The 133,505-nt window shown below is 43.2% G+C and overlaps 22 protein-coding genes, 2 long non-coding RNA genes, 3 other non-coding genes and 1 pseudogene across 50 annotated transcripts; 10 read left to right on the plus strand and 18 right to left on the minus strand.

The window, feature by feature from the left end:
* Positions 1-1,906: 1,906 nt before the first annotated feature.
* Positions 1,907-6,546, minus strand: LOC127768498 (phospholipase D delta-like). 2 transcript variants are annotated; one of them, XM_052294085.1, is made up of 10 exons: positions 5,506-6,546; positions 5,214-5,330; positions 4,642-4,836; positions 3,957-4,217; positions 3,804-3,872; positions 3,560-3,707; positions 3,105-3,253; positions 2,861-3,031; positions 2,541-2,744; positions 1,907-2,341 (listed from the first exon to the last, which is right to left on the minus strand). In XM_052294085.1, the coding sequence occupies exons 1-10, from the start codon at positions 6,445-6,447 to the stop codon at positions 2,048-2,050; spliced, it is 2,550 nt and encodes an 849-aa protein (XP_052150045.1). In that variant the 5' UTR covers positions 6,448-6,546; the 3' UTR covers positions 1,907-2,047. The 2 variants fall into 2 exon arrangements, with proteins under 2 accessions (XP_052150045.1, XP_052150046.1); XM_052294086.1 differs by lacking the exon at positions 1,907-2,341 and having other exon boundaries at positions 2,655-2,744; positions 2,822-3,031.
* Positions 6,547-7,282: 736 nt separating this feature from the next.
* Positions 7,283-10,408, minus strand: LOC127768499 (protein SPIRAL1-like 1). Its single transcript, XM_052294087.1, has 3 exons — positions 10,104-10,408; positions 8,540-8,685; positions 7,283-7,685 (listed from the first exon to the last, which is right to left on the minus strand). The coding sequence occupies exons 1-3, from the start codon at positions 10,321-10,323 to the stop codon at positions 7,671-7,673; spliced, it is 381 nt and encodes a 126-aa protein (XP_052150047.1). The 5' UTR covers positions 10,324-10,408; the 3' UTR covers positions 7,283-7,670.
* Positions 10,409-11,141: 733 nt separating this feature from the next.
* Positions 11,142-11,223, minus strand: TRNAS-CGA (transfer RNA serine (anticodon CGA)). The gene has a single exon. It is a non-coding gene; the product is annotated as a tRNA-Ser (tRNA).
* A 213-nt stretch (positions 11,224-11,436) lies between these two features.
* On the minus strand, positions 11,437-15,815 carry LOC127768328 (wall-associated receptor kinase-like 6). Its single transcript, XM_052293882.1, has 4 exons — positions 13,898-15,815; positions 13,285-13,791; positions 12,922-13,065; positions 11,437-12,811 (listed from the first exon to the last, which is right to left on the minus strand). Exons 1-4 carry the CDS (start codon positions 14,802-14,804, stop codon positions 11,583-11,585), a joined length of 2,787 nt encoding a protein of 928 aa, XP_052149842.1. The 5' UTR covers positions 14,805-15,815; the 3' UTR covers positions 11,437-11,582.
* A 630-nt stretch (positions 15,816-16,445) lies between these two features.
* LOC127766461 (NAC transcription factor NAM-2-like) lies at positions 16,446-17,387 on the minus strand. Its single transcript, XM_052291497.1, has one exon. It carries the CDS (start codon positions 17,385-17,387, stop codon positions 16,446-16,448), a length of 942 nt encoding a protein of 313 aa, XP_052147457.1.
* Positions 17,388-19,160: 1,773 nt separating this feature from the next.
* On the minus strand, positions 19,161-21,093 carry LOC127767893 (anthocyanidin 5,3-O-glucosyltransferase-like). The gene has a single exon (XM_052293371.1). The coding sequence runs from the start codon at positions 20,947-20,949 to the stop codon at positions 19,519-19,521; it is 1,431 nt and encodes a 476-aa protein (XP_052149331.1). The 5' UTR covers positions 20,950-21,093; the 3' UTR covers positions 19,161-19,518.
* Positions 21,094-21,942: 849 nt separating this feature from the next.
* LOC127766595 (prohibitin-2, mitochondrial-like) lies at positions 21,943-24,287 on the minus strand. Its single transcript, XM_052291684.1, has 5 exons — positions 23,984-24,287; positions 23,719-23,835; positions 22,937-23,107; positions 22,572-22,784; positions 21,943-22,379 (listed from the first exon to the last, which is right to left on the minus strand). The coding sequence occupies exons 1-5, from the start codon at positions 24,158-24,160 to the stop codon at positions 22,185-22,187; spliced, it is 873 nt and encodes a 290-aa protein (XP_052147644.1). The 5' UTR covers positions 24,161-24,287; the 3' UTR covers positions 21,943-22,184.
* Positions 24,288-24,839: 552 nt separating this feature from the next.
* On the minus strand, positions 24,840-30,930 carry LOC127766594 (shaggy-related protein kinase kappa-like). Its single transcript, XM_052291683.1, has 13 exons — positions 30,583-30,930; positions 29,853-30,127; positions 29,413-29,505; positions 29,267-29,326; positions 28,914-29,186; positions 27,748-27,822; positions 26,758-26,814; positions 26,465-26,605; positions 26,346-26,396; positions 26,164-26,259; positions 25,767-25,850; positions 25,563-25,665; positions 24,840-25,230 (listed from the first exon to the last, which is right to left on the minus strand). The coding sequence occupies exons 2-13, from the start codon at positions 30,003-30,005 to the stop codon at positions 25,142-25,144; spliced, it is 1,275 nt and encodes a 424-aa protein (XP_052147643.1). The 5' UTR covers positions 30,006-30,127; positions 30,583-30,930; the 3' UTR covers positions 24,840-25,141.
* A 947-nt stretch (positions 30,931-31,877) lies between these two features.
* On the minus strand, positions 31,878-37,014 carry LOC127769008 (prolycopene isomerase 1, chloroplastic). Its single transcript, XM_052294687.1, has 11 exons — positions 36,730-37,014; positions 36,414-36,645; positions 36,195-36,305; positions 35,923-35,976; positions 35,330-35,617; positions 34,314-34,505; positions 33,623-33,781; positions 33,294-33,530; positions 32,577-32,906; positions 32,401-32,484; positions 31,878-32,083 (listed from the first exon to the last, which is right to left on the minus strand). The coding sequence occupies exons 1-9, from the start codon at positions 36,933-36,935 to the stop codon at positions 32,592-32,594; spliced, it is 1,794 nt and encodes a 597-aa protein (XP_052150647.1). The 5' UTR covers positions 36,936-37,014; the 3' UTR covers positions 31,878-32,083; positions 32,401-32,484; positions 32,577-32,591.
* A 3,336-nt stretch (positions 37,015-40,350) lies between these two features.
* On the plus strand, positions 40,351-41,662 carry LOC127766704 (uncharacterized; annotated as a pseudogene).
* Positions 41,663-44,915: 3,253 nt separating this feature from the next.
* On the minus strand, positions 44,916-46,315 carry LOC127766706 (uncharacterized). Its single transcript, XR_008016287.1, has 3 exons — positions 46,036-46,315; positions 45,813-45,914; positions 44,916-45,204 (listed from the first exon to the last, which is right to left on the minus strand). It is a non-coding gene; the product is annotated as an uncharacterized LOC127766706 (long non-coding RNA).
* Positions 46,316-46,660: 345 nt separating this feature from the next.
* LOC127766703 (uncharacterized) lies at positions 46,661-47,789 on the plus strand. Its single transcript, XM_052291827.1, has 4 exons — positions 46,661-46,748; positions 46,852-46,918; positions 47,079-47,268; positions 47,413-47,789. The coding sequence occupies exons 3-4, from the start codon at positions 47,109-47,111 to the stop codon at positions 47,607-47,609; spliced, it is 357 nt and encodes a 118-aa protein (XP_052147787.1). The 5' UTR covers positions 46,661-46,748; positions 46,852-46,918; positions 47,079-47,108; the 3' UTR covers positions 47,610-47,789.
* Positions 47,790-48,079: 290 nt separating this feature from the next.
* Positions 48,080-55,228, minus strand: LOC127766705 (uncharacterized). Of its 8 annotated transcripts, XR_008016286.1 has the most exons (8): positions 54,944-55,228; positions 54,711-54,842; positions 52,850-52,939; positions 50,832-50,943; positions 50,612-50,757; positions 50,120-50,222; positions 48,936-50,019; positions 48,080-48,853 (listed from the first exon to the last, which is right to left on the minus strand). It is a non-coding gene; the product is annotated as an uncharacterized LOC127766705 (long non-coding RNA). The 8 variants fall into 8 exon arrangements; XR_008016282.1 differs by having other exon boundaries at positions 50,836-50,943; positions 54,711-55,228; XR_008016285.1 differs by having other exon boundaries at positions 48,936-50,003; positions 54,711-55,228.
* Positions 55,229-59,343: 4,115 nt separating this feature from the next.
* Positions 59,344-62,799, plus strand: LOC127766696 (vacuolar protein sorting-associated protein 9A-like). Of its 2 annotated transcripts, XR_008016278.1 has the most exons (7): positions 59,344-59,517; positions 59,581-59,731; positions 59,819-59,989; positions 60,513-60,692; positions 61,660-61,942; positions 62,220-62,548; positions 62,648-62,799. XR_008016278.1 is itself a non-coding variant. In XM_052291818.1 (6 exons), the coding sequence occupies exons 1-6, from the start codon at positions 59,417-59,419 to the stop codon at positions 62,387-62,389; spliced, it is 1,056 nt and encodes a 351-aa protein (XP_052147778.1). In that variant the 5' UTR covers positions 59,344-59,416; the 3' UTR covers positions 62,390-62,799. The 2 variants fall into 2 exon arrangements, 1 of the variants encoding a protein (XP_052147778.1); XM_052291818.1 differs by having other exon boundaries at positions 62,220-62,799.
* Positions 62,800-63,328: 529 nt separating this feature from the next.
* Positions 63,329-63,410, minus strand: TRNAS-AGA (transfer RNA serine (anticodon AGA)). The gene has a single exon. It is a non-coding gene; the product is annotated as a tRNA-Ser (tRNA).
* A 274-nt stretch (positions 63,411-63,684) lies between these two features.
* LOC127766697 (11-beta-hydroxysteroid dehydrogenase B) lies at positions 63,685-65,169 on the minus strand. Its single transcript, XM_052291819.1, has 6 exons — positions 64,984-65,169; positions 64,697-64,889; positions 64,528-64,613; positions 64,319-64,450; positions 64,068-64,235; positions 63,685-63,987 (listed from the first exon to the last, which is right to left on the minus strand). The coding sequence occupies exons 1-6, from the start codon at positions 65,167-65,169 to the stop codon at positions 63,685-63,687; spliced, it is 1,068 nt and encodes a 355-aa protein (XP_052147779.1).
* Positions 65,170-67,684: 2,515 nt separating this feature from the next.
* Positions 67,685-69,501, minus strand: LOC127766700 (ras-related protein RABA2a-like). Its single transcript, XM_052291823.1, has 2 exons — positions 69,121-69,501; positions 67,685-68,416 (listed from the first exon to the last, which is right to left on the minus strand). The coding sequence occupies exons 1-2, from the start codon at positions 69,301-69,303 to the stop codon at positions 67,928-67,930; spliced, it is 672 nt and encodes a 223-aa protein (XP_052147783.1). The 5' UTR covers positions 69,304-69,501; the 3' UTR covers positions 67,685-67,927.
* Positions 69,502-71,688: 2,187 nt separating this feature from the next.
* On the plus strand, positions 71,689-75,772 carry LOC127766699 (uncharacterized). The gene is made up of 10 exons (XM_052291822.1): positions 71,689-71,886; positions 72,312-72,383; positions 72,615-72,739; positions 72,835-72,995; positions 73,347-73,416; positions 73,517-73,571; positions 74,059-74,142; positions 74,606-74,644; positions 75,149-75,195; positions 75,370-75,772. Exons 1-10 carry the CDS (start codon positions 71,785-71,787, stop codon positions 75,479-75,481), a joined length of 867 nt encoding a protein of 288 aa, XP_052147782.1. The 5' UTR covers positions 71,689-71,784; the 3' UTR covers positions 75,482-75,772.
* A 401-nt stretch (positions 75,773-76,173) lies between these two features.
* LOC127766698 (uncharacterized) lies at positions 76,174-78,471 on the minus strand. 2 transcript variants are annotated; one of them, XM_052291820.1, is made up of 3 exons: positions 78,327-78,471; positions 77,119-78,072; positions 76,174-76,427 (listed from the first exon to the last, which is right to left on the minus strand). In XM_052291820.1, exons 2-3 carry the CDS (start codon positions 78,061-78,063, stop codon positions 76,422-76,424), a joined length of 951 nt encoding a protein of 316 aa, XP_052147780.1. In that variant the 5' UTR covers positions 78,064-78,072; positions 78,327-78,471; the 3' UTR covers positions 76,174-76,421. The 2 variants fall into 2 exon arrangements, with proteins under 2 accessions (XP_052147780.1, XP_052147781.1); XM_052291821.1 differs by having other exon boundaries at positions 78,322-78,456.
* A 511-nt stretch (positions 78,472-78,982) lies between these two features.
* LOC127766701 (30S ribosomal protein S6 alpha, chloroplastic) lies at positions 78,983-80,882 on the plus strand. Its single transcript, XM_052291824.1, has 2 exons — positions 78,983-79,437; positions 80,326-80,882. The coding sequence occupies exons 1-2, from the start codon at positions 79,024-79,026 to the stop codon at positions 80,569-80,571; spliced, it is 660 nt and encodes a 219-aa protein (XP_052147784.1). The 5' UTR covers positions 78,983-79,023; the 3' UTR covers positions 80,572-80,882.
* A 127-nt stretch (positions 80,883-81,009) lies between these two features.
* LOC127766695 (uncharacterized) lies at positions 81,010-86,875 on the minus strand. 7 transcript variants are annotated; one of them, XR_008016277.1, is made up of 14 exons: positions 86,587-86,875; positions 86,289-86,341; positions 86,018-86,186; positions 85,873-85,936; positions 84,945-85,024; positions 84,671-84,824; positions 84,018-84,079; positions 83,755-83,817; positions 82,864-82,922; positions 82,682-82,763; positions 82,172-82,457; positions 81,970-82,075; positions 81,753-81,796; positions 81,582-81,677 (listed from the first exon to the last, which is right to left on the minus strand). XR_008016277.1 is itself a non-coding variant. In XM_052291816.1 (13 exons), exons 1-13 carry the CDS (start codon positions 86,731-86,733, stop codon positions 81,261-81,263), a joined length of 1,221 nt encoding a protein of 406 aa, XP_052147776.1. In that variant the 5' UTR covers positions 86,734-86,875; the 3' UTR covers positions 81,010-81,260. The 7 variants fall into 7 exon arrangements, 1 of the variants encoding a protein (XP_052147776.1); XR_008016276.1 differs by having other exon boundaries at positions 81,970-82,090; XM_052291816.1 differs by lacking the exons at positions 81,970-82,075; positions 82,172-82,457 and adding an exon at positions 81,010-81,279 and having other exon boundaries at positions 81,453-81,677.
* A 950-nt stretch (positions 86,876-87,825) lies between these two features.
* Positions 87,826-94,831, plus strand: LOC127766690 (probable ion channel CASTOR). Of its 2 annotated transcripts, none has more exons than XM_052291806.1 (12): positions 87,826-88,310; positions 88,394-88,465; positions 88,532-89,146; positions 89,480-89,662; positions 89,831-89,890; positions 89,960-90,163; positions 90,723-90,971; positions 91,835-91,933; positions 92,892-93,086; positions 93,205-93,297; positions 93,490-93,756; positions 94,109-94,831. In XM_052291806.1, exons 1-12 carry the CDS (start codon positions 87,885-87,887, stop codon positions 94,325-94,327), a joined length of 2,682 nt encoding a protein of 893 aa, XP_052147766.1. In that variant the 5' UTR covers positions 87,826-87,884; the 3' UTR covers positions 94,328-94,831. The 2 variants fall into 2 exon arrangements, with proteins under 2 accessions (XP_052147766.1, XP_052147765.1); XM_052291805.1 differs by lacking the exon at positions 91,835-91,933 and adding an exon at positions 91,986-92,084.
* A 1,777-nt stretch (positions 94,832-96,608) lies between these two features.
* LOC127766691 (protein FAR1-RELATED SEQUENCE 6-like) lies at positions 96,609-100,817 on the plus strand. Of its 2 annotated transcripts, XR_008016271.1 has the most exons (7): positions 96,609-98,830; positions 98,908-99,018; positions 99,112-99,216; positions 99,321-99,386; positions 99,495-99,565; positions 99,690-99,733; positions 100,459-100,817. XR_008016271.1 is itself a non-coding variant. In XM_052291808.1 (6 exons), the coding sequence occupies exons 1-5, from the start codon at positions 96,785-96,787 to the stop codon at positions 99,525-99,527; spliced, it is 2,361 nt and encodes a 786-aa protein (XP_052147768.1). In that variant the 5' UTR covers positions 96,609-96,784; the 3' UTR covers positions 99,528-99,565; positions 100,459-100,817. The 2 variants fall into 2 exon arrangements, 1 of the variants encoding a protein (XP_052147768.1); XM_052291808.1 differs by lacking the exon at positions 99,690-99,733.
* A 1,261-nt stretch (positions 100,818-102,078) lies between these two features.
* Positions 102,079-104,335, plus strand: LOC127766702 (thiocyanate methyltransferase 1-like). Its single transcript, XM_052291826.1, has 7 exons — positions 102,079-102,353; positions 102,542-102,631; positions 102,721-102,839; positions 102,974-103,073; positions 103,198-103,244; positions 103,422-103,500; positions 103,965-104,335. Exons 1-4 carry the CDS (start codon positions 102,099-102,101, stop codon positions 103,071-103,073), a joined length of 564 nt encoding a protein of 187 aa, XP_052147786.1. The 5' UTR covers positions 102,079-102,098; the 3' UTR covers positions 103,198-103,244; positions 103,422-103,500; positions 103,965-104,335.
* Positions 104,336-104,583: 248 nt separating this feature from the next.
* On the minus strand, positions 104,584-108,205 carry LOC127766693 (poly(ADP-ribose) glycohydrolase 1-like). 2 transcript variants are annotated; one of them, XM_052291815.1, is made up of 9 exons: positions 107,638-108,205; positions 107,409-107,523; positions 106,976-107,080; positions 106,541-106,659; positions 106,236-106,379; positions 106,005-106,074; positions 105,504-105,641; positions 105,350-105,412; positions 104,584-104,875 (listed from the first exon to the last, which is right to left on the minus strand). In XM_052291815.1, the coding sequence occupies exons 1-9, from the start codon at positions 108,156-108,158 to the stop codon at positions 104,711-104,713; spliced, it is 1,440 nt and encodes a 479-aa protein (XP_052147775.1). In that variant the 5' UTR covers positions 108,159-108,205; the 3' UTR covers positions 104,584-104,710. The 2 variants fall into 2 exon arrangements, with proteins under 2 accessions (XP_052147775.1, XP_052147774.1); XM_052291814.1 differs by having other exon boundaries at positions 107,319-107,523.
* A 75-nt stretch (positions 108,206-108,280) lies between these two features.
* Positions 108,281-114,191, plus strand: LOC127766692 (putative pentatricopeptide repeat-containing protein At3g01580). 5 transcript variants are annotated; one of them, XM_052291811.1, is made up of 13 exons: positions 110,431-110,822; positions 110,922-111,023; positions 111,117-111,247; positions 111,331-111,600; positions 111,781-111,959; positions 112,244-112,290; positions 112,467-112,556; positions 112,658-112,789; positions 112,901-113,025; positions 113,110-113,385; positions 113,476-113,609; positions 113,689-113,775; positions 113,881-114,191. In XM_052291811.1, exons 1-13 carry the CDS (start codon positions 110,696-110,698, stop codon positions 113,996-113,998), a joined length of 1,818 nt encoding a protein of 605 aa, XP_052147771.1. In that variant the 5' UTR covers positions 110,431-110,695; the 3' UTR covers positions 113,999-114,191. The 5 variants fall into 5 exon arrangements, with proteins under 5 accessions (XP_052147773.1, XP_052147769.1, XP_052147770.1 ...); XM_052291812.1 differs by having other exon boundaries at positions 113,692-113,775; XM_052291809.1 differs by lacking the exons at positions 111,117-111,247; positions 111,331-111,600; positions 111,781-111,959; ... (6 more) ...; positions 113,689-113,775; positions 113,881-114,191 and having other exon boundaries at positions 108,296-110,517; positions 110,589-110,822; positions 110,922-111,013.
* A 214-nt stretch (positions 114,192-114,405) lies between these two features.
* LOC127769165 (U1 spliceosomal RNA) lies at positions 114,406-114,566 on the plus strand. Its single transcript, XR_008016731.1, has one exon. It is a non-coding gene; the product is annotated as a U1 spliceosomal RNA (small nuclear RNA).
* Positions 114,567-114,895: 329 nt separating this feature from the next.
* Positions 114,896-120,515, minus strand: LOC127767463 (PTI1-like tyrosine-protein kinase 1). The gene is made up of 8 exons (XM_052292815.1): positions 120,292-120,515; positions 119,700-119,814; positions 118,960-119,207; positions 118,705-118,831; positions 118,349-118,622; positions 116,337-116,469; positions 115,478-115,564; positions 114,896-115,340 (listed from the first exon to the last, which is right to left on the minus strand). The coding sequence occupies exons 2-8, from the start codon at positions 119,788-119,790 to the stop codon at positions 115,194-115,196; spliced, it is 1,107 nt and encodes a 368-aa protein (XP_052148775.1). The 5' UTR covers positions 119,791-119,814; positions 120,292-120,515; the 3' UTR covers positions 114,896-115,193.
* Positions 120,516-133,505: the final 12,990 nt, after the last annotated feature.

Raw genomic sequence — 133,505 nt, forward strand, 5'->3', positions numbered from 1 at the left:
GCACCCATCTAGTGGTGAAGCGGGCAACGGAGGAGGCTGAAGTGGGGTTTGGTGAGCTGGTGGAGCGGCGAGGAGTTGGATTTGAAGCCATGGAGGTCTTGCAAGAATCCTGGCGGTGGCCAGAACGCCGGCAAGAAGCACAGATCAAAGGGTCCCGGCAATCTTTGACATGGTGGTCGAGGCCAAGGCAGCGAAAGCAACGGTTTAGCATATTGAGTTTTTTGTTTTGCCGGAAGGACTGGTAGGAGGGGTTGGAGCTCTGGTTTATCCTAGGGTTTTTCTGGGAAAGAAGAGCATCTTTGAAGGAGGTAGCTGCAGTGGAGTCAACTGGCTTCAAAGCAAGGCTGGAAGCTGCAATGGAGGAGTTCCTGCTGGTTGGTGGGGGGGGGGGGGGGGGGGGGGGGGAAGCAAATCTGACGTGACGTTGCATTAAAGCCCGGCTTAGCTGTCTGAGAGGCGGGAACAGCCGAACTTTCAATGGGCAGACACTGAGGAGCACTGGCATCCAGATGAACCAAGAACATATCAACATAATTCTGGACCTGAACAGCAGTTGAATCCTTGGAAAGATGGATGGACAAACCGGCGGAATCAAGCAAAGCAGAACCCGCAAGAACTAAAGAAGAAGCCACATTATGGTTTGCAACAAAAGAACGAAATAAGCCAAAACCCAAAGAAGAGACCGAGAACGAAAAACCATAAGAACTGAACCAGAAATTCAGAATGTTTTTAACAGAGAGGGAGTTGTGAGGACGGGACGGGGAGGCACACAGCCAAATCGGAGTTGGGTGGATGTTAGAGGGGCCTAGGACTGAAACAGATGGGATCACTGGGCAGTGGAAAAGGGAGAGGATGTGTTCTTGGAAAATTTCACCTGGTTTCACCTGCTGCCGGAGGGGTGAGAAGAACTGGGTTGTGGGTGGAGGAAGGAAAGCGCCCGTCGGGGTGGGCAGCAACGGCGGCAGATTGATCAGCGGTGGCCTGCAGCCAGCTCCGCCAGAGGCGGCAACCGGAGCAGCCCCGTCGCCAGCCCTTTCGCCAGCCCCGTCGCCAGAGCCCATTCCCCCCTCAGTATCGGTAAATCATTTCACCAAAAAATTAAGATTTTAACTTATAAGTATAAGCATAAGCCAAACGATGAGGCTGTAAAGCATCGAGAATAGAAAATACTAAAATATAGTGGGTCTATTTGTTAATTCCTGTAAGTTTATCCTAATTATCAAAGGGATAAGTATTTTTTTTCAATTATAATATGGATGGCACGAGCTCACACATCACACTTATATATACCTGCAAATGTATCCTTTAACCCACGCTCAAAGGAATGGAAACTACTAACATATCCTCGATTCGTATTTGAAAACATATTACAAGAAGCATGCTTGTGCCGACATGTGCATGCTCAAGTGGAATTTGGAACATTCCAAAAAGAAGAATTTAGAAAAATATGGACTTCGATTCCTGTCCCGTTAGCATCTCCGATCCGAGAGTTGGGATGACTCCGTTAGTTTCGGTCGGGAGCCGGACGGTAATGGACCTACAACCCTTGCTTGTGGACTAGCTGCAACATCACACTCATACACTCACAAAGATTAATACTAGTAAATCTCTACTTGGAAAAATAGAATCATAATATTCGAAGAATTTGGATTTAAACCCTGCTATTCATAAGTATGATCATGTACCCATGGCTTCATCATCCTATCACACTCCAAGGACTATATAACCAATTTTGTCTTTAAAGTAAATTATAGTTTGTTGTGAATTCGGCTCTAGTACGTTTTAGATGTGCAGCATGCGTGTCTCTATATTTTGAAGCAATGTTCTAAAAATGCTCTACCCTTTGTTCTTTCTTTCTTTGACCCTGGCAATGGCTTTCTGACCATTTGTGTTGTGTATCTTAAACTCTGCTCTCTTCTTCTGATATATTGATGTGTAATTCTTTTGCGCGTTTACGAAAAAAAAATTGCTTGGTTGCAGTGCACATGAAAATACAAAACAGTGGCATTCATTCATATTCATATTCACGCAGGATATGGTACAGGTACTAGGTGGTGAGGGCATTGGGGAGCGAGGTTTGAGTGCCGAGGACCTTGCCGCCGACGTCGGGGAAGCAGTCGTGGCCCGGGAGAGCGCGGACGCGGCCGTCCTTGTCCACCTTCAACGGGTAACACATCAGGTGCCCCTTCGTCTCCTCCATCTCCGGCGACACGTACGCCCTCCAGTTCTCCTCCGCCATCTCCCTCACCCGCCTCACGCACTCCCCCGTCTCCGGCCGCCCGAAGCACTCCTCCACCGCCCCCAGGTGCTCCGCCCACAGCGACATCCTGTACCCGTACACCTGCAATGCAGAAAAAAACGTGAATATTATGGAATGACCTAATATCAAATAATTAGAATGGATGAGGCTTTCGAATTCAGGCCAGCTAACACACCATCTTATATGGAGCTAGCCGAAAAATCCATAGACGTTTCCCTAACATTTTCATCCATCGATCGATCGATCGATGGCGTAATTAAGCTTTTTGGATGAACTGTACCTGTCCACGAGGAGGGCCTTGATCGTGATCAGCAGACCACTTGTAGTGTGGCTGGTAGGCGCCCATGGCGATCTCGGTGTCCCTGCAGCCTTCCATGGACCTCTGGTTGATGTTGGCCGATCCGATGATGACGTACTCGTCGTCAACCACCATCCCTTTCGAGTGCACATAGATCATGAATCTCCGGAGCTTCTGTGCCGAGCGCTGGATGCATGATTGTTAATTTGCAACAATGATCAGCCACGAGTATTTCAGATCACATGGAGTAGTAATACATTTACCTATACTACGGACTATGGAGTAGTATTCTGCTGCTGTACCAGAGTGGAGTTGTCATTGCATAAGCTCGTCTGGGACATGCTGTCACCGGCGGCGACCTCGCGCTTCCCGAGGCAGTAGAAATTCAGATAATCTTGAGGGTGAGCTTCGACCAGTCCCTGCATCCGCAGAGCGTCCGCTATGATCTTGTACATCATAGACATGGTTTGGCCCTTCAAAAGGATAGCAGATCAAAACATCAGCATCTTGATTTGTAGTAATTTGCATGAATAAGTGCCTGCAGACCTGCCAAAAGAGGATTTGCTGCATCGGTGCCGCGGTTGGGATGCCTTCAGGCCACATTGGTAGGACAATGTACACCGCGAACTGCTCATTTGCCTTGATCTTGCTTGCAATCTTCAAGGCCAGCTCCACAGGTATTAAGTTATCAGCACCTGATCTCACCAGAGCATTCCAATCGTAATATGAATGCAGAATGTGAGTAACAAACAGCCTAAGAGGTACTGAAACACTAATCCTACTATCTCTCATGCCATTTCAGGTTCAAATGTGTCGTTTGCCATCATGCATCTGAACAATCCAATTGCTGTTCGCCAGTCATAGCATAAACATGCATGTGATTGTTAGGCTGATCAAGTCTACAACTAGAAGACGTTAACTGTTGGTTGCCAAGCAAAGAAATTGGTAGTGAAATGGCATTTCATAAGCTTCACCTAAAGCAGAACTGAAGGCAGATTTACCTGCGCTTTTATGTGAGGACCATAAGAACGATGACCCAATGAAATACTGGTTCTCAATGTATATGAAGTGCTGCGCAGACCTGATTGCTTTGACATATGCACTGTGTATGCTTTTGTCGATCTTTAGATTCTTTGCACAGACAAGATTCTGCAGAAGAAAAGGGAAAATAACTAGTCAGTCAGAAACAATTATTGAAAGATGCATTTTTAGCTGGTGCTGTGGTGCATGGCAAAGGACACTAACCTGAGACTCTGCCTCCTGAACAATTTTTGGGAACCCCTTTACAGAACCTGAATCAATTGACCTGAACACCTAGCCGAGCACCAAAATAAGTATGAGGAAGTAGCATCTAAGATGTTACTGTAGTTCATGTAAGACTAAAACAAAGTCTTATACCTGCACATGCCAATTTTCTGGGTCCTTTTCTTCACAAACATGTGCATTAGCCTTATCTGCAGCTGGGGTAACAATCCAGGACATCCGGTTTATTTTTATCAGCGTGTCATGATGCCAACTTGCAACTTTCTTAAGATTGACCTTCCATTTGGTTGCTTTTCTCCACCGCTGTTCAAAGTTTGTCAGTATATCAAAGGCAGCAGGGCCCTCAATCTTGCAGTGTAAATCATGCCATGGTTGTCTTGGTCCATATGAATTAACCTGTAGATCAGGAGAAAGGATCCTCAGCGTTCAGATTCTTATCAAATAGAGAACTTATACTACCTCCTTCCCTAAATGTTTGACGCCATTGACTTTTTTAAACATGTTTGACCGTTCGTCTTATTCAAAAACTTTTGTGAAATATGTAAAACTATATGTATACATAAAAGTATATTTAACAATAAATTAAATGATAGGAAAAGAATTAATAATTACTTAAATTTTTTGAATAAAATGAACGGTCAAACATATTTAAAAAAGTCAACGGTGTCAAATATTTTGGGATGGAGGGAGTATTTTATAGAAAAGTCAGATTGTACAACGTGCTGCCGATACATTTTATGGAGATATTTAGCAATTCACATGAATTTGTATATGAAGGAACTCTATGATCTGATAACAGTTTATGAACTGGAGAACTTACAGGAAATGTAGGATTGTGGAAGTCTTTGTTGAAAGCGGTATCAAGATCTTTGAAAAGCCTATGTTCAGGTGTATCGTATCTGCCGTCGCACAGGTCTAGACCACCAATGAAAGCAGTGATTTTGCGGTTGTTCCCAGTAGCTTGTGTATCAACAAGCACACATTTCTGATGATGTGTAAATAAAGTTCCCACTACCTGGAGAAGAGAAATACTACTATTACATTAGCAAGCATCATCGAAAGGTTTTTATGAACTATTAACAAGCAAATGAACAAATGGTAAGGCCTGAGTTTGCTGCATGAATATATAGTTTAGCTTTCTCAAACTCAGAAAGAACATCAGGACTATTCATCCTGACAAATGCAGATAAGCAACAGAACACGAACTAGTGAGAACCTAGCTTGTAGCATGGTACAATCCACAGTAAAAGCAGGCATAATTGGAGAGAATGTGTACTAGGTAAGTAGGTATTATATTCAATAACAAGTATAGTTACTAGTTATGTTCATGTACTAGTAATAACTAATGCGGCAGTTAAATTTAACGCTATATAGCAGACAAAATTTTCTGACCTGCTGCTTGAAAATGCTAAGCTTAGTGCTGGCATAGCGAGGAACCAGCACACAGTGAACACCTGAATGCCTGAAAAACTTTTTGGTCTCCTCGTCGTGTGTATGCATGACACCATCCTGCATTCAACCTGAATTATTTCTAGCTATCAGACCATTAATTATTCATCACAATATCATTTCCGAATTCTTGTGAGTTAATTTGACGATATCAAATTCATCATCAGAGAGTACAACTGAAGAAGAAGAAGGAGAAGAAAGGAAATATAAAAAAGATGATAGATAGATATACTACCGTTTTGAGAAGGAACTTGTCATGCGAGGTCTTGTCATCCCAGAGCAAGATGACGATGCGGACGCCCTCGCGAGCCTTTTTCTTGAGAAGCTCGCCGAGCGTCGATGGCGTCTCGCCGGGGAGCGCCCGGGTGGGCTCCCTGACGAGCTTGACGGGGTGGTAGATGGACCATCCGACCATGTACACGAGGTGGTGCGCCTCCACGATGGAGTGGCAGATGTCCTCCCAGCATCGGCCGTGCTCGTACGCCCTGCCGCCGGCGATCTGGATGGCCGGGAGGCCGCCGTCGGCGACGTGGGCGTCCTGGTAGAGGGTGACGCCGCCACCTCGGCGGAGAGGGAAGTAGGCGTTGGGGACGGCGCCGGCGCCGCCCCTGTAGAGGGGGTTGTCGTCGATGGGCCTGTACTGGACGGAGAGGCGGAGCTCCGGCGGCGGCCGCATCGGGTTGCTGCTGCAGTGGCCGTCGATGGGGAACCAGCCCTCGGCGGGGGCGCCGGAGAGGATCCTGTCGACGGGGAGGGAGGCGACGCCGATGAGCTGCGCGCCGAAGACGTCGTTGTCCTTGACGTGGAACTCGAGCCTGGAGACGGCGTGGGCGACCTCGACGCGGAAGCGCTCCTCCCACCTGGGGTTCTCGGAGTTGGGGATGACCCGCGTCTGCGCGACGGTGGCGCCGGCGAGGCAGACGGAGACGTAGGGGTCGCTGGTGATGATCTTCTTGGGCCTGACGCCGCCGCCGGCGCCGACGCCGCCCCGGCGCGCGTTGTCGCCGGCGCAGGAGGAGCCGCAGGCGCCGTAGCCGGTGAAGAAGCGACGCATCCGCTCCGACATGATGTCCATGTTGGGGAGGCACTTGGCCTCGGTTATCCAGATGTCGAGGTCGCCGTGCAGGAGCACGGCCGACTCCGAGGAGGCGGACAAGTCGGCGGAGCTTTTCCCCATGCCGCGCAGGGGGGCATGCTCTTCCTCTTCCTCTTCCTCTTCTCCTGCTTGGCTCGGATGGCTTGCGTAACAATACAGGAAGGAGAGAGACGGCGGCGCGGGCGGGGGCACGCGCGCGCGGGACGGAAGCCGAAGCCGAAACAAGAAGAAGAATAAACGGACGAGGTGGGGTTGGCGACGGTTAATCCATTTTTGGATTTGCCATGGCCGAACAACGGTCAGGTGTTTCGCTTGCCATGGACGAGCGGTCAGGTCTAGACGCGTCGGTTCGCAGAGACAGTTTGCTTCACTGTCAGTATCCCGTTTTTGGCGTCTTTAAATTTGCCTAATTTCGAAAGTTCACACCCGTTTATATAAACTCGTCTAAATAGTTTAATGAAAATTTCATAAGAGACGTTTTTATTTGCCTAAATAGCTTAATGAAACTTTCGTAAAAGAAAAAGGGTTGTAGTCCCGATATTTATCTTGTACTCCCTCCGTCTCTCCCTCTATCCCTTAATATAAGGGATTTTAACATTTTATTTGCACTGTTTGATCATTCGTCTTATTAAAAAAAATTAGAATTATTATTTATTTTATTTGTGATTTACTTTATTATCTGAAGTTCTTTAAGCACAATTTTTCATTTTTTATATTTGCACAAAGTTTTTGAATAAGATGAATTGTCAAACAGTACAAACAAAATATCAAAATCCCTTAATATCAAAATCCCTTATATTAAGGGAGGATTTATATTAAGGGACAGAGGGAGTATAATCTTAACGCCCGTTCTCGATGAGACCACCGGCCAAATTTCAGATCCACACGAAATGTACTCACGGGGAAACGTGCCAAGTGAACGTTAAAATCATTTTTGCATGGAAAAGTTTACACTCTATTTTGTTCAGATATTGGACTTGCTCAGGATTGGAAACAAACCAATCATCAAAAGGGGGACAGTAACAAAGTATATACTAATGTGCACGCTGCAACAAGTTCGCATGATGAACATATTATTTGCCAGTCACAAAACCATCATTTGAGGTACGCAGCCATGGGTCATCCGACCACAATTGGAATAGTTTTGCATAGTGTAAAGGAAAATCAGCAGGCTCTTGCTAACTTTGAGGCGATACTTAAAGAGTAGACCAGAATTGGCGATATCAGACAAGATGATGAGATAGCTAGTTCAACAACACTCCAAAAAACCTCCATCAAGATGGACCGATCCAACCAAACAGCGTTTACTTGTCTTCCCCCTGATTAAATATAGAAGATAAGGAAATTAATGAGCATTCAAAATGATAATTTTGAATTAGATATGTTAAAAGAATGTCATTTCACAATGAACAAAACTTGCTACACGCATCCTGTAAGTACTAGATTCATGACAGCCATTATAACTTCTGCAGAGGGTTTTCAATACTTTCACTTCACCCAAAAGGACACCAACACAACATTTTTCCCATGGACTGTTGAAAATCAGTGGCTTCAACAAACGATAACTCTATCTTTCCACACACCTGAGAGTGTTTTAAAACAAGCTAATCCCAAACTGACCAAAACATGACTGCCATGAGATCATCTATACAAATTTTGACAAATGCTGAATTAAGAAAAAATCCCAGCTATAGAAAAGGGGGGCTTGCTATGGAAACACAAGGAGTGGCCTAAACGTGTTTGGAAGTTGGTAAATTACTCCCAACCACACGAAACGTGTGCTCTATTTTTTGTTTGATCACTGTCAGCATGTACCTAATTCCTAGCCTTTGGACAATCGCTGATAGTAAGAAGCTCAACCCATGCATTCATAAAGCTCTTCATAAATATGCAACAAGCAGTAGCAAACATGTAGTGCCTGCTATGTGTTATAAAGTTAAAGTGGCAAATAAATTTCACCAATAACCTATTCTGGTCTAATATTAAGTACATTTCTTTTCCAGAAACACCAAGAGTTGATAACTGTACCACATACAACCAGGATAAAAATATGGTGAGGTCAAGTAAAAGCTAAAAAGAACAGTAAAAGGATGCAGTTGATTTACTGATGGTAAAGTTTGATTAGTCAACAAACAGATATATATAAGTTCAGGGAAAATGAGAAAACACTTACTTCAGAATGAGCAGAAGGAACGGTCGAAACTTTGGGTGACCACTTTGGAGGAGCACCATTGAATAAGTATGAACATTCAGTGTACGCAGCTCCTATCCCCACACCAGCTCCGAGCGCAACTGATGCCCAGCGAGTAGTTGGGCTACCTGTATAAAATAATACTGGTCAAATATGTATGCAAACTAAATTTATTAATATTTTAATGAATGTCTATGCCCTGGTATTTTAAGGCAGAGCTACTCCCTTTGCTTTTTTTTTTGGACATATGCCATATCTAACAAATTCAGGAGAAAATATGATGAATAGTAATCCAAGAAGGTTCAAAGAGAATGTATTGATAGTTGTATTGTCAAGATGGTAAATTGTCATAGCTAAAGTACTTAAGATGTAAAAGGAGATCCCAGCAAATGTGTTCCATTGTTTGAAGAATATCTGGATGTCAAATCCGTTGTTGAATGCAAGAAAAAGGTCCATGTTATTCAAATTAACAAAAAGATACAGGAAATCTTAATAACTAATAATGACTTCAGTATAGATATCATGTGAAGCCCTTCATATTTGAGATTGAGCATTTGAGGTTCACCTAGGAAAATATCCTAAACATGCATGCTATAATATGTATGCATCACCATTAGAAAAAATAACTGGAGAGACATCAAGCAAAAATACTAAGTGTTGATCACACAAATGATAAAGCACAGTCAACACTCCAAGATTAAGGATTAGTACCTGACCACAAATCATACAAAACCTCAGCACTTGGCACACAAAAGTTACCATGATTGATCCCCCTAAGGAGGACCACCAGTTAACCATTGATCACATTTCAAACATATTCTAGGCAGTACAATACTATCAATGGCTAAACATGAATTGGAAGGGATCAAGACCGTGACGTGCATATTATGGGAACTGCCCAAGATTTATGTTGCCTATATACCACAATCCTAGCAGTCACACCCTTACATTCTTCATGAAATTTCAGCCAACTGGCAAAAGCTTAATTGATCGCTGAAAACCATTTAACAAAAACTTCTCGTGAACAAGCTACCACACATGGAAGCTGCCCATACGAAAGAAACACAATGTTGTAATAAATGTTCACCGAAGCCTAACAAGCAATCCAGGCACAGCCCCCACAATGAAACAAGGATATCGATACGTGATTCAGGCATCCTCAAATTATGCTTGTTTTTACTCATTTCGCTCTCAATGTCATACAGTAAACTAAGACCAAGGAATTTTCATCTGCACATGTCAAATCCCAGAATCTGGCACACAAAAACTCATCCACGCTAAATGCAACACCTAATCACATGATATTGCATGAAAAAAAAACTACTCGGAATATAAAGCAACCAGTTCCTACATAACGTGCATTACTTGGATGTAACCCTAATTAGCCAATCCCTCATCAGAGCAGGCCGATCGGAATGGTGAAACGAGAGCAACGGCGCCAACCCTAGGCCAATGCCGGAACAACGAGCGCGCCGCAACCAGATCTCACGAAATCGCACGCAATGGGAAGGCAAGGGCGAGTTTGGGAGGGGGGGAAACTCCTTACGGAAGAGGAGGAGGCCCGCGAAGGTGCCACCCAGGGTGGAGTAGGCGACGCGGCGGATGGAGAGGTCGAGGCAGGCGTCCCACTTGGCGTCCAGGTCGTACCGCGGCGGGATCCCCGACTTGGTGGGCGGAGATGACGGCGGCGGCGGCGGGGCCGGGGTGGGCGCGGGCGCTGGGGCCGGAGCCGCGGCCGGGGCGGCGTTCTCGGGTGACTCCGCCATGGGAGGGGGGGAGGGGAGGGTTTCGCGAGAGGAAGGAGAGGAGACGCGAACGGCGGAGGAGAGGAAGGTGGGGGAAGAAGCGGAGAAGGGAGGAGGAAGGGTTGGTCGCCTCGCCGCAGCGCTTTGGTTGGAATGAGATGGGCCGAGCGAGAGAGTGGGCCGGGACGGGCCGGGGCCGGCCTATGCTTGCAAAGCAAGAATTTTACTTCTCTCCCCCTTGACAAGAGTGAATTTCACAGGTAAATATAAATATAGCCATATACAGTACTCCGTATTTATTTTAGTCCTACCAGTGAATTATTTTCCTGTTACAAATGCACATTTATTGTACAGTATAACCTCTGTTTTTTTTAATAGATGATGCCGTTAACTTTTTGTCACACGTTTTCCTATTCGTCTTATTAAAAAAATCACGTATTATCTCTATAATTTATTTGCTTGTTAGTTGTTTTATCATTTAAAGTATTTTAATCGTGAAATTAAAATGAGATGAATGGTCAAATATGTGTTTAGAAGTTAACATGATATCTATTAAAAAAACTAAGGAAGTATATGTTTAATGTACGGTTCAGATGACGTCTACCTGCATGGATTGAGTAATATAAACGGTGCTCATAATCACTTTAGCAATGACTAACAAATGGCAGCATTTGTTGTAGGCTGAGAGGCACTGTACCACTAACTAACTAACTATGTGCACGATCAAGAAGGAGACGCAGCTGAAAAGAAAAAAAAAGTGAATGAACAAATAAGGGGAAAAATAGACACGGCTGGAAGGGAAAATAAAAAATGTACAACAAAAGAAAGCATAAAAAAAGCGTCGACAGCAGGATTCGAACCTGCGCAGGCAAAGCCCAACAGATTTCGAGTCTGTCTCCTTAACCACTCGGACATATCGACCTATCATGCTGTTCAAGCTGTGGTTTTAAATTTTAGGCCTAGTTTAGTTCCCAACTTTTTTTTACCAAGACTTCTACGTACAAACTTCCAACTTTTTTGTCACATCGTTCCAATTTCAATCAAACTTTCAATTTTACCATGAACTAAACACACCTTACTTAGATTTTTTCTGCTGGGTCAACACACACAAATGCATACGGAGAAAACGATAGATAGAGCTGTTGCAACTAACCACTCCACAAAAATAGATAGAGCTGCTGCATACAGAGAAATCGATTGGTCTGTGCCATTCATTTTGTACAGTCTACAAAAATAAGCGAAAAATAAATAAATCATTACAAGGGTCGAAACAAATACAATCAGCGAGGAAACTGTGAAGAGTACATCATCTCTCTCTCCATGGTATAGCACCTAGAGACAACCTGAGATTCTGGATTAGCAACAAGGCCCATTTCAACATTCTTGTTGCTGTTCAGGGAAGTACATTTGTACTTCGGAGTACATTCTTGTTCCTTGTATGCCCTCGATCTTGCAGCTCTTAGGAGTTGCAGTCTTAACTCCACTTCTTTCATTTTAGGTCTCTTTGCTCCTTTAGTCTTTAAGCACATCTCTGCAACTGAGGCAATTCCATCAATCTCTGTTTGGCTAGCTTCCTCTACAACTTGAGAATCCAGTATATCCATTGTTGTTTTATCTCTTAGGCTTTGAAGAAAACAGTGGCACAAATTTTTCTGTTCACCAAGACAGTTGAGAAAAATTGGCTTCTTCCTTGTTAGGAGTTCAACAAGTATCACACCGAAACTATAAACATCACTCTTCTCGGTTAATTGGCTTGTATAGAAATATTCTGGATCTAAGTACCCAAATGTCCCCTGTACTATTGTAACTACGCGAGTTTGATCAATGGAAATGGACCTAGAAGCACCGAAATCTGAAACCTTAGCAGTGAAGGTACCATCCAAGAGTATATTAGTTGATTTCACATCTCTATGGAATATTGGCATTGCAGCAGAGGAATGGAGATAAGCAAGTGCCCCTGCAGCCTCTAGAGCAATCCTCATTCGATCATCCCATGTCAACAAACAATTGGTGCTCAGATCACCATGAAGAAGACCATGAAGTGTGCCATTAGAAATGAATTCATACACTAGAAGAGGCACCTCAGATTCAAGGCAACAACCAAAAAGTTTCACCACATTACGATGAATAATCTGGGAAAGGATGGCAACCTCATTAACAAATTGGTCAATCTCACTCTGCTCCACAATTTTGGACCTCTTTATGGCAACCACTTGTTGATCGGATAAAATCCCCTTGTAAACAGTACCATGGCCTCCATATCCAAGGATACGTGTTGAGTCAAAGTTGTTGGTTGCTTTCTCTAAATCTTCCAAAGAAAATTTTCTTGTGTTAGGAGTAACATTGTTACTGGATGAGATCAGCTGCTCCAAGAGAAGGCCTTTGTTTTTTCGGAAGTATGCCCTTCGAATTTTCTTCCGAGTGCTTCTCTTCCACCTTTTGAATAATATAGCTGCAATTAATGTAAGAGCTAGAACTCCAAAACCACTGCTAATCCCAATGGCAAGTCCTACAAGAGTAATTGCAACAATTGAAAAGTTATTCTTTGAGGGGTTTGATAACATTTTCAACAATTGGAATGCATACATACAGCAAACAATAAATAAAAACCTGACATACCTAAAACAATATTTTGCCTCTTATTGGAAGTGCACTGCCTTCTTACTCGATCATAAGACATACCATGAGGACAACAAATATAGCTTCCTTTAAAGTTATAACATGTCCCATTACAATAGTTTGGTATAGAGCATTCATCAATATCTGCAAACAGAAAACTAAAAATGTGAACTTTAATATATCAAACTCTTGATGGCTCCTATATGCTTTTGTTTTCAATTAAATGCACATTAACTACAACTTCCACACTATGAAAATCATAGGATAACATATCACTCTCTTCAGATATTCCATATCTCCATGCTCCTGCCACATACAAGAAAATCGAATGCACTAGATAGTAGATACATTAGGAATGTGTACCTGTACATCCATTTTGGACATAAGGATTTCCTTCAAATCCAAGAGAGCACTTGCAACGATAACCAATATATAGCTTCCCATGTGTAACATCAAGACACTCACTGTTTGTGCTAACACATGCATATGCACTTTTGCTTTTTGCATCTTCACACGTCAAATTGGTCACAGACCACTTCCAAACACCATACTCTTCAGATAAATCAGACTTTTCCAAACCATAAATTAATTGTTGGCCAAAATATCCAGAACCACCATAGTATACTGATAAATACTTTGTGTTGGCATCTTCAAATTCTGAAAGCTTGTTAACATAAAGGAGTCCTTCATCTAATGATATATTTGTCACTTCATATTTTGCAGGTGGTCTTCCAATAAGAGTGCGATTTGATGCACAACTCAGTTGAAATCTCCTCTTAGCAAAACAGCCTGGCTCAAGCCCAAACGGGAAAGGAATATTTGTGCTACCACATGATCTAGAACAATTCTTTTTCGGGGTAGGGTTAAACTCTGTTCCAGTTAAGAAACATATATGACCACAAAAAATATGTAGTGAATTAACAATCAATAAAGAAAGGAACATCTGTTCAGAGAGGAGCTAGAGTTGCGTAGGTACCTTGTTTGCAATCATCAAGAAGGTAGGGATTGCCATCATCAGAATTTCCTGGGCAAGCACAAGAATAACCTCCATTTGCCACATCTATGCAATTGTTACTGCCACAGGCAAATTGTGTCTTATTATCCAACCGAGCTGTTGGACAATTTGGTTCATCTGCGATGACAGTTGAGAGGTATGCCATGGAAGCACCAACGGTGCTTGCATTTATCTTATTGGACAGGAGATCCGCAATGCTAAAAATGTAAGGACGGAAGGTTAAGAAAGCCTTGATGGTGATATTGTCGAAGGGCTGCGGTATTGTCTCGTTACTCTTAACAATGGTCACTCTAAAACCTCGAAATAACACCGGGAATGTGACAGTGCAGCAACCCATGCCATTGCAAATCCCTCCTTCGGTTGCCATGTGCATTTCCTCCATGGAGGCACACTTGATCGTGCAATGACCCACAAGGTTACCAGTATCTGGATGGAACAGGTAAACCCCGATCCCACAACCGAGGAACGCCAAGTAATTGTAGGTCTCAACGTTGAGATTCCTCCCAGGAGAGTCCCATGACAAGTTGTAGGTGTCAACTCCATGAATCATGGGGATAGTGTACATGATAGAGGCAAGAACAGTTCCTGAAGGATAGAGGCTAATCACCTGAGTCTTAGTGTTTCTCAAGAAGAGCTTCAAAGGTTTGCTGGTGGTGTCGCAAGTAAGCTCAAAGCCCTGCCGAAAGCAACCAGGCCCAATACCGTAAGGATACCAGATGTTCACTTCTCCACATGTTTTGGGGCAGGGAGCAAGACTAGCAGCAGTGGGAGGAGGTGCTCCAGATGCCACCAACATGACAGTGGATGCTATGATCCATAGCAAAACCAGCTGCATGCTAGCTATTATAGTTTCTTTTGTTGAACCCATAAGATGAGAAACAAGAAGGTACCCAATATTATATAGTATACATCCTCTGAGAGGAATTGGAAATGTGGATAACCAATATCAACCAGAGCAGAAGTTCTCCCATTCATTAAAAGAAGGAAAAGAAAACAATTTCTGTAACCTTGCCGGGTCAAGCAAGGCTAGCCATGTGGAGATTTGCAGATGATCTTGGGATGCTTTTAAGACTCTTCCCCACTCTCTTGACGACATGTAATACTTGTGCTGGAGACGAATTTCACTTTCTTTTTGGTTGAACATATTGTAGTGCACCAGAACGAAACACATCATCACGAACAATTTATGTTTGACTTACTGTTACACGAGACAAGAGCTAGCCTCGTGTGTGAGCAGGTAGAAGATCGGTTTGAATCTGATGCCCAATTGTGACAACGACTACCAAATCTAATTCTAGTCAATGCAGTATCAGAGCTGTCCACATACTGTGTGGATTTATGAACATTCTAATTTGCAAAAGAAGGCGTTGATCAATGGAACCATACAGGCAATTCAGCATACAAAAGGTCTAAAAAGATATTTGGATTAAAAGATATTTGTAGGGAGGTCACAGTAAACCAAATCCTAGGGAAATTCATGTTGCCTATCCATCTTAGAGCGCTGGAAAATACCATCCAATTCCACAGCAACTCTCTCCCTAGTTCCTCCTTCCATGCAATTGCACATGAGACAATTAGAGATTAAAAAAAAAAAGACAAGCACTTCGGGGTGGAACTGAACTACTGAAGAAATTCCTACGATGGCGAACTCAAATAAAAGGGAGCGGATATGCCTTGGAATTTGGGGGAGAAACAGAAACCGTAGGTTGTTGTTGCTGCTGCTGCTGCTGCCATGGAAGCGCGCCAACAGCGACAGGCAGCAGCTCGCCGTCGTCGCGCGCCATCCCCCGCCTCGCGGTCGCGGATGCCTCCGCGCCGGCGCCGCCTCGCCGCCCGCCGCCGCCGCGGTCTCGGGACCCCCACGACGGCGACGAGCGAGACTCGCACCGCCACAGCCTCACAAGGCTTTCGGTGAAACGAGTGTGAGTGGGCCCAGCCCATGACACGTTACGGAATTGGCCCATCATGAACCCGTATCGCCGAAATAGGGCCGATACGGACCAGGTGGGCCTACACGGCCCAATATAAGGTGGGCTCATCTTGATGAACACCGATAAAACCAGCGTGCATGCATGGTCAACCTGCATTTAAAGCGAAGAAAATATTCGTATTATAATTTCTTACAGCAGCAAATGAGAAATACATCAGACTTTACAGAAAAGTATCGATTCAACTCTCTTCATTAATTACAGATCGATCGAGGAAACAAGCAACGCATATGCATAACCTGCTCCAATTCGATCAAAAAGAAAAAAAACCACTCCGAACCTCTGATGAAGATGAATTTCATTAGTTTACTTCACAAAATGGCATTACATCACGCTTTACAGAAAGAATCAATTCAACTCTTCTCATCAATTACAGATCGATCGATTGAGCAATGCATATCTTCATGCAGCTCGATCAGTGTCAAGGCACGGATCAAACAAATACCTAATCCATGAATCTCTCTAACTAAACATACTTCGATCGATTCAGCAACAGCCGCTGACTTTTATATAGAGATCAATCAAGAACTCGTCGAGCCAAGAATGTCGTCGAGGGTTTCTCCGGCAGCCAGGCGCGCGAAGACCTCGCCATCCATGCAAGGTCCGTTCGCCGTCTGGATGAACTCGTCTCCGCCGCCGGCGCCGCCGTCGACGGGATCCATCGTCGGAGCCCACGGCAAAGGCTCGTCGTTCATCAGATACCTCATGTATTGTTCCGTGGCGGCCGTGCTGAACGTGCTCTCCAGGTTCTCGTCCATCGGCGCCGACAGCAGCGCATCCAGGTCCAACTCCGGCGGGAGCTCCGGCTGCTCGTCGTGCTCGCTCCCGGCCTCCTCTTGCCGCGGCCGCGCGCTGGGCGGCGCCTCCGGGTGATCCGCGCCGTCGTCCGCCTTCCTCTTGGAGCCGGAGCACTTCGCCGCCGCCGTGCGCGCCTCCGCGCAGACCGCGCGCGGCGAGCGGTAGACCTTGCAGAGCACCTGCTTGTCTGCTCCGTCGATGGCGTCGTCGTCGAGGCCGTACTCGGTCATGCACCACCCAAGCCTCGTGAAGCTGCGTGCCGACCCCGACGACGACGACTCGTAGACGCCATAGGAGAACTTCTGGAGGTACCCGACGCGGCGGCCATCGGCGCCGATCACGGCCTTCTTGCCGCCCTCCGACTTCCACACGTTCTCGCAGCCGCCGCCGACCGCGCGCTGCCGCCTCCCGGAGGCCTTGCGCTTGCTGGTGTAGCGCGGGGAGCAGAAGAAGTACCAGACTCTGCTGCTCCCATGGGTTCCCGGCGCCGGTCTGTGCTCGCCGACGAGCTCCGTCGGATCGGTGGAGTAGACGTCGGCGTGGTTGATGAGGCGGTGCTCGAAGGGGATCTTGGCGATCTTGGGGCGGAGGAAGAGGGTGACGAGGCCGTCGTCGGAAGGGCGGAAGGCGTAGCCTGGCTCCAGGGCGATCTCGTCGTCGTCCATGGCGATCGATGAATCGATGAGATGAACTGGATGAGGAGGTGAATCGATCTGGGGAAGGAGAGCGAGCTGAGGATGAGGAGGGATCGATAGAAACCCCTTTTATTGTCGGCGCAACGCGCGATCGAATCGTAGTCGGAATCCGATCGGGACAAGAAGAATTTTCGCGCGCAAATTAACCGTTTTTTGGCGGGAATCAAACGAGCGGTCGAGATGGAGCGTCAGATTGCAAGATGAACGAACGACGAACGTAGTCACAACGCTAGCTAATTCTTCGGTTTGGTTTAGTTTAGTTGCTTAATCAGTCATGATGCGGCGTGCATATATAAGGCAAAGGGGCCGGAGATTAAAACTTTGACCCACCCGGAGATTAAAAGTTTCTTGCATATTGGTGGTGTTCTTTTATGTTGAATTAAGTTTTTTTATATAAAACAAGGTGGCAATAACGTATGATTGATTGAGTTTTAATTATTACAAACTTGAAAAATAGATTAATATGATATTTTAGAGCAACTTTCATATAGAAAGTTTTCACACGAAACACATCTTTAAGCAGTTCAAAAGCGTGCCATGAAAATCTTAATCTTCATCCAACTCTTGTTGGAGAAAAAAGGGGACCACAAACTAGTAGATGGTTATGAAAAAAATAAAAAAAAATACAAGATTACATAGGTAATGAAGCGCACGTAAGTAATTAGGTACCATTGATCCATTGCATAAGCGAGCGAAACATCAGATCTGAAGCCAAAAAAGCTGGATCCAAGGGATTCGGAGTTTTAAACTCCGACCCCCTCTGAACCCATTTTCTCTCACGCGCGCTACCTCTCTATATATGGCTATCTTCTTCTCCACGACGTACACCGAGATCGTCCAGGTACTCGCGCCGGCCGGGATAGCGTCCATGTCCGACTATGCCGGCCGGCAGCCAGTAATCTTGCAGCCTTGCATGCATTGCATAGGCATAGCTCTAGCTTCAGGTGTTGAAACATATAGACGCACGAGTCTCCTTGTGGACACACTCACAGCTGCATTTGTATGCAGCTCTGACCCATGTGTTCATAGTTAGCTCGATCGATCCGTCTGGAGGACCCAATTCGAGGGAGGTCGGAGATTAAAAATCCGACCCTCTTTCACCTCTTTTCTAATCACGCTCTGTATTTTGTTGTTGGCCCATTGAGCTAGGTCGCGGGGCGGTGACTAAATGGGCCGAATTATAGGCCTAACCATATAGCATCGCACATTCACGTGGGCCAGAATGCTTAGTCATTGCCCCGCGACCTGTCATGTGAATGTGTGATGTTACATGGCTAGATTTATAAATATAGCGACTGGTTTTATCGGACGTGGTAATTGATTGGAGCTATATATGACAATGACCATCGTACCACAATATTTTTTTCTCATTCCGAGAAGTGACAATTACCCATTGAAATGGAACCTAACCACAAGAGTATCCAACATGTCCATAACCGAATACGTCACCTAGCCTACATGCACTACATAATAAAGAATCAATTATCTCCATTTTAAATTCCCTAAATCCAGATCCCAACCACGATCCTCTCACCCACTACCCAATATAATAGCTCCCAAATTGAGCAGATCCAACAATGTTCTAACTAAATAAGTACTCTGTACTAAACAACACCAAATTTGAGAGAATCATCACGTCGCATAATACAAAAAAAGAATAGTAATGACATTTCTAAACCATAAAATTTATAATGGCACATATCCAATAAAACCTAAAAAAGGACACCATATACCATGGCTACTTTTTTTTAACGACTCGCACCAGTGCGGAGTTTATATTGATAGCAGAGAAAAAAAACAATATCACAACCCTGGAAAGATTGTAACTAGGAAAAACAAAAACAAACACACCGACACCACGAGTTGGCAACTCCTCACACAACATCCTGGAGAAGACACTAGCACCAAGCCAACCACCGCTAAGCGTGGCCAATCGCCACTAGGCCAATAAGGGTTTACAAACGCCTCAACAAAACACCAGCTTAACTCCGAAAGACAACTGCTTTTACCGTAAAAGAACACCATGCCACAACTGTTTTTAATGGATCAATATTTTCTATGATCAATAATAGTTCTCGTGTCATGGTGAAATTCTGCTTGATCAGCAGCTGCGTCCTCCTCCGTTCTCCAAGCTGTTCATCTTCTCCAAATCTCTCATGAACTCATCAAATGCAATCTCAGAAGACCCACCTCGGTTGATGGCATCCAGCGCCATGTCTCTCGTCTCCACCACCCTCTCCCTGAGCTTCCTCCCTTCCTCGGTCTCCATCACCAGCCTCACCTTCGCCTCCACCTCCTCCGCCGCCACCGCCACCAACGCGCCACCTACCTCGCCGCCGTCGAGCGCCACGGCGACCTTCATCTCCTCCACCATCAGCACCCTGTTCATCGCCTGCTCCGCGTACAGCGGCCAGCAAATCATCGGCAGCGCCGACATGATCGCCTCCAGCGTCGAGTTCCACCCGCAGTGCGTCACGAACGCGCCGGCCGCCTCGTGCCGCACCACCTCCGCCTGTGGCGCCCAGTTCTTGACCACCATGCCGCGATGCTTCGTCCTCTCCAAGAACCCCGCCGGCAGCAGCCGCTCCAGGTCGGGCTCCGGCGATGTGCTCTGCTCCTCCGGCGGGCTCCTCACCGCCCAGAGGAAACGGTGGCCAGAGCTCTCCAGCCCACGAGCTATGTCCTTCAGCTGCGCCGCCGGGAACGCGCCCTTGCTGCCGAAGCAGAGGAACACGACGCTCTGGCGCGGCTGCGCGTCCAGCCACGCGAGGCACGGGTGTCTCTCGCCGTTCTTGCCGGCGGCGGCGTCGACCAGTGGCCCGATGCAGTAGACCCTCGGCGTGGGCTTGTCGGGAACGCAGACGCCGGCGGCGAGCGCGTTCAGGGCCTTGGGCTCCAGCCGATCGAAGCTGTTCACAAGCACGCCCTTCGCCTCCGCCATCCGCTTGAACTGGTACAGCCGGACCTTGGTCGCGTCGCTCTCCTTGTCCTGCACCGTCGCCACCATGTCGACGGCGCGGAGCGGCGGCATGCCGGGGAGGCGGACGAGCGCCATGCCCATCTCCCTGAACGACGGCACGTCGGGGTAGTAATACGGGAGGTGGAGCAACGCGGCGAGGGCGCTGGCACCGGAGGGGAAGAAGAAGTAGGCCGGGATGGCGAGCTCGGCCGCGACGTCGAGGGCGTCGACGCAGAACGCGTCGAGCAGGAGGGCGTCGGCGGCGTCGGGCAGCGAGCGGAGGAACTCCCGCAGCACGGGGTTGGCCAGGCGGAGCGCGTCGAGGGCGCGCCTGGCCGGGTGCGCGCCGGCGTCCGGGCTGGGCGGCGCCGGCAGGAGGCGGAACGTGATGGACGGGTTGGCCGCGGCGAGGCGCGCCGTCGCATCGGCCGAGGTGGCGTCGTTGTCGGGCGGGTCGATCACCGCGACGACGACGGCGAGGCCGCGGCGGCGCAGGTGCTTGGCCATCTCCACCATGGGGTTGAGGTGGCCGACGCCAAGAGACGGGAACAACACAAACGTCTTTGTCCTCATGGCTCCGATCGATCAAAAAGGATGCGAAAATACGGGAACAAATGCTCATAAAAATAGGGGAGAGCGGCGTTGAATGGTAAGTAACCCCATTTCTTGGCAAAAAAGCCATGGGAAGAAAGTTTGACACGCCATAAGGTTATATAAATATTGCCGTACCAGAAAATTTTTCCACATGAGCTTTTATTTAAGTTTTGGAGGAATTAATTCAGAGGAGGAATTAATTCAAAGGATTTTTTCTCTGAAGTCTAATCTACCATCACTTGAGTTAGTCAGCAGTTGAGTGGGCTGGTAGACGAGGAAGGAAGGTATTATATCAAGTAGTATCAGGTAGCTCGCGTGTCACGTTACGGCCGTTCTCGTCAGCAATGACTAGAACACTTTGCGAGTTTTTATTTTTTTATTTTTTTTAAAAAAAACAGGACGCGAATAGTCAGTCCTTTTTTTTTACATTGTCCTTTTTTTTATACATTGTCCGAGCATATACAGATCGCACGCAGGCAGGATGCCGAATAGTCGGTCTTTTTTTAATGGCTTCTACTGTATCCGTCCTATAAGTGAACTTTTAACTTCTAAAGTTCTCCACGGAATTTAAGGAGAGACCCCATTTTCTAGTAACATTTCAATCTTAAGAGACATCACCATTCACCAATGCTGCAGCTGAACAAGCACCTGTAACTGTAAGGCAGCCTGCCTTGTGCCTTCATCGGTTCATCACTTCATCTCCTTGCAGCCCTCTATCAACACATTTAGATTTCACCCATTTTTATTCAGAACATACAACATCCCCGATCGATTTTCAAAAATGGCAGTCAAGTTCTAGCCATTCGATGCTCATTGCTGCCTAGTTAGCACTAGCACAGGAATTAGGAAACATGCATGAAATGTAGCAATCCAGATGTTAGAACTTAGAGGCACAGCCTGCTTTACTGCGACCGAACTCAAAATAACAATGACGAACTGGCAAAGTGGCCATGGTAACTAAGATATCGAAGAGAGCATTCAAGTTAACTTTTTACAGCAGCAAAAATGATAACCTCAACTTCACTTGCGAGTACTCCTTCAAATGCAATGATGAAAAAGGATGCCACCTGTTGATCTCACTTCCTAAACCAGAACCTTTTCTGACATAAGCTAAAGACTGCGATTTTCATAGAAGTACTCTCCCATGGAGACAACCAACAATGATCAACTGACGATCAGAAACTGTAATGATCATCTGATGACAAGAAACTGTTTCACTTCTTGTTTTTGTTGTCCACATTCAGCTGCTGGAGCCCAAGCAAGAGGTCCTTGGAATCCAGGTACACCTTGTTGTTTGAGCTTGCCATGGTGTGAGAGATCTCCCTGGCAGCTTCAATCTGTCGGAGAGCGAGGAAGGCAGGGTTGTTGTTAATCGCCTCACCAATCAGCTGTGCACTCTTAGCCTCACCCTGTTCAAGCAGGCCTCACAGTCAGACTCAACCCACACCAAAAAAAAAAAAGAAATATATGAAACAATGAAGAAATAAACAGTGCCATTGATATGTCTTAACAATTATCACTAAAACTACAGGTAGTAAACTTATCAAGGAATATGGTGAAAGCCATCTAAACCAGCAATAATCCATTGCATCTTTGCTTACCTGTGCTCTGATGATTGCACTCCTCTTGTCTTGTTCAGCCTTCTCAACAATGAACTTTGCACGCTCAGCTTCTTGTGCAGCAACCTGCTTGGCTTCAATTGCATGAGTGAACTCTTTTCCAAAGCTGAGACTTGTGATGGACACATCATCCAGAGCAATGTTGAAGTTGCTAGCCCTCTCTGTCAGGATCTTCCTAATCTCCCTGCTCACAGCCTGTGTTGGATAAAGGAGTAATTATTACCATATATCCTATATTATATTAGCTCTTAAACTAAATATCCTACTATATTAGCTCTTAAACTAGCATAGCATACCATGGAAACATATTAGATATTTAAACACAGATAGATATGATAAGACAGTACCTCTCTCTGTGTGATTAGCTGACTGGCATTGTACTGTGCAACCACCGCTTTGAGTGTTTCATGAATGATTGAAGGCAAAACTCTCTCATTGAAATTCTCCCCCAGGGACCTGTAGATAGTTGGTAGCTTCTCTGGTAACGGTCTTGTAAGCACACGAAGACCAATTCTCACCTGTCCAAGTTATCAAATTGTATCATACTAAAAATGTGTGTTGGTACCTCTACCAATGTTACTTTGAAGCAAAGGTCTAAAACAAGAAATTTGCACACAGGTACACATGAGCAAACCACACCACACGGGTACACATGAGCAAACCAGTAAGCCACACAGGTACACATGAGCAAACCAATTTGTATGGTCAATAAGAGTTTTAAGTTGTGAGGAATCGGAATTTTAATGCCTGTCAACAAAAAAAAAAATGTGTACTGCCTCCATTGCAGGCAAAGCATAACACACATAGCAATGCAAATCACACACATAAATGTTGGTTCTAAACCAATGTACCAAACCACCCACATGCTCAAAATGCTAAGCACATATGAAAATGCTAAGCAGTTCAGATATACCCAACAAAGCAGCATCTCACATACAAGAATCACTTAGCGACAAGTCCTAGTATAGGGACCCAAATTAAGTGAATAAGCAAGCACAACAAGAACATTCCACGCAACTTTGCTAACATTTGCAAATAACAACCAACAAATCACCTTCTACATGCTACAAATCATCATCTCAACGACATGACCTAGTCACAAACCCCAAGTGCAACGACAGAATTTTACCATCTGGAGATCACGGCTTCCAGAAGTGCTCTCGACGAGGTTGGGGCGGGCTCGGACATCGTAGATGATCGGCCTCTCGAACCACGGGATCATGAAGTGAGTCCCCTCAGGGTACACCTGCACCGAGCACACAACCAACCACAACAATTCATTCAAACGCAACCCACCAAATCACAAGCACACGCATAGCTTCTCTGAAACCCATCGGCGCCATCACATCACATCGCAAGTTCACTAGTACACGGGGCTTCGATCGATGGGTTACCTTGTCCTTGATGCCCTCGAGGCGGTTGAAGACGATGGCGCGGTGGCCTCCCTCGACGTTGTAGAGGCTATTGAAGGCGGCGTAGATGGCGGCGCCGCCCAGCAGCCCCACCTTCACCAGCCGCCCCGCGGCCGCCGCCGGCGGCGGGCTCGGCATCTTCGCGCCCTTGAAGTTCATCTCGCCGGAGGAGGGACGCGCTCGCGGCGGCGGAAGCGTAGGGTTTTAGCTAGGGTTTTGCGTGATCCGGCGAGGAGGCGGCGGCGGCGAGGAGAAGAGGTGGCGGAGGAGAGGAAATGAGAAAGGAGAAGGGGGTGGGGGTGTTAAAGAGGACGAACAGGAGGAATCACAGCCGTTGGATCTTGATCCGACGGCGAAGAGGGGGCGACGGGGTTGGGTTTCTTTCCTCCACTGCAAGAAAGGAGACGGTGTGCTTTACTTCCTCTGCAAGATGAGGCGCACTCCCGAAATCGGACGGTCGTGGTCGTCTTTTCTTGCGTGTGTACGAAGCTGGTGGTTATTTCCGCTGGAGATTTGAATTTTTTTTCAATTTCTTTCTTTCTTTTTTTCTTCAGGGAGATGGAAAGATTCCGATTTCATAGGATTTCATGTAGGCACGGCCCAGTTAGTCACTGGAAATTTTAGAGAGATCACTCTACTGTAAATCTTCTGAAGATTTATAGGAAAACTGAGATCCTTCGTGCACACTTTCTGAATGATTTTCTGAATGGTGAGGCATTTAACATAAACAAAACTCTGAAGTTGAACATATCTGCATCTGCATCGACAATATGAGTGGTGAAGCATTGAACATAAACAAAACTTTCTGAATGATTTTCTTTTCATCACCAGACCGCTCTGAAGTTGAACCAAGCACTGTTACTGCACACAATCTTCAAACCAAAGTCCAAAGAGAACTGGAGGAGTTACACAGCCTGGAACCCTGAAGCATAGATTCCAACCTCAAACCAACCGCACAAGCACACCAAGCACAAGCCTCTTCTTCTCCAACCTCACTCACATCACATCCTGCCATGAACAACAACAACAACAACTCTAGCCAAAGACCTTATCCACACTGAGATGGGCACATAGAAGCCACTACACCTTTACAGGGCTTCCCTCAGGAAGAAAAACTGCGAAAAAAGAAGAGCTAGAGAACTAGGTGCGCAGCGCCATGAACAAACTCTGCCTTCTCGCATGCTCGGGAACCAGACGTTCGATGGCTTCTGGAGGGATGCCATTTAGCTCTGCCAATGTTGCAAATGTTGTATCAGTTTAGCTGAGGATAAATTCAAAGCAGCAGGATTCATTTTGACATTGAGGCGAACAAACAATTAACGGAACAATTCTGCCATTTCGGGAAGTGGAAGATCGAGCATTGGCTTCAGTTTGTTCACCTAAATGCTAGGTACCATTTTGAACATAATTCATGAAATAATTCTCTCAGCTCACATAAATACTGTCTACATGAGGTGTTAGACGAGGCAGAGAGATTTAGGAATGTTTAGGTTGATGAGAATCAAATCAACAAATGCTAAGGTTCATATGCTGTTATCGCTGTTTCATTCAGCTATGATACCTTGTGTTCTGAAGTTGAAGAGAGGAGGAAGAGGACGCCCATTAGGTAGACGAGTGTTTGGATCTCTCAACTCATCAAAGAAAGGGTGCATGCAGGCTTCCATCTGGAGAATAATTAAATAGGTTAGATGAGAGAGAAATCTAACAGTATACCACATCAGGCTGCTCAGGCCATCATAACAACCAAAATCTCATGTGGCCTTACAGCGGTGCACCGAAGATTTGGCGAGTATTGCAGAAACCTGCTTACAAGGTCCACTGCTTCAGGTGGAAGCCTTTTTTGGAAAACCTGGGTAAAAAACAAAACTTTTGAGTTACAAAAAGAACACTGAGAAAGTATTGTTTAATTTTCCAATTGAACACACACATAATATGGACATTGCTCACACACGCAGGACCCAACTAATAGGAATGTCGAAGCGCAAATGGTAACACAGAAATTGGATTTCATTTCCATTTGGTTTTTAATCCTTTTTGTCTTCAACAAATATTTCAAAATTTAACAGCATAGTAATTTGCGTTAAAAGATCTCCCTGTCCCAAAAGTATGTACCAAATCGGACATCGATATTGCATTAGTTTTGTCAAGGATGGGCAGAATACCTTGTGCCATGGATGAGCCTTAATTTGAGGGAATTTGAACTCCGTGTAGTTCGGATTCATGCACTTGATCTCTTCCCTTGTTGGAGTACCCAAAACCTGCAAGGCGCTATGACTAAACATGTTATTGTCAAGATCAATGGTCACAGGAGAGAACAGTTTAGGACATCATAGAAAAATGTTACCTTGATAATCTCGACCAGCTGATCAACTCCACTTTCCCCAGGGAACAGAGGCTGCATGGATGAATGTTATTAGAATAAGAAATTGAACAAAAGCAAAATATTGTATGCATGAATGAAACCTGTCCAAGCAGAAGCTCTGCCATGACACAGCCTGTAGACCACAAATCAATGGCAGTAGTATATTCAGTTGCACCAAATATGAGCTCTGGTGCCCTGTAATATCTTGAGCATATGTAGGAGATATTTGGCTCTCCTTTGACCTGCACATTCGGCGGGGAAAAAGCTGCAATTTAAGACTATCATGTGTAGGCTACCTGCCTAAGTTCACATTTCCTTGCAAGAAAACCCAGTGTGTCCATTCAGAAAACAGAAATGCTTGTGAATTTAAATTTCTGCCAAATTCAGAACTTACCAAAACTTTTGCACTGCCAAAATCACATATTTTGAGCTGGTGTGTATGTGGGTTAACCTACAGTGCGAAGGAAGACCTTATTAGTACCATCAAAACTTAGTGAATTTCAGTCTGTAAGTACATGCATGATCACGGTTTTAAAATAAATAATTGAAGTACTAACAGTTTGTCTGCATAAATGTTCCTTTATATGTGCAGTTTATACCGTTTTAATAATCTTATATATGAGACTTAATCTTAAATCCTGCTGTTCTATATGTCAAATAATTTGGCATCATAGTCCTAGTAGTGGACCTAGTGGTAGTTGATGCAATCCAAATATGTGGAGCCATGGATATTTTCTCTTTCAATAAAGAACAAAAATGACTATGTATAACCAAAGTGCTCTTCCATCAGCCAATATCATCAACAAGCAAAACAATATAAACAGTAACATACAGTTTGATAATATGATAAGTTGATAACATGTAGCATCGGCACCAAACAATGCACATGGGATGGCTCAGCTATAGGAAACTAAATAATGCACATGTGGATTGCTTTTTTCAGTTTCAGAATGTTATATCATGTATGTGGAACCAACCAATAATTAAGATATTTGGATACATATGAACCAGAATCTCAGTCCCAATGAGCAATATACTTTATGCTCTTCAGAAATATGCAACAGTAAACATATGAAAGCTCAATGGAACGAAAGGAGAAAATAAGATTGCCCAAGTTCATTTATGAATTATGACTAATATTTTTAGGGAAATGCAGATACATAAAAATGCAAAGCTTTATTACCAACATTATGCACCTTCTCTACAGGATATAGAGTTTGCTGTGAATATTTCATGTAGTTAAAAGTAGACAATGTTACATATATGCAACTCCTTCATGTACCAATTAGTTATGTTTTATTTTCCATGATCCCATTAATTTATATTTGAGGATCTGTACAGCAAAACATATTAAGCATAGAAAATAAAGGGGTTAAAATCTCACAAGAACATTCTGTGGTTTTATATCACGGTGGCAGATGCCAACACAGTTATGTATGTAAGCAAGTGCTCGGCATATCTGCAAAGACAACAGGAACAACGATTTAGATGACTTAGTAGTTAATAAATAATCAAATTTTGTCTTAAGATATGATATCATAAAGAAAAATACAACTGGAAGCACGGTTTAGTGCATGTTGGGAGAATTTATTTCAACAGCTACAGAGAGCAAACAGGTGTATAGAACAACTCATTAGTTAGAATTCTAACTGGAGTAAATAGATAAATCTAACCATTAGTTAAGAGTATATAAACAATTACATGCACTAATGTGAAAATTTTCAGTTAAACAGTAAATGATCTCTGCTGGTTCCTAGAGAGTAGATTGAAGTCACGCAATCAAATCTCAGAATTTTTTTACCGGCCAAAATGATGTGCTACTTATCTCATGAAAAATGTTATATTTCACTATCATCTCAAATCATATGACAGAAAAATTATTAGATAAGTAGATAGCGCTTGATGTTTAGCTACACAAACAAGAAGCAAGCTGTTGAACATACATATGAAGTCAGGAAAATTGACAAGCTGGCTTGAGTAGATGTTTAAATGCCGATTCTCCATGGAAGAAATCAATTTGAATCATTAATCCAAAACTTCTAAACGTTCCAGTGCAGTCCTGGGCTACTTGAAGATAATACTCGAGTGGACACAAGGACAACACATGACTGCCACCAAGTTTGAACCATGCTTCACATGACAGGTTTTAGAACATGCAAACAAATTGGGAGAGCATGTATGCCTACATTACATAAAAATTATGGCACTCAGTGCTCCCTTGCAGATGGTTGAACATGGTCCATTGATATTTTACAGGAAAAAAATATGCATCAACTATTGATAAGCTCTAGTGTGGCATGCATGCCCGAAGGCACTGGATAACCCAGCTGAAAAATTAAGAACTTTGCAAATGTGCCCCCTTGTTCCTCGAAAATAAGATAACCAAAAATAGATTATGACAGGACATCCAAAGAGTTTATTCTCTTGAATCTATAGAAGCAATCGGTTTGGAATGGGGCATGAGATGGAAAATTATATTATTTCCTAAAGGTTACTGGTCCAATGCAAAGGCGAGTCACTCAGAAAAATAGACAACAAATCAGGGCTGACCTGATAAGTGTATAATTTGACATAAATGAGGGGCACCCGTTGATTCATTCTGCTGTACTGTCTCGCAATTCGGTTTACTGTCTCTGGAACATACTCAAGGACAAGATTGAGGTAAAGTTCATCCCTTTCAGTGGTTGAGAAGAAGTAATGCTTAAGACCAACAATATTAGGATGATCCAGCATATGCATAATTTGCAATTCCCTGTTCTTGTAACGTTTATCTTGAAGAACCTTTTTTATGGCAACAATTTCTCCTGTTTCTCGACATTTGGCCTAAGAGTTGACACGAACAGGTTATTTGCCTTTCACAGTCACATAGAGAAATTTTTACAATGAAAAAGCCACAGGCTTACCTGATATACAACCCCAAAAGAACCAGTTCCGACCACATGCTCAGCAATATAAGTGACAGACTGTTCCATTACCATAACCACTTTATCAGCATTGTTTCATGGCCAAACATCACAAATTGCAAGGATGAAAGCGAAACTATTTTTACCTGTTTAGGTAGACCATTTCGGCCACGGATCGTAGTAGCTATTATGTGACCAGCTTCAGCGCTAGAGCCGTCGACTACATCTCGTTCAGTGTTCTGCAAATGAATTGTTGGTAAACCAAAGTGCAGTCTTGGTTCATATTTCCGTAGGCTTTCTGTGAATATTCATGAGCCGTAGAAGTATGAAGCAGTGTCATAAAACCATGCTTTTCTAGGGTGGACAACATGTCAAATTTGCAGAGTAGCAAATTACAGACATTTTTTGAAGTTATGCAGTGATTATTTACTACTTTCTCAGAAAGGCACAGTGGCTCATTGCTACAGGAGGTGAACAAAATAACAGGAACCACAGAAACAAGAGTTTGATTCTGGTGACAGGTGACTCTTCATCCTACATCAACACTAGTTCACTCAGTGACAAACAAACACGAACAGAAACCTACCTTTTCATCACCAACATCTGGTTTGGAATCCCTCAATTGCATTTCCAGCATCTCCCTTCCTAGACATTCAACCGAACTAGCCGGGCCCTTGAATCCATGTCCCGGCCGAGAGGAGCTCCCAACGCCGCCATGCCTTAGTCCAGAATAGGCCATCCCCCACTACCCGAGATTCCCCAGGTCAGGACAAGAAAAACAGACCAGTAATCACTCCATTGCTTGCAGAAGATCAGCCCGCCATTGCAATGCCGTTTCCTCCAGCATCACTTCAGCAACAGCTGCATACACATTCCATAAAAATGTGTCAAGATCGAGATGAACCTTCTATGGCATAGTAGGAAATTTTTCTTGTAAAAGTTGCTTCATCAATTTATAACTGATGAAGAACATCCAAAAAATCTTCAGGAAGTAAGTACACTGCACTCAAGTACGAAACACATAATTCGTCTGTTAGTACACTACTCCAAAAGGCATCCGGATTTCCAGCCACACAGCGATCAAGAAGGGCCACTAAATAATCATCAAGAAAAACCGCAAAACTTGCACTAAATCCCGAACAGATCAATCTCGAAAATGGCCCAAAGATCCTCCGAAAATAAACCGTGCGATCCATCCCAAATCCTAAAACTCGATAATTGGGTCCAAACCGCCGCAAACCGGGTCCGAAGGAGCATTAAAAAACGACCCTTTCTTTTTCTCTCTGGTGGGATCAAAGAATCTGGAGCCACAGTACCTGGAGCCAAAATCCCACAGAGATGAAAGAAAAATTCTTGGAGCAAGCAGATCAACAGGCTCCAGTGCTCTTGGAATAATTATGGGCGAGCAGGGAATCGGAAGATGATGAGATGAGATGGTTTGGGGCTCTCTCTGGTGTGGAGCAAGTAGGTAGGGGGGGAGAGTGGAGTGAGGTAGTGGAGGGCAGCTGCTCTTCTCCTTCCAAACTTTTCCTTTTCTGGTAAAAAAGAATAGGCAAGGGCATGGAGGAGCAGAGAGAAATTTATGGAGGTGATGCCATGGATGGAATGGAAGGATGGGGGAGACGAGGGGGGAGAAGCAAACAAAAAATTGGGTTGTGAGCTGTGGATGTGAAGTGACATTTGATTTGAGGGGTTTTTGGTGTTTGGCTGCAGTCAATTTGGCAGTGAACATACTTGGATTGATTGACAGGAGTGTTGACTTGGGAGTGAACTTTTTCTGAATTGTGATTTTTGCAAGGATTTTCATTCTTGGGGTAGTGCAATTTGTAATTGTTTAAACAGATGGAATCATGCCAAATTGCCAATGTTGCAATTACAACAGGCATCGACTTTTAGGTGAAAATAAAACATTAGAGTTAAGCTCTGCTTTTAATATTATGGATTTCCGTTGCTTTTCAAACTTATATAAACAGTGTGTTTAGTACCAAAAAAACTATGGAGGACTTTTCTAAAGTAGCATTTCAACTTCATAGCAGTAGTTTATTCATTCGTAAAGGCTATAAAAAATTAGATAAACTACCAATTGATGAGCTATGATAAAAATTAAATTAATATATCAATCCATCATTTTCAGCTATCCCAGATTGGGCAATGTTGCTAAAGTTCAGATTTTGCCGAACAAGATTCAGCTCCCTTGTGGTTAAGTGCGGCTTCCGTCGTAGTAAGGCATCCATTCTTCTATTCCAAGCCCTTCCTAACTTTTTCTTCGAAGTATCATCTTTTCCATCACATCAAAACTTTCCTATACATATAAACTTTCAATTTTTTTCTTCAAACTTTCAATTTTAGTCAAACTTTCAATTTTAGCGTGGAACTAAACACACCCTAAACGCAAATCCAACTCATGGAGTCATGTTTATCTCCCCATACCAGAAAAGAAATCGACAAAAGCCTGCATGTGCCACAGAACTTTCGGTAGAACGATACAACATGCATGGTTCGCCTCAGGAGACCAACTTGTCAGCAGCTGCATTAACAATGCGGGAAAAAACAAACTTCATGTAGCCCTGCGTGTGTTATCAAGTTCATCGTTCATCAGAACTATGGAGTGTACAGGATCATGCAGGTTTTTTCTTTAAGAAAAACTTCTGTACATAACCGTGGTTCTCATGTACTAGTTGTAAACGACAATCGGGTCACAGAAAATAACTCAAAATTATCCAATGTAAAATTCCTGCTTATCCATATGTTTCTTGTAGTATCTACTGTATGTTGTAATGTAGTCATATACTGTTATCCACAGATCTGCCTGCTTACCTGCAACCAGAGAGACTTGATGTAATACAGGAAAACAAGAGAAACATATAACAGAGGCAGTCACATGGCTATGCCCGAATGAATAGAAACAAGAAACAAGTGGTAGTAACAAACAGGAGAACCCGAAAGGTCCACCGAGATAGCTGTTCTGTTCATGTTCATCATGCTAAGAGACCAGGGTCCCGTCATTCGTTGACCAGGTCATGGGCCTCACAGGCGGCTATCACTTCAGTTTGCATATGCTACTGTAAAGTGCTCATGTGTGCTGTGAGATGTGGCTACATCACTATTCAAAGGGGGTCATCTGTTAGCTGTACCTCTGCATGTGGGGAGGATGAACTTAGCTTTTAATCTTCATAGATTAATATTGATCTCTGTCAAAAGCTCCACACAGTAGTATTCTTGCAAAACAAAGTCATTTGTTCCAGTTTCAGTAGCCAAAATTTAGATTCTTCAGAATGAAACGGTTATGTGAAAGGAAGTAGATACTGACCTGCACGTCTGCATGTCAAATTCCAACAGCATCAAGAAGCTCTGAATGTTGTGACACGGAGACTAGCGTGTTTGCGACAATTGCACCACTTGCAGCGACGGCCGGTACACCGATGCCTGGAAAAGTCGAGTCACCACAGCAGAATAGCTGGGGTATAGGTGTTGCCTGCCCAGGGAAAGTGGCCTCCCCAGCTTTTATGGCTGGACCATAGGTTCCTCTATTTCTTCGGAGGAACCTCTTGTGTGTTAATGGTGATCCAACCAGCTTCACATCGCATTTTTCTCTGCTAAATCTTGGACCAAGGGCAAGCTCCACGGCTTTCCACATCACCTGAGAGGTTTAAATTAACTTATCATAGAATACAGCAAGTTACTATTTACAATCAGTGAATAAAAGAGTACTCTATAAAAAGTGTGTCTAGCTTTGATAACTTTTTACTTAACTTTTGATCATATTTGCTTCCTATGAGTCAAGAAAATTGCTTCCTTAAAATTCTAACATGTAGTAGATTATTGTTCTAGCCTCTGGAGTCTAGACGGCTACACAAGCCACCCATGTTTGCACGTGTGGAAAAGAAGGGTAAAGAGATGAAATTTCTAGGAAATATCTGAACTGATAAAACGGTGTTAAAGTGCATGGATTTCTAGGGACTAATTCCCAGTTATCAGGGGAGTAACGCTAGAAGAACAAGAGCACAGCATTTGTTCTATGTTGTACCTCAGAGCGTTCTTCTTTCAGCCTTCGATACTCGGCGCTTTTCCTATCTAGTCCTTCCCACAAACTGAAAGGTTCTGTTCCTGGTGTATAAGCATGTAGGACGTGCTTTCCAGGCGGTGCTAAGCCATTTCCAAGAACAGTAGGAACTGATATCAATACAACGTTCTGGTCAGCATCAACTCCTTTGTTCCAATCATTAACCACAATATGATGGATTCCAAGGTCCTCTCTGGCATTCTGTTCCAGTTACGTAAGTAGTTACCGTGAGAGATTGCCTGAGTTAATGTAAAAACACACATCTTAATGAATATGAGTGTATGACAACCAACCTCGACATCAAAACCCAAGTGGAGATGCATAAATGATTCACATTGTGGAGTTGCTTTCACTTTGTCTTGATATGATCTTGGGACAGCATCTGGTGGCAGCAAATCCAAAGTATCCCACATAGATGCATTGCTAACAACTGCTTTCCTTGCGCGCACAATCTGCATGAGAAGCAAATTCCCGACAAGATTTCAACAGCTGCTGAATCTTCAAAACATAGGTTGCATGATGGAAGTCAATACAAGGGAATAGGTTACTATCTAGTGACCTAGAATAACATGTGGCACAATCATGCCTCTCAAAAATAGATTGCATAAGACAACAGGGCGAGAAAAGATATGCCATCTTGGCCTACATGATTTCTATGGTCTGCCACTACTGCAAATGGGTGGACCAAGGCCTAAAGCCCCTAAACTAAATGTGATATGCAGTACTGAAGATGGTACTTTTTGGAGGGAGGGAGGGAAAATATATAGTGATTATCGTGGATTGTACACTAAAGACTTTGATGCATCCATGAGGCTCAAGGTAATGTAAGTATCATATTTGATGAAATCATTACCAATAGTAATAATATGGATCTGCATTGCTATCATTGGTTTTGTGTTCATAACTTGTATCACACAAATCCTTTCCTACTAGGTAACAGTTTGTTTTTTGTTTGGTAATAACATATCCTTAGAAGATGCTTACTTGTCCACTTTGTAGCTTGACACCAACTGCTCGACCATTCTCAATTAAAATCTTTTCAACATGCGAACGAAGAGCAAGCCTGCCACCAAATTTTTTTATTCCTCGCACAAGAGCATCTATTATTGCTCCGCTTCCCTCAAGAGGATACTCAAGCGAGCATCCTGGTTTATACCATTCTGCAAACATATAAACCTGTGGTTGTAGTTAGACCAAATGATGAAACAGAAAACATCATAATCATCACTTTTAAAGTATTTGTGTGAATTTGAATAGACACAACAGATGGGAGCTAAGTATCATAGAGGTAAATATATGGAAAACTCTGCACTGTAACTTATTCAGAATCGCATTGTTTTTTGACGCGATGAATCGCATTGTTCAGTGCCAAATATTTCGACATCCAGTTGCTGTGGAGCACTCCAACAAGATAAAAGTGCTAAGATTCAGGTATAAGTCACTGCCATCCACCAATGGGAATGCATGCCATCAACCTATACAATTTAGATCCACTATAAATGCAATCACTACCATGTAGACTGCATTGACTGGTTTAGGGTCACATGAGAGTGACTACGGAATAGTATAGATTCTGAAATAGTATCTGCTAAATAAACTAGATGTAGAATATGCTACATTGAGGTTGTTCCAAGTTCAGATGACATGAGAACGTGTAACACCAGCACAGCTATTTTATGGAAAGAAGAGGAACATTGCACCAATGTAATACTAATCCCATGATGTCCTCACCATTAGGGTCAATGCACCCACAAATATATTGATAGAAGTTGTGCAAATTCTCTTATTCATCTATATATTGCCATAATGGTATTGGTCGGTTTCAACAGTGAACTAAATGTTGTTTCTGGAAACCAGTTGGAAATGGTAATTCACTAAATTATGGCAAAGCAAAAGGTACTGAAATTAAAGGAAAACACAAATGGAAGGATAATGAATTCAATGTTAGGCAAAGCAACAGCTACTGCAAATGGAAGTAAACCTGATGGAAATTAGTTTACCATTTCTGCAGAAAGAGCACCATCAGATTTGACTCCAGCAAGTAGAAAACACAAGAGATCGATCCAATTACGAACAAAGGGGTTTTTCAGGCCCAATGAATCAACGATCTCTGAGAAAGGTCTTAGAAGTTTTGTAGCACCAAGAGCCCCTTGAGGTCCCATTTGCAGGATTGATTTCAACAGAGAAGGAGCATATCTACCAGCAGATGTGGAGAGAACACCTAAATCACCTCGAATGGAAAGTGGAGGCAAAGCCATTGCAGCTGCAGAGATAGGAATAACTGCATCCTGAGATTGTTTTAGTATGGTATTAGCTCATGCTCTAGTGGAACATAAAATGTCCCAAAGATAAAAAAAAGAAGAAATGATCCTGGAAAAGAAACTAGTATCATATCATATTCAAGTACGGTGCTTTTACATTTTTTACAAAATATGCCTATAAAAGGATAGCACAGGAAAGGAAAGCATTAATAATTTATGGATTGCTCATGTGTTGCTTAGTACTCCAGTTCAGTGAGTAGTGAGTTCATCTACACGACTATGGCTGCAAAAGTATTTTCCAAAGAGTCACAATGCAGACAAAAGAAACTCACAAGAAGCTTTTTCCACTCCTGGACTGCATCAGCACCAACAAATGCATCAAGGTCCTGAAAGAATTGCGAGTCAGAATCGTGTTCAGAGCATCCAACATAAATAAATTGTTAGCATCAAAACTGCATAAATGGGAGAGAACATCTCTAAGTTCAATAACCAGCCATACCATTTGAGAAGAAATAACATATCTGAGTGAGAACTGATAATGTCACAGGTAAAGTTAAGTGAATGGTTCCAACGATTACATATCTAATGGCAAAAGACTGCTCACCTTGAGGAAATCAGTTGGACCTATCCGCGAAAGGAATTGGCCTTCAGGTACATAAACCATCCAGGAATCATATGAGGCACATGGAACTGATTCGCCTAGCGCATCAAGGACCTGACCAATTGAATGACCACATCAGCTTCCAAGCTCTCACCACAATTAACTTGCTCTAAACCCATAATGCCATAATGGGAAGAACAATTTGCTGCAATCAAGTATCACCTGGGCGAGGGGATTGGCCTGGGGGCCTCTGGACTGGAAGCCGGAGAACAGGGAAGGGCCCGAGTCGAAGTTGAAGCCCTTGATGTCAAACGAGTGCGCGGCGCCTCCGGGGCGGTCATGGCTCTCGAGCACGAGCACGTCCTGGTTATACCTCGCCAGGAGCCCCGCGCAGCACAGCCCGCCGATCCCGCTCCCGATGACGACGACGTCCGCCTCCGGCCTCTCCGCCACCCTGACCCGATTCAGAACGCAAAACCGGCTATGCCTATGAGCATCGATCAATCGCCGGAGAGTAGTGGTGCGGTGCGAAACGTACCCGGAGAGCGCGCCGTCCTCGCCCTCGGGGATGGAGGGGTCCGCGGGGCGCTCGTCGGCGGCCACCGCCCTGCAGCGCGCGGGACGAGCGGCGGCCGCGCATCCGCGTCGTGGCCGTGGGGCGGAGGTCGGTGGAGCGCGCGGGCGGCGAGCGCAGTGGCGGGGCGGAGGCGGCAGCGCGCGGGAGGCCAAGGCGGCGGAAGCCATGTCGGAGGCGGAGAATAGCGCGCGTCTCGCCGGCTACGCCACATAGCTTCGGGATCAGGCCGCGGTTGGAGTGAGGCGGCCGTCGTGGACACGTGGCACTTCGCCGGCCTTTCTCCTTCCGCGGCAGCCGACCCGATCTCTCCCGTGAGACATGGAGAAGATGGGAAGCGAGGCCCATACGGCCCAACCCAATGGCCCATTATGGGCTTACTGGGAAGCCCATTTTAAAGCGTTCTTCTTCCTCTCCTCGGCCCGCGCGCGCTTCTCTTCCTCTCTGCTACCTCTTCCGGCCGAAAGCTAAGAAACCAAGAACGTACGCGGCGAGCTTCCAAGAAAGGCAAGAACACAAGAATCTGCGAAATATATGGATCAATTAAGTGAAAAGAAGGTGCCTGAAAATCTCCAAACTTAATTTCGATCGATTTTCATGGCCATTAGGAAAGTGAGGAAAAAAAAACACGGCCTAATAGGTACGGTACTCAGTCGGTTTCAGAATAAGTAAACATATTTTTGGAACCCTTTTTTTTTTTTGCGGGGAAGAGCTGGGAATTACTATTGCTCAACCGACAAGTCCTTACAAACTAGCTGAGAAATAAGATTACATGTGTCGCCTACCCAAAGGAAAGAAAGCCTATCAGTGCGAGCTATGTTTGCTAAAGCATGGCTAATCTGGTTTTGAGATCTGTGGACCTTCCTGATGATGAAATCCCTCTGTCCATCAATCAACACTTTAATCTGTCTAACAATGAAAGCAAGGGAAGAGCGGTCCGGTTCCTTGGACTGCATCAACTGGGCCGCCGTCAAACAATCCGTCTCCACTTCAATAGGAAGCATCGTCCATTGGATCGCCAGGCTGATTCCTTCCACACATGCTAGAAGCTCCGATTCTAACGCATCGGAGCACCCTTATTTATATGTCTCTCGCCTCTCCCTTGACTTGAGGCGGAGGATCGAGGATTACTGGCATCGTCGTCTTCCTTCGTTCCCTCCACACAAGAGAAGACCAGGCAAGTCCTCTTAATTTACCTTCTTCATACCCTAACATACATATCTCAGTTTCTTCTACCGGCTCTCGGTGACCTCCTTTGGTCTGTGTCCTCCCTCCTGTTCGTTCGGCCGCCAATCCACTTGGATTAAGTTAGTCTGAATAAGCTCGTTTCTTAGCTCAACTATGCATGGACTGCTACCCTCAAACTGTTTCACCCTCACCTATCCAAGTTTATTTTGTAGTACACAGCTAGCCTGTTTATTACTTATGTTTTCTCCAACCGTATGTACGTATGTACGTTAGGGTCAAGCAAGCACCATCAACCTTGACATAAAGCCACTAACGTCTCTTCTGTAGTACTGACGCCGTTGATTTTTCGACCAACGCTTGACCATTCATTTTATTCAAATTTTTTGTGCAAATATGAAAATATTTATGTCATGCTTAAAGAATATTTGATGACGAATCAAGTCACAATAAAATCAATGATAATTATATAATTTTTTTGAATAAGACGAATAATCAAATGTTAAACAAAAAGTTAACGGCCTCATACATTAAAATATAGAGGTAGTAGTAATATATAACCTCTTACGAATTGGATTTACAATGTTACTTTTGATTCTGCTTCAGTTAGCGAAAAGACGCGGAAAATTAAGAGGACGTCTGCTACGTACTCATCTCACAAGAAGCTACAATACTAAATATTTTGCTTCAGTCATGGAATACAGCAACATAGCTAAGAAGAGGGAGGGTGTTATTGTTAAGATCGTGACAAGATACAAAGCCCCAGGAGTAGAGACAAGTAATAAGTCATTGACCTCAACTTCATTTGTTATCCTCTTTTCTGCCATATCTTCTTGTACATGCTACTATATTTGATGACTAACTCCCGTGTTCTATGGCGTTTTAACTTATGTCTGGGCTCTAATCAAGATAATCTCAACCAGCCACGAAATTTGTCTAAGAGCGTTGTCTCACTTGCTTTGTATGATGGTGAGTATGCTGCTATAGTTACCCAATTTATAATTTAACAACAATTAATATATGCCCCCCAGTTATAAATTAATGCTTTAACTTGCTGTCTTGTGTAACAATTAATATATGCTTTGTAATGGAATCTGTTTTTAAGGTTCTTACTGGTGGTGTGAGAGATTAGCTTTTTATATTTGAACATTCTAGTTTTGAGTTAACTTATCATATTTAGTATTAATTGTATTTCATTGCCGACCACTCCTTGTGCAGCACCAGGACAAAGGTGTGGGAATGACTATCTAACCGAAAAGAATTATCCCAAGCCACCACTAAACATATTATATGGTGAGTTATTTGATGATATTCTACCAGTAAACACCTTTTTACAGTTCTGTTTTATCACTAACTATTCTACCATGCACCTTCTACCAGATGGCATGATTTTGGCTAATTCTTTTGAAGAGACTTTTGGCCATCTATATGGTCAAGGTTCCTGGTGTGAATTCACATCAGAAAGCTTTCCTAACAACATTCGTCGTAGTGTTGTTGCACTTACTTCATGGAGTGGTGATTTTACACTAATTAATGTTTTATTGATTGTACTATTTCATTTTTATATATTTTGCAATCACTAATAAGATATAATAATCAACAGTATGCATGGTATGCAGGAGGAAGGAGGCATTTTGCCTGCACGGGTTTTTTTATTGAATGGACGAATGGATACAAAATTATTCTCACATCAGCGAGCTTGGTTAGAGAGTCTGATGATGGATGGTAGATTGCTAAAAACTTGGCTGTAGGTGCTAGAGCTCATCATAATTTTTATTCTCCTATACTTCCTCCGTCCCATAATATAAATGATTTTGACTTTTTGCTTACACTGTTTGATCACTCGTCTTATTCATAAAAAAATTGTGCAAATATAAAAAACGAAAAGTTGTGCTTAAAATACTTTGGATAATAAAGTAAGTCACAAATAAAATAAATAATAATTCTAATTTTTTAATAAGACGAATGGTAAATAAAACAAATAAAAAGTTAAAATTTATATTATAGAACGGATGAAGTATATCGCTAGTTTCTCTTTCAATTCTCACACACTTTATCATTACTTTGCAGATACAGGTGTTGCTTCCAAACGGTACATGCGATGTAGGGTATTTACAACATTATAGCTTACACTACAATGTTGCTCTAGTCAGTACCCATCACAGTTGGAATGCTCTTCCAGTATGTACTCGGCTTGACCAGCACAATTGTACTCTCTCCGTCTCAAAAAAAGGCAAACCTTAGATTTCCGTATCCAACTTTGACTATCCGTCTTATATGAAATTTTTTTATAATTCGTATTTTTATTGATGTTAGATGATAAAACATGATTAATATTTTATGCGTGACTTGTCTTTTTAATTTTTTTTATAATTTTTTCAAATGAGACAAACGGTCAAACATTGGGCACGGAAACTAGGGTTTGTCTTTTTTTTTTTTTTTTGGACGGAGGAAGTAGTTGGGTAGCAGCTATAGGATATTTCTTCGATTCAGGCAAATTAATGTTTGAAAGTGGACATTTGATTCCCTGGACCGGCACACTTGATTGCCGCTTCCTTTTACGTTCGTGTTGCAGAATCACTAAGGTACATATATACTGCTGGCTGGCTCTGTCAATTTTTAATTTCTCACCTATTTGATTTACATGGTGGAAATGAATATATTAGTTGCATGTAACTTATCCCATCTGTTTGTGATGACAAATGACAACTTAATTACTTGCCCATGTCATGTTGGCAGGGTGGGATTGGAGGGCCTCTTGTTGATTTGGACGGGAATGTTTTGGGCATGAACTTCTATGATAAGAAGATAGGAACCCCTTACTTGCGATGGCATGTGATTAGTAAGATTCTAGGACACTTTAAAAACAGAAGGCAAGTAGATTCATTTCTCTTTTTTTTTTGGTTATTCAAGTGCTGCTCATCTGAAGTCTTCATGTTTTTTTTTAAAAAAAAAATACTTGGTTGTATGATTTGCTGTAAATTAAATATATTCAATGGTGTGTTTGGCAGCAGCTCTGCTGAAGTTGACTTCGGTAGTTACCCTAGAGGGGCCACTCCCATGCTACGCAGGTTAGTTTAATGATACATCACAAAACTAGTAAGTTACGACGCCTCACAAAAAATTTCTTATCACGTTGCATGTATTGAACTACAGGAGTATATCTACCTGGCTGGAATGGAGGTGACAATGCCAACCTAAACAGGGTTTTTGATCAGACTGCATGTACTTCAAAATATTGTTTCGTGCTTCCCCAATCTCCACCTGTTGCGCCTGACTGGACAATCGAAACAGGTAACAGTGTCACGCTAAACAGGTTAGTTTTATGATACAATTAATACTAGTGAGTATTACAAAATGTCTCCCAAAATTAAATTTGTAATCACATTGCATATACATTGAACTGTAGGTGGCCCGTGCCCCTGCCATATTGGCGTCAACCTGACGATATGGAGGAGGAAGAACCCCCACGTGGCTTTGAGGACATGTACACATACGTGGACGGAGTCAGATTGTGTAACTTTTAGAATCATCATGTCCTTGTTCTGCTCTGTTGAATTTCTTCCTCCTTCCGATGTGTTCGCTGGTGTGACTTGTCGCAGGATTTTTTGTGCCATGTCATTGAAGTTAATTATACAACTATGCCCGCTGTTAGTCCTGTAATATTATTACATATGCTGTGTGCACTTGTGTTTTAGACCATTCAGCTATAGTGGTGTTGGAACTTGGAAGGTATATGAGTATATAAGTAGCTTTTGTTAACTTTGGAGTACATAAATAGCGTGCCTATCTTGGATGTGTTAAAAAAAACCCTAAAGTATTTTGCAGTACGGAAAGTGCTGAATTTTCAAGTTGGACATGTTTGAGTTTGAATTTGCTGTATATGTTGGGTGATTTTTTTTCTTAAAAATCACATGGTTTTTTAACCTTGATAGTTTTGCCTTAGATTTTATTTTGGGGTAATTGCATATTTGCCATTGCCGGAACGGTGAATTTACCATTATAAAAACTATAATTGCACATTTACCATAAAAACAGTCAGAACTTAGCATACCTACCATTAGACTCACAGTTTGAACCAACACGGTTAGCAATGTGTATTTTAACTAAAATAGGACAATAGTACCCCTTCCAACGAAATCGCAGAAGTCAATCAAAAATACGCGATCAAAACTGGTCGCGAGACTGTGTGGCACTTCGCCGGCCATTCTCCTTCCGCGGCAGCCGCTCTCTCCCGTGAGCCATGGAGAAGACGGGAAACGAGGCCCATAAGGCCCAACCCAATGGCTTATTATGGGCTTACTGGGAAGCCCATTTTAAAGCGTTCTTCTTCTTCTCCCCGCGCGCGCTTCCCTTCGTCTCCACCCGAAAGCCAAGAAACCAAGAACGCAAGAAATCAAGAACCTGAGACATGGATCAAGAATTCCATTTCGACCCTTTCACCGGCGGCGACTTCGACTACCCCAAAGGCGAGTCTTTCTCCGGTGATGCCTCGAGCGGCTTCTCTTCTTCCGGCGGCTGCCCTTCTTCCTGCGACTTCGACTACCCCGACGGCGAGTCTTTCTCCGGTGGCGCCTCGAGCGGCTTCTCTTCTTCCGGCAGCGTGCAACTTCGCGTTCGCGGCCATCCAGGCCGTGTCAGAGAGTCTTTCTCCGGCGGCGCCGCAAGCGGCGAACTCGACTACCTCGGATCGAGCGGCTGCTCTTCTTCCGGCGGCGACGACCTTCACGGCGGCTGCCCTTCTTCCTGCGGCGAGCAACTTCGCGTTCCCGGCTATCCAGCCGCGACGGCGAGCTTTTCTCCGGCGGTGCCGCAAGCGGCGGGTTTGACTACCCCGGATCCTGCGGCCGCTCTTCTTCCGCCGGCGAGGAACTTCACGGCCATCCATACCGCGACGGCTATTCTTTCTCCGGCGGCGCCGCAAGCGACGAATGCCACTTCTTGGGCAGGAGCGGCTTCCCTTCTTCAGGCGGTGAGCGACTTCTCGTTCACCGGCATCCAGACCGCTACCGCTGCGGCGAGCCTTTCTCCGGCGGTTACGCAAGAGGCCACGGCGACTTGTTGGGATGGAGCAGCTGCCATTCTTCCTGCAGCCAACTTCTGCAAGATCCTGCAACCATCGTCATCGTCATCAATGACGGTGCTCATGCCCATGGCGGCGGATTAGCACAGGCTGGGCAAGCCTCCTCCATGAGCGTTCCATTGGTACGGCTACTTCTCCTGCTTCTGATCAACGTTCTGTGCTGCTTCTGATCTCGTTCATGGCGGATTGCCGCATTTTTTTTCCCGATCATGATGTTCTACATTTGCATAACATTTTTGTGCACGATAACTCTCTTCTTCTAATCAATATTACTCCATTTGGTCTAATTAAATATGCCTAATCATGCTGTTCGATTTACTTAATTAAGGAGCTGATAAGAAAACTCGGTCTTTGTCTGTTGAAATAAGAGTAAACTGGCATACGTTGTGTTGCGTGTATGGGTACAAATGTTTAAAAAGACATCGTAGTTATCAGTGTTAACTGGGAAACATACATACATATACATATTAGTATTTTAACAAGTTTCAAATATGAATCATTTTGTGATATGGGTAGCATTGTGGTTAATTATGAATCATGCTGAATATATAATGTTATTCTTATTTTGTAAATGTTACTTAATCTAAATTATGATAATGGGACAGGTAAAATCAAAACAAGGAACATCACTGGTGCCACAGCTCAAGCTTGGTCCATCAGCTTCCCCAAACTTATTACACTGGCTCATGGAGCACATCTTATGATATGCATTAGAATTCTCCATCAGTTGGACCACACTACGACGGCATCAACCAAAACTCCCGAGTGAATGGAGTTGGTGGATGGCAATGGGTTCACCGTTCATTCAGATAGATGGTTAGTTACTGTCCATATCCTCTAATTTAGAAATTTTGATGAACTGCTGAACAAAACAAACGTGTGTTGACTCCACTGATCTTGTTACAGGAATATGCTCTATAGCTGCCAGTGTTATGTGTGTGGAAGCACAACATAGGCTAGCCTTTGAGATCCTACATGGAATTGGTAGCTTCCCCTTAAAAGCAAAGAGACTCAAGGGTGTAAAGAAGAAATGCATAAACAAAAAGGTGTGGAGCCCTGCAGACGGAGCATTTGTAGAGGATGTGCTGAAGGTGGTGGCGAAGGGAAGGGGAGTGGAGACAATACAGGGTATCTTCTTACCAATAAATGGATATCATATGTACAAAAATGTCCAGAAAGACGTCAGTCATGAGGCAGCAGTGCGTCTCTTACTCGCCCATGGTCCACTGCTGGCAACATTGTGGGTGAATGACGAGTACATGATCTGCACAACAAAGAATGATCTTGTCTACCGTGGGAGCAGCAACAGGGAAAAGGATCCCAATCATACGGTGGTCTGCTTCGCTTATCGGTTTGTTGGCGAGGAATTACACCTCAGGGTCCTCGACGACCATACCGAAGATGGGCCAGTGAGATGGGTATTGTACGAGTGCATAGATGAAACTCTGCAAACAAAGTAAAGGCCATGCTGATTCGAAGACTAATGACTAAATACTCAGAATTAGAGAGCAGTCAGGGATCTAGCAGTTGTGGTAGGCAGAGTTGGGAAAAATAGTCAAACTTGTTCAGGTATACACATTGAACAACAGATCAAGGAGCTCCATGGCTAGGCCCGGAGGTTGAGGCTTTGTTGTATTGAACTCGGAAGCAAAGTACATGAGTTACATTGCCTCAAGAGTAGTTCTGACAGCCACGGTTATGCAGTTATTCACTTCAAACATAATATAGTGAACTTAACAAGTTTTCAGATATTAGCACACAAACTATTTGAACTAATGTGACCTCTGCTCAGCCTCTGTTATACACAACCACAGAAAAAAGGATTTCTATAAAAATAACCTTTAAAAAAATGGCACTGTAATGAAACTGTAGCAACTAATCATGGTGCAAGCAGATTTATTGCTTTCCCATCACTTAATTCAGAAACACTTGCTATTCTGAACATATTACAGTATATAACAACATAACTATTTGTATGCTCTATAGGTTGATTTTCCATCTTGGTGGTATTTATATATATTGAAAGAAAACACCATCTGTTTATAGTACACGCAACATAATCGATCCAATGTGACACGCACCTCTTGTTGCAGCAAGATCATCCTTCCTACCTTCCAATTATATCACCAATCCAGGTAGTTAGGTACTGTCTTTAACTCTTTATAACTAATCTGAAAATTCAAAAAACAGGTCAAGTGTTTTTTAAATCACCACCAGAAGCAAAAGATATGTTATATGTTCAATCAGAACAGGGCAACAGCTATTAACATTACAATCCATCATACTATTCTAGTTACAGCAATCAATTGGTGAATATGAGGACAAAGGATTCAGACAGTCCCATCACAGATGAAAGGGAAAGAGTGGAAAGGAACCTTCAGGTGCAATATTATTCAGAAAATAAAAAAGTATTTTTATTGGAGGAAAGCAACCAACAGCATATAAAGGGAACTATAAGGTTGAAAATCCTATGCAGCCCATGGATGTTAAACTGTCGTGCATATACTTGCAGTTAAATATGGCGCTAGGGATCGTTCACATATTAGAACATGCATATTTGTAGCCATATATGTATGTGCACATCCTGGTTAATCATTCTGGTATTAGACCAAAAAAGAAGAAGAGAGAAACTGCGCTGAGGTTTGAGCATCCGAGGTTTTTTTTGGTCTGGACAAGAGTTGGTACTGACTCAATGAATGTACAAGTGTACAAAGTATCATCAATATGACAATATGAAACAAATACCACGCAAAGATTATGTGATTTCGCAGCTTGATACCTTGAGTGATGTGAGCATGGATGGATTGAGCGTTTGGCCATTTGCCACTCTCTCAATGCGTGAGCTTCCAACAATCACTCCAACGGCCCAGGGGCTGCAGATCTTCACAACATCACACCCAGCAAATTGCGACAAAGTGTTTCTATTAGTGTAATGCTTAAAATTGGAATGCTGGAAAAAAACGAGGAAAAAATAATCAATGAATAGGAATCATGGATCAAACCGGAACAAGAACTGAAGCGTGAATCGACGTTTCGCCCTCCCTCCGAGTCACCGCTGTCCCGCCTGACTCCCCACGCCGGATCTGACCGGCCGACGGCTACCACCTGAGCCAGATCTGTGCAGGCAACGTCGGCCCTCGCGCGAAACCTGGCTGCCAAGCCTTTCTCTCTATAAGACCTGGCCGGCCGACGACCGGGAACCGCTGCGCTTTCCCTCGCCGCCGCCGCCGCCGGAGCTCGTGGTCGGCCTCTCGAGCTCATCGTGTGAGGCGAACAGTATGCGAGGTGAGCAAGTGAGCCGCACGGCCCATTATGACCAATGGCCCAACAGATAGTGGGCCAAGAAGGTGGCTATCAGAACAGCCCAAATACGGCAGAAGGAAATCCGCTTCTCTTTTTTTTTTTTTTGAGAAGTCGGAAATCCGCTATAGGTACGGTTTTCCCGGATTGGTTTCGCAATCGCATTGTCCGTCCGGTCCCTATATATTCAGTAGATCCACGGCATCGAAAGCGTACTAGACCATTAGTAGCTTGTTTGTCGATCAATGGGTTCTCTTGTGTCTCGGTTGATGGCGACTTGTGTACAAGAGGAAAAAGAACTAGAGGAGAAAGAAGAAGAAGAAGTAGAAGAAGAAGACGAAAATGAAGAAGAAGAAGAGGAGGAGGAGGAGGATCCTCAGCCTTATGTGCCTAGCCGCCCGCTTCCATCCGAAGAGTAAGTACACTAGTACGACTGATTTGATTATATCGGGGTATGTATCCCTAAACTGTTAAAAAAAATTGTATTTGACGGCAAATCCCCGTGCATTAATTTACAGGGTGCGCGACGGCTATTCCATTCGCGAGGCCCACGCCGCTCTTGACTACTACAATGCCAATCATACGGTAATTAAGTGTATATGAATTTACTACTAGTATTTAATGTTTATGAATCACTTGCTTAATTATATAGATGAAAAGTGAATTGATATATTATTGATCTTTCGCTACGTAATTATTTAGATGTGTGTCTGATCGATATGATTTATTTTATAATTAATTTCAGGGAGCGGAGTATGAACTCGTCAAGCCATTGATGGCGGCCTGCGTTTTCTTCAAGCGTCGCATGTGGTACCACGTTAGCTTGTTGGCGCGCAGGAAGGGTCAGACCACTGCACCACCCATCGAATACTTCTTCGCCGAGCTACGCGAGGGCGCATCCGACTCCTTCATCGTTGAAGCATGCACCATGATCGGTAAGCTTTCCGTGTGTTAATTTCTTTCTAATAACAATGCTTAATAATTTGATGAATGTCTCCATCAATCAATGTGTCTAAGAAAAGCGGCCAATCATCCTAAATTCCTAATTCAGCTTAATTGATATGTTTTCTCTCTGTCAGAAAATCCGCAAAGCTGCTCCGGGAACAAGTGTTCACTTTGCCCTACTCGCTATGAGATCGTGCACCCTAGCGAAGAGGAGCTTTTGTGTGGAAAGGAAGGAGATGTCAAGGACTTTCTGCGGTTGAGGAATTTGTCCCCGTTGCCGTTCACATGCCCCGTCACAGTGCCTGAAATTGAAATTGTGGTTGAAAAGTAGTAACTACTAGCAAATTAGCAACTGCTCGCAAAACATTCTTAGCGACCTGTTTATTTGCACATCTGACAGCCGGACACGATCGATACATAGATCGGTGTATCAAGAGGGTGCCCCGGCTTTGTGGTTAATCTCGGGCATGTAGTGGCCTCTATGATGCCCTTTGTAATATTAAAACTTATTTTTTTTCTCTCCTCATAAGCTATTAACACGTCAGGCAAAGTTCTTTGATATCTTTTCAAAAAGGAATATATCAATTCAAATTCAGGTATCATCAAACAAATTCTAATCGTAGCTGTGCTTAGGTGTGCCCTCTTCTTAGTAACAATTCCTCTTTTTATTTTAGCTTTAAGATACAAGTGAGACTATCCATTAATCCACCTACAGATTGAATAAATGGATTTGCGGGTCCACCCACTTGCTCCCTTATTTGCCCATCTGTTTTGGGTACGTGTCTGCTCTCCTTAAAACTTATTTCTTGTCATGCTCTAAAAATCTTTAATAACCCACAAGTCAGTACAACTGTTTACAGTGCATAAGAACAGCTCGCAGGCATTCGAAAGTTAAAACTTAAAAATGTTGTGACAACTCGGCGATTACTCACAGAAATCTCAACATATGAGCTAGTACTAGAAAACAATCCATGGGCGATTGCTAATCAGGTAGTGTATATCGAAAAATATATATGATTCGTTATACGTGTTTTGATATAATCAATGCTCTAAATCTCCGGAGATTTAGAACACTGGATATAATACAGTACAAATGAATTGCACCAATGATGAATGAGTAGAGTACAGAACCCCTACATGAATCTTGCAGCCGCTCACGTGTGTCGGGCGGCGGCGCAGATGCCAGATAAAGGGATGCCTGAACTCGCTATCCGTCCCCCTCTGGCTCAATTGCTGGTGCGTATGGCGGTGAGCCCGGCCGGCGTGTGCGTCCTCCCAATGGTCGACGCCTCGACGGGTAGCCTAGCCGCTGCACCTCAAGCTAGCTGATCCTCTTGCTCGGCAGAGGCAGACGTGGAGGAACACGCTGACCCCGGAGCGACGCACGCAGCGATGATCATCGATCAAGTGCTAGCTAGCTGATCCTCGTCGGCGGCCACGCTTCGCCGTCGTTTCCTTGAGGCTGTGCTGGTGGTCGCGGGAAGCCGTGCGGCGGATTCCATCTCGATCGGAGCCTCCAACTCCAAGTTCCAACACCTGGAGAAGCCAGCCGCCGACGCAGAGACGCAGTCCTGGCTGGAGGAGATAACGAGAGAGGAGGTCAGAGAGAGAGAGAGAGAGGAGAATAAATAGCTTTGATGTAAAAGGTGGGACCCACATGTAAGTCGTAGGTCGAGATGTATACACGAATCAAGGAACATAATCAAACGGTGGGGAAGCACTTCTTCTCACGAATCTCCAAGCATCCCAACCCTGTTTAAAGCTGCTTGTTTCCCTCCTCTTCTTCTTCTTCTTCTTCTTCTGCTTCTTCCGCCCCTTCCTCCTCGTCTCTGTTTTCTCCATCCTCCCGTCAACCTCCGCCTCGTCTCGTCACCTCCCAGGATCGGAGGATCCCCACCTCGGCAATCGAGAAAGAACACGACGGTGAAGCAGGCACCTCCGTTCCAGCCCATCGCGCCACCGGCGTTGAGTTCTTGCCCCCGCCTGCATCTTCCCGTCAACCTCCGCCTCGTCGCCTCCCAGGGCCAGGATCCCACCTCCGGAACCAAGAAAGGGCACGAGGGTGAGGCGGGCGCCACCGGCGTTGAGGTATTGTTGCTGCTCGTCTCCCGGCGGCGAACCTTGTGACGATTCCCCGGCCGGTGAATTCAAGAAGCCAATAACTTGACCAAGAAACACCCGATGCGATGGATCGGGTTCACGGCAAGGATGGCGCAGAGGAAGCTCCCGCTGGCGCTTCACATCATTCCTCCTGCTACTGCTCCTTCTCCTCCTCGTCTCCGCCTTCTAGCGACGATCGTCCAGGCGTGAGAGCCATCCCCTGCTCCAGCCATCATGACGAGAGAGAAATTGCAGAAGCAGACTGTGCTGGGGCCGGCGCCGGCGTACATCTCTCCGGCTGCTCGTCTTCGCCGGAAAACGCTCTTGCCCACGGCTACATTAGCTGGAAGCTTGACTTGCCTCCCCCCATCCTTGTGGCCTCCTGCCCCAGCGATCATGTTGTCAAAGAACTAGGGCGCACCCGCAGCGAGCAGGCGCACCTTCCTTCCTTACGGTTTTCCGGCGAGCAGCCCATCCAGGGAGCAAGAATACAAGTAGCCCCGAGAGACACGGCAAGCTGTGCCATTTCCTCTGGCGAAGACCATCCCAGCTTCATCATGACAGTCATCAGCGAGTCTGCTGAGTTCCAATTTGGCCATCCCAGACGAGAGGTAATTCCCTGACCCTTGTCAGAATAATCTCTTAAAAAGCCATCCCAGAAACCATCATGTTGCCTTGCAAATATAAGTTAGAAGAAATACGAATAGCATCACTATTTCTGAGAAGAAAATGTATACTGACCTCTTAGGAAGAACTATCATGTCTCTGAATAATAATTCGTTGATTATGTATAGCACCCCAAAATCCAATTGCCTTAGCCATTACTTTCCATGTTTATTTCCCACTGTGAATAAACCATATCACAATCGATGCATTGCGTTTATCCTTGAATATTTTATGAAATAAAAACGAACATCAAATTAGGACGCTAAATTATGCGCCAATGATAACTAATTTACTGAAACAAATGGATATTGCAGGATTTGGAAAGGAATTTATATTCAGAAAATGATGAATTGTTCGACTCAATTTGCAATAGACTATAGTGTGACATAAAGAATGGGCATGAAAATCAATAATTAGCAGACTGCATACAGTGATACAGATTAGTTCATAGGCACTGAAAGTTGGTATGCCTTTCAACTAACCTGTATCACTGCATGTACTGGTACAACAAAGTCAGGATACATATAGTGATACGGATTAGCCAGACCAAAGAAATAGATAAAATACCTGTGTGGATTGCAGATGCGATGATAAGGGATGGATCTTCATATGTGCAAATAATTTTGCCAGATTCTATATCAAAACTACTCCTTTATCAGCAAAGAGCCTCATGTGGTGTCTTGGACATATCATGAAAAAATGTGCATGCCACTCTATTCCAAAAAAAAAAAAAACCAGCAAATTAGAGCTACCATCGAGTCAAATGCAATCTAGAGATGCATTTTACCTACACCTGGCTTGAGCACCACCAATAACTAAGCACTTAATCAGTTAATCCGGATCAGAAGCACTGCACCGTCAAGAATTTGATGCATTACAGCCTTCTTTTAGAATTTCCTCTGCAGGCACAATAGTTAAAAGTTTTTGTTACCATACTGAAGAAACATGTTGCAAAAAGTTTTTTTCACCACTATAATGCCATTTTGTGATATGTGCAGCATTGTGGTTATTTATAAATCATGCTAAATCTATAATGTTATTCTTACTTTGTAAATCTTACTTAATCTAAATTATGGTAATGGGACAGGTAAAAGCAAAACAAGGAACGCCACAGCTCAAGCTTGGTTTTAATGATTGTGATGAAAATTTAGCTGCCCCAAACTTATTACACTTGCTCATGGACAACATCCTATGGGATGTATTGGAATTCTCCATCAGTTGGGTCACACTACGACGGTATCAACCAAAACTTCCGAGTGAATGGAGTTGGTGGATGGCAATGGGTTCACCGTTCATTCAGATAGATGGTTGGTTACTGTCCATATCCTCTCATTAAAAAATTTTGATAACCGCTGAACAAAACAAATGTGTGTTGACTCTATTGGTTACTGATGTTGTTACAGGAATATGCTCTATAGCTGCCAGTGTTATGTGTGTGGAAGCACAACATAGACTAGCCTTTGAGACCCTACATGGAATTGGTAGCTTCTCCTTAAAAGCAAAGAGGCCCAAGGGTGTAAAGAAGAAATGCATAAACAAAAAGGTGTGGAGCCCTGCAGACGGAGCATTTGTGGAGGATGTGCTAAAGGTGGTGGCAAAGGGAAGAGGAGTGGAGACAACACAGGGTATCTTCTTACCAATAAATGGATACCATATGTACAAAAATGTCCAGAAAGACGTCAGTCATGAGGCAGCAGTGCGTCTCTTACTCGCCCATGGTCCACTGCTGGCCACATTGTGGGTGAATGACGAGTACATGATCTGCACAACAAAGAATGATCTTGTCTACCGTGGGAGCAGCAACAGGGAAAAGGATCCCAATCATACGGTGGTCTGCTTCGCTTATCGGTTTGTTGGCGAGGAATTACACCTCAGGGTCCTCGACAACCATACCTAAGATGGGCCAGTGAGATGGGTATTGTACGAGTGCATAGATGAAATCCACCTGTTGACACTAAAGGAACCTTTAACCAAAGAACTCATCAACAGATACAGAAAGAAGGGACAGACTGAGAGCTTCTTGTCAAACTCTGCAAACAAAGTAAAGGCCATGCTGATTCGAAGACTAATGACTAAATACTCAGAATTAGAGAGCAGTCAGGGATCTAGCAGTTGTGGTAGGCAGAGTTGGGAAAAATAGTCAAACTTGTTCAGGTATACACATTGAACAACGGATAAGGAGCTCCATGGCTAGGCCCGGAGGTTGAGGCTTTGTTGTATTGAACTCGGAAGCAAAGTACATGAGTTACATTGCCTCAAGAGTAGTTCTGACAGCCACGGTTATGCACTTATTTGCCGTTCAGTCTCTTCCAGAAGAAACTTAGTTTTATTATTATTATTTCTTTTGTGTTGTTTCCACGATCAAGTTGTTCTGCTTCTTTTTATTCTCTGGACTCTTTATAGATTTCTCCTTTACCCATATGCTGGACCGTTCACTTCAAACATAATATAGTGAACTTAACAAGTTTTCAGATATTAGCACACAAACTATTTGAACTAATGTGACCTCTGCTCAGCCTCTGTTATACACAACCACAGAAAAAAGGATTTCTATAAAAATAACCTTTAAAAAAATGGCACTGTAATGAAACTGTAGCAACTAATCATGGTGCAAGCAGATTTATTGCTTTCCCATCACTTAATTCAGAAACACTTGCTATTCTGAACATATTACAGTATATAACAACATAACTATTTGTATGCTCTATAGGTTGATTTTCCATCTTGGTGGTATTTATATATATTGAAAGAAAACACCATCTGTTTATAGTACACGCAACATAATCGATTCAATGTGACACGCACCTCTTGTTGCAGCAAGATCATCCTTCCTACCTTCCAATTATATCACCAACCCAGGTAGTTAGGTACTGTCTTTAACTCTTTATAACTAATCTGAAAATTCAAAAATCAGGTCAAGTGTTTTTTAAATCACCATCAGAAGCAAAAGATATGTTATATGTTCAATCAGAACAGGGCAACAGCTATTAACATTACAATACATCATACTATTCTAGTTACAGCAATCAATTGGTGAATATGAGGACAAAGGATTCAGACAGTCCCATCACAGATCAAAGGGAAAGAGTGGAAAGGAACCTTCAGGTGCAATATTATTCAGAAAATAAAAATGTATTTTTATTGGAGGAAAGCAACCAACAGCATATAAAGGGAACTATAAGGTTGAAAATCCTATGCAGCCCATGGATGTTAAATTGTTGTGCATATACTTTTTTTGCCGGGTCGGCCGAAAGTTCGGTCGACCAATTTCATTAAGATTGGGAGAAAGGATCATTACAATAGAAGCTTACAACGACAGTATGCTGTCGAAATGATTGGGGCAAAAACCCCAACCATGTAAGCTATAGTTGTATGCTACAGGGATTACAAATTAATCATTATCGCCATTACATGTGGTGAAAATTCCTGCCGACTTCCAAATGAGGATCTCCTCCTTGATGTCGCTCACTAGCTGCTCTGTGCTTCAAAATTTCTGCTCGAACACTCGCGCATTGCGCTCCTTCCACAGGAACCAGCAGGTTAGTGCGAAGACGCCGTCGAAAATGTCCCTATAGCCCGTCCAAAAATTCAGTCTCGCCGCCATCCACCATTCAGTTAGGCTTGTATCGTTGATTGTTGGTGGCGCAAAGCCGATGCCAATCCATCTTTGCATCAAAGTCCAGACTCTCCTGGATAAATCGCAGGTTAGGAAAAGATGCAAACAGCTCTCCTCCTCTCGCTGACATAAGTGGCAAGAATCGTCGTGCAGCCACCCTCTCTTCTCAAGATTATCAGCTGTTAAACAACGACCTTTGGCCGCCAGCCACAGGAAGAATCACACCCAGGAGGGAGCCTTGATATGCCAGATAAGTTCACTGAATGGGCAGATCTCCCTTGCCATGTAGAAGAGCTCATATGCTGAAGAGGCTGAGAGCTGGCCGTCGGCAGAGAACTTCCACCGAATGGTATCATCTTCCCGATTGAGAACCACCTCCTGAATCTCATCCCATAGTTGAAAGAACTGCGCTATAGCTTCATTTGAGAGTGCACCTCGCAGGTCTCGCACCCATCTATTGTTGCTCAGCGCCTGAGATATTGTAATTTGGGACCGGCCCACATAAGTGTAAAGGGTCGGCCATCTCCAAGAAATGCTGTGTCCATTCAACCAGTTTGCTGTCTAGAATTTTGTGTCTTTGCCATTGCCAACACAAAACTCGGCGGCAGAACTGAAAATTCGCTCCACATCTAATCCCAGGCGATATCCTGCCATGGCCCAAGGACGGTTTTTCTGTTCTATGCTTTTGACTAGCCACTTGAGTCTCAGCGCCTGTCCAAAAGCATCCAGGTTTCGTATCCCCAGTCCTCCATTTGTCACCGGCACACAAACATTTTTCCAGGCCACGAGAATATATATATATATAGTTAATTTAAACATGCATATTTGTAGCCATATATGTATGTGCACATCCTGGTTAATCATTCTGGTATTAGACCAAAAAAAAGAAGAGAGAAACTGCGCTGAGGTTTGAGCATCGGAGGGTTTTTTTTTTTGGTCTGGACAAGAGTTGGTACTGACTCAATGAATGTACAAGTGTACAAAGTATCATCAATATGGCAATATGAAACAAATACTACGCAAAGATTATGTGATTTCGCAGCTTGATACCTTGAGTGATGTGAGCATGGATGGATTGAGCGTTTGGCCATTTGCCACTCTCAATGCGTGACCTTCCAACAATCACTCCAACGGCCCAGGGGCTGCAGATCTTCAGTTCTTCACACCATCACACCCAGCAAACTGCGACAAAATGTTTCTATTAGTAATGCTTAAAATTGGAATGCTGGAAAAAAACGAGGAAAAAATAATCAATGAATAGGAATCATGGATCAAGCCGGAACAAGAACTGAAGCGTGAATCGACGTTTCACCCTCCCTCCGAGTCACCGCCGTCCCGCCTGACTCCCCACGCCGGATCTGACCGGCCGACGGCTACCACCTGAGCCAGATCTGTGCAGGAAACGTCGGCCCCCGCGCGAAACCTGGCTGCCAAGCCTTTCTCTCTATAAGACCTGGCCGGCAAACGACCGGGAACCGCTGCGCTTTCCCTCGCCGCCGCCGCCGCCGCCGGCGCTCGTGGTCGGCCTCTCGAGCTCATCGTGTGAGGCGAACAGTGTGCGAGGTGAGCAAGTGAGCCGCACGGCCCATTATGACCAATGGCCCAACAGATAGTGGGCCAAGAAGGTGACTATCAGAACAGCCCAAATACGGCAGAAGGAAATCCGCTTCTTCATCATGATACTTAACGCCTGTTCACTTTATGTCATTTTCAACCATACCACGTTTTGTTAAAGTTGCCAAAAAAGTGGTTACATTTAGTTTGCTGCCAAATTTTTGTAACTATATAAGAAATCCTGCTAACTATGCCAAGATTTTGCCAATGCCAAAATTTGGTAAGATTTTTTTTGGCATCAAAGTGAACAGGCCCTTACTTTTCATCAAGTCCACTTTGCATCCTCCAACTTTACGTCGAATCTGTAAGTACTAGAATCTCTATCCCTCAAGTGTTCAAAACCGTATAAAATAGGTCCTGCAAGTATGCATGAGTAGTTTCGCTAACGTGGCATCCTAGTCAACAAGGAGAGAATTAAAAAAATGTGGAACCCACATGTAAGTCACACAAAAAACATATAAAAGAAAAACTTATCTCCCACCTCTCCCAAGCGCACGGCGGCAACGACGCACCTTTCTCTCCATCCCGAGCTTCAGCCGCGGGCGCAGGGAGGCAGAGGTTGAGGCGAGGCGCAGGGAGGCCGAGGACGGCGCTGCCGACGAGGTCAAGACGGACCTATCACTCGCTGCAACACAGGAATAGGTGGCAGATGCATCCTCCTCACTCCCCTCCTGCCGCCACCGTTGAGCCCAACCCCACCGAGCCGTTCCCAACGGCATTCACCTCCATATCCGGAGTGGCGGCAGCCCAGGAGGACAGAATCGACGGTCGCAGGTTCTCCATAGTGAGGAAGTGGTGATGTTGAGGACGGATATCGAGGTGGAGGCTATCGAGCCATTAACATCAAATTTGGTAAAGATACTCGAAGTTGAAGTCCAGATCGAAGCGGATTTGAAGGAGATAAGATTGTTTCCAAATGGAATAGCGTATCGTCTGGAGGCTGTATCAGTTGATACGGAATCAGATTCAGTTAGCCGATAGGGGTAGGAAAGCCAATACAAGCAGTGTTCAAGTTCAAGTTGGATTCAGATTAAAAGCTTCAGAGGTATTGCCGAATAAGAGTTGATTTTGTAATGGGCAATTATATCTATTAATTAGGGATAAGAGTTAGTTGTTTCCATTAAGAAATTTGTGGGAGGAATCCGCCTAGGGATTCATTTGTTTATCGTACTTTAGCAAGTTTGAGTCTTGTCCGATATGGACATGGTTTGTATGTTTCGGGTATAAATATATGCCTAGGGGCTTGTAAAAAAAAACAATAGTTCAATACACGCTTTCGGCACATCGCCTCACCTTTGTTTTACTTTTCTCGACGAGTTCTTGTTTCGAGTTGGGCTACATTGGTTTCGCTCTCCAGGAAGAGGTATGGCTTATCATAGCGGTTTGTATCGGCGGATTAGCACGTCGTTTTAGATGTTTTAATATATCTTTTCTAATTGTTGGTTATCATATATCTTAGTTAATTTAGTCCAATTATTCGATTTATTTGTATTAACGGAACCTTTCTTAAGGTTTTAAGATTGTACAATATCTCATAATAAAAGCACAGTGAAATGATATGGTTCTCCTAATTTTGTGTATTTTCAAGTGGTAGTGCTGTGAGAATGGGAAAAAAATACACATGTGATTTTCTACATATGTCAAAGCAATTTTTTTCAATCATAGGTAACATGTCATATATAGAAGGTATACTCATGTGGATAGTTAGATGAACAAGTAACTCACTTGACTCATTAGTGACCTACTTGACGCACCCAATGACCCTCCATGCATTTTACTCAGTTAAACTGCACTACAGAAAAGGGGTGGAAAGTGAACTTATTCTTTTATTATTTTTACATACTCTTTTGGTGGGCCTTCTGTCGGCCCACTAACGTCGTCTTCCCTTCCGGCTGGCTGCGTCTCCTGCCATCGACGACGACATGGATCAAATCGGATTGGAATTTGGAAAGGAAGGATATGGGACCGAATCGGAGAGCGTTTCGGATTCTTTCTCCTCCTTATATACTACTGGTACGCAGCCAAGGCGCTACTTCGATCGGAAATAAGAGATCGATCAGACACCACCAGAATTGCGCGAAGAAGAAATTCGATCACTCCAGTTATTATCCGAAAGAAAGTAATAATCATTCCGATCCATGGGTGCTCTCGTGTCTCGAGCTGCCGCTGCCATGCTAGGCGATGCCTCGGATGAAGCGGAGTTGAGGAGATGGATGGAGGAGGAGGATGCTAGACGTCAGGCCATCGAAGAGGAAGAGGAAGATTATCTGTGCACCCGCCCGCTACCATCCGAGGAGTACGTATAAATTGAAATTGATCACCAGCTTAAACTGTTTTTTTATATCTTTACTCTTTAGCTTATACCGGATGATTTGATTTGTATTGTATTGTATTGTACTAACTACTATATATATTAATTGCAGGGTGCGCGACGGCTATTCCATTTGGAAAGCTCGCGCCGCTCTTCACCATTACAATGCCAATCATCCGGTAAGCAGCTTATATGTGTGTGCATCACTTTCTTCGCTCTTTACTTATATGTAATGTGTGCTTATGTTGTTCACGGATTAAATTAAATTAAATTCAGGGAGCGGAGTATGATCTCGTCAAGCCTTTGATGGCCGCCTGCGTCATTTTCAGAGGTAACATGTGGCATCATGTCAGCTTCTTGGCTCACAGGAGGGATCAGCTGGTTGCACCACCCGTCGAATACTTCTTCGCAGAGCTACGCGATGGCTGCTCCGACGACGACTCCATCGTTGAAGCTTGCACCATGATTGGTAAGTAAAATTAAGCTATTTCTTACAAAAGTCATCTACATTCAGATTCAGAATTATTCTTATTCACCAGTCTAAAAGCAATTATTCTTATTCAGCTTTCTTTCTTTCTTACTTTCGATCTTCCCATTTCAGAAAATCCACAGTGCTCCGGAAACAAGTGTTCGTTTTGCCCTGAGCAATATCAAATTGCGCACCCGAGCGAGCAGGAGCTTTTGTGTGGAAAGGAAGAACATGTCAAGGACTTTATCAGACTGATGAATTTGTCCCCGATGCCCTTCACATGCCCCACCGAACCGCCTGAGATTGGAATTGTGATTGAACAATAGCAATATGCATGAAGGCATTATTATATATCACCCCCTCTGATAATGGAAATCATTAGTCGTAGTCTCTGCATCATCAAGTGTACACATATTATGGTCATGATGTAACAAATGCATATGTTATTGGTTTGATGTTATTCATAAGAGAAGAGAAACGGCACCTGACCTGCTTGCACAAAAGCTGACGTTGAACCTCGTTGCAGATGAAAAAACATCGATATGATCAAATTTCCACATAATATTTCAAAAAAAAAAAGAGAAGGTCGATCATTCATTCTCCTTTTACGACTAGAGAAAAATATTATCAGATAATTAATCAGAAACAAAATGCATTTTTTCCCTTTAATCATGTTGGAGGCAGCCATTAAAGTGGCTCGCTGTTATTTCAGTTTGTTCAGACTATTGGATGATCTGTTCCATGCTTTCTTTTAAAAGAAAAAAAGAAAAGAAAAACGTACTATCTTCAACTGTGTAGTGTAGATCACTTATTATAGGCTATTTCTTAGGTTTTAAAATATTTAACTTATACATATAACTAAATCAGTAATCCGTAGCACTAATCTCAATTAGTCAAGATTTGTTTAACTATTCTTCTTTTGGTTAGCAGCGATGTGGTTTTCATTGATATGGAGCGGATTTAACGTGGGTCCAGGGGAACTCAAGTCATCGATAGTAGGACACGGGAGAGGGGGAAAGAAGAGGGAGAGAAAAAAATAGTAGGGGTCTGAAAGAGAGAGAAGGAGATTAGTCTTCTCTAATTTACGCATGTGCATGTGATTTTATCCTCGATCCGCCTTATGCATGTGATTTCTTATGTTGAGCAACATGGTTTTATACCTTTCTAATTTACGCAATGACAAGTTACACCGTCGTTTATATTTTGAAAAAGAAAAACTAAACGACAGAGATAGAGACGGGAGACACGTGTTGGTGGGATTGGGATTCCACATCCTCTTTTTGTCGATTCCAAATCCCCTTCTTCGATTGCAGTGTTGCGGCTCGCGAATTCCAACCCCGATCGCTCGCACGGTCGGCCGCCATGGAGAGCCCCACGTCGCCGGCGTCGCGGCTGGACTTCTACGACTTCATCGGCCGCATGCGCCGCCCCGCCGCCGCCGACCTCTTCCACTCCATCAGGAGGTCCGTCGCTTCCCCTCCCCTCCCCTCCCATGGCGACAATTCTGACCTGAGATTCAACTGCAGCTTCCTCGCGTCCCTCTCCCAGGGCGGCGAGCCCAACGCCGAGGTCGACGGCGGCAGGGTCCAGACCTTCTTCGCGGAGATGGAGACCGCCATCAGGGACCACCCGCTTTGGGCCAATGCCACCAATCAGGAAATCGACAACGCGCTCGAGGTGAGCCCGCCCTACCCTAACCCTTGCGCTTGATTTGCGTGGCATTCGATTGAACGTCTTGCGTCTCTCTTTGTTATGCGCGATTAGGGGCTTGAGAAGTATATCATGACCAAATTGTTCGATCGAGCCTTCGCTTCATCCGCGGAGGATGTGAAATCCGACATGGAGATTTCAGAGAAGATTGGTCTCTTGCAGCACTTTGTCAGGCCTCATCACTTGGACATACCCAAGCTTCTGCACAATGAGGCAGCGTGGCTGGTAAGACAATAATTGACAGACCTTTGAGTCATTCTTCCATTGTTCCGGGTGTTAGCCCAAAATTCAGAACTTCCCATGTGACTTTTATTGTTCCTGCACGCAGCCTGTACAAGTTCACAGCTCATTGTTACTTAATACTAATAGTCAATAGTCTGTGACTGTAACATTGTGAACAATGAACTTATGAGTTATACGTATACCCCCTAGTAATATTAAGGTGCACTCTGAAAGCTTTGTATATTGATCACGGTGTAAGGTAAATTGCAAATTATCGTGTTGGGTTACTTTGAATTATCTCTTATATAAAACCAGCATTAGCTTGCATTTTGGTCACCATGTATAATATATATGATAAAAATGCATGGGGTCAACATTTAAGCGATTATCTTTCCCTGTATTCTTCCTATGATTGGTTCATTGCTGTAATTTTACATCTGCTTGACATAAAAGAAATACTGCCACCTGTCATCAACACACCAATGCCCAAGTTAACTCTGACCTTGGGATGTTTATGCCATTCTAGCTTGCAGTTAAAGAGTTGCAAAAGATTAATTCCTTCAAATCACCACGAGAAAAGCTTAGTTGCATCATGAGCTGTTGCCAAGTCATCAATAACTTGCTGCTAAATGTGTCAATGTCAAATGATCGAACACTATCAGGGGCTGATGATTTTCTTCCTATTCTTATTTACATTACAATCAAGGTAAGCTTACTTTTGTTGCTATTTATTCTTTCTCTAATTTTTCTCATCCAGATTGACATGATTACATGCTGACAGATCATTGAGTACTTATGGGGGAAACTATTTTGATTCCTCGAGGGGATGTCACCTCGTTTGCTTAAAAAAAACATCTAAATGATTATGAAAAATTCTGGAAAAAATTGACAACACTCATATAACATATCTATACAACTCCACAAAATCTTAGGTTGAAACTCAACTCACGTCGAGATATAAAAAAGACAAATTCAACGTATGAACAGTAGCGTACTGTTCACATATAAATTTATCTTGTTTCTCAATGTGTAGATCGAATTAGAACTTGATTTTTGGTAGACCGATAGATATCACTATACTCTACAGTCTACATTTTCAATTTTTTTCAGAATTGTTTGTAACTATTTATATCGAATTTGGAAGAAAAAGGTATACGAGGGGACATCCCCTCGAGGGATTAGAATCCACTCCCTACTTATGGTTCAAGTTTTACAATCATAAATTTTATGAATCTCGTATCATATGTACAGTTAACATTAGGTTTTTTTTTTCTTTATTCTGTACAGCTAAATTGGGTAACATTACTGATAAATTGCATTTTGTTACTTGCTAATGTGACAATGCCTATTTTTTATAATGTAACTAGTATAGATGTTTGGTGTATTAATGGGATCTAATGGTCTTATGGTGTAAATTTGATTGTTGCTGTTTGTTATTAGTTAATATTACTCTTATATGCCACATTGTTACCAAAGCTTATTTTCTTTTTTGGTTCATTAAGGAATATGAGTTTCTCTAGAGAGCATATGATACTAGTCAGTTGAAAGCTGTTAGTTGTCACCAATGTCTCTGTGTTACTTTGTGCATTCTACTTAGGGAATCCTATCCCTAATATATGCAACTTTTTACTATATGGAGTTCAACTGACCAAGCACCTAAAAAATTGATGTAGGCCAATCCTCCTCAGTTGCACTCAAATCTAAAGTTTATTCAGCTCTTCAGAAGAGAAACAAGGCTTATCTCTGAAGTCGAATACTATCTCACAAACCTCATTTCAGCAAAGATGTTTATAATGAATGTTAATGGACACTCACTGTCCATGGAGGAAAGTGTGTTCCAGACACATATGGAGTCTGCAAAACTTGGTAACCACATATCTGTTGCTAGCACTAGTAGTTCACAAGGATTGGGTGCATCCACAACAGGACTGAACGAGGAATCTGGTGATACAGAAGGTCTGTTTTTAACATTAGTGGATCAGTTTGTTTCAGAATAAAGTTTTCACCTCAATTAAAGTATTAGTTTTTTTTGCACGTTCATGGTAAGTTTCCTTCTGGACTTCTTGTCTCGTCTAAGAATCAATTTAGTTAGCAGCTATACAAGAGCATTCTGTCAAAGTATTTGAAGTGTCTACCGTACCTATGATGTTCCTCAATCCATCTAAGGTTGGGTTTAGATTTAGTTTTCCTGGCTTCAGCTGCATAATCACGATGCTTAGTTCATATTTAACAGGATTGAAATTCCCATTCATGGACTCTGAGACTGAAAGCTTGACTCCAGCGGAAGTCAAGCAATTGCACAAGCTCTACAGGCAAGTAGTCACCAGATATACGCTGCTGTCTAAAGCTTTAAGAAAGTTATCGGTAGATGAGGATCAGCTCCTTAATTCAGTAGATGATTGATGAAGCCATGTGAAAATGCTGACAAGAGATGACATGTCCTATTAACCACATAATTGATCGAGGTTGTACACGCACGCAAAGTTTTCCATTGACTGTAGGAAAGCAAACGAGTTCCAGGCATCTGCAACATGGTTCCAGGGATTCCAGGATACACTACAGGTATGGCCAAATGATCATCAGAGTTGACAATGGATTCTTGTGCCTTTGCATTGCAACTTGCAAGCCCTCTGTAATAGCGTCCACTTCTGTAATTTTTAGATCCTGTCTAGTCTGCCCACTCCTTGGAGCTAGCGTAGTCCTAGGTGTGCATGAGGAACTGCATATGGCACATGTTGCTGTTGCTGATCATGTTCAACTGTTCTACTTCGTACTTCGTATGTTATACATCAAATCTTCTGTGCTGAAAGGTACCTGTTTGCCTTGGTGCAATGGTGGGTGAACGTGGTGACATTGTGAGACATACGCATGATTTGCTTATGAAGTCATTATATATACTGCATCATTGTTGAGCAGAACAGTATACTGATGCTGCCACAATCTGCTAGTACTTGTGTAATTAACTGACAACTGTAAGCATGGGGCAACCAATCATACATGATACATGGCTTCTCTTGCTAGAATATTAACATGCAAATATGACTCAGAATGTTCTGTGATCAATTCTGAGGGTTGAGCTTTAAGGTTTTCTTGTACTCGTGAAAGAGTGATTATACGGCGTTGCATTCTGTCATGACAAAAAAAAAACACACAAAGAGAGCGTAAAAAATATTATGAACGATGATTTTTGCTTCTGTCATGACACAGCAAAAGTAGAGAGAGCGTAAAAAATATTATGAACTTCTGTCATGACACAACAAAAGTAGAGAGCGTAAAAAATATTATGAACGAGGAGTTTTGCTTCTGTCATGACTCATGACACAACAAAAAGTTCAAAAAATCCGTGGTCGGCAGGATTCGAACCTGCGCGGGCAAAGCCCACATGATTTCTAGTCATGCCCGATAACCACTCCGGCACGACCACCTTTGTGTTTCAATCGTATACATCTCTTTATAAATCTATTTCCAAGTTGTTTCATACGTAATTCACTGCAATTTGATTCATATTCGCTACTGACATCGTATCTTTTATTCAAACACCGGCCAAATCAGTTCACAGATATCATAGTCACCACCAGATATCATACAGCAATATCATGCGATGGCGCGAACTCATGTTCATACATATCACTGCATCGTGTCATGTGTGCACAGCTGCAGATAACGCACGCAGCTAGCGCTGTCGCCCAAACTTGTCGTCACTCCAGCTTGTGCTGCTGGGCGGCGCGCCCGGGGCTCCGAGCCGACGGGTACTCGAGCAGCGGGTGGAGCGGCGGAGCCGGCAGCGCGGCGAGCTGGTGGCGACGGGCGCTCGCCGGCGGCGACGGCGATGGCGTGGACAGCAGCAGGCGGAACGTCCAGGCGAGGACGTCGGGCGCGAAGGCGCGGAAGACAAGGAAGACGTCGTACCAGTTGGGGTGCTTCACGTGGGCGTCGCCGCGGCACGCGCCGGCGACCACCATCCTCGCGTACGCCTCCACTTGCCCGCCGGCGAGCGGCACCTAATTACATATGATTAATCAATGGCAAGTTAATTAATCGACGAGCAGCTATAGCATTTGATTGTTGAACTAATCTTTACCTCTCGCTCCTCCCCTTTCCATTGCATCTCTGCGCCTTCCTCGAGCATGAACTTGCCGCCGCTGGCCTCGCCGCCGATCCAGCCGTGCGTCGCCACGCTGATGCCCACCTCGTCGCCCACCTCGTACCGGAGCGACTCGTAGAAGTCGATCACCGCCGCCTTGGCCGCCTGCAGGCACACACATGATAGTTTTCAGATGATTCTGAAGAAGTTGCTGGTGAATTTTGAGTAGAAGAGAGATGGCTTATTACAGAGTAGAGGGTCATCCTGGGCATGGGCAGCCAGCTCTCGACGGCGGCGTTGACGACGACACGGCCGTGGCTCCGCCGCAGGTAGGGCAGCGCGGCGTACGTCGGGTACACGTTCCCCCAGAAGTTGACGTCCTGCACGGCACGGCCGGATCGAACACAGTTATTGCAGCAGCAGCTGATGAAATTTGATCAAGAAATCGTAGGCGTACCATGAGGTGAGGGAACGCGACCGTGTCGCCGGCCTCCTCGAAGCAGAAATCGTGGCCCAAGCTCACCGTGTTCACGAGATGGTTTACTGCATGCAACAATATTAATAAGAAAAAAAATCAGAGTTTTGATTAATTGTAAGTGATGCATGGTGGTTAGTTGGTGACTGACACTGGCCGAAGAAGCTGATGGTGTCGCCGACGAGCCTCCGGCAGTCGTCCTCCTTGACGACGTCGGCGGCGATGACGAGCACCTGGCCGGCGCCGAGGGCCCGCGCGTTCTCCCGCACCGCGAACAGCCGGTGCTCCCGCCTCGCCACCAGCACCAGGTTCGCGTTCCTCCGCGCGTACTCGTACGCGATTTGCTGCATGCAAACACCACACCGATGATCTTTGACGTTCGCCGGCGGCCGGGCAGCATCAATCGATCGATCACTGGTTAATTATATGCTTAATTACCTCTCCGATGGCGGAGGAGGCGCCGGTGATGAGGACGACCTTGTTCTGCATGTTCTCCACGGTGAGCGTCTTGACGACCCACTCCACGCCGCGCAGGAAGGAGAGCGTCGGCCACGCGAACGCCAGCATCACCATGCTCGCCGGCGGCACCACCAGGTCCAGCACCGCGTTCACCACCTGCTCCATCTCGATCGATCGATCGATCTCTCCCACACTATACAGTTCCTCTTCCTATCCACAGTTCAATCCAATCCAATCGAAAGAATGGATCAACGGAACCAGCGCTGCCTCTGGTTTCTGGGGTTCTTGGGAGGCAGGCCGCAAGAAGAAGGGAAGAAGAACCGAGAGGAGGAAGTGAAGATCGAGCCTCTCGATGAGTTTGTCAATTTGGTGTGGAAGATGGGCAGATAAGGACAGCAGATGAGGATGGGTGCAGGCGTGCATGGATGGCAGCTGCGCAGGCATGCCGCCATAGACACACGTCGAGCAGGACGGGAGGCGCCACGGTGAGACCACGGGGGGAAGAGGCAAGCTTTGGCCGCTTTCAAAGCCTTGTTCCATATGCCTTTCTCCTCCGATCGGCTGCATATATTACTCCTCCACCTTAATCCGCGCCTACTACAACATTTACAGTTCTGATCAGATACAATATGCATCTTGATGTGAAATCAGAGAAAGGGCATGTAGCCTAGTGATTAATCTCTAGAATTTATTGGCCAGTCTTCGAAGATATTGTACTGCGTAATTTTTTTTAAAAAAGTCAATCTCCAGGATTTGACACAGTGACGAAGACCTGATGAGCGGTGAGTAACTCATACATGTTAGTCCTCCCTCCTTTTTTTTAATAGACGATGCCGTTTATCATTCGTCTAATTTAAAAATTTTGTGCAAATACATTTTGTCAGGGTTATGGATACCATATACCTAATAGTAGTCGACAAATCTCGGCATGACCTACCACATACCATGTCTTATACGGACACTATGGATGAAGTTCCGGATAAGAAAAGACAACCAGAGTTCTACATGGAGACGACAAGAACTACTAGGATTGTATCCATATTGGTCTCCCTAGTTCTACTTGGATAAGGGGACACCTATGGGTATAAATACAAGTCCCCTTAGGAGGAGAGGGGACACAATCAACAGACATGGAACAATAGATCAAGACACAAGATCAACATACAAGCCTACATACGCCAAGACAAGCCGCCGGATATTGACATCAGAGATACGCCTATATCGACCTATCCGGCACCTACAGAGGCCGGCCGTAGGGATCTAGCGTTGTCTCTAATCTCGCCGGGCACGAACTCGAGGAGGAAGACTACCCTATTGTCGACTACGAGTCAGAACTTCAGACCGCCATGACGACAACAGTTAGATAGGCTACCCCAAATATTGTACCGATGTGATTATGGTGAATAAGAGCAATACCGGCTTCGGCCAACAGGATGTAGGGTTATTAACTGACAATTCAGGGGCCCGAACCTGTATAAAAATCCTCGTCTCCATCTCTTTTACCTCAGTCTTACGTATATCCTAGTACCAACGATCCCCATACTATACAAATACCGGAATCGCGACATCAAACGTCGACACATATGATATAAATTATGCTTAAAGTATTTTTAGTGATAAAATAACTCACAACAAATAATTTTTTTAATAAGACGAATGATCAAACGTGTGCTTAAAAGTCAAAGTGTCCTTTATTAAAAAACAATGATAGTATTTGCGTGTGACTAAAGTAATAATAAAAAGAAATTGGTAATATCAATTAGGATGATACAAGTCCATAGACAGATATACACGACTAAATTTGATCTGCAAATAAAGAAACAAAAGTAATAAAATCAGACATCGAACAATACCTATACACCGTAAATAAAATTTATTATTTTTATTTTTTTATGTATAGATCGAATTTAGACTTGTATATTTATACAATATATCTTATATCTTATATCGCGTGCAGGCGATAACAGTTAGACGTAGAAAATATTTCCCTGTTTACACAGTGTGTAAAGTAATTTTGCACAGTAACCCTTCCTTTACCCCGTATTATTATTTTCACGCCCGTATTCTGGATCGCTACCACTCGTCCCGTTTAACCGTTGGATTTTACTTGGGCGGCCTGGATCGAGAAGGCGGAGGGCGGCCCACGCGTATTTCTACGTGAGCCCTTCCCTTTTGGAATATTATCTTTCACACTCCTCCCAAGCTTTCGATTCTGGACCAGAATTCCACGGTGAATCGATCTTCCGACGCCAGATCGACGCGAGTTGAGCAACGGCGCGTGGTCAGGACGGCGGAGCGCCGGCGAGATGCGGAGGCGCCGCCGCCGCCACCACGCGCGCTCCTAGGTTACCCCCTTTTTTTTTTTTCTTTTTCATGCTTGCCTTCAGTGTTCAGAGTTCAGAGGAGTTAACCAGGTAGGGCTCCTGTGCTACGTCAGTGAGAGCTTGTGTTTAGAACTTTAGATCAACCATTTTATGTTTTTTTTTGGGTGAAACAATCAATCTCTTTTTGATTGGAGCAGAAAAAAAGAACATCGTTTTCTTATAAGGCATTGCTGTATCATAATCCATACAAATTGGTCTGGCAAGCCTGAACAAATTCTTCTTCAGAGCAAAGCCTGAAACTGAGAATATGGACACATAGCAAGACTTACTTTATGTTGTACCACAGTTTCACAATAGTAGGGCAAAGTATTTCAATTTTGGCAATAGTATAACAGCAACTGCATCACCCATGCATAGCACGAGTTTATGATATTCAGATCCAAATTGTCGAAGCGGCTGTACTATGTTACTCTTATGTACAGAATGAAAAATCTTCATCTCCTGAATGTAATCCTTTATTCTTGTTGCATGACACCACATTTTGACAATTACAAATAGGATCACCTCAAGCAATCCAATGGAAACGATATCGATGGCCACTAGAAGGAGCAACATCTTGATGTAAAACTGCTGGAATCTGTCGCGGAGACTTGGATAGATTGGCCCTCTCTGACAGCACCAGCACCAGCTCCAGCCTCATCTGCAGCCAATGCCTTCTTGCTGATGATCCGGTAGATCTCAGTGAGCACTGTCTGAAAAGCTTTATCCACATTCGTCGCGTCGAGCGCCGAGGTCTCGACGAAGGATAGGCCCTCCCTCTCTGCAAAGCTTGTTGCGTCCTCCAAGGACACTGACCGGAGATGCTTGAGGTCGATCTTGTTGCCGATGAGCATGACGACGATGTTGGAGTCGGCATGGTCACGGAGCTCCTTGAGCCACCTCTTCACATTCTCAAAAGTTGTGGCCTTTGTGACATCATAGACTAGCAATGCTCCCACTGCGCCGCGGTAGTATGCGCTTGTGATGGCCCGGTACCGTTCTTGCCCGGCTGTGTCCCATATCTGTGCCTTTACAATCTTTCCTTCAACCTGGGTCACAAAATTGAAGCAATTTAACAATGGACCTTTGGGGAAACAATAGTACTGAACATAAAAATAAAAATCTGTGATATCATGGATAACAGCCTAACAGGATCATAATAAAAATCTGTGATATCATGGATAACAGCCTAACAGGATCATGTATTCATTTGTTGTATGCAGCTAATTAGGTTATCTGATTATGCTTTAAAGCAAGTGAGCCACTAGCCAGTGTTAGTTTCCTGTCAATCTAAATTCGCGTGTACTGCAATTCAGTTTGTACAAAATTTCAACAAAGAAAGAACTATCCTTTGGCCATTTTATTTTTTTTTAAAAAAAAGAATTCTGCTTTGGCGTAAGCAATTGCACTGTACCCATCGATGAAAACCAAAAGGAGGGACTGATTTCCAAGAGAAAGCGAACAATAGTTAGCAAATCAAATAGAGAAACTTGCTGAATTCCTCTGTCTTCTACTAGCTCTGAATTCTACTGTCAAGCATGGGTGTCAAACTATCAGGTCAGTCGGCGATCGTGGTCAAGCCCGCCGGCAGCACGCATGCACAAGGGCATCATCCAATTCGAGCAACTCAAGAAACATTCAGAGAAAGCAGTAACAGCGAAGCACCGAAGCAGAACACAAACAGAGCAAGCACTAGTAAGCAGAGGAGATCAGGAGAAGCAGAGGAGAAGCTAGCACTAGCAGGCATGGTGACCTGGATGGTGCGGGTGGCGAACTCGACGCCGATGGTGGACTTGGAGTCGAGGGAGAAGCTGTTGCGGGTGAAGCGGGAGAGGAGGTTCGACTTCCCCACGCCGGAGTCCCCGATCAGCACGATCTTGAACAGGTAGTCGTACTCGTCGCCGCCCTGCTCCCACGGCGCCGGCCGCCGAGCCATCGATCGATCGATTCAACCTCCCTTCTCCTTCCTCCTCAGATTTTCGCACTTTCTTGCTGCTTTCTTGGAGCCTCCGCCTCCGATCTCCGTTCCCTCCTCCTTCCCGAGAAGCTAGCTAGCTTCTTCTTCTTCTTCCTCTGGCTGGCTACTTGCAGCTTTGGTTTCTTGGCTTTGGACGGGAAGACGCGGAGGCTGATGGCGACCGGATCGATTTTTATTGGGGAAGAGAGAGAGAGAGAGAGAGAGAGTGCGCGTGCAAATTGGTAAGGCCACACTTGGGTTCAACGCTAATCTTTTGTTTTGTGTAAGATTTGTAATTGGATTTGCAAAGGTGGAGCATGTTGTCTAGTCGTTGGCTGCTATAGAATTTTTCTGGAGTGGTCATGAGTACACAGGCACGTACCCAAGAATGTCACTAGAACAGTGGATTAAGGGCTCATTTGGTTTGGTGCCCTACCAAATCATTGGTAGTGTCAAATCATGGGCAAGATTTGGTACTACCAATATTTTGGTATAGTTGGTTTATAGGAGTTGTATTAACTTTGTTAAATTTTGACATCAATCCAAACATCTATAAGGTACTATTCAAAGTGCTAATTATTTGGTAGGGTAAATTTTGGCATCAAATCAAAACAGCCCTAAGTACTACTCCTTCCGTTCCAAAATGATCAAATTTGAAATCGTAAGGTTTATTAGCGATAAAAAAATACTTTGTAAGTAAAACTTTTATATATGTATTATTAGCGTCTTAAAAGCTAATGTTAAAAAATAAATTATGATGATAAAAACATCAAAATCAATTTAAAGTTAAGTTTTAAAATATAAATGTTAGTTGCGGCTAGCAAGCCGAAGAGCAAACGCTGGTGTTATTGTGTGAATCAAAATGATCAAAATACAGTGGCGGAGCCAGAATTTTTCCAAACCTAGAGCCCAATTAGTTGAATGTATATGATTTTGTCTTTATCTTCTAGTTTTTGAAGTTTTAAAATGGAATTTCAATGAATATTTAGAATCAGGAGTAGGGAGTAGGGCTGCAGCCCTAGCTGCCCTACTCCTGTCTCCGCCCCCTGTCAATATAGCAATTAAAATGACTAGAGATATGAAAAAAACTATATATAGGTACTGTCATAATGGCCATATGTTGAAAATATTTATCTCGGGTGCATGTAACATTTTTTTTCTAGAAAAAGATGTAGTTACTATATAACAATTTACACCTATGGTATAATGTGTTTTCAGAGTAGTTTCACAACAACTTTCTAATTCAATTTTAACTCCCAAATAGCATTGTTGACACGGTTATCCCTTGCACCAGTACCATCAACCTTCCGCACTAATGGCAACCATGGTAATTGGATGTGGACACATCAGTGTAATCCTACCAATATTCCACTATGAAAAAGAAAAAAAAAGATTCCAAAACCAAAGGCACAATTTTGAGACCACCCTATCAAGGATAATTCTGCCATTCTGCTGAGCTGGGAAGAAGATTTGATCAGTTGGAATAGGGAAGATGGTATTGGAATCATTCTAACTTCCAAACAGAAACACACAGGCTCTATAATATTAACTTCAATCATGACTTGACCTCAAACTAACAATTAAACAAACTCCCTTCTGCCTTTGTTTCCGTGATTGAAAGAGTTATGGATGGTCGATGAACAGGCAGGAAGAAAGAAAGCAATGGAAAAGAGCAAGAGAATTAACGGCTGGACTGGAAGAGAACTTCTAAAGACACGCTTTCGATGAGAACCACACAAATTGCCCGGCTTCTCACGAGTTAACAATCTGCAGCTTGCGTGTAAATAAAAGGGGAAAAATGGAAAGAAGAAGAGGGGAAGATGCCACCGTGTCAACCCAAGTATGCATAAAAATGGCGAGGGCTATCATGCACATGAAAAGTCAAAAACACACTTGCAATAGCATTATCCGACACAACTCATCACTGATTATTCGTTCAATAATAGTATCACTCACAAGCATACAAGCATACGTTTGTTCCTTTAATAATGTTTGCATAATCATAGAGTATGTTCGGTTGGCCAATAGAGCCGCTGCACGCAGCCATAACTGCTGGAGCTACAGACACAAACAGTGTACTGTTTGTGTTGGCTGCACAACAGTGAAGTTAAGTGCAGCCGAACAGAGCCAAAATCAATAATTAATAGTATCATTTTTTTTAAAGACACAATTACTCCGTCAGACAGACAGTAGCATGAAACGGACCAAAGGAAGCAGACTTGCAGAATAGTGACATTAGATTGATGAAGGCCAGGAGCAGAAGTGCGTGTGCGTCTGTGGTCCGTCCGATCGGGCATCGGACGGTCCAGATGGCGCGGGAGGTTATGGCTGGCGTCTTCGTGCGGCGGCCGCACCACACCCACCCGTTGCGTTGCGGCGGCCTCTCTCTCTCTCTCTCTTTCTCTCCTCTCTCTCTGCGGCTGCGCGGTCTCCACGGCGCGGCGAGGCAGCGGCGGAGGGATGGTGGGCTCGGCCGCGTACTCCGCGGCGTCGGCCATCGTCGTGGTGATGGCCAAGGGCAAGGGGCGGGGCGGCAGAGGCGGCCCCTCTGGCGCCAACAAGGTCAGCTCATTCCTCCTCCCCTCAGGTACCAACAGTTTGGGTAATGGGTACAGTATGATCGAATTCAGCGCGGGGAGTTTGGATTGAACTGAATGTGCCTGTGAATGAACATTGCTGCAAGGGATTAGAGGAATTAGCAGTTACGAATCATTGCTTCACAAAATTCTGGGGCACCCACATGGAAGGGGAAAAACGGCTGCTGTGCGTGCTCAACCATGCAAAAAAAAAAGAGTTATTCATGAGGATTGAGTTATGTTTTTTTTGTTGTTGTATTAATCAGAACATTTAGTGTGGTACATTCTCAATTTAATAGCACATTTGTTGGATTATCAACAAATGGAAGATCTTGTATTGGACCCATGGGTAACAGGTCGGCTTTATGGCTTTGCGTCCTCACACATGACACGCTGCCTATTTATGTGTAGGTTTCTGAGCGACGGCCTCCTAGGATAACTTCCAATGTGAAGCAGAGCTTGAGGATTCTAAAATTTTGGAAGGTGCAAGCTTTGTTGCATTACCTTTTCTCTCATATGCTAAAATCTGTGATCTACTCTGCTGCACTTTGTATAAAGTCGTAGAACAGCATGTACCGAATTCATCAGGTGGGTATGGCCAAACAGGGGCACCCGAAGCATCCAAGATTAATCTTAGTTCTAACAGTTATTTACCCTTGTGTGTGCCTTTTGTATTCTTAAGCTTAGTTCTAACAGTTATGCCCTTGTCATCAGGATTATGAAAGGAGGCAAACAAGTGGACCTCAGCCTGCTACTCGGTACCGCAAAAAGAAAGTAATAAAAGAAGTGCTTCCTGATGACACAGACTTCTACGAGGATGCTTCTTCCACTCTTCACTAGTCAGGCTTGCCTCTCATTACATTATCAGGACCTCACTACATTTTTTGATTGGTGGTTCAATGAAATGCTGACATTGTTTTGTCAATTAATCTAGCACAAATCAGGGTTTGGAAATTGCTTCCCCGGTTATTCTTGTGGACGGTTATAATGTATGTGGCTACTGGGGAAAGCTTAAGAAGGACTTCATGAATGGAAGGCAAGAGATTGCAAGACAAATGCTCATTGATGAGCTAGTATCTTTCAGTGCAGTAAGAGGTTTGTTTGTAGTAGGAAATTAGATCCGTTACGTTTGGTCTCAAGCATGATTTCCTTAAAACTCACTTATGCTGTTTACTTAAGCTGTAGCTGTTGAAGCTGATAGATGTTAGTATACTCTGATTAGATGTTAGGTACTTCTTATCTCTATTAGAGCAAACACCAGTTCAATAGTGGCTTATAGTGAAAAAGGTAGTCATGGCTTACAAATGTATCATCTTGCCAAGTGGGGAGCATAAGTAGATGATGATTTGTTTTTATCTGCCGGTGGTGCGTAATTTCTTCTCAATAGCTATCTGATGTTCTCCCATTCCAGCATTCTTATATCATTTGTCATTGTCATGCTTGCAGAGATAAAGGTTGTAGTAGTATTTGATGCTGCAGCCTCTGGGCTTTCTACACACAAAGAAACCTATAAAGGGTGAGATAATATTGTGAGCTGATATATCTGTGGGAATTGTTACTTCAAGCAGTTTAGCCTGTAGCGAAACTTAACAAATAGATTTTACTTCATGGAATAGGGTTGATGTGGTATATTCTGGTGACTTGTCTGCTGATTCTTGGATTGAGAAGGAGGTAATGCTGATAAATTCTTATTCAGAACAAAGGATACCCCTAGTTGACCAGACATGTGCATTTACCGCAGTGCAAAATTCACACGTAGATTTAAATTAAGCAACAAAAGCTTTGATTTATGAAGCATGCATAACTGGATGTCTTTATGCCAGAAAATAGTTGGGTCCGTTTCACCAGCAGTAAGGCTCCAGTGGTGGGCCTTATACTAGTTATATTTTTATACCAACATTTCAAATACCTGGTGCTTATGCAAAAGAAGATCGGTAGAGCAAGCATAATTTATTCAAGGGTTGTACACTAATACTGATCTCAAGTGATGCACTCTTGGCTCTTACCTGCTGTATTTTCATCCATGGGCATTAATTTCTCATATTAACATGGTAACACTAAATTTCTGCGCCTGTGACATTTGAATTTTGAAGCAATGAGCTTCAAATTTCTGTATGAAAGCAAGATGTTTCTTTCTCTGATTCTTTGACCAACACAGGTTGAAGCTTTGGTGGCAGATGGATGCCCGAAAGTCTGGGTTGTAACATCTGATGCATTGGAGCAACAATTGGCACATGGAGAAGTATGTTGTCACCCTTTTGGGGATTAGCTGCTTCTATCATATCTGCCTGCCGTTAGACATTTTTGACCGGTTTATGGTTTAGAACTTTTATCTTTTTGTCATGTTCTGCAACATATTCTGAACTCACAGTAGCAGAAAACACATTTTGTATCCTATGCATTTAATCACCAAAATTTCCCAACGGGGGTCCGAAAAACACAAGTACTGGATGTTATATGTCCAAACTGAATATTTCCTTCAAAAGAGTAAAGGCAGGAAAGATAATTGATAATTGATATCTTGACATTTCCTTCAAAAGAGTTAAGGCAGGAAAGATAATTGATATCTTCAAAAGAGGAATGTATCAAACATGCATAATGTGAATCTCAGAAGTGAAACTTATATCTCCTATAGGATTTTGCTTTGTGGTTTTATCATCAAATGTTTTATTCTTGATGGTTAAAAGGTTGTTCCCACTGTGTAGGGTGCTCTTATTTGGAGCTCTAAAAGATTGGTCAAAGAGGTTAGTTCTTAATCTTTTTTATCCTGCACACATTACTTGCTCAAATAGATGCTCTTCACTTGAATATCTGATTACATGCATTGTGCTGGTATAGCATCCTTATTTTTGGACCAAATGTCTTGTTGTAACTATGGTACAAAATGTTTTATATTGTTTAAGCCATGCTGAGTAATCAACAAGATACAGATGGCTGACCTAGGACTTTCACCACCAGCCTGAGGCCTGGGACTAGAAGTCCAATGCGTTGCATTTTTTTCACTGTGATGCTCTAAATGTGACCCAATACATGCTGGGCTGCCCAGGGCTTGACGCCAAGTTGGGTCTGCCTGAGTAGGCTTGAATCTCCAATTCAAACAGACATACTGTAAATACGCTATTGAAAATTAAGCATAAGCTGAAAACATTACTTTGCAAAACTATGAAGTTTCTGATAAAACACGGGAACTCTATTGTTGCATATGGAGATTGCTTGACAACAAATTATTTCATCTTGTGGTTCTGCAGATAAAAGAATCAGAAAAGGAGCTTGATGAAGAGCTGAAGGAAACCAGGTTCAGAGTTCAAACTTTCCTACTTATTTTTTTTTCTCTCTAATGTGTTTATTTGAGCATTGCACTGAAAGTATTCTCCTCGAGCTGCAAAAGAAGAAAAGAATGATGCCACCAAATTATTTAAAAGAGAAGAAAATGCTAAACCTGTTTATATTTGGATTTCGAAATTGGCAGATCAACATCGTTGCAAGGGAAGCTTTTTCAGCACAAGCTGAAACCTAAAGTAGTGCATGCATTGAAAGATCTCCGGAATAAGCTTGAAGAAGAAGAGCGGAGAAAGAGGTGACTACAGATGGCTAACAACCGCACCTGGGCATGAACAAGTTTGTAAAATGGCTGACAACCTCACTTGCTGCCTTGCATTGGATCCGTAGGGCATTGACATGATGTAAGATAGGATCTGGTTTTTTGTAAAGACCCCGTTTGTACTTCGTAGAGAGAGGCTTCAAGAGGTTAGGCATGCTTTTGCATCAGAACAATTTTGCAAGCTGCAGAGAAGAAAGGCATGAACTGTACAACAATGTAAATATCAGCAGATTCCTCTAAATCAAGCTCAACTAACGAGATCTTGGCAGGAGATCAGTGCTCTGTTTACTTTATTCTTTTTGTTTCTTCGAAGGATGCAAGAAAGGAAGAATACATGTATGCGTATATGATTCTGGTTTTCAAGGAATGCTACTGTTTGTCATGAAACTCTCTACGATTATACATAGCGAAGACGGTAGCCAGCAATGCAGAGTTGCAGACAGAGCACTGGCTTGTCCTGTCCAATTAGTCAAAATCTATCCAAATCATCCATAATGGAGTAGCTAAACACAAACCATTCATCACATTCACACTGATATCGATGGATGAATGCAAGGTGGCTACCTCCAGAACCATCATTTAATCAGCAAAATCGACAACCATTCTTCAGTTTACCATTGGAACAGGTTCCTGAACAGAATTCGCCCTCACAACCAGTATTTGGGGAAAACATAACGAAAAATATCAACTGACCCCACAAAGAACAAGGGCCTGTTGATTTTATTATCAAGGTTTCCACCACAAATTAAGTTGTCCGAGTCTAATAAACATGAACAAAATAACGGGAGGCAGCTAGATGAGTAACAACACAACACAGCGGCTCAGCTCAGATAAGGCAGCCAACAATAGCACCATATGCTTCAGAGCACAGGGCATCACCATCTCTGCTTCCCTACCCTGTATGTTTTATCAGCACAACTTCAATCCTGTAAAGGTAATTCAGAGAATGATATTAGTAAGGTGCCACAGCAGAAGCATGCCTGCTAGAAAGAATTTGGAGCCACCACCCTCCAATCTATTTCAGATGGACCGACATACATAATACTACTGTAACTGGGAACCTGCACTATCTTACACTTCTCTTTTGACATACTGTGATATGGCTTGGTTTTCCAAAGTATGAATGGATACCATGATTTCAGCTAAAATTTCTAACAGTTTTTTGCTATTTGAGATTCTTATGAAAAACAGATCTTGGTTGAATTGCATATCCTACATTTGAATAGAATGCTACAGATACACTGATTATTTGCCACAGAGATAAACACCAATGTAGCACAACAACTTCAGTAAATGACTAGCGAGCTCTATGAGAGTCAAGAACAATGCTTGATTGATCAACTTTCAGTATAATGGAAGAGAAATGCATAGAGAAACTCTATTGTAACTACCAAGATTATGTCGAAATCGGATCCGAGAAGCTCAACTAGTGGACTCCTGAGCTGAAAAGTAAAATTGTACCTACAAGATCTATTCTTGGCCTTCAACTGCCTTTCTAGTCAAACAACATGACTAACCTGGTCTACTGCTATATGATTGAATTGCAATTTAACCAACAAGATGTAGATTTACTGGATGGTAAATCAAGAGACAGCAAGCAAAAGCAATGCATAATACCTCATCGTCATCATCGTCATCCTTCTTGATGCGAGTGGTTCCACCCTCTTTGCTAATGGGCAGCTTCATGTTCCCGAACGGAGTATCGACATCGATCTTGCCCTTGATGGTGTAGCCAGTGCCCCTCCCCCTGATCATGTCCCAGACAGCAGAGCCGAAATCCTTGGGCCTGAAGCTGAATGGGACCTGCATGGTGGTGATCCCTTGCTTCTCGATCGTTGCCGACTCGGTGAGCTCGGCACTGGCGACGCTGTCGTCGCCGAGCCACATCTCATACTCGAGCATGTTGAGGCCCAGGTCGAAGTCATTCTTGTTCTCGAGCTTGAGATGCAGCGTGGCGGTGGTCTCCTCGAAGGAGAACCTGTGGAACTTGATCTTCTCGACGTCGACGTCGGGCTTGTAGGGGATGGGGATCTCGCCGGACTTCTCGAGGGGGAGCTTGATCCTGCCGATGATGGGGACGTCGATGAGGAGGACGACCCTGACGAGGTAGGGGATGATGCTCCCGGGCTTGATGTCGTTATAGGTGCTCTTGATGTCGTCGTAGATGAGTGAGATGGGGATCTTGACGGTCTCCTCGCCATGGGCGTGGATTGTGCCGGCGTCCGGGATGAGGCCGGAGACGAGCTTGCGGCCGTCGCTCTCGATGAGGTAGTCGATGTCGACGAGCGGGATAGGGACCGGGTTAGGGTTCTTGATGAGCACGTCGACGACGAGGTCGGCGCGGTGGAGGCTGATGTGCGGGATGTGGACGCCGGAGACGTCGGCGGTGGGCTTGCCGAAGCCGACGGCCCCCTCGATCTTCTCCCCGATGTCGTGGATGAAGTCCTTCACCTTCTCCATGAATCCCCCGCCTCCTTCCTTCTTTTCGCCGCCGTCGTCGTCCCGGCGGTCCTTCCCGCCGCCACGCTCCGTCACCGTGGGGTTCTCCGACGAAGACGACATGCTCGCTAGCTTCAGGTAGCAACAACAACAAGCGATCGAATCAAGATCTCACAGCAAGATCAAATCAAGCAAACAGATCGCACGCCATTGCTAACTCCACAAGAATCACCAAAGACTTGATCACAAGAAAGATTGCTTTCTTTTCTCTTTCCTATTCTACACGGCTAGGCTACACACGGCAACAAGATCTGAGGCACAAATATCCTCCAAAACGAAGCGAGAGCAAGTAGAAAGAAACATAGATTGATTTTTTCTTACTTTACCTGTGGGTTGATGCGGAGATCTGGACGAAGCGAGTGGAGATCGCGAGCGGAATGGAGAAATTTAGAGAGAGAAGAAGAAGAAGCACGCGGAGAGATGAGCAGAGCAGAGCACGAGCTTATCGTGGAGCAAGTACGGCGTGGGGCCCACTTGCAGTGACACGAACGGACTGCCAGCTCAGCTATACTGTCGGCTGGACACGAAGTCAGAGGCAAAGCGAGAATTTTTTTCATTTTTAAATTTTTATTTTTTAATATTTAAAAAATATTATACCATCCAAAATATTTACATAAATGACCCCTGACACCTAAGTGGAGGGTGGCAAGGTGTGCGCATTTTGCACCGAGATATAATGCAATTTTCACCTTGTAAAAAATACAGTTTTCTAGTTTTTTTTATCTTGTCCGTCCCTCACATCACCCTACCGCCCTCGGGATCTACTTCTGTAAATGTTTTCGCCGTACAATATTTCTGTAAATATTAAAAAAATAAAAATTTAAAAATGAAAAAACTTAGGCAAAGCGAAGTGGCTGGAACCTTTACCTGGGCCAATCAAAAGCCGGTCCATTTGGCCCACTAACCCCGGCCCAACAAAAACCGGTTTAATGGGCCTCCATCTAAAAATCCTATCCTTATCTATCCACTGGACACGAAGGCAACACACCTCGCCTACCTCCACTCTCTCGCGCTCGCTCTCCAATGCCGCCACCAATGGCGCTCTCCATCTCCTCCACCGCCGCGGCGACCGCTCTCCTCCCGACTCTCCCGCCCTCGCGCTCGCGCCTGCGCGTCGCGCCGCGCAGGGCGGCGGCTCGGGTGGCGCGCGTGGTGTCGGCCGGATACGCCGCGGGGTTCTACGGCGGGGCGGCGGCTGCTGCCGGTGGCGAGGACGACGAGGTGGGGGATGAGGAGGGTTCGTCCTCGGGGTTCGGTGCTGGGCTAGGGATAGGAGGCGGTGGGCTTGGGATGTCGGCCGCGGAGGCGGCGCTGGCGCTGGAGGAGCGGGAGATGCCGCCGTGCCCGCCCGGGCTTCGCCAGTACGAGACCATGGTCGTGCTCCGCCCCGACATGTCCGAGGAGGAGCGCCTCGCCCTCATACAGCGTTACGAGGAGGTAAAAATCAAAATTACTAGTAAATAATTAGCTGCACTGACTAGGCGCCAATGCATTTGCTATCTGCTGCAGTAGACATGAATTTCCGAGGAAGATTTGTAGTGGCCAATGCATGAGAATTTTATCTTTTGCCAGTTTATGGTAAATCGGGCTGAATTTATGGCACACTGGTAAAACTCAAAATCACTACTAGTGGTAAATAATTAGCTGCATTGACTAGACGCCAATGCATTTTGGATTTGGGCTATGCTGCAGACCTGCTCCTGCAGTTGACATGAATTCCTAGGAAGGTTTGTACTGGCCAATGCATGAACTTGTTATCTTTTCCCAGTTTATGGTAAACCAGGATGAGTTAATGGCATACTTGTTTCTTATTAAAAATGCTGTCATTTGGCTCGTTCTGTCATTAACATTGCTTAAAATCATATATCAGTCATTGTAGGTGAAGCTGAAGCAAATCATTTTGTTGCAAATGTATACTTTCTGGTCAACAGCTACAGCCCCACATTATTTGCGTATGTCATAGTGGAGATACAGGAAGCATAAAATTGTTTCTGCTGTAGAACATACGTTTACTACAGAACCTACCAAAAAAATAGTTTTGTTATTATATATCCATCATTCCATCCCGCGCGCACAATCTCCTGCATTGTTTAGTAGGAGTAGTAGCAATCACCAGTTAACACGCATTCAAGTTTACCTTGGTCTTTTTTTTTTGTCCCATAATTGTCTTGGTTGATGATCAATCAAGCCTCTTGCCCATTCTGTAACCTTAAATTTGATGGTATCCTGAAGTGTGACTTCACTCCATAAGATGTTCACTTGCTACAAACCTATCTGCAATTTGCTTACTGATTTACTTATGGTGGTTTTTCGCATGTCTTGCAGCTCCTTGTTGCGGGTGGCGCCATGTATGTGGAAGTCTTCAACCGAGGAGTCATCCCACTGGCATACAGCATCAGGAAGAGGAACAGCAGGACTGGTTTGCCATCCACCTACTACGACGGAATCTACCTCCTTGTGACATACTTCACCAAGCCTGAATCCCTGGATGCTCTGCAAATGAGGCTCAATGCTGACGACGATGTCATCCGCTCAACCAGTTTCAAGGTCCGCAAGCGGAAAGCCTTTTAAGATCAGTTTCACCACCTGGACTCAGCTTCAGGTTTCCATGTTTTGGGGAATATGTTTATATCATACAAGAATCCTACTGCCATGGGAGGAGATTGGTTTTTCGCTGCAATCGTTGAGAAAAAATGTCGCCCTTTCTGTTGATAATTTAGAAGAAATTTGTCTTCCTTTTTTTTTCGTTATAGCACTGCTCTGATCTTACCTGGTACTCCTACACGTTAAGGGACATTGAACGAACACTTTTGTGGAGCATGGCCTGCTGGGGCCTCTGGAACAAGTTATGCTGTTAACAAAATCAGGGCTCATTTCCTGTACGCCATGGCATTTCATTTATAGGCTGCCTTACCGTGCTGATTGAAGATCTATTATTTGATGAGTTTTGATCATTTGTTTAACATCAAGACTACCAGGGCATTTAGCTGATAAGAGGGCAAAACACACTGATGGCTGGGAAAAACTAGTTTTGATTAACACAAAATCGTCTTTGGTACACCATAAGTATGATATAAAGTAGTATATGCTGGCCAACCATAGTAGGTCAGAAACAAATGCATACAGCACAGTCTGACGGCATCTATCCATGCTCCAGAGTTCTTCAGTAAAAGCTCAACAAACACAATATCTCGGAGGACCACAAGTATCATGTAGAAAAACCAGAATACTCCAAAATCAGCCATCATGGAGCACCAGATTCAGTATCTATCGTGGCGCCTGAAAATAACAACTGTCTAATGTTAGCTCCTAATGATATAAAGGTTTCCATATCAAAAGCAGATAATTTCATTGTGTTTCTTTGTCATTATACTGTCAAAAGTTTATGGTCGGAATAAATCGCTATACAAGAAAGGCAGAGAGAAGTGAGCAAAGAAACCATTGAACCATACCTGCGCTCCCTGGATCGAGAACGTTCCCTTCTCCTTGAATCATGGCCACGCGAACGGTCATAATCTCTATCCCGATCGCGATCATGGCGGCGGTCCCTATCGTGGCGCCTATCCCGATCACGATCATGGTCTCTTCTGCTTTCTCGAGGTTCAACTCTGTCCTTTCTTTCTGAATCTCTATCCCTGGATGCCTGACCATTGCGGTCCTTGCTGTATTCTCTTGATCTGATGAGCACAGCATGTACTTTCAGATTATGCTGACACTACATGAAAATGAAACTAGGATGGAAAAGCACATACCGCCTGTCATCTTCAGGTGCCTTCCTTCTTTTACTTCTCTCCTCCTGGAAGGCGGCATAGAATATTTTATAATGATAAAATCATGATATCAAGGCTCCAATTTGCATAGGAGGGAAACAGATAAAGGAAAAAAAGTAACATATATAAAAAAAAAAGGTGCAAGAGATACATTACGGTTAAATTGCTCCAGCAATTAATTTACAAACTTAGTACTTACAGTAAAAGATGGCAAAAGGAGTGCACTTTCAGAGTAACTTAACCGGTACTATTTATCACCATCTCTACAAAATATGGATCACCCAGCAGAAAACAATCTCCAGCTTCTGATCAACATAATACTAAGCAGATTATATGAGCAGCTTGACACAATTAAGTAAACATGATTGTCCATACCATGTTTTGCACACTCCTACGCTTACATTTGCAACTGTACATGACAGCTGTTGTTCCCATGGATAGGAGGGATGATTGGCACATGAGATTCCAATTATGCAACATTGACGAGATTCCAATTATGCAACATTGACTAGTTCCTGTAACGACTAGTGTAGTAGCCACTGTGCCCTCCAATGTGAGAAATGAAATAATATATAGAGAAGGTGAGAACCTGAAGGTTCTTCCTTGAGATAAGAAAACTCACAGATGCCAAAAGGCCCAAAACAGAGTAACTCTTTAAAGCAGTAAAGGGTACATAACATTCAGCACCTGATAAAGATGTACAAAATTTCCACCTTAACAAATTCAGAGAAAGCACAAAACCCACATACTTGGATCATAATGTACAAACAGAATATAAGGTCAAATAAGATTGTGTAGATTTCTTGGCTTTTTGTGATTATGCCTTTAGGGCAGTAGACATTTGGAATTCTAAATTAATTATCATTCCCCAAAAACTTTACTTGCGGTAAGTCGGGTATGCAAGAATGTACCTGTAGTTCTTTCAGTTTCTCACGAATCAGCATGTATCCCAAATGTAGCTTTCCTCCAAAATGGTCAGCAAGGCGTCGATCACTGGATACAATATAGCATGAGACATATTTCCTACCAAAGGTGTGAATTAAATATGAAGTTTCAGAACATTTTGGGAGCAAAAGGAGCTAAAAGGAATTACTTGTCGTAGACACTTAGAAATGCTCCACATATGTCACAGAGACGCAACTTCTGATCAGTCTACAAAATGAACCGGGAATACCATTACTCCATTAGCAATAGTACAATGTATAAACAACAGTAAGCCATACTTTGAAATAGAATTATAATATAAATGATAAATAGAAAATTCCAGTATGAAAATGAAAGCACCAACTAAAATTTTGAGATAGTACAATTATATATGCATAGAACCACTAAGTCACCACATTCTACGATATCAAGAAATTCACATCTACGAGTCTATCAAGAAATATATATATAACCGCAAGTTAGACCAAGTTCATTACAGTTTCGGTTTGCAAGCAAGAAAGCATCTAAATATGATGAATGGACATGGTAATTTTTAGAAAGAACTGAACTATGGGGATGGTGTTGCAAAAGATGTACTCCAAGATTATAGAATAATCGGCTTATCACTTTTCTAGTAACATATGTGCAAATGGCCAGACAATGATACATACCCCCTTGAGAGCAACAATAGCTTGCATGATAAGCATAAATTTCTTAATGCATAAAATATGAGTTTTCACTTAATAGCAGACTCTATCAAAATGTACAGAATTTTATAAAAATGTCCTTAAATACATGTCCAGGAAATGCATATTTTTTATCAGCATCCCAGTACAGAGTAAAATCTTAGAAAAAAAAAAAGCTCTTTAGCAACCCAAGTGTTGGGCAAAAAATATCATTGAATAACTAGTAGCAAACCAAGTGTGTCTAAGGCGACAATAAGCATTGCAGAATCTACTGGTCTTCAATAAAGAAGGCAAAGCTAGTGATAGCACTGTGTAAATTAATACAACAAAAATAAGTAATCAAATAAAATTAACCATGTTAGGATTAAACTCACAATTCGAACATCAGCAGCAGTATATTTAGTAGGATCCGAAGTTGGTTCCCTCCGTGCTGCCAACTGGTCATAGAACAACAGCAACAATAATGGAAGGCATTAGTCATGATCTACACAACCACAGAAAAATAGACAAAATGCCAACGTCCTAAAAAAATAAGAGTTATCATTTATGCTGCCAGCAATTGAAATGCTAGAAATTAACCAGTACTAGGCTGTGAAAGGATGGACACAATATAGTCAGTGTACATGACGATATCTACCTTTTTCAAAGCCTCTGCTTCTTCCATAACTTTCTGTGCTTCATCTACCATCCCTTGTTCACCTAACAAAAGGATGAGCAAGATTATATCACATAAACTTCTTTATGTCATTAAAAAACTACTAGCACCATAACCAATGCAAATGCTCCCTTCATCCCACTCAGTAAGGCGCGGTCAAACTTGGCATAGTCTTCAAGACAAATCTTTGACTTTAAATCATATACTATAATGTTTATAACAAAATCATAATAATATGAAAGTAAATTTAAATGATAGTCCAATTATTACTTTCATCAAATAAACTTTAATTTATAATAAACTATTTATTGGTCAAATATTTAAAGATTTGAATCTTAAAATGCATGTGCGCCTTAGTGAGTGGGACGGATGGAGTACACCGCAAAAATAGCATCTTAGCTTGAAAAGATTGGAGTTGATAAGTATAAAAGGGAAAAAAGGCACTGCTGCCTGACTAGCAAATAGTTCATACTGCTACTAGAAACTGTATGTGCTGTGAACTGAGTGAGTGAAACTGAGATAAACTACAAAAATAAACTATATCTTGGCCCTTGTAACTGAGCCAGTAACCTCACAGAAGAAAACAACCCGCATGCATACTACTTAGTAATAAAGTAGAGCGGTTCTTTTCATACCAAGCTCTTCAGCTTTCTTTATCTTTTCGTTGATCATTTCTTGAGTGCGAGCATCAGGGGGAGCAGGTGCTGGTACTGATGCCATTTGAGGTGTTGGAGTAGGCTGAGGTAATGAAGCTCTGTCCTTGTTAAAGGCATCAAGCAGGAGGGTAGCCTGCAACAAAGAAGAAAAATGCCAGTAGGATTAAAACTTTATTTACTATTAGTTACATGTGCTGGTATACACAAACTATGAGAATCGAGAGCACATATATTCAAGCTTTCAAAATAATACCTGCATGTCAGCCCTTTTAGATCTTAATTCTTCCACCACTTCCATGGTCTTGATTTTATCATCAGTTTTCCCTTCAAAATCTACATGTTGACGAGAAAGATTAAGTATTTTGGTAGTAAAACTTATAACTACGAACATATATGTGTCTAGATTCATTAACATCTATATGAATGTGGGCAATGCTAGAAAGTCTTATAATATGAAACGGAGGGAGTAATATGCTAGAACCCTTCTGTATGTTGACAAATCAAGTAAAGACTACGTTGAAACAAATTATCCACATCCGGACAAAATTACTGCTCATTGAAGTTGCATTTGATGAATGAGTGTTCAACATTGCAGTTAAGAGAATTTTTAGTGCATAATCCCTCTATAAACACCAACACTTGTACATATACAACAGTAACATCTAACTGCTTGGACAGTTAACCACATCTTCAAACCACCTTGATTAATCTTTTGAGAGTAAAAGCAACTAAAGGGTTTTTACAATTTAAAGTAGCTGTTAATTTAGGCCTAAAGAGATTAATAAGATGCTTTTACAATATCCCTGTAAACTGAGAGTGAATACTTTGAAAAGACAGTTAGCAGTCACCCTGTAGTTGATAGGATCACTGGAACCCTGTGTATACAAATATTGTATATACTCCTATAGAGGACTCCAATGGTGGTGGTGAATGGTGTCTGTCACCAGTCTCACCACCCACCACCACTGCCATGAGGGACCCTTACTGGTGAGTAAGTGAACTTCTCAATTTTTTGGGAACTATGTAGCTTGACGTAGATGTACAATTTTTTGGGAAATATTGATAACAATGGGGATATTATTGTTGTTGTTTAGGGGGCTTTAGAGTGTATGGTGGGGTTCTCTTTTTCAAATTCTGACGCAAAGCATGTGCATTCAGCTAGTGTATTTAAATATCGTTACCATAGGTATCAACTTCTTTCATTTTTTCCTTGATCTCCTTTGACAACTGCAACACCTCATCTGTCTGCAAATGTTAACAAGCAAGCAAGCAATTCAATTGAAGTTCTAGACAAATAAGTTTCGATGCATATAGTTGGATAAATACCTGAGTAACCTCAGAAACAGATATTGCAATAGCAGCCTTGGCATCCTCATCAGCAAGACGCTTCAGCGCCCTCTGAATTTTCCTCTCGCACTCCACGATGAGCCTGTCTATCATTTCCTCGAGTTCCCTATCATAATTTTCTGTTCCTTTTGCCTTTACTTCTTCATAACTGCGAACAGTTCAGGAAGGCAAAGACCACTATACTCTATACAGTAGAGTGCGGGATATTTTAAAAGGAGAAAGATGAAGTGTTCCATAAGTCAAAGGATACTCCTTCCGTAGCTGCAGCGAATGAACTTTGGGGCAAGGCCCGAGATCCATTTTCTGCCATGAATGAATTAGCCGATTAGTTAACAGAATCACAGCACGAAATTATCTCAAATGAGAGAACCTAGATTTTGATTCACACCAACGCAATAGGCTAATAATATTGATTTACACTCCGAACCCTAATCTACGGCCTGACCCCAAGCGCTTACCCACCAAATTAACCTCCCACAAAGAAAAAAAAACACAGAGAAGCATCATGGAGATGAGTGGATACTGGATACTGAGAGGGGGGAAGGTACCGTGAGCTGGAAGAGGTCGTGGGGGCAGAGGCCGGCGAGGAAGAGGCGGCAGACGTCGCGGTCGTAGTACTTGCGGCTGACCTCCCGCACGTCGCCGTTGCGGTTTGCCCCCATGAGCACGTCGAGCTGCTTCCTCATCGCATCCATGGCGCCAACCTACCTCCCCTCGACGCCCTAAGGGAGGAAATCGCGGGCGAGGTTGGGGTTTAGGGGTTCGCCTAGGGCTAGGGTTTCTGCCCAAATGAGCGAGCGGTAGGCGGCGAGACGCTCTCGGCTCTCCGACTCCAACCCAACCAGGGTGGGGAAGACGACGTCCGGTTGTTTTATTCGGATGGGCCTCTTGCAAGACCATGTGGGCCGTAGGCTCCTACTAATGGGTCTACCATGATTGGGCTGCAACTAAATTGACAGGTCAGCCATTCTGGCGTGGGCTGGGCCCGATCCAAGGATGGCGTAGTCACGACAACACAGCATCTGTTGGGCCCGATCCACCTATATTATTTAGTTTTTGTTTTCTAAAATTAGCTCAAGTTGGGCAAATCTACAATCTACAATTTTAATAAAATAGTTGTGTGGTCTTCTATCATTTATGTTTGGGAAATTTGAATTGTCAGCTAAAATTTAAATTTTCAAACTTAAATTTGAAGTTGATTTTGATTTTTTTTCATCGAAACTTATTTTTCAGCCTTTACTTTTAGATCATTAAGAACATGTATGTAAAAATTTCATTCACAAATTATTTTTCGATTGCAGATATGCCAAACGATGGGGCTGAAAGCTGAATCTCTCCATCCCAAAAATAAATAAACACAAAACAACATGTAATACATACTGGATAAACATATACATATTCATAGTGATATGATATGTCAAATCCTATAATTTCTTCGTCCCAAAATGTTAACACCTAGAATATGATTTGATGAATATGGACAAAACTTTTGTTTATTTCGAAATGGAGGGAGAAAACCCTGCGCACAATATTACACACATGAATGTCAAATATTTATCATTTATTTTCGTTTTTTTAGTATGTGTTAGCGGAACTCAAACGTAGATATGCACATGATGTAATGATGAAAAACTATACAAATTTTACTCAGATAACTTTTAAAATGTTTGGAATATGCTCATAACATTTTTTTCCATTTTCCATAAATTAAACAAAGCAAAGGAAGGTCAATGACAACGTGGGATTATTTCACGAACACCAACAAACAAAACCGAGCAGACATCCATTCCCTTCCCACTCGTCAGAAGCATCCGCCGCCTACCTGCCAACCCCTAGAATTCCGAAAATGCCCCTGGACCCCGACTCCTCGCCGGCGCCGCCGCACCGGGACTGGTTCTTCCCGCCGGCGCCGCCCTTCCTCCCGTCCTCCAGAGCCCGAACGCCGAGGGCCCCCTTCCCCTCCACCTCCCGCTCCTCCAATCCATACTCCTTCCCGGACCGCCGGCCGCCTCCTACCCCGCGCTCCCGCTCCCGCTCCCCCCTCCCGCCGCCGGAGCAGCAGAAGCAGCAGCAGCCGCCCCCGACGACGCCTCCTCCCGCCCCGCGCCGTCGCGACCCCCGTTATGCTGGCGTCCGCCGTGGCGATGTCCGAACGCTCACCGCCGAGAAAGCGGCGGCGGCGGCGGCGGTTCCTACGGCCGCGCAGGTGCACGGGAGCAAGTCAGCGGCGTCGGCGACCACCCTCCGATGGTCAGGGATGGTGTCCGTGGCGGTAAGAAATGGGTGAGCTCGCGGGGTTTTCGCGTTTGACTTTTGTTGACTGACGGTTTAACCGCGTAAACCTGATGCTTGCAGGCTATTGTGCTCTGCTTCTCTTCCCTTGTCCGCAGTAACTCCTCGCTACATGATCAGGTCCACCATTTGAAGGTAAAATTCCAACTGATTCCAATGCACATTCTGCATAACTGCGCACTTATACGCGGATTCTATCAGGCTCAGCTTGCGGAAGCTACTACAAAATTGCAGTCTTGTATTACAGAGTCCTCGATGGATATGAGTAGCATATTATCATATCAGAGCAATAACAGTACTTCGCAGAACAGAGGTCTTAAGAATTTCTCATTGCTGCTCTCGCTTTCTACGCTGTACGCCCCATTACTCATTCTTAAGTACATGGACCTTTTCTTAAAGCTGAGGAGTTCGCAAGACTCTGAAGAAGAAGTTCCCATAAACAAGCGGTTGGCATACCGAGTTGATATATTTTTATCACTTCAACCATATGCTAAACCCTTGGTTCTACTTGTTGCTACATTGTTACTTATTGGTCTTGGTGGCCTGGCTCTTTATGGTGTAAATGATGATAGCCTTTTAGATTGCCTCTGGCTGTCCTGGACCTTTGTTGCTGATTCGGGCAACCATGCAAACGCAGAAGGCTTTGGACCAAAGTTAGTTTCAGTTTCAATTAGTATCGGTGGGATGCTGGTTTTTGCCATGATGCTTGGGCTTGTAACAGATTCGATCTCTGAGAAGTTTGATTCACTGAGGAAAGGAAGAAGTGAGGTCATAGAGCAAAGCCACACGCTGGTCCTTGGGTGGAGTGACAAACTGGTAATCCTGCATTCAATCCTGCTAATCTTTATCGCAAAATTCCATATTTCTACCTACCTGTCCTGTTATGTTCCTTGTTGTTTGGGAATGATGTTATACCAATAGCTATTAAATATAGCTCTAACTAGGGACGTCATTGCAACTGTTACATTGCTTTTTATTGCATAGCAGTCTCGCTACAAAAGTAAAGTAGTTAGTGAATTCTGGTATTTAGTTTAAATATGCAAATTTCTTATATATCTGTTTCTGCAGATCAACTGATCTGAGCACAAGCTGTTCCTCTCCAGATTACTGTAGTCTAAGTGTCTAACCTATTTCCTTTTGTGGCAACAGGGATCATTGCTGAACCAAATTGCTATTGCTAATGAAAGTTTGGGAGGAGGAACCATTGTAGTGATGGCTGAGAAAGACAAAGAGGAAATGGAAGCAGACATTGCTAAAATGGAGTTTGACTTGAAAGGAACAGCTATAATTTGTAGAAGTGGAAGCCCTCTGATTCTAGCTGACTTGAAAAAGGTAAACATTGTGATGTAGTGATTCTGCTAACCCGCATTATGATCTGTTGGCACTTGGCAGTAATCAATAGACAATTGGATGGTTGTTATGTTAATTTAATGACTCACTATTACTTTACTAAATCTATATGCAACTCTTTGTTGAACTGAATCTGCCTTCATGTACAAGGTCTCAGTTTCTAAAGCGCGTGCAATTGTGGTTTTAGCTGAAGAAGGAAATGCTGACCAGGTACATTGTGCTAGTTAATTTGTATTATTATACATGACGCTTTAGCTTACACCATTGCCTCTTTTCTAGAGTGACGCACGCGCATTGCGAACAGTCTTGAGTTTAACTGGGGTCAAAGAAGGGCTAAGAGGTCACATAGTTGTTGAGCTTAGCGACCTTGACAATGAGGTTCTAGTCAAACTTGTTGGTGGAGACCTTGTGGAAACTGTTGTTGCACATGATGTGATAGGTCGTTTGATGATACAATGTGCACGTCAGCCAGGCCTTGCTCAGGTTTCTTTCTAATCAACAGTAATTTCTGAATAAAGTTATTTTTTGATGACACAAGTTCTTTCTGGATAATAGATACTTCTTCAAGGGAAACTCATACTGAACATCCTGATTTGATTCCACTTATTGTCTGTATTATGGAATCTCATGCCATGTGCATCCAGAAAACCTATTTTAGTACAAAGTCTGATTACTTTTTGAAACTTTTTACACACTTGTATTTTTCGCTTGATTGTGGATGTAAATATGGTACTATGTTGACCACTTGACCCAATTTAAATCACTTTATAGTTATGCTCTTGTTTGCACTGCCACTAATTGACTTAGTATTTTATCTACTTCTGTGGTTCTTTTTGGCCTGGCACGGCATATTCTTAAGAAACTAGCCTATCTTCTTGTTCTACATACGCAATAATTCACTCTTAAATATTTCCTGCATGTACATAATGCTTACTATAATTACCTGGCTGTTTGAGTATTGCATATAGTCTACTACATGCACAGCCTTCCTATTTACTAATTTAATGTGTCCCTTTAAACACTAATGGAGTTGCATAAACAGATATGGGAAGATATCCTTGGCTTCGAAAACTGTGAGTTCTATATTAAAAGATGGCCTCAGTTGGATGGTATGCAATTTGAAGATGTGCTCATTAGCTTTCCTGATGCCATTCCATGTGGCATAAAGGTGGCATCTTATGGCGGCAAGATTATTTTAAATCCGGATGACTTTTATGTCTTGCAAGAGGGTGATGAGGTGCTAGTAATTGCAGAAGATGATGACACATATGCCCCAGCGCCATTACCCAAGGTAACCATTAATCTGTAAGAACAAAATTATCTGAAACTTTCTGTTCTTTTTATATCATCTATCAGGACTTTTTTTTGTATCCCTTCTGGCTCTGTAACATTAATATTGAATTACTGTTGTTAGTCATGCCATGTTTACATATTTAACTATTTGCTGTACAGCTACTTAGATATCTTATTATCGGTGCCTGTCAGCCTGTGCATTGCTAGTCTACTTGTTGCATTTCATGAAGTATACTCATCTTGGTTGACGTTGTTTTTAAGCTCATTGCTATTTCCTCTCATTTACCATTTGGCATCTTTTATTGATATATTTATCTGAATCACTAGCCATATCCTATTTACAACTTACTGCATCAACCTAATTGCTTCAAAACTCTGTAGTATTTCACACGAGTTCTTCCAATGGTGTCTTATGCGAATTCTTCTCCTTGTAATATTGTTAGGCTCTTGAGATCCATAAGTGCAGACAACCGCATGGTTGTCAATAGAATTTTAGCTTCTGCCCAACTGGAACTAGATTGCTTTTGCACAATTCAAAAGTAATTTCTCCTGCTTTGTTCATTAAGCACCGGAAAAGACAACTGCATGAGTCAATTTATGCCTTATAGATGGCAATTACTCCCTCCATTCCAGAATATAACAACTTTTAGCTATGAATCTGGACTAGTGCATGTCCAGATTTGTAGCTAAAAGTTGCTATATTTTGGGATGGTGGTAGTATTAGCCTTTGTTGTTACTTGCTAAAAGCCTAAAACTACAAAAGCTAGCTAACTTACTAGGAAAGTTCTAACATAGATACTGCACATATATAGAGCATCCTGTAACGAAGCTTACAAAAGCGAAGTCAATTTTATTATTCAGGTTAAAGAAGCTGTTTACATAGACATTGTTCACCCCGAAAGAAATCCTCAGAAGATTCTTCTTTGTGGATGGCGACGGGATATAGATGATATGATTGTGGTAAGCCTTTCGTTGAAGCTCCTAATATTCCTTTTTCTGTAAAACTCTGCAGGTTATGAGAGGTTACCTACCTAAAGATTTTGTTGTTCCCAAGTCTCCTGAAAGAATATTGTTTTGTGGTTGGCGGCGTGATATGGAAGATATGATAATGGTAACTTGATGATAGATCGAAAACAACATTTTGTGTCCTCTATTGGAATATAATATTCCTATTGCTATGGTAGTACTAAGGGTTTTGGAGCCAAAATTTGCCTGTGTCAAAACTATGAAAAGATATAATATCCCTTCCTGTTCTGAGCTTCGCTTATTTCTAATTACTGCCACGGCAGCATGGTTGATGGAACAAGCCAATGTGCCATTAAGTGCTCAGTGTTTTGGAAAACAGACCTGATATTTCTTATTTTTGCCCTGTGTTTTATCTTTTTCAGTGTTTTTATCCCACTGTGGTGCTGTCCAATTTTTGTAGTGACTAGTGAGTTTGTACTGGCATTTGGCCTTTTGTTTCTTCACATGATCAGATCCATGGTTAGCTCTAATATCATGAGCAACTATAGTGTGTTTTGCATGATTTCCCCATGAGTTATACTGTAGTTTGATACATATGTTGAAATGGTTGCATTAACTTAAACATCTATAATCATATGCTGTGCTTGGCTTCTCCAATTGTCATACATTTCTTTTTATATTTTTGCATTTAGTATAATAAAAAATATATTCAAACCCTTTGTACTGAATGTCCATCAAAAAATGCAGGCCTGTCCATTTGAAAATGTAAGTACTATGAGAATTTTGTTTATATATGCTCATTTTTTTTCTTAAAAAAAAGAGTTATGTTTATATAGCAACATATGATTACCAAATGATGTACATTGCAGTGCATGATTTTTTGTTTTGATGAATGGATAATGCATTTAATTACGATCTAGAGCAACAGTATGACTTGGTTTTAGATATTCAGGTACTCGATGCTTTTCTAGCGCCAGGGTCAGAGTTGTGGATGTTCAATGACGTTCCTGAGATGGACAGAGAAAGAAAGCTGATAGACGGAGGCCTGGACTTCAGTCGTCTAGAAAATATTACTTTGGTTCACCGTGAAGGAAATGCTGTTATTCGCCGTCACTTGGAGAGCCTCCCTTTAGAATCATTTGATTCTGTAAGTTCTGAGAACATAGACTGTAGTTCCTTTAGGAAAAAAGCAGTACTGTTGAACCTTCCTATGAGTACAATTGCTTGCTTCTTTCCTCCGGCTGATGCTTATATGCAACACACAGATACTGATTCTGGCAGATGAATCTGTTGAGGATTCAGCAATCCAAGCTGATTCAAGGTCGCTTGCAACACTACTGCTGATCAGGGATATCCAGGTTCTCTCTAGCCATGGGGAACTAATTTAAACTGTTGTTTCAATTTTGGATTTTACTTAGGATTGCTTTAGATCATATCTCTGATCACATGCAGTTGTCTTCGATCATGTACTATTTTTCATTTCTCAAGCCTACATTAGAATATTTTGCATTTAAACAAAGATAGTTGGCTCACACCTTTAACTACTGCAGGCAAAGCGACTTCCATTCAGGGAGGCAATGGTTTCACATGTTACTCGAGGAAGCTTCTGTGAAGGTTCTTGGATTGGGGAGATGCAACAAGCATCTGATAAATCTGTCATAATCAGTGAGATTCTGGATCCTAGGACAAAAAATTTATTGTCAGTGTCAAAAATCAGTGACTATGTTCTATCAAATGAACTAGTGAGCATGGCATTGGCAATGGTTGCTGAAGATAGACAAATAAATGATGTCTTGGAGGAGCTATTTGCGGAGCAGGTATGATTCTCAGAGCTGATGGCTCCATCGTCTATTGTATGAACTAGAGTTGCTCCTAGAAAGGCTATAACAATCTGATCACATGTTTCCTCACAAACATATATGCAAATGATGTTGAAGTTGTCATCATTTAATAATATTTTTTCGGAGCATCTGATTTTAAAATAAATACTAGGGGTCTGAACCTGGCACTACGATAGGGAATTCCATTGACTTTACCTGTTGGCTATAGAGACGTTATCGTGCAAAGATGTTGTGTTGGGTTTTCTCTCGTCCAAATGTCTGTTGTCAGACATGTTCTCTGGTTTCTGGCTGACCAATGTCCAAGTTGGCATCTGAACTTTCCTTGCAGGGGAACGAGATGCAAATACGACCAGCTGATCTCTACCTTCGAGAAGATGAGGAGTTAAATTTCTTTGAGGTCATGCTACGTGGTAGGCAGAGAAAAGAGATTGTCATTGGCTACCGTCTTGTGGATGCTGAACGCGCCATAATCAATCCACCAGACAAAGTTTCAAGGCGGAGATGGTCGGCCAAAGATGTTTTTGTTGTAATTACCGAGAAAGAATGAGTTACATCATTTAGCAAACCATGAGAAATCACCACTGGTAAGGCAAAATTGACAGCAGTGCACGTAAGAGATCAACAAGAGCAGACGACTGTTGCATTGCAGAATTGACATCCGGAAGAAGGCCAAGCACTAACTGCGTCAGCGCGAGAGAGCAATGCATAACCAGATTTTGGGATCAATCTCGGGCTATGACTTGCCAATTGCAATGTAGATAAGTGCGGAATGATCCATGCCATTGCGCAGAAAGGATGAGAAGAGAAACACCAAGCACGATTTGCTTAGATCAGTTTTGTTTTTTTAGAGAGGGGCTTCGATCCTGTTTATTGTATAGTATTACATCTTTTTTGTGTACTCTGTTAGAAACTTCCAAATACTCCGTTGGCTCCGATTGCTGTACACGCGAACAACAAATTCGTATCTTACACTAATGTATGACAAAAGATGGCAAAGTAACCTGGTACAATTGGTCATACTGCTGACATTGAAATTTTATATGGTACAAAATGTGCGCGCCATGCACCGAGCTACTCTCTCTATTTCGGGTTATAAGACATTTTGACTTTAGTTAAAGTCAAACTGTTTCAAGAACTGTTTTAAATTTGACTAAGTTTATAGACAAATATAGTAATATTTATAATACTAAATTAGTTTTATCAAATCAATAATTTAATATATTTTCATAATAAATTTGTCTTGGGTTGAAAATGTTACTACTTTTTTTCTACAAACTTGATCAAACTTAAAGCGGTTTGACTTTGACCAAAGTCAAAACGTCTTATAACCTAAAACGAAGGGAGTACTATATTGGAAAGGCTAATCGGCGAACGTTTGTGAGCTTGTCGTGCTGGGAAAGGCCGAATCTGAGTGGTGGCCTGCTTGACCGAATTATATGGGTGTTTTGTTTTTTTAAGTAAATTGCACAGTTGCTTGAATGGGCATGTTTGGTACAGCTCCAACTCCTAAATATAACTCTAGGAGTTGGGTCTGTAGTGGAATTGTGGAGCTGCCTAAACCCAGCTCCACAACTCTAGTATATTTTGTGATAGAGCTCCACTCAACTCCACTCCCAATTTTGGTGGAGTTGAAACTATTTGGTTGAGCTTCAGCTTCAGGAGGGGTGGAGCTGGAGCTGGAGTTGTGCCAAACAAGCCCTATATGTCATCTAGTTTCTAAATTTTTAAAATGTAGTTTTGGTCATCCGAAATTATTAAACTATGTCTTTCAATTATAAATTGCCACAACATGGCATAGCACAAAAACATTGAAAAATGCTATGCGTACGATTTGAACTTACGATCGTGGTACGATCTAACGCGGATGACAAGAATTCATGGCACTGGTTAACGGCTGCGTACCAGCATCTACGCTAATAAACACAAGTTGTTTCATCGTACAAATATCGTAAACGGCAAATCGTATATATAGCATCACTCCATAAACATTCGGAACCCAAATTTTCTTTTTATTTTCGTTCCTTCTCCTCTACTTTTTTTCTCTTTTTTCCTCCTTGTTTTTCCTCTTTTTTGCCACACAGATAGGAAGGAAGAAGAGAAGAGAAAAGGGAGAAAAAGAAAAAAAAAGAGCAAACACCCGTGTGATATGTCACATAGGATCTTGGAAGGGTTATGGCATTTTAGGACCGGAATGACAAATGTATTTGAGAGTTTAGGACCTAGATGATATAAATCAACGAGTTTAGGGATTGACCACACACTTCAATCTTTTGATAAATTATTTTTTTATTCTTATGGTATGTTTGATAGAGCTCGAACTCATAAATTTAACTAAAAAAATAAGTACGCGGTGAAGTTTTGGAGCAAGCTAAACTCCGCTCCCACTCTAGCCACTATAGTCCCTTTTGGGTAGAGCCAAAAGAGCTGGGGCTATAACTCTAACAAACAAACACTTATTTCATTTTGTAGAAAAATTCTATATATAAACTTTTTAAGTCAACACATGAGCTTGCCTTTCAAATAGACGTTCGAAAAAAGAAGGAAATAGTTCAAAAAAGGATACGCGGAGGCTTAGAATTTCACACGTGGGCCTATCTAAACATTTTCATGGATCATGCATACATTCGCGCGCATATTAGACACACGTAATAGTTAAAAATTTTAACACCGATTTTATTCCTAGAGTATCAATGTATGTTATAAAACAAACATGTATGATACTTGTTTAAACAACAAACATCAATCAAAAAAATGATCAAGTTGTAAATAAATTCGTAAAAAGATGGAAAGAAAAAAAATCATCGTCCCTGTGACTGGCGAGTTGGCGACTGTCCTCGCATTCAACGGACAACGGCCCATCAAGTCCATTGCCTCAACCCTAGTCCCCAACTCCGCCCCCACCGCCGCAGGCGCGCCGCCTCGCCGACCCGTCGCCGTCGTCGTCGCCGCCTCGCCACGCCTCATCATACCCCTGTAACATCGCGTCCGCACCTCGCTCGCGGCCATGGTGGACGCGGCGGCGGCGGCGGCGGAGTGCGGCGAGCTGGACGGGACGGACGCCATGGCCTACGGCGACGACCGGACGCCGCGGGACGGGATGGTGTTCAAGTCGTACGAGGAGGTGCTCAACTTCTACAAGCGCTACGCCCTCCGCACCGGGTTCGGGGTCTGCGTCAAGAAGTCGTCCTTCACCAAGGCCGGCCTCTGCCGCCGCCTGGTGCTCGTCTGCAACAAGTGGGGGGACGGGAAGGAGGACGCGTGCTACCAGGCGAGGCCGACGGCCAAGACCAACTGCCAGGCCACCGTCGTCGCGAGGCTCTGGAGCGATGGCCTGCTGCACCTCATGGATGTCAATCTGGAGCACAACCACGCGCTGAATCCCTCCGCGGCGCGGTTCCTGAGGTGCTACAAGACGTTGCCTAGTGGGATGAGTAAAGATCTGGTGGTGAGGGCTGCCAGAGGGGAATGCTCGACCTCCGGCGACATCGAGGTCCCGATATTCGATGATTGGGGGAGGCTCAAGATTGGGGAAGATGATGTAGCGGCCATCAATGGCTTTTTCGCGGATATGCAGGCGAAGCAGGCGAACTTCTTCTATCTCATGGATTTCTACGGGGAAGGCCATCTGAGGAGTGTTTTTTGGGCCGATTCGAGGTCCAGGGCAGCGTACCAATATTTCAACGACGCGGTTTGGATTGATACAACCTGCTTAAGAAATAGGTTTGATACACCCCTTGTTTTGTTCCTAGGGGTGAACCATCATGGTGAGCTTGTTCTGTTAGGCTGTGGCTTGTTTTCGGATGAGAGTACGGAAAGCTTCTTATGGCTGCTGAAGTCGTGGTTGACTTGTATGAAAGGATGGCCTCCGAATGCCATAGTTACGGATGATTGTGCCGCGATAAAAGCCGCAGTTCGTGAAGTATTTCCAAATGCACGCCATCGAATAAGTGATTGGCATGTGTTAAGAAGTATCTCTGAAAAGTTAGGAGAATCAGCACAATTTGAAGGAATGAAGACCGAATTGGAAACTGTAATATATGATTCCTTGAAGGATGACGAGTTTGAGGCAAGGTGGAATAACTTGATCAGTAGATTTGGCCTTCAGGATAATGAATGGATCACTTTTCTGTATGAAAATCGCCATTTCTGGGTCCCCGCCTTTCTGAAAGATACCTTCTGGGCTGGGTTATCTACTGTTAACCACCATGAGAGTCCAAATGCCTTCTTTGAAGATTCAATCAACCCAGAGACCAAATTGGTGACATTCCTTAGCAGCTATGTGAATCTTTTACAGAACAAATACAAAATGGAGGAAGATGATGATCTTGAGTCATTGAGTAGAAGCAGGGTGCTAGTATCGAAGTTTCCTATGGAAGAACAGCTATCTAGACTATACACCTTTAAAATGTTCACTAAACTCCAGAATGAGCTGAACGCAACCATGAATTGTGAAGTTCAGTTGGATGATTCAACATCCTCCATTGTAGTTATTGATCTAGCTGAGTCAAGCGAAGAAATGGTGAATAAAAAATATGAAGTCGTTCACTGTATGGAGACCGACAGGATGGAATGCAACTGTGGCCTGTTCCAGTTCAGTGGCATTGTTTGTCGGCATACATTATCGGTGCTTAAATGTCAGCATGTTTTTGATATACCCCCTTGTTATGTGCTTAACAGGTGGCGGAATGACTTTAAGCAGCTTCACGCCTTAGATAATCCATGGAAGGATTTGGTAACAAGTAATCATATTGAGCGCTATGATTATGTTTCTTTGCAGTGCCTCCGTCTTGTTGAGATTGGAGCATCATCAGATGAGAAGCATCAGCATGCATTAAAATTAATAAGAGACATACGACGGACCCTTCTTGATGATAATTTGTGCCGGGAATTGGAGCAGAAACTTACACCATCTGAACGTGCTATTAATGGTGACAGCCACATACAAGCTGGCTCATCTGAGGGAGGGCCAGCAAAAAAGCGCCGTGGCCGTCCTCCCAAAAAGAGTAAAGATACAAATGTGGAGTCCGTGTCAAATCAATATGCCCATAAGGTATCTCCTTACGTCGACTATGTGTACTTTACGCTAGTTTGTTATTTGTACTAATCGAGTTCATTCTTGTATTGAAGGATTCTTTACTGGTATCATCGGACGTTAGTCAGAAGGATGCTTTTCATTCTTCTTCTACTGCCTCAAATCTTGGTACTCATGTCAGGACAAATGGTGTTGTTGACCTTATGGTAGTAATTATGATCGATGCTGGGTTTTGTTCCGTACATTGTTTGGTATGATAGTCTTGACTATGTAGTTACTTTTTATTGTGTACCTTCCAGGAAGAAGTTAATCCAAATGAGCTATCTTTTGATAGCCGTTATGGGGTGCAGTCTAGCCACCCACACCATTATGGCAATCAGCTGCATCCAAGCAACGCTATGCAGGTTTTTTTTTTCTTTTCAACAAGAAGCTTGCATTTCCATTTATGATTTTTCTCCCACATGTGCAACTGACAAAAAGAAGTAAATAATTTCTTAAAATTGGATAGTTTGGCCAAACTACATCAACAGCAGAGCACTCTAGAGTCCAGTGGATGTATCAGAATATATTTCAGGTGGATGCTTACTTTGCATTTCTAGTACTTTTGTAGAGTTTGCCAGAATCAACATTTTACTGTAGTAATGTGATTTGTATATGCACTTATGTGTTATAATAAATGTAGGACGATCAAGTGCCTTATGGCAGACGGACATGACAGCAATCAAATACTGGGTTCAGATGGTGCCATTTCAGGTTTCTTTCTCATTTTAGTTACTGTACCATTTTAGGGTTCTGACTTCTGAGCTCTAACTCCGAAGCAGTCCCACCATCAGCTCATCAGTCATCATGATTGAATGTTGCAAATTTTGATGAGCAGAGCATGGAAACAAACAGATACACTCAAAATTGTACGATATGTAGGCAAGTCTTCTACACTGTAAATTCAGGAACCCTGTATTTTGTAGTTAGATACCCCCAAACTCAATGGTAATGATACTTCACAGTTCACATTCACACTCTTGGGCACACAAACATTGATGGATAAAATTGAGATGTTGTAGGGGCAGAAATATTTCATAAACCCAGGAAATTCTGAATTTAATTAGTCCCTGTGACTACGGCATCATGTTCTCTACTAATATATGATTCACCATAACTTGGCACTGACCATAACATATATCAAGTGTTAATAGATCTGCGTCATGTGCAGTCATCTGTTGAATGGCTGTACATCTTTTTTTTTTATATGTTGTGTCCATTCCTACCTTTTCTATTTATCAGCATAATAATTACTTACGGAGTTCACTTATATGCATGTATAGGAAAATTACTTAAGGCACCTGCAACCGCACCGTCCGAATCAATGTGAATTTTGGAGTTCCTGTATTTGATAGTGTGTAACATATATTGAAATTATAGCCTTTTGTTTTGCAATTCAACACATTAACTGTTGCCTCGCTAGAGAAGATACAGAGAAACACCTTCCAACTAGTTTGGCTATCTGGAAATTTCAGCATTTCAAATACTAAGCTCATTGCATATACTGGATAAGGAAGCTATGTTGTTTCTAATCAGGAGATAGCATTCCTTCTGGGACATTTCCAAATTCTGAGACTAATTTCTAATGATTATCTTTCACGCCGCAGGTTTTCATCAGACGTACAGAAGGAAAGAACTCTTTCCCAAGAAAACAAACTCAAGGGAGGCATTCCCCTCTGGATGTAGAGCAGATCTAACATCAGAATAATCGGAACACAGTAATGTGGCACAAACTGGTCATTTTGTCTCGTCTATAGAAAACTAGGAATGTAGTCATGTTACATCTCAGATCTTGAAGCAGCTAAAATTCGGTCGCTTTCTCGTAAGCAGTGACCTAGCTTGAAATTTAGTCTAATCAAGAGTACTCCTCCATTGACATGTGAATTCTTTCGTTTGTTCTTGTGTAAATACCCGAGCGTTGAACATTGAAGGTAAAGAAAAGGCCAAGCCTGGGGATCATTCTGCATGTTTTGTTACCTCCCATTATTGTGATTGTTATGCATCATAATCGTTGCAGATCCTGAAGATGTGCGGTAATTATTGATGTAGAGGTAGGCACAACTGGAAAAGAAAATTGGTAAATAGCTGGCCACTCCATTTTTTATGGAAGCTGTCATCATAGTTATGGTTGATGTACACCAGCCGTGAATCCTGTGGTGATTACTGGCTACCGATTCATGGAGGAGTTTGATTGATGGCGTTCTTATTGAATATTTGGATAGGACGTATGCACGTACATTTGTCTCAAGAAAATACTTGCGTACTAATGTATTAAATTTTTAGCGGCCTTTACGGATGGCAACGGGTCGGGTCGGGCACGGGTAGAGCAAAACCATGCCTGAACCCATGCCTGTCGTTGCCTGTCCAAACCCTACCCACTAGGGTTAGCGGGCAAAACTCTGTGCCCGCACCCATGCCCGACGGGCACGGGTATACCCGATGGGTACCCAATAGATCTCACATGAATAGTAACTCGAAAGATACATAATTTAACAAAGAGAAATAAAATTAACAATTTACCAATTTATCAGTTATCAACAATAATTTGAATTACATCACAACTTATTAGTATTAGTTAGTATCACAAATGAATCAAGAGAAGGGGGTATAAGAATTAAGAGATAAGTCGAAATTAGCTAATACATATGTATCGGGTCGGGCATGGGTTACCCTCAAGCAAAAAATAAAACCCGGCTGTTGCCCACGATGTCTACGGATTTCGGGCGGGCGTGTCCATAGGTAAAAAATCACACCCACGCCCATGCCCATTGGGTCGGGTATCCGCGGGTACCCGACCCATGGGCAAAATTATCATCCCTTACCAATGAAAGTTATACATGAAAGGCTAAATTTATGGGTAAAACTTTTATATATGTTCTAGCCAATACCCAAAAATAAACTACGATAAAAAAACATCAAAATCATTTTAAAATTTAGTGGCATTTGGAGATTACCTATCAAAGTTATACATGAAAGGCTAACTTTATGGGTAAAACTATATAAATGTTGTAGCTAATACCGAAAAATAAACTACGATAAAAAAACATCAAATCAATTTAAAATTTAATTAAGAAATAGATTACGATGAAAAAACATCAAAACAAATTTAAAATTAAGTTTTAAAGTTTAAATGTTAGTTACGGTTGATAAGCTAAAGAGGCTGATGGAGTGTCTATAAATATAGTGCGTGTTTGGCACGAACATATGTGCGTGTAGCTAGCTGATCAGTGACTCGAGGCCGGGGCACATGGCGTCGGCGATCGTCGACGTCGCCGGAGGCGGCCGGCAGCAAGCCCTCGACGGCTCGAACCCGGCGGTGGCACGGCTGCGTCAGCTCATCGGCGGCGGCCAAGAATCGTCGGATGGGTGGAGCAGGTGCTGGGAGGAAGGCGTGACGCCGTGGGATCTCGGCCAGCCGACGCCGGCCGTCGTCGAGCTGGTGCACTCCGGGACCCTCCCTGCCGGCGACGCCACCACCGTCCTGGTCCCCGGCTGCGGCGCCGTACGTGTTCAAACTAGCTAACGTCGTCGTCGTCTCCCCATCGTTCAAACTACTATAGCTAGTATTTTGCTCTTCAGCTTATGAACTGTAACTAAAATTTAAAATTTAATGTTCCTTTTATCGTTTTTGTTTGCGTGGTTTATTTGAATTTCCATCTCTCCAACACTCGTACTTACGTACGTGTGCAGGGATACGATGTGGTTGCACTGTCCGGCCCCTGCCGCTTCGTCGTCGGCCTCGATATCTGTGACACGGCCATCCAGAAGGCGAAGCAGCTGGTAATTTAATTTATTTAATTTAACTAAATCTATTCTCATCAAACAATTGTGCAAATAGGGTAACAAAATGCATGAATTAATTTTGGCAGTCGGCGGCGGCGGCGGCGGCTGACGGCGGCGACGGGAGCAGCAGCTTCTTCGCCTTCGTCGCCGACGATTTCTTCACGTGGGAGCCGCCGGAGCCGTTCCATCTCATCTTCGACTACACGTACGTAATTGTACCATGTTTGTTTATTTTGTACTAGTTTAATCAAAGATTTACGTGTTGCTTTCATAACTCTTCAATTATTTTTTGAACGAATTTTAACTCTTTAATTATTGGTGCTTCATTAAAAATTTCAGATTCTTCTGTGCTCTGCATCCGTCGATGAGGCCAGCATGGGCGAAGAGAATGGCCGACCTGCTACGACCGGACGGAGAGCTCATCACCCTCATGTATTAGGTAATTAATCGACGGTATCAACATGTCTAAAAATAATAATAATATCAGCCCCGATAAGAACTAACCAAAATTAACCTGATTTTCTAAATTTGTTCGTTCATTCCATATTTACATATGCATGCAGGCTGAAGGACAAGAGGCCGGGCCACCATTCAATACAACAGTGCTCGAGTAAGATCATGCATATTGATCTGTGTACAAATGAAAAATGAAAAAAAAAATAGATGTCACTTGATCATCAGAAAAATAAATCCGCTTTCCCATATAGTTATATGTTCCACAGACACGTAACTGTTCTCTAGTATATAGAAATCTGATCACAAGTCTGCTATACCATGCATCATGCAGTTACAAGGAGGTGCTGAACCCGTTGGGTTTAGTCATTACTTCTATCGAGGACAATGAAGTCGCAGTTGAACCGCGAAAGGTGATTAGTTAACAAAGAACATGAATTATTACATATCACCATATTGTATTAACATTATTTGCTTATTAAAAAAACATTTCGGTTCTACTTTACTCAACTCATGGCCTATAACATCTGCTGTATGTATGGAGTAGTAGTTACTACCCCCTCTATTTTAGATTATAAGATATTTTGACTTTAGTTAAAATCAAATTGTTTAAAGTTAGACTAAGTTTATAGACAAATATAGTAATACTTATAATACTAAATTAGCTTTATCAAATCAACAATTGAATGTACTTTTATAATAAATTTGTCTTGGGTTGAAAATGTTACTATTTTTTTACAAAATTGGTCAAACTTTAAACACTTTGACTTTGACTAAAATTAAAACGTCTTATAACCTGAAACGGAGGGAGTAGTTAGCTAGCTATGTACCATAGTAAACCCAATCTGATGATACTTTAACCTCGATTAATTTCCAGGGGATGGAGAAAATCGCAAGGTGGAAGAGGATGACAAAATCCGACTAGTAAGATAGTGGAGGACGCGCGCACTCTTTGTTCGCAGCATAATATGTCTACGTCACCCGCACATGTCTCTAATAAAAAGAAGGAAAGAAGGAAAAATGAATTTAATGGGCCTGATTCGAGCTTGTGCATCCATGTAAATACATAATATAGTGTAATTATTCTATACATCTCTATGCAAAATGTATGGCGTGGCTTAATTGTTACAGTAAATTAATTACTTTTGTCTTCTATTACTACTCTCGAATAGATCTCTTTCCCTGTGAATTACACCATTATTTAGCTCACTCCTCTTTCTAAATCTGTTTCTCAAAAAAGAAACTTCTTTTCCCTTTCAACTGATTGGATTGTTTTAAAAACTGAATTGGTCGTCAATTATGTGGCACTCTTATGGAGTAAATATTTGCCTTCCAATAAATAGGAGTATGAGTATACTGTTTCCAAAAAAGAATAGTATAAGTATGTTCCGTATGCTATTGAACTGCGTTATAGATCTGTCATCTTCTTTGACAATACATTGATGAATTTAGACACAAATGCATAGAGAATGGAGCAAACTGCCATCAGAAGCAGGTAAGGATTGCCACAGGCGCAACAAGTTGATCTCACAGCCACAAGGCCACAACAAACGGTGTTTCAGTCTGCTTCCAACAAGCAATGCACATTTTTCCTAGGTCGGTTTCCTTGATTTAAACAAAGGGCTATTCACACATGTAATCTACATCACCATTGGGGATGTCCTTGGGAAGTAGCCATGTTAAAAAGCCCTCATTGGTGTCTCCTCTTAGCCTCTGGGATGAATACTCCACAAGCATGTCCCACAACTCGCCAACCGTCCACCTATGGCGCAATATCCACTGGGTCACCTGTCGCAGTATGATGGGGCGAAAAAAAAAGAGAGGTATGAACATAAGAACACCAGAGGCTTAGCAAAGAATTGCTGTGTGGATTAACATAAATTGGAAGATCATGTCTCCAGGTTGAACATCACAGTAATTGTTTTTATTGTGCAAATTATTTTATTAAACTTTCTAAATGTGCACCAGACCACATCAATGACTGATTCAAGGAGACACTCTATTGGAGGATCTACACCCCTTAACCCCAAAGGATATAGGGTTTTTAAGTTTTACCACTAAGGCCTTGTCAAGAGAGAGGGATTACAGGAGATTGAGGGGAAATAATTCAAAACCACGATAGGTGTCGAATAAATCCCCTCTAATTCCCCTTCAATCCTCTTGGGAAAGGGGTTGAATAAACAAGGCCCAAGAGAATTTTCATCTCGTTTTGTCACTAAGCTGAACATAAAATGTAGGAAGGGTCGAATAGACATGCATTACCTCTTCTAATCTTTTCAGTGATTCGGACTCAAAAGTGTAGTAGTTAATAAAAGATCGGAGTGCCTGAAAAGCAAGAACATACATGAACACTCCAATGATGTAATTACATGAAATAATCGGTAAAAATTTAAATTATCGAACATTTTCGCTGTACCTGTGATGCAGCAATCCATTGAATCATGCTCTTGATTTCAGGGTTTCCACCAAAAGCCCCGCAACCCCAGTTTCCAGTTGAAACTCCTATGCATTCATCAGGAATGACACTTGGACAGTTATCCTTTGTATTTAAATCCTGAACCATGTGAAGAAAGTTAAGACATAACTAGAACAGACTGCTTAAGTACTTCTGATGCCATGATATGCATTAAGTTACTGCATCAATCTGAACATAATACTGAGCATATTATGTCAGGTCTTATTTAAGATCATATAATCAGGCAACAGAGTGTGGATTTGTTTGAATCGCCCTTAATTACTTCAATGGTTTACAGACAGAACAATGTGATAGGGACAAGCAGATTCCGATAAGTCAATTTAACTTAAGCAGAGAATGCAACGTTGACTAATAGACCATGATGCTTGTCACTTGTCAGTGCTTGAATTAAAAAGTGAGTTTTGTTAACAGCAAACTCCTGAGGTATCATTGCTCAAATACCTGGACAAGCTTTGCACAGAGCTGATGATTTGATTGATCCAAAAATCCACAAAAAGCCTTGTTCACTTCCCTGCGTACAGATTTACCATAAATAAAAATAGTAGAAGAATGCTAAAAATATATAGTATTTTTCTTAGAGAGGCTGTGAATAGTTGAAATGACAGGTAGCTAGTAAAATATGAAAGTTATACAGATTTAAGTGAAACTGAGTGAAACAAGAACAAGGCATACCTTAGAAGACCACTAGATTCAAACTGTAACCTAGTTGGACAGTCCAAAGCATCAATTGCCACTATCCTAGTTTTCCGTCTACCCATCGCATCAAAGGGTTTGCTATCTAAGTAGTCACCAGTAAAACGGAATGAGGAACCATACCTGTAAAAAGCAAGTTAAGAGTTTATACCACGTAAAAATCATCACAAGTTGTAAAGAAAAGCATCCATAAATCACGCCGGTTGATAATTGATATATGCTGTGGAGTTTATTTCAACCTATGATCTAGATCAAGAAATGGTGGATAAGTGTTTAAAACTAACCCCATGTACTGTGAGAACCTTTCTGCACCAACAATTTCTATAGCTTCATTATCTTCCATTGAAACCATGAAGAGCATGCCCACGATCAATTCTGGGTTTATCATGAACCGGATTTCTTCCTTCAGCACAGAAAATACATCATTCATAAGGGAATCTCGAAAACATTTATATGAATGTCATTTTTTATACAAAACTGAGGGCACTTCAATTCACATCATACACCCATGCAATTAAAAATCAGTTATGAAGCGTCGTGACTAATTTCCCAAGTACACATAATATGACAGATAAGCTACATAAAAGAATGCAGCAATGTGCTGTACAACTGAATGATTTGGGAATAAACACCACATAACTAATGCAACGCAAGCTCCAGATGGAGGCACTTTTACAGAGTTGAAGATCAAGGGAGTAAGATCTGCAAAAGAAAGAAACCTGCACGCAGCCTCTGGAAAGTGCGCCACCTCCCAAATATCTATTTGCAAAGTCAACTTCAAGGGCTTCTTGTTCCTCATCTTCTATCAAGCCTGAGGAAAATACCTACTAATGAAAATAAACAAAACAATCAGCAGGTTTCATCACACCAGTTAAAACATTTGAGATGTTTGAATAATCATAAAGGCAAAGGAACGCCCAATTTTTATCTTGATAATCATAGTTTTATATGATATAAAGGATTGTTGATGGGTTAACTAATTTACCATCTCTTCACAAGATTTACTTCTTATGTAACAAAAGAAAGAAGTCAGTAAAAGGGACTCTAAATTTTGAAACGCACCCGGAATGTGCAAAGGGGAACACCAGATTTCATCCAAGTATCCATGTCAGGGTACGTAATGCCATCGGATTCAGGATGGTGAGGAAGAACCTTACGCTCAAACGAAACGGAACCAGTAGGTGTAGAAGCGGTCACCCTGTCAAAATAGTGAACAAGGCACCTCACCTTCTGCTCCTGGCTTTGCCTCGAATTATAACACAGTGCCCTATGGATCAATCAGTAAACCACAAAAGCATAACCAATAAGCTCGAAAAGTTCAATCATTTAGCCCAAATGTACCAACTCTAAGAAAACTAGATCAAAATGGCAGTGGAATTACGCAAATAGGCTATCGAAATTGATCGCCGGGAGGCACGCCTCGGCCCTATCGGCGGTGGGGAACAGGCAGAAGAGCGCGCAGGCGAGCAGCGCGGCGGCGAGCTCCTGGCTGAGGAGCACAAGCCCGGCATACTGCGAGCTCAGGATGCGGAGCCCGCGAGCCTCGTCGCCGGCGGCGCGGTAGTGGCCCTCGAGCAGCGTGGGGAGGCGGAGGAGGAGGCGGGCGAGGGAGGGGGCGACGTGGTCGAACCAGTCCCGCGCCTGCGCCCGCGACAGGAGGTCGTCGAAGAAGAGCGCGAAGCCCTCGGCGGCGCGGCGCGGGAGTGGGTCGAGGTTGAGCGCGAGGCGGAGGTCGGTGAGGGCGTCGGCGAGGACGTCGCCGGAGGAGACGCGGCTCACGTCGGGGCCCAGCGCCAGCGCCTTGAGCGCCTCCTGCGCCGCCGGCGGCCAGAAGAGCGCGCCGCCGCGGAGCACGACGGGGAGGTAGGGCAGGATCGAGCGCAGGTCGCCGCGCGCCTCCATTGCTGCTCCTCCTCGAGCTCGACCTTGCAATTTGCATAAACCCCCCGGAAATCGAAAATATTTTCGAATCAGTCTCGCTTGGATCTAAATGCAATTTTCGTCACAGCTTATCCGTTCCCTCTTCGCCATGGGACGCAATGGCCGCGCTCCCGCCCACGCCTCGGCCTCGGGTCCTCGCGGCGGCGCCGTGCCACGTGCCTTCGCGCCGCCGCCGCCGCGTGTGCGATGGGCTATGCTCGGCGGTGGCGGCGGATAATGGCTGCGCCGAGTCACCGGATGTCGTTCTCGAGTGCAAGCGGCTGAACAGGCTCGTGAAGTCCGGGAGGCTGGCGGATGCTCTCGACCTGTTCGACCGAATGCCGAGGAAGAACGTCGTCGCATGGACCTCGGTCATGTCCGGGTGCACGCGCAACGGGCGCCCCGAGGCGGCCCTGGCGATGTTCGCGGACATGGTGGAGTCCGGCGTCGCGCCGAACGACTTCGCGTGCAACGCGGCGCTGGTGGCGTGCGCCGACCTTGGCGCGCTCCGCGCCGGGGAGCAGGTGCATTCGCTCGCCGTTCGGGCGGGGTTCGCCGGCGACGCGTGGATTGGGAGCTGCTTGATCGAGATGTACTCGCGGTGTGGCTCCTTGCCGGCGGCCAAGGAAGTGTTCGACCGGATGGATTCACCTGACGTGGTTGGGTACACTTCGCTCATCTCGGCATTCTGCCGGAACGGCGAGTTTGAGCTAGCGGCGGAGGCTTTGATCCAGATGATGAAGCAGGGATTGAAGCCAAATGAGCACACAATGACAACCATTTTGACGGCATGCCCAAGGGTTCTCGGTCAGCAGATACATGGGTATTTGATCAAGAAAATTGGTTTGCGGTCGCAGAGCGTCTACTCGTCGACTGCACTGATCGATTTCTATTCGAGAAACGGTGAGTTCAAACTGGCAAAGGCGGTTTTTGACAGTCTCCACTGCAAGAACGTGGTTTCATGGTGCTCCATGATGCAGCTGTACATCAGAGATGGAAGGCTGGAAGAGGCATTGCAAGTGTTCGGTGATATGATTTCAGAGGGTGTTGATCCTAACGAGTTTGCACTATCAATTGTTCTTGGAGCTTGTGGATCCATTGGTCTGGGGCGTCAACTGCACTGCTCAGCAATCAAGCACGATTTAATCACAGATATCCGGGTGTCGAATGCTCTACTGTCAATGTATGGTAGAACTGGTCTTGTTGAAGAACTGGAGGCCATGCTCAACAAGATTGAAAATCCTGATCTTGTTAGCTGGACCACTGCTATTTCTGCAAACTTCCAAAATGGTTTTGGTGAGAAGGCCATAGCATTGCTTTGTCAGATGCATTCAGAAGGATTCACACCAAATGACTACGCCTTCTCCAGTGTGCTGAGTTCTTGTGCAGACGTGGCATCTCTGGATCAAGGAATGCAGTTCCATTGCCTGGCTCTGAAACTGGGATGTGACTCCGAAATCTGCACCAGAAACGCACTGATCAACATGTACTCCAAGTGTGGTCAGATGGGCTCTGCAAGGCTTGCATTTGATGTCATGCATACTCATGATGTTACATCTTGGAACTCGCTGATTCATGGCTACGCACAGCACGGTGATGCAAACAAGGCACTGGAGGTATTCAGCAAGATGCGTTCCAATGGTGTCAAGCCAGATGATTCGACATTTTTGGGAGTCTTAATGGGTTGCAATCACTCTGGTATGGTAGAGGAAGGAGAGCTGTTCTTCAGACTGATGATCGATCAGTACAGCTTCACGCCAGCACCTTCTCACTACGCTTGCATGATCGACATGCTGGGCCGAAACGGCAGATTCGACGAGGCACTGCGCATGATCAATGACATGCCCTTCGAGCCTGATGCCCTGATATGGAAGACGCTGCTGGCATCTTGCAAGCTGCACAGGAATCTGGACATAGGGAAGCTTGCTGCAGACAGGCTGATGGAGCTTTCAGACAGAGACTCCGCGAGCTACGTGCTGATGTCGAACATCTACGCCATGCACGGAGAATGGGAGGACGCCAGGAAGGTGAGGAGGAGGATGGACGAGACCGGCGTCAAGAAGGACGCCGGCTGCAGCTGGATTGAGATCAACAACGAGGTGCATACGTTTGCTTCAAGAGACATGTCTCACCCGAACTCTGATTCCATATATCAGATGCTAGGAGAGCTTGTTGCCGTGATGCAAGATTTTGACGAACTTGAACCGTTTGATGTACATATATGCTGATTTAGATGCCACTCCAGATAGTATCAAAGAAAGTAAAGTTTCTTTCTTTTCGGATCAAGAAAGTTTTATGTGCTGTGTTTGCTAAATAAAAGATGTATACCAATTTTATTTAGGTAAGGGGAGGGCGTATGATCAAATTGCCCTTGTGTATATATCAAAGCCCAAAGGTTTCCTCTTTTGGCAGGCGGCACCACTCCTCATCTTCCTCCATTAATAGCGGCGGCGGCAGGAGGACGCACGTTGCCGCGGTGCCGCCTTCACTTCTTCCCCAACACCAACAGATCGAGAATCATGGTTTTCCAATGTTGCTTTACTGCCATGGGAAAGATGCGGAAATCTAAGAGGACGGCTGATCATAATCTCACAAGAAGCTCCAAGAACGAAGGAGAGATAAGCAGTACTAAGTCATTGATCTCAGGTCCGCTGGTTTTCCTATTTTCTGCATATCTTCTTGTATCGTATAACCCTATTTGAGTACTAACACTTGTGTTGTATGTATATATGGCGTTTTAACCAGGCGACTTAACTTCGGGCTCTAATCAAGATGTCTGGGCTATTCTCAGTGTTGAAGTTGCATCAAATTTGTCTAAAAGCGTTGTCTCACTCACCTTGTCTGATGGTAATTATATGTTTTGCTATTGTTATACATTGTCAAATTTATATTTGAACAATATCCCCTGTTATAAATGGTTTAACCTGCGATCTTGTGTAGGAAACACACTGATATATGCATGCTCGGGCATAGTTATCGAGTGCCAGGAGGGGTCTGGTACAATTTTCCTGACCTCGGCTAGTTTGGTAACAGCTTTCTATGATACTGAAGAAGTCTATGATAACTTAAAGGTGGTGCTTGTTGTCATCCTTTACTAATTTTTGCTTGTTTGCTTAGGATATTTTGTGACTCCTTTCTTGCTTTGCCATTATAGATTGAAGTGCGCCATGAAGGCAATGAAGTGCTCAAGGGTTATTTGGCAAAATATGATTTAGACAAGAACTTTGCTGTTGTCTACACCATGGAATCTCTTGATGTTCATATTGTACTTGCCGAAAATTCGAGGGATAGGTATATCAACAAAAAGTTAGTAGCTGTAGGGCGTGACAAACATGGCGTATTAATGGCCAAAAGTGTGATGGTGGCTGGTTGTCGTGATTCAAACAGATCTGAAGATAGCAAAGAAATTAGGTTGATCTCTGAGGTAAACTCGCATTATGATACAAGCACATCTTAACCTTTTTCTGTTACTATATCTATATGCACTAAACTTTATTATCAGGCCTGTAAAAGTGGAATTTTTTTTCTATGTGAATGTTGTTCAATATCACTTCCTTTTGTTCAAATGGAGTCCTTGTTGACCATCACTTTATATTTGTGTTAGGACTGGGAAGGTGGACCGCTTTTTGATTTTGATGGGAAATTTGTTGGCATGAATCGTTTTTCGGTTATGGATAGAACATCTGTCCTGTCATGGGTCTCAATTCTCATTATTTTGAAGCATTATTTGCCATCCCTGCAAAACAGGATTCTTAAACGGTTACAAAATGTCAAAAGAGTCAGGTATGTCTTTGCTATGTTTGATCCTCATTGGTTCACCCACTTTATTACCCTGCATGTGTTCATACGGTAGGCTGGTTTGCATGTCAAACAACATATGAGCGAATTTGTTCTTCAATGATCTGGATTGTTAGCTGCTGTTCCTTTTTATAGGTCCTCAAAACTTCAGATCCTCTTTTTTATCTTTTTCCTTTTTCTCCTTGCCTATGATGCTACCCTGTAGGTGTTGGCACTGTGTTATGCACTGGTATGACCCGTTTTACCTTTGGGTTGGTGTTCTTCTGCAGGGATGGAGAGAGACCCACAGGTGAGCTACCTGACTATCATCCAGAAGGTGAGCACAGTGCCATAGTGCCATACCTTGGCACCACCAAACATGCATGCAAATTTTGGTTGTATGTAATGGTATCCATTTTTAATATTAGCTTTTACATTTGAACTTTCTAATTTTACATGAACTTATCGCATTTAGTTAGTGTATCTCAGCGCTAATCACTTGGCCTTGTGCAGCACCAGTACATAGAGGTGGTCTCAACACAGAACAGTTTGGGTATCTAAACTCCATGGGTTATCCCAAGCCGCCAATAAATGTGTTAGACGGTGAGTCATTGTTTGTAAATTTGCTAACTTATCGCGCATCACATCTTTCTACAGTTTACTACTACGAATTAATGACTATTCTTTCATGTATCTTCTACCAGATGGTATGATTTTGGCTAATTCTTTTGAAGAGACTTTTGGAGATTTATGTGGTGAAGATCTTTGGAGTGAAATCAATAAAAAGGTTCCTTGTGACATACATCAAAATGTTGTTGCACTTGCTTCATTCAAAGGTGATTTTACACTAATTAATGTGCTATATTGATTTTCCCATTTCATATTTGTATTCGGTTGTCACTAATAAATAATAATCAAATGTATGCATGATAATGCATGGTATGCAGGAAAAAGGAGGTCTTTTGCATGCACGGGTTTCTTTATAGAATGGAAGGGATGTACAACTATTCTGACATCTGCGAGCTTGGTTAGAGAGTCTGATGATGGAAACAAGATTGATGAAAACTTGAGGGTGGGTGCTAATCATGTAGCTCCTCCTAATTATTTTGCTCTTTATTTTTAAGTCTCACTCACTTATTCATCAATTTATTTGCAGATTGAAGTGTTGCTTCCAAACAAACAACTTAGAGAAGGAACACTACAGCATTATAGTTTACACTACAATGTTGCTCTAGTGAGTGTTAAGGACAAGGATTTCCATGCTCGTCCAGCAAATATTCAGCTTGATCATAATCATGGACCTGGAGTAGCAGCCGTAGGGCGTTGCTTCGAATCAGGCAAATTAATGGCTGCACGGACGGATGTTGTTGATTGGTCGGGCACACTTGATTGTGAGATGTTCCTTATACGTTCCTCATGCAAAATCACTAAGGTACATACCGCTAGATAGCTGTTGATTTTAAATCTCTAGCATGTTTTTACATGCACGGTGAAAATTTATAACCATCGCGTTGGTTTGTAGGCAGGGATTGGAGGACCTCTTGTTGACTTAGAAGGGAAAGTAATTGGCATGAACTTCTATGATAAGAAGATAGGAACCCCTTGCCTGCCATGGAATGTGATTCTTATGGTTCTGGCATGTTTTGAGAAAGAAAGGTATTCGTAGATTTCTTTTCTTTTTTTTTTGGTTATTTAAGTGCTTGCAATAAAATCTATTCGATTGTGTGTTTGACAGTAGCGGTGGTGAAGTTGGCAGTGGTAGTGATCCATGTGGTGCGCCTGGCTGGAAAATCCCTCGAGATGAGAGTGTCAGGCTAAACAGGTTGGTTTTCTGATAAATCTCAACAGTTAACACTTAACACTACCAATTTACAGGGTCTCATATTATTTTGTGATCGCATTGCATATATTGGAACTAAACTAATAGGTGGCCTGTGCCCCTGCCATATTGGCGTCCTCATGACGATGTGGATGAACAAGAACCCCCAGAAGGCTGTGAGCACATCTACACATACATAAATGGTGAAAGATATTGTTACAGGTAGAATCTGCATCTTCTACTCTGTCTGTTGGATCTACTACGACGCCGTTTGCTAGCGGAGCTTGCTGCCGTGATTCAAGATTTTGATGAGCTTGAACTGTTTGATGTACATATGCAGATTTAGACGCCAGATGTAATATATATTACTAAAGAAAGTTTATTCGAATCAAGAGATCTTTGTGTTGTGTGTTTGCTTCTGCAGAATTTCCTGGTATTTCGGGATTCCTAATTGGATGTGGAAAACGATCAGGAACCGTAATTCTTGCCGGCCCATGGTCATGGAGCCTGAATCTGAAACGCATAAGATGTGGATGCGTTATATGTGGAGTTAATTTAGTACCACAACGCCAAATCAGGCGGGAGGTTGGACGTCCGGGGGTATAAAGGAAGAGGCAAGGGTACCTCTGCTGCATACTTACCTGGACGGGGTCGATGGGTGATCAATAAGGCCCATGGCCTGGGCTAATGGCCCACATTGCACTTGGTGGATGCGTTGGCCTACCATCTCCCCAAGTGGGAGAGTGGACGTCATAATTTGTGGTAGAGGGGGTACGCGTTCGCGCGGCCCCTTCCAAATTTATACAAAATTTTGATTGGCTTCATTTTGAATCAATCCCCTACCAAATTTATCTAAATTTTTGATTGGCTTCATTTTGAATCGAAACTACTTCTGCTTTTCTTGCCTGAATTTTGAATCGTTTAAGACTAAAGCTTGTGCTCTGAAAATACTTAATGGGATCATAGGACTTTGCATAATCTGGAGACCGGAATGCACCCAACTGAGGATAGGATGTACCGTACAATGCATCCAGCCATAATAAAATTGCAATCTTGGAACTCGAAAGTTCCCAGTTTCAGTTTGAGGATAGGATATATCATCAAAGATTGTCGCAGCCACATATGAAATTCAGAACATGTTGCATCTATTGAAAGTTCAAACGATGTCTGGAGTATTTGACACCTCTGAAGTGAAGCTGTGGAAAAGAGAGGAAGCAATATTCTTGCACCTACAGACCAATGTACAGCACAAATCTCAAACCGCAAACCTAAGGTAGCAACAAAAGGCAAAGAGAAATCCATGTGATCTGCATCCAACAGAGAACCCCACAAAAGAAACTTCTTAAACCAATTGCAATTACACACAGAATGCGCTGATTACGAACTGGCATGTGCCGGGAGGTCTACCATGAGCTAACATCTTAATTCTCAGTTGCTGGCGCCGGCTCTGAGGCAGCTGGCACTGCTGGTTTTTGTTGAAGCAGAGGAGAGAGCGCCTTGACAACAATGCTCATGTTGGGCCTGAACTCTGCTTCGTATTGGACACAAAGAGCTGCCACCGCAGCAAGCTGCAGATAAGTGCAACCAAGTACATCAACATGACATTATTTCAGGACTGCTACTCCAAATGATGTAAAAAGCATGTGCATCATAGTGTGTGTATGTGTGGGTGGGTGTGAGAGAGAGAGAGAGACGAGAGACTGACCTTAGCAACTCCCTTTGGAGGATATTCACTCTTTAACCTAGGATCTACACATTGTTTGACCTTGTCTTCGCTTAATCTAGGAGTAGCCTGGAGAGAAAAAGTACACAAACAAGTTAAATTTGGAACAACTACCTTTTCTTAAATTTGGAACAACTACCTTTTCTTATCTCACTACGGGAGTAGTCTGGCTAATTAGATGGAATCAGAAAAGGTGTAATATGTATTTGAGAAAAAAAAAGGAAAAATGTAAACTATTTGAGAAATCAAGGTTCTCTATAGCAATCCAGATACAGGTTGTTTTTTATTCAAATAATCAAATCCAAAGCGACCTATAAACCTAACTAATTATTATTTAGAAATCATTTAAGTCTAGGATTGTCAGTGTCCAGTTAGCAGACAGTTATTGCTATGATTTGCAGTGCTGATTCATTGAACCTTCAATAAGTTGATGGACTCTGCTAGACGTTCATAGCGGTATTTCAGCATGCTTTTGTTGGCTAGATTCTTTTGTTTCATGTTCCTCAATGATGTCTTCTCTTGCCACTAATTACTTTCTTGGTCTTTACATATAACCAGTAGAAATGAAGAAAATTATTATAATTGACCAAAAAAATTAGCAACCAAAGCAAAAACAAGATAAGAAAACTAGTAACATGTCCGTGCGTTGCAACAGACGAATACAACTGAGAATGGGTTGCATGGGCCCATACGACTGGGAATGGGCTGGATCGAGCATAAGGCGCATACAACTGGTATTTTTCTGTTATTTTCAGGCCTAGAAGGCAGTGCTTGTGTGCTTTGTGACGCGTGGGAAGGAGCGTATGGACGACTCCGCTTTTAGGTGGTAGAGACAACTTACCCAAGTGACTAGACTTTGCTGTCCCCGAGGCATTGTGTGGTCCACTGGTTTCCTTCCAGTCAGGAGTTCCAAAAGAACTACACCAAAACTGTACACATCACTCTTCTGCGTCAGCTGGCCAGTCATAGCATATCTGCGGCAAGTAGGGTTATATAAGTTAAGAGAGGAAATGCATAAAAATACACGGCATCAAGTATTTCCACAACTCATGCCAAGAACACTTATCCTCATTTCGCTGAAACGTTCATCTACCTGGACAAACTCGCAAACAAAAGACTTGTTTCTAAAGAAATTACAATTAACTTACACAAGACGGTGAAAAGATCAAATAACAACAAAACAGATAAAACACAAAATTAGTGAACAGATTTTTCCTTTGTAGGCAGAGGAAAGTAAAGGCATTATGTTTGCTCCAGATATAATAGCTTTGCAGGTAGAAGAAATATCGCAACAAACAAATATAATAATCATAATAATGCTCAAGAGGTCAGTCGTAAAAGGTTCCTGCTTAATTCAGCCTAGGTAATCCAACATGATGTTATAAATCACTTAGATGCATCACACTCATTATGCAAATTAGCAATGTTCTGCATAACTTTCCAGAATGAATGCTGCATGCAGATAGTGGTTCACAGAATATGGAGTATAACATGTCAGTTGACTTCCCCCAAAAAGAAATTAAGGCACTGCCCAAATACTGGTTGTGTTGACAGACCTTTTTCCAAAATGGCATATTCACACCCAAAATAAGTTGGCTTTCCCAAAAAAAAAAATATAAGGCACTATCCAAAGATAGTGGTTGTGTTGACAGACCTTAAATGGCATAATCACACCCAAAATAAGTAAAGTTGTTTTTTGGCAACACCTACATGGTACCATTGTCAGCTGTTTTTCAAACAAAAAAAAAAGGTTATGTAAGAACAGCTACATGCATAAATTTCACTACAACCCAAAGGCATTCAATACTTGGTTCTACGTACTATTTGATGTTTCCTGCCAAACCGATTAACTAGATCAGTTTGCTATTCTGCTAACAGAAAAATAGCATACATAGCTTAAGGCCCAAATAAGTCACTACAATGTACAAGACAACTCAATATCAATGTATAACAGGATATCATACTATCAAAATGGAAGTGTAATGGCCAAGAAAAAAAAATAGTCATTGCTTGATTAAAACAGTAAGGTCAGAATTACTTGTCATCTCTTGGATACATAGCGAACATTGATTTACTTGCCAAATATGTAAAAAAAAAACTGTTGCAATTATAAAAACCAGACAGATCTTCCACCTCGTCAAGGCCCAGGATCACCAAGTCGGCCTTAGTTTCTAAAAAGTTATACTATGAATTTCTATATTCACTAGCCTCAGCAGTTTTTCACGCAATCTTGTGAAAAAAGAAGTCATCAGTTTGGATCAGGGAGTTCTTTTTCAAAAGAAAAAAAAAACCACAACCACTCACACTGTTTGGTCCATTGTCATTTAGGTCAGTAAGTCTCACAGTATTGTGCCATGGCCTCCACATTTGAGGCTTCATGCATGTGGCCCTGGTCGGCAGGGCTGCCAGCCAGCCACTGCCTCTGGTGTTATTTTGGAGGCACTGAGAGTACACAATTCTGATCTTAGGAGCACATAAGATAGCTCTGGTGATGTCTATTCGATATGAACCTGAAGGTATGTGCACCCTTGCCCATGAATACAACCATACAAGCACAGCAAAAATATGAAAGCAAACTAGACGAGGATAACCTACGAATTTGTTCATCCAAAAAAAACATATCAGACCTTTGACATTTCAAGGCAACAATCCTTAAAGATGGGACGTACCACATTGACAAGAATAGACACCACAGTGACTCTCTCAGTTTTTCAATACACTATGTCAGTATTAACATATTTTAGTTGGTTCAAAACATATATTTTAACTACTGTTGGGCTGGATTAAAAATTGAAGTAAGACGCGATATAGTGAGTTCTATGAAGAAATGCATTGGTATAAATTAGACATTACTCTGGTGCATGATATCCAAAGGTTCCTAATACACGAGTTGAATGAAGGCGTGCTGCCATATCTGGAGCTTGATTTAAGAGATTGAAATCTGCAATTTTTGCCTTGAAGTCCTCAAACAGAAGTACATTGCTTGATCTGATGTCCCGATGAATGATTGAAGGCTGAACCTTCTCATGCAGGTACTCTAAGCCTTTTGCTGCCTCTATAGCAATTTTTACCCTCTGCGTCCAATCAAGTACAGGACCAGGCTGCGCACCTTGAACTCCTTTTCTTCCTGTTGTGTTAAGAGAAGTTGATTATAACTGACCTGGATTTGCATTCCACATGCTAAAGATAGTAGGTGCTCAAGGTCTTACCATGAAGAACATCATGAAGGGAACCCATGGTCGCAAATTCGTATGCCAGTATACGATAATTGCCCTCTACACAGTAACCCAACATCTCCACAAGATTTTCATGCTTTAGCCTTGATGCCTGGGAGACCTAGAGTCCACAAAAACATAAACAAAAGTAATAGCTTTAGAATTGTTGCACTGTCATCAAGTCCTGAGACAGACAAATAGACAATGTGAAATTTAAGCTAAGAAACCTATGATTCTGCAAGTGATCACCTGTTTCAAGAATTCGTCGTTAGGCTCATTTTCAGATGCATCCAATTTTTTAACTGCTGCTTGCCTCCCATCATCCAAAGTGGCATGGTATACTCGTCCATATGAACCTTCACCAATCAGAGCATTTGATCCAAAATTGTCGGTTTTTTGTTTTAAGTCCTCCAGTGACAACTCAGGGACATCAATTGTAAGTGGGGCTATCTCTGGTTCAGGTTGACCAGCAGGAGGTTTTGAAGACTTTTGCTTGGCTGATGAATGGAAACATAACAATATAATCAGAAAGGGTTCAACTTCAACATCAAAACTTCATATCAGCTAGTAGTCATACATCATACACATTCCAAATTATTTACTCAAATAGATCATAGCAGAATATCTTCCAATGTTCAAGTGAAAATAAACAACAGCAAGAACCAAGTCTGTCACAAGAGCATTAACACCCAACTTTACCACCCACAGAACTTTTTGTGAATTAGGCTCAAAAGAATATAAGTGTAATTTGCCTAATGCAACAGTAGCTTGCTATATAAAAGCAAGAACTGGCATTCCACGAACACAGCTTGAAACATCTTCCAGCCAATTTGCATAGGATGGTAAATATAGTGGCGCATATGTTAGTATGGTCCTTACTCCAATTGCATCATAACAAAAGAGGAGTAATGGATGGTTCTATAGCAATCTTATAATGGGCCAACTGTTACTGAAATTCACATGGAAAACACACGACAAAATAACCGCACCATCCATCTTATTGCCCTGAGCATTGGAGCGTTCCTTCCCATGGTCATCCTCCTCGTCAAAGTGGCAATTACAACAAAACCACTGCCTCATATTGTCTCCTCACAACTTGAACACCTGAACCAAATGCACGGAATAGTTAGCATACATATAAAGATCAGAGCACATAATTGACCAATGCATTAAATTACGCAAGAAGTACACTTCTGTACAGTGTACAACATCTGTACTCTCAGCAGGTCGGAACTAAGTCAACTAGAGTCTTACTGTTTTCCTCTACGGAAAAGCTTACAGTTTCCAGATTCAGCATGCAACAGTGTGGACCAACATGCCTTCTTAGAAGCAGTAAACCTAAAATCTAGTAATCTACAAACCACTGTGAATACGGCTATTTCAGGTACTATGCGAGCGTAGCAATCCAATCGCTTAAATAAGCAAAAATAATAATAATAATAATCAAAGTGCTAATAACCAGGATAGATTGGGGGTATCCACTCCCAGACAGAAGTATGGATTTGAATTACGCTGACAGCAAAGTGAGAAGCAAAACCCACACTGATGGAACAGCGATCAGAGCAGAGGGCTACCACTCACCAAGCAAACGAAATCACCGCCGGGTTCGATGGCGATGGCGCGACGAGAGAATTCGAGACACCACCAGGGGGAGCTAGGGTTCAGAGGCGAGACGAAGTGGAGCTTGGGCGCGCACAGGCTCAGGGGAGGGTGGAGGAAGTGGCCGGCAGCGGCAGCGGCGGCGGCGGCGGTGGCGCAGCCTCCGCGTCCTGGTTGCCTGCTCGAGTTAAAGCCGCCGTCCTTATGGGAGGGGAAGGGGATTATTAGTATTAATCGGTATTAATCCGGCTCGTTAATTTCGCGATTAGTATTAAGAGCGGCGGGATTAGCAGGCGTGAGGTGGCCGGGAATGTGATTGTGAGCTGGTCGGCTGCCGATTTCCTTGACAGGTGGGGACTAGAGACGTAGGGCCCATTAGTCAGTGCGGTTGGGCTGGAACCAGGTGGCCGTTTTTGGAATTTTCTGGCTGCGCACAACATCACCGTGGACTGATCCTCCCCGTGTGGGTGACATGTGGGGACAGTGAGCATGTGGGGCCCGCATGTGCTCAGGGGAGGAGCGTGTTAATCCGCCTCCATGTTCGAAATGGATGTGGGGCCCACGACAGAAAACAGCACCGAAAACGTGTGGGTCCCAGCGGCGTGTGCAGATAAGAGCAAGTTTAATAATGTAGCCCACTACTAGCTCCAATTTATCTATAGCCAATTCATACGATAGTTGCTTATTATACTATTGAAATGGTCAATTAGGCCTAGAGGGGGGTAAATAGGATAATTTACAACTTTATGCGGAAGCTAAAACTGAGTTAGGGTCGGAAAGTCTGATCCACAGTCAGACTATCCGAAAATATCAGAGAGTCTGATGTTGGATCAGACTGTCTGATCCACTAAAAGAACACTACAAGAAGATCTAGTGCACAAACAAGAGTATGGCGCAAACAGCGACTAGATCTATAGCGGCACAAAAGCAAAGCTAAATAATGGGAGAAGAGATATCATCAACAATGAAGTTCACCGACTTGTTCCCGGAGTTCAAATCCTTGAGGGGATTCTACTCTCCGTTGAGGAGCTCACTAAGAGCTAGGTCTTTGCTAACCCTTTCCTCAAGAGGTTGCACTAAGCACTCCTCCTTCCACTAAGGGGTATCTCTTTCCTTGTGGAGGCGAGATCCGGCCTTCACAAACTTCTCCCGGCCAACCACACGTAGATCGGTGGCTCGGGAGTGATACCTAGCCGTCTAGGAGTCCTCAACCTCCAAGAGTAACAAACACCACACAACTCTTGGTCAACCCTAGTGCTCAAGATCGAGTGAAACACACACTAGGCCCTCAAACCCCAAATCCACAACCACCAAGATCCACCACACAAAGAACAAGGAGGGATTTGAGAGGGAGAGAAAGAGCTCAAAGATCCAAAGCACCTTAGCACCAAGCTCAACCCAAAGTGAATGAGAATGAAATGAGTTGGGTAACCCTAAAAAAGGGTTAGGTGGGGGGTATTTATAGAAGCCCCCAAAATGTGGCCGTTGGGAGAGAATCTTTTCATCCCACCTCGGAAAGTCCGAGGTGACATCGGATAGTCCGATGTTTTTGACCCCCAAGCAGGCCAGAGATAGAGAACGAAATTCTAGAGAATTTCGGACAATCCGATCGATCGGATAGTCCGATGTCATATCGGATATTCCGTTATTTTTGAACTAAGAATTTCATCCTCTCACAGAGACTCAAGTTCCATTGAATTTCGGAGTCTCTGGATCATCGGATACTCCGATCACATCGGATAGTCTGATTTAAAACTCACTCAAAAGGAATAAAAAGCAATTCAAAACAGAGAGTGAAGTTCTGAGAAATTTCAGATAGTCCGACGTATCGGATAATCCGACCTTATATTGGATAGTCCGATATTTTTTAGCCAACACTCAGACCCAAGATAGTGAGCAAAGTTCTGTGAAATTTCGGATAGTCTGAGCATCGGATAGTCTGATCAACATCGGATAGTCCAACAGACATAAAACAGGAACACTTCAAATAAATGATTTTGAGCACTAGTGTTCTACCAATTATATGCATGTGGCATCCCTCTTAATAGTGCGGCATCCTAATACTCAAGAACACAAGATATAAATGGATTAGAAGACAATTACCACAAAAGATGCCGCAATACTTATTGTGTTGACATCCACTCCTTTTTCATCCTTGCATACATCTCAACAAAAAGCATTAGTTACCCTCTAATTGTGTTGTCATTAACACCAAAATAAATGAGGGGTCCTAGATGCACTTTCAATCTCCCCTTTTTTGGTGATTGATGACAACACACTTAGAAGTAATAAAAGATTAGGATTTTGGTGGAGCTCCCCCTAAAGATATGCAAGAAATGAAATAGGAGAGCTCCCCCTCAATCTATGCACTAGATTAGAAATGACAATAAAACCTTATGCATATGCCAATGACAAGATATTTCACACATTTGAGCATGGATAATAGATAATTGCACATAACAAGACACAAAAGCCCAAGATTCGACTAGCCATCACGAAAGGAGATAGATTAGAGATTTTTGTTGAAAGGTGGTTCTCCCCCTTTGGCATCAAGGCACCAAAAGGAAAAAAGAGGATCACTCATCCTCATCAGAATCCTCGCCCTCCTCACTTGACTCCTCAGCATAGTCACCTTCCTCCTCCTCTTCTTCTTCCTCCATAGGATCCTTGCCACGATCCGCATGAGGGGAGCTTGCCTCAGCTGCAAAAGGGTCCTCAATCACATCCTCCCCACTGTCCTCAACCTCAGAACCATCGGGAGAACACGGCAAATGGGCGTTGCGAAGGAGGTTCTTGAGCCGTCGAGTGTCCTTCTTCCTTGCTCTGCGTTCCTTGGCTTGCCGAACTGAGATGGTCTTGCATAAGTTGAAGATGGACTTGAAGAACCTCAAGGACGAGTTGGAGTCCGGCTTGGTGACGGTAGTGGAGGGACCGGCACGAGAAGAAGCACGAGTGGTTCGTCCAGCCGGCACAGCAGCAGCCTTGATGGGACGGACTTGGTAACCGGTATGTGCCACCTCCTTGTGAAACTTCTTCTTGGACACAATCTCAATCATCTTCATAATGTAAGGCCCATAGCCAAGTCCTCGCTTAGGCATCATAGAGATAAGCCGAATTTCTTCAAAGATGAAGTCAAAGGCGTCAAAGAGCTGTGGGTGAACCTTCATCTTGTAAAGCAAATTTCTTGTACAGGCAAGGACGTTGCTAGCATCACCTTCCTTGGGATTAAGAGTTTTGCGCAAGAGCTTGTTGAGATAGGCATAGAAGGGAAGGAGACCTTTGATGGTGCCTAACTCATAGTCCACATCTTGGTACAAGAAGTGAAGAGAATTTGTGTCCATGGGCTTCTCATCATGAATCTTAACACGATTGGTGCGAGAGCGAGCCGGAAACCCCAAAATGGCAGCAAACTTGGCATATGACACTGAGTATATGATGCCATCTGTCATCCAATGAATAGTCTTTTCTTTGTTGGGCTCAAAGTAAACTGTGGCATAGAATTGTGCGATGATTTCTTTGCACCATGGGTATTGCAAGCCCATGAGTTCCTTCAAGTTTTGCCGAGCACAAGCTTCAATGACTTCATCAATAATTGGATCATGCAACTCCTCCATATACTTCCAATCAACCCACTGCATAAGAATAGCCCCCTTCTTAGGTGCAATCACTGTCTCATAGTAATCCTGCTGAAAAAGGTTCCAAAACCGAGGATCGGTGGACAACTGTTGAAATTTGTAGGGATCTTTATTACGCTCTTTCTCCACTTCAGTCCACTTGCGGTTCCACCTTACGACTCTCCGATGATAATTAGGATCTCTAGAGGGAGCAGTGATAAAGAAAGGCCCTTCTTCCTGAGCGGCTTGCTGAGCGGCAATGTCCTCTTCTAACTGAATCTCTTCCTCAAAGGATGGTGCATGAGAACCACTACCGTGACCCGGCTCAGAAGAATCCGTAGGATTGCCTCTCCTTACTTTGCTAGCAGGTGCACTTGATCCTTCTCCACTGACTCGGCTGCGGCGAGGAGGAAGAGGAGCACCACGCTCCACATTAGCCACTTGAGCTGCTTGGTCAGAGGCTTGAGCTTGCGCGTCAATGGCATCTTTGCGGGATTCGGACATACGCCGTATAGCATGACGAGCCTTGGAAGAGGGAGAGCGACCTCGAGAACTCATTGACCCACGGCGAGAGTAAACTTGATTCTTGAACTGACCCTTGATCATGAGGATACACTGATTTAGAACAGAAGATAAAGATTAAGAAGAAGTGGAAGAAGAATACTTAAATGTGAAGCAAGGAGAAATTTGGACTGGGCCAAAAGAAGGTCGGATAGTCTGATTTGACATCGGACTATCCGGCGGCATATCAAACAATCCGACGGCCTTTTGCCCTAGACCAACAAATCTCGATTCACACAAAAATATCCAATGGAATCAAAGGATCTTCTAGGTACTAGATCTAGGCACTAAAACAAGAAGATTCACCGAAGGAAATCTTGAAATAATACATCATGAGGGAGATCGAGGAAAAACAACGAAATACCTCAAGAACCACCAAGAGAATCACTGGGGAACCAGTGATTTGGAGGGAGTTGAGGGAGGGAAACCACCCTAAAGCGAAGGAATAGCAATCGGAGACTCCGAAAGAAGATTTTTGGTGGCCTAGAACTAGGGTTTGGAGTGGAGAAGAGGGGTGGAGAGAGAAACGACTGAGACAAATGACTGAAGGGGTAAGAAAGAGTTACCCCCGGGGAGGTTAAGTCCCCTTGCCCTTGGCCCCACGTCGGATAGTCTGACTTGATGTCAGACAGTCCGACATCCTTTGTGGCAGAGACAATAAAGGATGGCTGAAGGAAGAATTTTTCAACAACATTTTGATAGGATGAACTCGATGGCTAGACTATTACTTGGACAAATGCAGCAAAAGAAAGAAAAACTAGGCACCCTCGAGAGAGGGAATGTACGAATCTATAGCAAAATGTGCAAGGACCAAGATTCATTAGAGAATGAGATCCCCGTACACATAGATTCAAGTTATCCACATAGATTATGACTAGTGTTTATTCATGAATTGAATGTTCACTTTGTCATGATGTGGCAAGCAAACCTATTCTAGTAAATGAAAAACAAATGCATGCAAAAGATCAAGCCACATTTCGAGAATCCAAGATGTTTAGCTCACTTCTCAACTCACAAAACCTAGCTTCATCTAGAGGCTTGGTGCAGATATCCGCCAATTGTTTGTCGGTTCTCACATGTTGGATGTCTATGTCGCCTCTTGTGGAATGGTCTCTCAAGAAATGGTGGCGAATATCTATATGTTTGGTTCGAGAATGTTGGATGGGGTTATTGGCTAACTTAATGGCGCTCTCATTGTCACATAAGAGTGAGATTTTGGACACATTTTGGCCATAGTCTCTCAAGGTTTGCTTCATCCAAAGAAGTTGAGCACAACAACTCCCCGCCGAAACGTATTCCGCTTCGGCGGTGGATAGGGCGACGGAGTTTTGCTTCTTGGAAGACCAAGAAACAAGGGACCTACCCAAGAATTGGCAAGTACTCGATGTGCTTTTCCTATCCACTTTACACCCGGCATAATCCGCATCGGCATAACCAATGAGATCAAACCTCGCTCCCTTAGGATACCAAAGACCAAGATTAGGTGTGTGCACTAAATATCTAAGAATTCTCTTCACGGCCACAAGGTGACACTCCTTCGGAGCGGCTTGAAATCTTGCACACATGCACACACTAAGCATAATATCGGGCCTAGATGCACAAAGGTAAAAAAGTGAGCCAATGATGGAACGGTATACCTTTTGGTCGACGTCTTTACCTTGCTCGTTGAGGTCGAGGTGGCCATTTGATGGCATGGGAGTGTGGATTGGCTTCGCATTCTCCATTCCAAATTTCTTGAGCATGTCCTTCAAATATTTTGTTTGGCAAATGAAGGTTCCTTCCTTGAGTTGCTTGATTTGAAGACCGAGGAAGAACTTTAATTCACCCATCATGGACATCTCAAAACGTTTGGTCATCATCCTACTAAACTCTTCACTAAAAGACTTGTTAGTAGAACCAAATATGATGTCATCGACATATATTTGGCACACAAAAATATCATTATCATGCCTTTTAGTAAAAAGAGTTGAATCGGCTTTCCCGATCTCAAAACCGTTTTTCACAAGAAAATTGCGAAGACACTCATACCAAGCTCTAGGGGCTTGCTTAAGCCCGTAGAGTGCCTTGTGAAGCTTGTATACGTGGTTGGGATATTTTGGATCCTCGAAGCCCGGTGGTTGCTCCACGTATACCAACTCGTTGATAGGCCCGTTGAGGAAGGCGCTTTTGACATCCATTTGATATAGCTTAAAATTGAGGTTAGTAGCAAAAGCAAGCAATATGCGAATTGACTCAAGTCTAGCTACCGGCGCAAAAGTTTCACCGAAATCTAATCCTTCGATTTGGGTGAACCCTTGCGCCACTAACCTCGCCTTGTTCCTTATCACAACCCTGACCTCATCTTGCTTATTGCGGAAGATCCACTTTGTGCCAATCACATTTTGCCGAGGTCGCTCCACCAAAGTCCATACTTCATTCCGGGTGAAATTGTTCAACTCCTCTTGCATCGCCATCACCCAATCCGGATCATTAAGAGCTTCTTCCACCCTTAGAGGTTCAATAGAAGATACAAACGAGTAATGCTCACAAAAATTTGCAATACGAGAACGAGTGGATACTCCCTTGTTGATGTCTCCTAAGATGTTGTCGGTGGGGTGATCTCGTTGGATACTTTGGTGGATTCTTGGGTGAGCTAGATTTATCGGAGAGGGTGGCACTTGCTCACCTTCTTCACCTTGATCCAAGCTTGAAGTGGAGGGATTGTCGGCTTGGGTTGATGTAGGTGGCTCCACTTGTGTTGAGGAAGAGGCCCCTTGTTGTGGCTCCCTAGGACGCACGTCTCCAAGAGCCAATCTTTTGATTGCTTCGCTAGGGTCCTCCTCTTCACCTAACACATGTGAGTCAACTTGCTCTACTTGAGAGCCGTAAGTTTCGTCAAATGTCACATCACGCGCGATCTCAACAATACCGGAGGTTTTGTTGAAAACGCGGTATGCGCATTCATTTGACCCATACCCGAGCAAGAACCCCTCATCAACTTTAGGAGCAAACTTTGAGGATCTAGCCTTCTTATTAAGAATGTAGCACTTACTACCGAAAACACGAAAGTAAGAGACATTTGGTTTGTTACCGGTAAGAAGCTCATAGGGAGTCTTCTTAAGAAGGCGGTGAAGATAGAGGCGGTTGATGGCGTGGCATGCGGTGTTGACGGCTTCGGCCCAAAAACGGTCCGATGTCTTGTACTCATCCAACATGGTCCTCGCCATCTCGATGAGAGTCCTATTCTTCCTCTCGGCTACTCCATTTTGTTGAGGTGAATATGGAGCCGAGAACTCGTGCTTGATGCCTTCTTCATCAAGGAAACTCTCGATGCACGTGTTCTTGAACTCCTTGCCGTTGTCGCTTCGAATGTTCTTGATCTTGAGGTCGAACTCGTTTTGGGCTCTTTTTGCATACTTCTTGAAGATTGTTTGTGTCTCACTCTTGTCATGCAAAAAGAACACCCACGTGAAGCGTGAAAAATCATTAACAATAACGAGACCATATTTGTTACCTTCAATGCTTAGATAAGCAATTGGCCCGAAGAGGTCCATGTGTAGAAGTTCCAACGGTCTTGTAGTTGTCATTACGTTCTTGACCGGGTGATGAGCTCCAATTTATTTCCCGGCTTGACACGCACTACACACCCTATCTTTCTCAAGAAGTACATTTGTTAGACCAAGGATGTGATCGTGCTTTAGAAGCTTGTGAAGATTCCTCATACCAACATGGGCTAGCCTCCGATGCCAAAGCCACCCCATGTCGGACTTAGCCACTAAGCATGTCTCATGTTTGACTTTAGTTGAGGAAAAATCCACAAGATAAAGCTTGCCCTTGAGAACACCCTTAAAGACTATCGAGGAGTCATCCCTTCTAAATACGGTCATATCAACATCGGTAAAAAGACAATTGTACCCCGTGGAACACAATTGAGAAACGGACAAGAGATTATAGTTTAGAGATTTTACCAAGAGGACGTTAGAAATGGAAAGGTCATTGGAGATTGCAATCTTACCCAATCCCATTACTTTTTCCTTTCCATCATCCCCGAAGACTATGTTCTCTTGCGAAGAACCATTAGGATCAAGGGAGCAAAACATTGATTCTTCTCCGGTCATGTGATTTGTGCATCCACTATCGATCACCCAACTTCTTCCACTGGAGAGATATTCCTACAAGAGATCAATTTCTAGTTTTAGGTACCCACACTTGCTTGGGTCCTCTCATGTTAGTGACAAGTGCCTTAGGCACCCAAAGAACTCTCTTGATGGAAACATTTTTGCCCCTTGGTCCTACATACTTAGCAACAACACGACCACTAGCATTCTTCCTAAGAACATAAGATGCATCAAAAGAACAATGTGAAGCAGAATCATTAGGAATGATACTTTTGGCCTTAACAAAATTGCTAAGACCTTGGGGCCTCTTGATCATCATACTCTTGTCCACCTTTCCTTTTGGTGGAGGAACATACCCAAGACCCTCATGGTTGAAGTTGTCCCTTTGATAGCCTAGGTACTCCTTTAGGGCCTTACTACCCATATGGCACTTAAGTAGGCCATTGTGAAGGAGTCCCATAAGCTTCTCATTTTGCTTTTGCAAAGCACTCAAAGAAATAGAGTTAGTAGCACAAACTTCAATATCAATATCTTTGCATCTCACACATGATTCATTGCTTGGGACAATTTTGGAACAAGACGGCTCGCTAGGGAGAGAGACACTATTCTTTAAGGTTTCGAACTTCTCTTCAAGCGAGAGGTATGCTTTGTCCAAGCCATCCACTCTCTCTTGAAGTTGAGCGTTCGCCACCTCAAGATTAGCATGAGACTCTTTGGTTTGCTTGTAAAGCCGTGCCAAAACCTCATTTTTCTCTCTCTCCTTAGCAACCTCACTCTTGAGTTCATGAGATCGCTCTTTCTCACGAATGAGCAAAGCCTCTTGCCTCTCAAGAGTTGCATATTGGTCCTCAATTCTCCCAAGCAACTCACTCAAGTGTGGTAGAGATTCCTTAGTTATGGACTTGAACAATTCGTCATCCATAACCTCATCCTCAACCTCATCCTCCTCATCACTAACAAGATCAACATTAAATGATTTGGGAGGAGAAGGTACCTTAGGCTCCTTTGCCATGAGGCAAATGGGAGCATCCTCATCACTTGAGTAGTCGAAGAGTCTTGGCGGTGATGAAGGCTTGACAGCGAATGTGGCGACTCCTTCTTCATCACTTGAGCTTGACTCGGAGTCAGAGCCGAAAATCATCCCAAGGTGAGCTTGGCCATAATGTTCCCGCTTGCTATGCTTATACTTCTCCTTCTTCTTATCCTTCTTCTCACCCTTCTTCTTATCTTCCTTGATGTGGGAACCATCCTTGAGGTGAGGGCAATCCGCAATGAAGTGCCCGGGCTCTTTGCACACGTCGCACACTCTTGCGGAATGTCTTCCACTTGACTTGTTGGAGTGATGCTTGGAAGAATTTCCCTTGAAGAAGCCGCTTTGCCTCATGAACTTGCCGAACTTCTTGACGAAGAGAGCCATTTCTTCATCATCGATCTCCTCCTTGCTCTTGCTATTGTGGCTCTCTTCTTCTTCTTCTTTTGCTTTCAATGCCAAGTCTTCCTTCTTGATGCTTGTCGTTGAGCTTTGGTTGATGTATTCGATGACCTCCTTGGACTCTTGCACAAGCATGTCATGGGCAAGAATGCGTCTGAGTAAATCATGAGGTGTGAGAGTCTTGTAGTCCGGACGTTCACGAATGATGGTAACCAAGGTAGAGTTCCTTGGAGTGATTGCTCGAACCATCTTCTTGACCACAACCTCATCGGTCATGTCCTTGGAGCCAAGTCCCTTGATCTCATTGATGATCTTGCTCAACCGGTCATACATGTCACTTGGGCTCTCATCATCCAACATCACATATCTCTCAAATTGCCCCTTGAGGATCTCCACCTTGGACTCACAAACACTATTCGTGCCATCATGCAAGTTCCGAAGCGTGTCCCAAATCACTTTGGCACTCTCAATGCCATCCATACGGTTGAACTCACTTCCACTCAAGGCACTAAGTATTGCATTCGCGGCTTGAGCGTTCTTGTGCTCATTCTCGTCGTCCTCCTTAGTGGGATCTTCGGGATTCTGCAAAACATAGCCTTTTTCGACTATTCTCCAAATAGATGGGTTAATAGACTTCAAATGCATCTTCATCTTATGCTTCCAAGCGGCATAGTCCGTACCATTAAAGTACGGAGCTTTGCCGCTATAGGTACTCACATAAGATGTGGATGTAGTTGGATAGTCATAAGGAAATGTAGCTCCCTTATCACCATCTTTGCCTTCCCCCGTTTGGCCCGACATGATCTCTCCAAGTGGTTAAGCCTAATTAGGAGATTAGGCTCTGATACCAATTGAAAGGGTCAATTAGGCCTAGAGGGGGGTGAATAGGATAATTTACAACTTTATGCGGAAGCTAAAACTGAGTTAGGGTCGGAAAGTCTGATCCACAGTCAGACTATCCGAAAATATCAGATAGTCTGATGTTGGATCAGACTGTCTGATCCACTAAAAGAACACTACAAGAAGATCTAGTGCACAAACAAGAGTATGGCGCAAACAGCGACTAGATCTATAGCGGCACAAAAGCAAAGCTAAATAATGGGAGAAGAGATATCACCAACAATGAAGTTCACCGACTTGTTCCCGGAGTTCAAATCCTTGAGGGGATTCTACTCTCCGTTGAGGAGCTCACTAAGAGCCGGGTCTTTGCTAACCCTTTCCTCAAGAGGTTGCACTAAGCACTCCTCCTTCCACTAAGGGGTATCTCTTTCCTTGTGGAGGCGAGATCTGGCCTTCACAAACTTCTCCCGGCCAACCACACGTAGATCGGTGGCTCGGGAGTGATACCTAGCCATCTAGGAGTCCTCAACCTCCAAGAGTAACAAACACCACACAACTCTTGGTCAACCCTAGTGCTCAAGATCGAGTGAAACACACACTAGGCCCTCAAACCCCAAATCCACAACCACCAAGATCCACCACACAAAGAACAAGGAGGGATTTGAGAGAGGGAGAAAGAGCTCAAAGATCCAAAGCACCTTAGCACCAAGCTCAACCCAAAGTGAATGAGAATGAAATGAGTTGGGTAACCCTAGAAAAGGGTTAGGTGGGGGTATTTATAGAAGCCCCCAAAATGTGGTCATTGGGAGAGAATCTTTTCATCCCACCTCGGACTTTCCGATATGACAGAGACAGAGAACGATGTTTTTGACCCCCAAGCAGGCCAGAGACAGAGAACGAAATTCTTGAGAATTTCGGACAATCCGATCGATCGGATAGTCCGATGTCATATCGGATATTCCGTTATTTTTGAACCAAGAATTTCATCCTCTCACGGAGACTCAAGTTCCATTGAATTTCGGAGTCTCTGGATCATCGGATACTCCGATCACATCGGATAGTCTGATTTAAAACTCACTCAAAAGGAATAAAAAGCAATTCAAAACAGAGAGTGAAGTTCTGAGAAATTTCAGATAGTCCGACGTATCGGATAGTCTGACCTTATATCGGATAGTCCGATATTTTTTAGCCAACACTCAGACCCAAGACAGTGAGCAAAGTTCTGTGAAATTTCAGATAGTCTGAGCATCGGATAGTCTGATCAACATCGGATAGTCCGACAGACATAAAACAGGAACACTTCAAATAAATGATTTTGAGCACTAGTGTTTTACCAATTATATGCATGTGGCATCCCTCTTAATAGTACGGCATCCTAATACTCAAGAACACAAGATATAAATGGATTAGAAGACAATTACCACAAAAGATGCCGCAATACTTATTGTGTTGACATCCACTCCTTTTTCATCCTTGCATACATCTCAACAAAAAGCATTAGTTACCCTCTAATTGTGTTGTCATTAACACCAAAATAAATGAGGGGTCCTAGATGCACTTTCAACTATTAATATATGGTCCCACCCATCATACACACATTATGTCTTGGAGTCCGCGCTGCAGCTGGCTACAGATTTATAGCCCGCTGCTCTTCTCTCTCATCTTTTATCTCATTAAAATATGCTTATAGCTGACTAATAGCCTGCTATTGTACCTGCTCTAAGGGCAAGTACTATGGGCATGTGTAAACAGTGAAATTTGATAATCGGCAAAGACGTCATTGGCTTAGAATCATTATCGGCTGCAGCATTTCGGAATCAGCCGATGGGAGTTATCAAGTCGCCAATAGTCGGATTCTTGCTATATTCGGTTAAGGAAATCAATCTACTAAAGGAAGCTTATCCCTAAGTGACCGAGTTTAAAGAGGATGTGGCATGGCAGTTTATCTATTAATTAGGAATAGTTTGTTAGTTTCCTTTTATCTTTAGGAAAGTGTGTTTAGTGTCCGATAAGGACTTGTATTTTCCTTTTATCTTTAGGTTAGTTTCTTTCTTGTCCGACAAGGACTTGTATCAACCCATGGGTATAAATATGTACACCCGGGGTCTATGTAATCTATCACTCTGGATCAATAATACTCTCGGCGCATCGCCACCCTCTTTCCCGAGGTTTTTACTTATCTTCCGGCGGGATTTGGGCACCTGACGCGGGGCTGCATTGGTTCAGTTCGATCTCTGGCGAAGGGGTAAGTCCTACGTTCCGTCGGGCCCTAGTGAATCTGTCATCTACGTCGGCATCGTTCAAGGCTGCATCGGTTCGATCTCTTGGATCGCTCTGGTTTGGTTGATTGATTTGCCTACCTGATATCTCAAGTCTATCTCTAATTCCATTCTGTTTAGAGACGCATCGGTTTAGTTGGGACTGTCTCGGTTAGGTCCGATCTTCTATCTTAGCCGATATATCTCTACAATCACAATGTTGTTCTAAATAGATTTGCTATATCCATCACATTAGACAGATCTATCGGCTCGTCGAGTATTAGATTATCATATACAATCTCGTGCTGCATCGGTTAGGTTCGACCTACTAGATTGTTGTTGATAATATAAGTCTTGCTAAGCTGATATGTTCATGCTACTGTTTTATCGGGGT

Source organism: Oryza glaberrima, chromosome 3, assembly GCF_000147395.1.
Source record: "Oryza glaberrima chromosome 3, OglaRS2, whole genome shotgun sequence".
NCBI lineage: Eukaryota > Viridiplantae > Streptophyta > Magnoliopsida > Poales > Poaceae > Oryza > Oryza glaberrima.

Excerpts from the sequence above, each read along its gene's own strand:
- LOC127768498 (XM_052294085.1), bottom strand. The coding sequence starts at position 6,447 with ATGGGGAAAAGCTCCGCCGACTTGTCCGCCTCCTCGGAGTCGGCCGTG. Across the intron at positions 3,708-3,803 it reads TTCAGGAGGCAGAGTCTCAG|AATCTTGTCTGTGCAAAGAA; the intron begins GTTAGTGTCCTT and ends TTTCTTCTGCAG. Across the intron at positions 2,745-2,860 it reads GCAATGACAACTCCACTCTG|CGCTCGGCACAGAAGCTCCG; the intron begins GTACAGCAGCAG and ends TCATGCATCCAG.
- LOC127768499 (XM_052294087.1), bottom strand. The coding sequence starts at position 10,323 with ATGGCGGAGTCACCCGAGAACGCCGCCCCGGCCGCGGCTCCGGCCCCA. Across the intron at positions 8,686-10,103 it reads CGCGGGCCTCCTCCTCTTCC|GTAGCCCAACTACTCGCTGG; the intron begins GTAAGGAGTTTC and ends TATTTTATACAG.
- LOC127768328 (XM_052293882.1), bottom strand. The coding sequence starts at position 14,804 with ATGGGTTCAACAAAAGAAACTATAATAGCTAGCATGCAGCTGGTTTTG. Across the intron at positions 13,066-13,284 it reads TGTCCAAAATGGATGTACAG|ATATTGATGAATGCTCTATA; the intron begins GTACACATTCCT and ends TTCTGTTTGCAG. Across the intron at positions 12,812-12,921 it reads GAGGCAAAATATTGTTTTAG|GACTTGCCATTGGGATTAGC; the intron begins GTATGTCAGGTT and ends TTACTCTTGTAG.
- LOC127766461 (XM_052291497.1), bottom strand. The coding sequence starts at position 17,387 with ATGGACGACGACGAGATCGCCCTGGAGCCAGGCTACGCCTTCCGCCCT.
- LOC127767893 (XM_052293371.1), bottom strand. The coding sequence starts at position 20,949 with ATGAGGACAAAGACGTTTGTGTTGTTCCCGTCTCTTGGCGTCGGCCAC.
- LOC127766595 (XM_052291684.1), bottom strand. The coding sequence starts at position 24,160 with ATGAACTTCAAGGGCGCGAAGATGCCGAGCCCGCCGCCGGCGGCGGCC. Across the intron at positions 23,836-23,983 it reads TCGAGGGCATCAAGGACAAG|GTGTACCCTGAGGGGACTCA; the intron begins GTAACCCATCGA and ends TGCTCGGTGCAG. Across the intron at positions 22,380-22,571 it reads GTGCAATCATCAGAGCACAG|GGTGAGGCTAAGAGTGCACA; the intron begins GTAAGCAAAGAT and ends CTGCTTGAACAG.
- LOC127766594 (XM_052291683.1), bottom strand. The coding sequence starts at position 30,005 with ATGGCCTATTCTGGACTAAGGCATGGCGGCGTTGGGAGCTCCTCTCGG. Across the intron at positions 29,187-29,266 it reads CTTTTGGGGTTGTATATCAG|GCCAAATGTCGAGAAACAGG; the intron begins GTAAGCCTGTGG and ends GTCAACTCTTAG. Across the intron at positions 26,397-26,464 it reads CAGAGCTTCTGCTTGGACAG|CCTCTGTTCCCTGGGGAAAG; the intron begins GTTTCATTCATG and ends TCATCCATGCAG.
- LOC127769008 (XM_052294687.1), bottom strand. The coding sequence starts at position 36,935 with ATGGCTTCCGCCGCCTTGGCCTCCCGCGCGCTGCCGCCTCCGCCCCGC. Across the intron at positions 35,618-35,922 it reads AGGAGTGGAAAAAGCTTCTT|GATGCAGTTATTCCTATCTC; the intron begins GTGAGTTTCTTT and ends AAACAATCTCAG. Across the intron at positions 32,907-33,293 it reads TGAAAGAAGAACGCTCTGAG|GTGATGTGGAAAGCCGTGGA; the intron begins GTACAACATAGA and ends TAAACCTCTCAG.
- LOC127766703 (XM_052291827.1), top strand. The coding sequence starts at position 47,109 with ATGGCGGCCTGCGTTTTCTTCAAGCGTCGCATGTGGTACCACGTTAGC. Across the intron at positions 47,269-47,412 it reads TGAAGCATGCACCATGATCG|AAAATCCGCAAAGCTGCTCC; the intron begins GTAAGCTTTCCG and ends TCTCTCTGTCAG.
- LOC127766696 (XM_052291818.1), top strand. The coding sequence starts at position 59,417 with ATGGAGAGCCCCACGTCGCCGGCGTCGCGGCTGGACTTCTACGACTTC. Across the intron at positions 59,990-60,512 it reads ACAATGAGGCAGCGTGGCTG|CTTGCAGTTAAAGAGTTGCA; the intron begins GTAAGACAATAA and ends ATGCCATTCTAG. Across the intron at positions 61,943-62,219 it reads GGAATCTGGTGATACAGAAG|GATTGAAATTCCCATTCATG; the intron begins GTCTGTTTTTAA and ends CATATTTAACAG.
- LOC127766697 (XM_052291819.1), bottom strand. The coding sequence starts at position 65,169 with ATGGAGCAGGTGGTGAACGCGGTGCTGGACCTGGTGGTGCCGCCGGCG. Across the intron at positions 64,614-64,696 it reads CATCAGCTTCTTCGGCCAGT|TAAACCATCTCGTGAACACG; the intron begins GTCAGTCACCAA and ends TGTTGCATGCAG. Across the intron at positions 64,451-64,527 it reads TCGCGTTCCCTCACCTCATG|GACGTCAACTTCTGGGGGAA; the intron begins GTACGCCTACGA and ends CGTGCCGTGCAG.
- LOC127766700 (XM_052291823.1), bottom strand. The coding sequence starts at position 69,303 with ATGGCTCGGCGGCCGGCGCCGTGGGAGCAGGGCGGCGACGAGTACGAC. Across the intron at positions 68,417-69,120 it reads TCGCCACCCGCACCATCCAG|GTTGAAGGAAAGATTGTAAA; the intron begins GTCACCATGCCT and ends TTTGTGACCCAG.
- LOC127766699 (XM_052291822.1), top strand. The coding sequence starts at position 71,785 with ATGGTGGGCTCGGCCGCGTACTCCGCGGCGTCGGCCATCGTCGTGGTG. Across the intron at positions 72,996-73,346 it reads ATCTTTCAGTGCAGTAAGAG|AGATAAAGGTTGTAGTAGTA; the intron begins GTTTGTTTGTAG and ends TCATGCTTGCAG. Across the intron at positions 74,645-75,148 it reads CTAAAAGATTGGTCAAAGAG|ATAAAAGAATCAGAAAAGGA; the intron begins GTTAGTTCTTAA and ends GTGGTTCTGCAG.
- LOC127766698 (XM_052291820.1), bottom strand. The coding sequence starts at position 78,063 with ATGTCGTCTTCGTCGGAGAACCCCACGGTGACGGAGCGTGGCGGCGGG.
- LOC127766701 (XM_052291824.1), top strand. The coding sequence starts at position 79,024 with ATGCCGCCACCAATGGCGCTCTCCATCTCCTCCACCGCCGCGGCGACC. Across the intron at positions 79,438-80,325 it reads TCATACAGCGTTACGAGGAG|CTCCTTGTTGCGGGTGGCGC; the intron begins GTAAAAATCAAA and ends CATGTCTTGCAG.
- LOC127766695 (XM_052291816.1), bottom strand. The coding sequence starts at position 86,733 with ATGGATGCGATGAGGAAGCAGCTCGACGTGCTCATGGGGGCAAACCGC. Across the intron at positions 83,818-84,017 it reads AAGCAGAGGCTTTGAAAAAG|TTGGCAGCACGGAGGGAACC; the intron begins GTAGATATCGTC and ends TTCTATGACCAG. Across the intron at positions 81,678-81,752 it reads GCACCTGAAGATGACAGGCG|ATCAAGAGAATACAGCAAGG; the intron begins GTATGTGCTTTT and ends TGTGCTCATCAG.
- LOC127766690 (XM_052291806.1), top strand. The coding sequence starts at position 87,885 with ATGCCCCTGGACCCCGACTCCTCGCCGGCGCCGCCGCACCGGGACTGG. Across the intron at positions 93,087-93,204 it reads CTTTAGAATCATTTGATTCT|ATACTGATTCTGGCAGATGA; the intron begins GTAAGTTCTGAG and ends TGCAACACACAG. Across the intron at positions 93,757-94,108 it reads AGGAGCTATTTGCGGAGCAG|GGGAACGAGATGCAAATACG; the intron begins GTATGATTCTCA and ends CTTTCCTTGCAG.
- LOC127766691 (XM_052291808.1), top strand. The coding sequence starts at position 96,785 with ATGGTGGACGCGGCGGCGGCGGCGGCGGAGTGCGGCGAGCTGGACGGG. Across the intron at positions 98,831-98,907 it reads CAAATCAATATGCCCATAAG|GATTCTTTACTGGTATCATC; the intron begins GTATCTCCTTAC and ends CTTGTATTGAAG. Across the intron at positions 99,217-99,320 it reads ATCCAAGCAACGCTATGCAG|TTTGGCCAAACTACATCAAC; the intron begins GTTTTTTTTTTC and ends AAAATTGGATAG.
- LOC127766702 (XM_052291826.1), top strand. The coding sequence starts at position 102,099 with ATGGCGTCGGCGATCGTCGACGTCGCCGGAGGCGGCCGGCAGCAAGCC. Across the intron at positions 102,354-102,541 it reads TGGTCCCCGGCTGCGGCGCC|GGATACGATGTGGTTGCACT; the intron begins GTACGTGTTCAA and ends GTACGTGTGCAG. Across the intron at positions 102,632-102,720 it reads TCCAGAAGGCGAAGCAGCTG|TCGGCGGCGGCGGCGGCGGC; the intron begins GTAATTTAATTT and ends TAATTTTGGCAG.
- LOC127766693 (XM_052291814.1), bottom strand. The coding sequence starts at position 108,158 with ATGGAGGCGCGCGGCGACCTGCGCTCGATCCTGCCCTACCTCCCCGTC. Across the intron at positions 107,081-107,318 it reads TTCCCCTTTGCACATTCCGG|GTATTTTCCTCAGGCTTGAT; the intron begins GTGCGTTTCAAA and ends TTTCATTAGTAG. Across the intron at positions 104,876-105,349 it reads CACTGAAAAGATTAGAAGAG|GTGACCCAGTGGATATTGCG; the intron begins GTAATGCATGTC and ends ATACTGCGACAG.
- LOC127766692 (XM_052291813.1), top strand. The coding sequence starts at position 108,296 with ATGGCCGCGCTCCCGCCCACGCCTCGGCCTCGGGTCCTCGCGGCGGCG.
- LOC127767463 (XM_052292815.1), bottom strand. The coding sequence starts at position 119,790 with ATGAGGCAGTGGTTTTGTTGTAATTGCCACTTTGACGAGGAGGATGAC. Across the intron at positions 116,470-118,348 it reads TTTGGATATCATGCACCAGA|ATATGCTATGACTGGCCAGC; the intron begins GTAATGTCTAAT and ends TACTTGCCGCAG. Across the intron at positions 115,341-115,477 it reads CTCCAAAGGGAGTTGCTAAG|CTTGCTGCGGTGGCAGCTCT; the intron begins GTCAGTCTCTCG and ends ACTTATCTGCAG.